At 23.5% G+C, this 123,679-nt stretch overlaps 13 protein-coding genes across 17 annotated transcripts; 8 read left to right on the forward strand and 5 right to left on the reverse strand.

Annotated features, from left to right (window-relative positions):
• The first annotated feature begins 2,079 nt into the window (after nucleotides 1–2,079).
• Nucleotides 2,080–8,057, forward strand: LOC112603196 (protein O-mannosyl-transferase 2). 2 transcript variants are annotated; one of them, XM_025351674.1, is made up of 17 exons: nucleotides 2,080–2,332; nucleotides 3,267–3,356; nucleotides 3,423–3,507; nucleotides 3,571–3,675; nucleotides 3,750–3,858; nucleotides 3,955–4,063; nucleotides 4,128–4,287; nucleotides 4,358–4,547; nucleotides 4,623–4,732; nucleotides 5,957–6,169; nucleotides 6,309–6,460; nucleotides 6,854–6,942; nucleotides 7,039–7,187; nucleotides 7,259–7,412; nucleotides 7,470–7,616; nucleotides 7,675–7,786; nucleotides 7,849–8,057. In XM_025351674.1, exons 1-17 carry the CDS (start codon nucleotides 2,274–2,276, stop codon nucleotides 7,952–7,954), a joined length of 2,139 nt encoding a protein of 712 aa, XP_025207459.1. In that variant the 5' UTR covers nucleotides 2,080–2,273; the 3' UTR covers nucleotides 7,955–8,057. The 2 variants fall into 2 exon arrangements, with proteins under 2 accessions (XP_025207459.1, XP_025207461.1); XM_025351676.1 differs by lacking the exons at nucleotides 2,080–2,332; nucleotides 3,267–3,356; nucleotides 3,423–3,507 and having other exon boundaries at nucleotides 3,581–3,675; nucleotides 3,766–3,858.
• An 8,696-nt stretch (nucleotides 8,058–16,753) lies between these two features.
• Nucleotides 16,754–28,843, reverse strand: LOC112603223 (glycosaminoglycan xylosylkinase homolog). Of its 2 annotated transcripts, XM_025351713.1 has the most exons (9): nucleotides 28,768–28,843; nucleotides 28,678–28,692; nucleotides 22,352–22,549; nucleotides 20,071–20,243; nucleotides 19,733–19,926; nucleotides 19,300–19,477; nucleotides 17,780–17,956; nucleotides 17,505–17,564; nucleotides 16,754–17,315 (listed from the first exon to the last, which is right to left on the reverse strand). In XM_025351713.1, exons 2-9 carry the CDS (start codon nucleotides 28,681–28,683, stop codon nucleotides 17,114–17,116), a joined length of 1,188 nt encoding a protein of 395 aa, XP_025207498.1. In that variant the 5' UTR covers nucleotides 28,684–28,692; nucleotides 28,768–28,843; the 3' UTR covers nucleotides 16,754–17,113. The 2 variants fall into 2 exon arrangements, with proteins under 2 accessions (XP_025207498.1, XP_025207497.1); XM_025351712.1 differs by lacking the exons at nucleotides 28,678–28,692; nucleotides 28,768–28,843 and adding an exon at nucleotides 23,044–23,247.
• Nucleotides 28,844–31,505: 2,662 nt separating this feature from the next.
• LOC112603278 (protein TRC8 homolog) lies at nucleotides 31,506–33,454 on the reverse strand. The gene is made up of 6 exons (XM_025351785.1): nucleotides 33,446–33,454; nucleotides 33,062–33,317; nucleotides 32,767–32,996; nucleotides 32,464–32,710; nucleotides 32,083–32,403; nucleotides 31,506–31,612 (listed from the first exon to the last, which is right to left on the reverse strand). Exons 2-6 carry the CDS (start codon nucleotides 33,296–33,298, stop codon nucleotides 31,577–31,579), a joined length of 1,071 nt encoding a protein of 356 aa, XP_025207570.1. The 5' UTR covers nucleotides 33,299–33,317; nucleotides 33,446–33,454; the 3' UTR covers nucleotides 31,506–31,576.
• Nucleotides 33,455–38,740: 5,286 nt separating this feature from the next.
• Nucleotides 38,741–43,401, reverse strand: LOC112603270 (dehydrogenase/reductase SDR family member 4). 3 transcript variants are annotated; one of them, XM_025351776.1, is made up of 8 exons: nucleotides 43,025–43,401; nucleotides 42,711–42,860; nucleotides 42,449–42,632; nucleotides 40,074–40,151; nucleotides 39,836–39,982; nucleotides 39,612–39,746; nucleotides 39,191–39,246; nucleotides 38,741–39,118 (listed from the first exon to the last, which is right to left on the reverse strand). In XM_025351776.1, exons 2-8 carry the CDS (start codon nucleotides 42,836–42,838, stop codon nucleotides 39,004–39,006), a joined length of 843 nt encoding a protein of 280 aa, XP_025207561.1. In that variant the 5' UTR covers nucleotides 42,839–42,860; nucleotides 43,025–43,401; the 3' UTR covers nucleotides 38,741–39,003. The 3 variants fall into 3 exon arrangements, with proteins under 3 accessions (XP_025207561.1, XP_025207563.1, XP_025207562.1); XM_025351778.1 differs by having other exon boundaries at nucleotides 38,742–39,118; nucleotides 42,711–42,820; nucleotides 43,025–43,399; XM_025351777.1 differs by having other exon boundaries at nucleotides 38,742–39,118; nucleotides 42,711–42,815; nucleotides 43,025–43,398.
• A 627-nt stretch (nucleotides 43,402–44,028) lies between these two features.
• Nucleotides 44,029–45,944, forward strand: LOC112603271 (putative inositol monophosphatase 3). Its single transcript, XM_025351779.1, has 4 exons — nucleotides 44,029–44,467; nucleotides 44,684–44,846; nucleotides 44,925–45,070; nucleotides 45,508–45,944. The coding sequence occupies exons 1-4, from the start codon at nucleotides 44,117–44,119 to the stop codon at nucleotides 45,862–45,864; spliced, it is 1,017 nt and encodes a 338-aa protein (XP_025207564.1). The 5' UTR covers nucleotides 44,029–44,116; the 3' UTR covers nucleotides 45,865–45,944.
• A 1,402-nt stretch (nucleotides 45,945–47,346) lies between these two features.
• LOC112603245 (enkurin-like) lies at nucleotides 47,347–48,773 on the forward strand. Its single transcript, XM_025351739.1, has 4 exons — nucleotides 47,347–47,647; nucleotides 47,858–48,078; nucleotides 48,215–48,355; nucleotides 48,410–48,773. The coding sequence occupies exons 1-4, from the start codon at nucleotides 47,428–47,430 to the stop codon at nucleotides 48,587–48,589; spliced, it is 762 nt and encodes a 253-aa protein (XP_025207524.1). The 5' UTR covers nucleotides 47,347–47,427; the 3' UTR covers nucleotides 48,590–48,773.
• A 2,940-nt stretch (nucleotides 48,774–51,713) lies between these two features.
• On the forward strand, nucleotides 51,714–61,737 carry LOC112603234 (putative serine protease K12H4.7). The gene is made up of 10 exons (XM_025351725.1): nucleotides 51,714–51,989; nucleotides 53,565–53,776; nucleotides 53,872–54,053; nucleotides 54,423–54,658; nucleotides 55,290–55,425; nucleotides 55,506–55,692; nucleotides 56,956–57,085; nucleotides 58,158–58,290; nucleotides 61,265–61,434; nucleotides 61,574–61,737. Exons 2-10 carry the CDS (start codon nucleotides 53,585–53,587, stop codon nucleotides 61,735–61,737), a joined length of 1,530 nt encoding a protein of 509 aa, XP_025207510.1. The 5' UTR covers nucleotides 51,714–51,989; nucleotides 53,565–53,584.
• A 1,941-nt stretch (nucleotides 61,738–63,678) lies between these two features.
• LOC112603235 (dihydroxyacetone phosphate acyltransferase) lies at nucleotides 63,679–74,633 on the forward strand. Its single transcript, XM_025351726.1, has 15 exons — nucleotides 63,679–63,701; nucleotides 63,878–64,073; nucleotides 64,860–65,036; nucleotides 65,400–65,529; nucleotides 66,919–67,125; nucleotides 67,327–67,478; nucleotides 68,965–69,131; nucleotides 69,228–69,394; nucleotides 69,966–70,097; nucleotides 70,774–70,917; nucleotides 71,343–71,428; nucleotides 71,544–71,666; nucleotides 71,733–71,887; nucleotides 74,022–74,083; nucleotides 74,587–74,633. Coding segments are annotated over exons 1-15 (1,947 nt in total). The 5' UTR covers nucleotides 63,679–63,699.
• A 4,054-nt stretch (nucleotides 74,634–78,687) lies between these two features.
• Nucleotides 78,688–89,792, forward strand: LOC112603213 (structural maintenance of chromosomes protein 3-like). Its single transcript, XM_025351698.1, has 26 exons — nucleotides 78,688–78,835; nucleotides 81,272–81,347; nucleotides 81,537–81,575; nucleotides 81,637–81,776; nucleotides 81,850–82,008; nucleotides 82,075–82,186; nucleotides 82,250–82,431; nucleotides 82,508–82,753; nucleotides 82,840–82,961; nucleotides 83,053–83,160; nucleotides 83,288–83,393; nucleotides 84,332–84,435; nucleotides 84,550–84,649; nucleotides 84,722–84,885; nucleotides 85,122–85,263; nucleotides 85,341–85,499; nucleotides 85,604–85,815; nucleotides 85,935–86,097; nucleotides 86,547–86,732; nucleotides 86,798–86,941; nucleotides 87,384–87,599; nucleotides 87,685–87,821; nucleotides 87,893–88,079; nucleotides 88,889–89,071; nucleotides 89,292–89,432; nucleotides 89,512–89,792. Exons 1-26 carry the CDS (start codon nucleotides 78,821–78,823, stop codon nucleotides 89,581–89,583), a joined length of 3,615 nt encoding a protein of 1,204 aa, XP_025207483.1. The 5' UTR covers nucleotides 78,688–78,820; the 3' UTR covers nucleotides 89,584–89,792.
• Nucleotides 89,793–93,818: 4,026 nt separating this feature from the next.
• On the forward strand, nucleotides 93,819–105,767 carry LOC112603243 (tyrosine-protein phosphatase non-receptor type 4). Its single transcript, XM_025351737.1, has 18 exons — nucleotides 93,819–94,214; nucleotides 98,999–99,182; nucleotides 99,279–99,407; nucleotides 99,489–99,531; nucleotides 99,731–99,898; nucleotides 99,967–100,087; nucleotides 100,151–100,238; nucleotides 100,302–100,454; nucleotides 100,536–100,795; nucleotides 101,017–101,187; nucleotides 101,654–101,798; nucleotides 102,121–102,288; nucleotides 102,434–102,554; nucleotides 103,368–103,628; nucleotides 103,769–103,882; nucleotides 103,953–104,188; nucleotides 104,694–104,978; nucleotides 105,179–105,767. Exons 2-18 carry the CDS (start codon nucleotides 99,030–99,032, stop codon nucleotides 105,263–105,265), a joined length of 2,703 nt encoding a protein of 900 aa, XP_025207522.1. The 5' UTR covers nucleotides 93,819–94,214; nucleotides 98,999–99,029; the 3' UTR covers nucleotides 105,266–105,767.
• Nucleotides 105,768–107,021: 1,254 nt separating this feature from the next.
• On the reverse strand, nucleotides 107,022–109,590 carry LOC112603202 (ATP synthase subunit e, mitochondrial). Its single transcript, XM_025351682.1, has 3 exons — nucleotides 109,411–109,590; nucleotides 107,676–107,832; nucleotides 107,022–107,264 (listed from the first exon to the last, which is right to left on the reverse strand). The coding sequence occupies exons 1-3, from the start codon at nucleotides 109,456–109,458 to the stop codon at nucleotides 107,212–107,214; spliced, it is 258 nt and encodes an 85-aa protein (XP_025207467.1). The 5' UTR covers nucleotides 109,459–109,590; the 3' UTR covers nucleotides 107,022–107,211.
• Nucleotides 109,591–110,467: 877 nt separating this feature from the next.
• LOC112603200 lies at nucleotides 110,468–117,891 on the forward strand. The gene is made up of 9 exons (XM_025351680.1): nucleotides 110,468–110,875; nucleotides 112,301–112,492; nucleotides 115,446–115,632; nucleotides 115,729–115,830; nucleotides 115,909–115,979; nucleotides 116,042–116,185; nucleotides 116,310–116,628; nucleotides 116,709–116,830; nucleotides 117,671–117,891. Exons 1-9 carry the CDS (start codon nucleotides 110,697–110,699, stop codon nucleotides 117,828–117,830), a joined length of 1,476 nt encoding a protein of 491 aa, XP_025207465.1. The 5' UTR covers nucleotides 110,468–110,696; the 3' UTR covers nucleotides 117,831–117,891.
• Nucleotides 117,892–117,896: 5 nt separating this feature from the next.
• LOC112603201 (inosine-5'-monophosphate dehydrogenase) lies at nucleotides 117,897–121,592 on the reverse strand. Its single transcript, XM_025351681.1, has 9 exons — nucleotides 121,498–121,592; nucleotides 120,496–120,597; nucleotides 119,806–119,934; nucleotides 119,570–119,725; nucleotides 119,187–119,474; nucleotides 119,027–119,117; nucleotides 118,729–118,968; nucleotides 118,272–118,428; nucleotides 117,897–118,204 (listed from the first exon to the last, which is right to left on the reverse strand). Exons 2-9 carry the CDS (start codon nucleotides 120,535–120,537, stop codon nucleotides 117,955–117,957), a joined length of 1,353 nt encoding a protein of 450 aa, XP_025207466.1. The 5' UTR covers nucleotides 120,538–120,597; nucleotides 121,498–121,592; the 3' UTR covers nucleotides 117,897–117,954.
• Between the last annotated feature and the right edge of the window lie 2,087 nt (nucleotides 121,593–123,679).

The following is a 123,679-nucleotide window of genomic DNA, read 5'->3' on the forward strand; positions in this document are numbered from 1 at the left end:
TGGCACGATTTTATATCTGTTTATTAAACGATACGAAACAATTATTACCTTTTAGGGGTCTATATTACTATAAACTACAAGAAAAGGTCATATAATATATTATGTATACATAAAAAAATTAGTCATGAATTTTTGAATTTTATTTAATTTATTGCAATCATGTCGACCGTGGAATTTATTTTGTTTAATATAAATTAATATTTTTATTACCTAGTAATAAATAATAATAATAATACCTTAGGTTGAATACATAGTTTTAATTAACATCTCGCATATACTAAATTATTATTTTTTATTAAACGAAACATTGATTACAAAAGCATTTAGTTGTGTGACCATTATTTAAAATATCTTGGTAATAATTTGCTTAACTAAAATATTACTTGTACAGGAATACTACAGAATATTTATTATTATATACATAACTTAATGACTGACTAAAAACATAATAAATTATTTGCATTAAAAATATTAAATAGATGGTTAAATTTTTTTTTTGGTAGTATATTTGGTAAAATTTTAAACATTGTGTGTCCCTTCCCCCTAATAACAATTTTGGATACGCCACTGATCTTAACTTATTAATTCAATTTTTAATTTTAACGATTGACAATAAAAAATTTTATCAATATTGATCAAAAATATATTTAAAATAATTGAATCAACTATTATTGATAAAAAAAATCCAAAATATTCTTAAAACTTAAGCATTTCTAAAAAATATCTATACTTGTTAGTTGTTTAGATGACATTTTAAAATCTACAGTTATTACTTTCTGAATTACATTAAAAAAAATAGTGTACCTAAGATCATTACACTATTGTTAGATTAATATATTAATCCACGATAAACATACCTAACAATAAATAGTTATGTTATTAAAAAAAAAAAACAAATAAAAAAGAAAACTAAACCTAAAAATAATATATTATTTTACAAAGAAAACGAATAGATAGATAACAATAATTATACTGATAGATAACAATAATTATACTAACTATAAAAAAAAGTAAAAATGTTAGCCTCAATAAACTTGGAAAAAATATAGTTATGAAACTCTTAAGTCTCAAGTATGAAGATAATTATTTTAATTCAATATTATTCGCATTAAAATAAAAAAAAACTTAAATAATGTTTGATTTTTAGTCGTGCTAAATTCGTTATATCAACTAAAATAACACTATTGCTAAAACATTTTCCTGCTTAAAAAAAAATTTAATTTTGAAGAAAATTAACTCGTGTTACCAAGTAAAAGTACTCATGACAATAGCACACTTATCTCCATGAAGAATTCCACATAGATATCTCAAAAACATTTAACCAATAATACTACGGAAGTACCTACTACGTACTTACCAGATAAATTAACATTTTTACAAAAATTGATTTATTTTTTTTCTAATTTACACATGCATCCATTGCAGACAACCATGGGCGTCCCCGGAGGCAAGACGGGGCACTTGCATTCCCCTAGAGTTTTAAATTTGTTACCTAATTATAATAATTTAATTTAATAATGACGAAACATAATAATATTCTATAAATAAAATGTATAATAATAATACCTAATTGTAATAATAACAAAACATAATAATGTACTATAAATAAAATGTATAAAAAAAAAATCTTCATTTATTTTTAAATATATTTTGCCCCCTCCCCCCTAAAAAAAATGTCTGAGGACGCCCATGCAGACGATGTTGATCTACATTACTTACTTAATAGTTAATGACAAGGTATTCGACACCTACTAAACAGCTCTCAGTAGAATATCGACAACTCAGGTTTTTTTTTTTTTTTCATTAACTCGCCCATCTTTGTACCTACATCACTTGTTTAATGTGATAAAGCCTATGTAGGTAACAGTGTACTACATACATTGAAGTCTGAAGTGGATATATTCAGAATTCAGATCTTCGTGAATTCCTCCATCAGAATATTATTATGTTGAAGACTTGGAGCTACTCTATTATTTTCGTGTCATAATCTATGGTGATTGGTGATACCTTAGTGACGTTTCACAATATACCGTTATGTCGTTATCACGAAACGTGTGATAAGCGACGATTTTAAAACGTCGATAGATATGTTGTTGCCACTAACTTAATTATTTAAGTCTACTTATAAATTTTAATGTTTATCGTTTAAGTATTATTTTATTTTATGTTACAATTGAGTATAATACTTGTTGTTTAATATGTTGACATTATTTAGAACTTAGATCGTCTCGTAGCTTGTCGTATACCGGTTATAAATTTGTATCTCATATACCATGGCACAGTCTCCTTCAAAAACAACTGTCCATTCATTGCAAACAGATGAATCCAAAGGGTAAGTACCAAATTTTACTAATATTTGATATAACTGATTGAATATCACCTGATGTACAATGGATAATAACCTGTCGTTAATTTTCCTTACTTATTTCATTGGTGTTTCACTAATAATGTAACTTTCTATTGTTTGACTAAAACCTATAAGATAGTAAAAAAGTTATATGTATATATCAAAAAATGTTCAACAATATTTTTTTTATTATTGTTTAGTAGAATACATGTTTTACACAACAATAGTTATATAATAAGTTTGTGTTAATACAATTTTAGTATCAATGCCTCGACTGTGCATAATTGTAGTCAAAATTATTTTACTTATATTATTTGTTTGATTATAAGTTGTTCTAGAATTTGATGCACAATTTATTGCATTTCTGAAATATTATCACATCTATCAATAATGTCTCCTATTAGATATGTATATAATACCACAGAATGACCTACATTTTTCTAACAATAACAACTTTGTTAAAAGTAATTATTATTATAAAAAATTATATTTCATTCAAATTAATTTTTGATATTGTTGAAATTATTTAAATCTAATGAATTATGACAATGTTAAAATAAAATATGATAGGTTAGTGAAAAAATAAACAAATAGATACAAAAATTCAAAAAACTTATTGATGGTTATACTTTTTCTTTTAGCTTCTGATACATTTTAATTAGTTAATACTTTATAAATAGTTACCTCATAGTTTAAAAATTATCATACTACTATTATACTCAATTAAAAATATTTTAATGCTCTTAAATAAAATTAATATGGCTAGAATGCCCATGTATGTTTTTAATCCCATTTACATTTAAAATTTTTAAAAATATACAGTTAAATATATGTAATTTATTTTATAGTTGTATTTATTTTCTTTACAATGTTATACCTAAGCGTAACAAAATTGTAATAAATAAAATATTAATTTTAGGAATTCAACATGGTGGATAGTATTTATAATATTAACAATTCTTTCATTTGGAACTCGATTATATAAAGTGGATGAGCCAGATCATGTATGGTATGTACTTATATTTTCTGTTGAATATTCTCATTATTAATTATTTATATGATTTACATGATTTAGTTGGGATGAAACACATTTCGGAAAAATGGGAAGTTGGTACATAAATAGAACTTTTTTTTTCGATGTACATCCTCCATTAGGCAAAGTATGTATCAATTTTATTTAAAAATTCATATACTTTACTAATTAATAATTACAAATTGTATAGATGTTAATAGCTTTATCTGGAGTTTTAACTGGATATAATGGTAGTTTTCCATTTGAAAAACCTGGTGACAAGTATGAAGGAGTCAATTACGTTGGAATGAGAGAGGTTATAAACATTTTTAAAAATAAAAATAAACACTAATTATTTTTTATAATTTCAAATAAATATCCTATTTTTAGTTTTGTACAATTTTAGGTGGTGCTTTAATACCATTCACTTTTATATCTATTTGGGAAATGACACATTCATTAAATGCAGCAACTTTATCAGCTTCTTTAGTATTATTTGGTAAATATAATTATTATGAAAGATGTTTTAAATTTTATATAATATCATGGAATATATTGTTGAAGACCATTAATTTATATTAATTTATTTTTCTAGATGTTGGAACATTAACATTAACTCAATATATTTTACTTGATCCCATACTTCTATTCTTTATGTTGGCATCATTTGTGGGGATTTGCAAATTTCGATCCTGTACTTTGTCGTAAGCTATACTATTCTAAATTTTGATTTTTGTAATCATTAATATTTATCTTATACAATTCTAGTGAATTTAGTGTTAGTTGGTGGCTTTGGTTAATATTTACTGGTGTAACTATGGCCTGTTGTGTATGTGTTAAATTTGTTGGATTATTTCAAGTGGCATTCATTGGATTGATGACAATAGCTGATCTATGGTTTATACTTGGAAAACTTTCAAAACCAATAGTAATATAAAAAATATTTTAAATGTATAACATTATGTTTTACATAATTATTAACATTGTTTTTAATTTAGAGTTACACTGTGAAACATTTTGTAGCAAGATCTGTTTGTCTCATAATTTTACCAATATTAGTGTATATTGGATTTTTTTACATACATCTATTTATACTCAATAAAAGTGGTAATGGTGATGGATTCTATAGTTCTGCTTTTCAATCAAAATTACAAGGCAATTCATTACACAATGCTAGTATGCCAAAAGGTTATTATGTTCATTAATATTTATATTTATTTTTTTAAATGAAGTTAATACTTTAGTTTTATAATATTATTTTAGATGTATCATTTGGAGCTATAATAACATTAAAAAATCATAGAACTGGTGGTGGATATTTACATTCACATTGGCATCTTTATCCAGAAAATGTTGGAGCCAAACAACAACAAGTAAGAAAAAATATTGTAATCATAGATTCAATAGAGAAGTAGGATTAGGCTCCTATATGTAATTTACATTTAAGTCAGTGTATTTTGCAACATAACTTAACAGTTATTTTTGAATTTTTATGTTATCAGATTGGAATTTATATAACATCATATATTTAAATAGTATAATATTATTATCTAAGATATTCATAAAATAATATGGTAGGTAAGCAATGTAGTAGTTTATTATTATAGTTCATACAAAATCTAGTCCATATACTAGTCATAATTATTTGTGGAAAACGCTACCTACACATAGTGTTTTTCTAGTCACTAAACAAAGCATTTCCTAACTTATTCACTAATACAAAATATATAGAAACTTATTAAGTAATTATATAAAAAAACACATTTAAGGAAAGTACTTTTTAATAAAATCATTATTTTTTAAAAAAAGCTTTTTCTGACTTTGATATGTCTTTTGTCAGGGGATCATAAAATAATTTGTGTAACAAAAATGCAATGTTTTCTTGGTTTTCTCAGCAACATATTATTTCGTGATGTGAAAACTAACAAAGTGATATATTCCTAAATACATATTAGAACATATTCATATTAGATATTTGCAAACATAAAATTATATTTTGTATTTTTTCTATCATAAACCATTACATTTACTTATGATATAAATAAATGAACTTAAAAATCAGCACATAAGATCAAAAATGTGTTATATAACTCATCATAAGACATATTAACAATCTTATGTTTTTTCCAAAAAGGAGAAACTAAAAATTAAAAAAAAAAAAAATTATAACTCAATGCAACTTACCTTTTTGTTAACTCTAATATATATTGTGATGATTGTAAAAAAAATCTTAGGCTTGAAGTTTCATAAAAAAAATCTTTAAATGATTATTTATGTGTTTATGTTTATATATATTTTATTAATTTATGATAAATTAAGTAATAAAGTTTATTTAACAAATTATTAAAAATATTGAGTATTAACTAATGAGATTAAGTTTATAAAGATAAATCATGATTTAAAATAAAGTGTAAATATTGAAATTATAGTTAAAATTTAAAATTAAATTTTTAAATTATACACTTACACTTCAGGAATATTTTTGAATTCCTCTTCAACATTTCTCAAAAATTTATCATACCCATGTTTCCTGTATACATAATACGTACACAAATATATATTATGAAAAACTCATATTTTTATTTTTCTTCAATTAGATTACTACATATGCACACAAGGATGAAAACAATCGATGGTTGGTTAAATTTTACAATGATGATGAAAAAATAAATGTCAACGACACTGTAAGGATTTTAAAACACGGAGATATGATAAGATTGGAACATATACCAACAAGGCGAAATTTACATTCACATCGTGAGCCAGCTCCAATAACAAAAAAACATTATCAAGTCACTGGTTATGGAGAGGTTTTTTTGAAATTTAATGCTTTTAAAAATAACATTTTTAATATTTGAGTAAAAATAAATAATCATTTATATAAGTTTTATAGTTATTATTTTCTTAAAAATTATCAGATTATTATTAATTCATAATAATATTTTTTAGAATGGTACTGGTGATTACAATGATGTTTGGAAAGTATTTGTCGATGGAGGTTCAGATGGTAGTGTTGTTTCTGCGGTAACAAGTAAAATAAAATTAGTTCATGTTCTTCAACACTGTGTGCTCACCACCAGCAACAAGCAATTGCCGAAATGGTAATAAATTCATCTTTTTCATTTAGAAATTTTTTTTTATAAAATCCTTTTCTAACAATGGTATTTTATAAAAATTATTAAACAAGTGTGAAAGTTCAAGAACAAATTTAATTTTTCTTTTATAACGTTGATTTTATATTTAAGAATTTAAAAATAAATTATTTTAAGTTTTTATTTTTAATAGATTTATAATAATAACAAAAGAAAAAATGCATAATAATAAAAAAACAAAAATAACCAAGATCTTAAATATTTAATGATAGGTCATGATATTTTTATTTCAATTCCAAGTACTGAAATGCATTAATATATGTTTCTAGTCATTATAACAATAATAATTATTATCATTATTATTTAAACATATTTCTTTAATATATTTAATTTAATTTTAAGGGCGTTTGAACAACATGAAGTCACATGTAGCCCAAATCTAAGGGATACAAATTCTTTTTGGAATGTCGAAGATAACATAAATCCTAAGCGTAAGATAAAATTAGTTTCAACATAATCTATTTAATGAATGTATATTTTTAAATGAGCAAAAAAATGAATCAATTAAAATAATTTTTTTATTATAGTCCCAAATGTTAGTTTTGAAGTTTATTCCCCAAATTTCTTCGCCAGATTTATTGAATCACATGCTGTCATGTTCCAAGGGAATGCTGGTCTTAAACCAAAAGAAGGAGAAGTAACGTCTAAGCCATGGCAATGGCCAATCAACTATAAAGTATGATTTTATTCTATACATTACTTTTCATATTGAAATATGTTTATTGACATAACATTTTTATGTTGCAGGGACAATTCTTTTCTGGTAACAATTATAAAATTTATTTGTTAGGAAACCCAGTTATATGGTGGGGAAACATTGTGGTTATGGTACTGTATAATTTAATTTCAATTTGGAAAGCCATAATTAATAAACGCAGGAGTAATCAAAATAATGAAGCCAGTAAGCATAAAACTAAATTTAAATTTGCGTATAAATTTAATATAATTTAAAATATAGTTGCAGATTCTAATCAAAAGTTACTGACTACTTGTAATTGGCTATTTATTGGATGGGGACTACACTATATACCATTCTATGCAATGGGGAGGGTTTTGTACTTCCATCACTATTTTTCAGCATTTTTATATAGCTCAATGTTAACAGGTTAGTACAAGATTAAAAAAAAAGAAGTCCACAATAAAAAATATATGATACAATTTAGGTGTAACAATTGGTTATTTATTGGAAATAATCAAGACTTCAAAACCAACACTTATTCAGAAAACAATTTATGATGGACTCATTGGGTTCATATACATGTCAATAATTTATAGGTAAATTTTGTTTAAAAAAAATTAAATATATATATTTTAAAAGTGTATTTTGTATTTTCCAGTTTTTATCTATACTCTCCTCTTGCTTATGGTATGTCAGGACCCATTTCAACAGAACAAAATAGTACTATGTTTGGATTACGCTGGCTTGATTCTTGGGAATTTTAAAATAGTACTACTTATATAAGACTGCAATGATTATTGTATTTAATTTATTTATTATGAGCAAATCTTTTTATTTTTGTTATAATTGCATATGATTTTTTTTTTATTCTATCAGTCATTTCTACAGTATTATTTTTTACAAATATATATTTATTTTATTTTTTAAATGTATTATGTAATCATTAAGTTAACTTTATGTTATATTTGATTTAACTCTTTCTAATACTCTAGAAACTTAAAATGATGATTAGAATCTAAAGTGATGAATTATGTGAATCTAAATAATATTATCATGGATATAAACAAGAGAGAGCCTAGTCCTTCATTGGCCATCTCAAATCTTCCTCAACTCTTTAATTTTTATACAATAATATATCTGAAGCTAGGTTAAAATGTATCCAGCCTACAGATAAAAATAATAAGTTATAACTATAATTTAGATTATAAATGCAATTTTAGAATTTAAACTTTTTTAATCATAAAAAAATGTGTAAATAAATAATATTACAATAAATAAACACACATATAATTTTAAATCACTGCAGTACGCATAGGTACTGTAATACAATTAATAATAAATATAAAAAGATCATGAATGATAGAAAATAGTATAATCACATTTATGTAGATATCTACTTTCAAACAGAAATAATTCATTTACAATAAAATATTTTTGGTCAACGTTGCTTTTATACAATAAAAAAAAAATATATAATTAATAAATAAATAAACATAATATACTTATAATTGTATAATACAACAGTCAGAGGCGTGCCTAAAAAAAATTTTCAGGGAGGGGGTCAATACTTTTACTAACATGTATTTCAAGTATAATTTTTTTTACCAGATATTAATTTGGCAAATATACAATAAGCACAAGTTAGATCGTGTCGTATTATTCAATAGTAATATTAAAAATAATAATATTAATAATTTTTCGTCATATTAGATATAAGATATTAAGTAAAAAAAAAAAAAAATTTCAAATGAATATATAAATTAAATAATACTTTTTTACTAAATTTGTTAAAATTTCGAGGGGGGTTGAACACTCAAACCCTCCCCTCTAGTCACGCCCCTGAACATAGTACAATATAATACACTCAATGATAAAATATAATTTATGGAAAAACGTAATAAATTAGCATACAATTTAAAACAATGATACGCCTAAAATATGACTTTACTCGCCTGTTTTTTTTATAATTAAACGTGTTCAAGATTTAATGTTAGCTTGTAACACAATCTGCAAGTGACTAGTTGAAAAAAATTATAAAAGCGTCATAAACATATTTTATCACATATTACTTTAAACTTTATTTGCGTACCTATTGACTATTTTAGTAATAATATTTGTATAATAACTATAGTTGTTCTAGATTTTTAAAATTTTAATTGTTAAATATTTCTTGTAAAGAAATCATTGGTATTCAATGAATTTGTTTGGTATTTTTTTGTGACTCATATACTGTGCTCAGTATATATCTCCAGCCTCAAAAAAGTTTTCAAAGAAATTGTGTAGTATATTGTATTATTGTGAGATTGGCATAGTGTTTTAAACTCAATTATGAAATGTATTCATTCATTATTTGTATTGGTTCGCTTAGAGTAAAAGACAGTTACATTTTATTTTCACTCTGATTAACGTCATACCTTATCTATATAATAAGTGATTCACGCATAAAATATACTGTTATTTAGTTCTCTCAAACAAATACTTAAAATGTCCTAAATCAAATTGTTTGGCTGAATGTTGTTTTATTTTATAAATATAAGCCCTTACTAGATAAAGAAAAATAACTAATAATTATAGCAATTGGAAGATTTAGAAAAAATTATAACAAGAACAAAAGTTCACAAATAAAATGTATAACATAGGTAAGTTTAAGTTAATTAGTGATAGTGCTTACATAGGACTTAAATTAAGACCAAACAAAGATTTACCAACTCCGCTGGAGATGCTTTGAAAATCTGAATAAAAGCTTCATGACCAACGGAATCAAAAGCGATGTTCAAATCGGTATAAATTACATCTATCTGGGACTGAACTGACATAAAAAAGTTAAAATTAATAAATAAATCATTGTAGATGATATAGAAAACGCTCTGAACGAAAACCATGCGGCTCCTCCGTGAGGATACAATTAACTGAAGGTTTAATAGTATTTTAAATCAAATGAATATTTAAAAAAACATCATATTCAATGAAAATAAGATAATTAAAAGCAAGAAACCCTACTGGCCTTCCTTCGCCAACAAAGTCGACAACCTATAAGCTACCAAACAAAACCCTTCTTCAACCAAATCCATCAATTGACATAGACAATATAGTCGAAACATTCTCAAGTATTATCACTGAAGTTGCTGAATGCACAATAGGTAAAAACCAACTATTTTTTCAACAAAAAAAGTCCTCTGGTGGAATGAAAATTGTGAATCAGCGATTAAAAACTACAAATAGCACTTAACCGCTTCAGGAAAACAAAACTTTAATTACATCATAAACAACTTAAAAACGCAGAGCAATCTCACGACAAACAATTAACATTAGCAAACCCGAATTATGCAAGTTTCACATTAGGCATCAACTATAAAACAACCTCAAGCCTTATGTGGTCTAAGATCAACAGCTTGAAAGGCAATAACCCTATTCAAACAAAAATAATAAATTTAACAACAAAATTAGAACTGACAAAAAAAGACATTTCAGAAGCCTTTGGAACTTTCATCCAACTGAATAACAGCAATCAAAACTATAGTAAAGACTTCGTTACCCTAAAAACAACAGTTGAAGCTAACTCTCCGATCAATTTTGAAGTAGATTACCTGGATAACCCAATCAACTCTCCTCTCACGATCATTGAACTCCATATCTCACTGAAAAAAAAAACTAGTAAAAGCACCGGCCATTTTCATTCCTCAAAAACCTATCGCAATCTTCACTAAACATTTTACTCAAAATATTCAAAAACAACTGGATCAATAACATTTTCCCAAAACAATGGATAACATCACATATAATTCCAATCCCTAAGCCCGGCAAATTTCCTTTTGAAATCAATAACTATAGGCCAATATCTTTTCTAAATACAATGAGTAAAAAGTTCGAAAGTATAATTGACTCCAGACTTACATGGCATCTAGAAACCCATAACCTTTTTTCACCATGTCAATTCGGCTTCCGCAAAAATCGATCTACCTTAGCCTCTAACAACAATTCATACCAACATATATGAGGCATTCGAAAAAAAACCATATATTAATGGTATCCTTAGATATCGTAAAAGCATATGACACAGTATGGATACATAGGATCCTTTCTACGCTCCAAAAATGGTGTTTAAAAAAAAAATCATACTTAAAATTATAAATAACTTTTTAACAGACAGAACCTTCGAGGTTAAAATCAGACATACCCTATCATCAATCTTCAAAACAGAAAGTGGATTGCCATAAGAGTCCTCATTAAGTGTAACTTTTTATCTAATAGCTAATAACGATATTAGCAAGTACATACAATCACTTGTGAAAACTATATAACACGCCGATAACTGTAGCCTGTATCTCTCAGAATCAAACATCAAAACTACCAGATCACTCATACAAAAATCAATTGACAGTATCATTCAATGGTCTACAGAGACAGCATACATATTTTCCTCCCCAAAATGCCAATCCATTTTATTCGATCGATAGAAGAAAACCCAAGTTTCTAAGATAAAAATTCAAGGAAATACTCTCCCCAATACAAAAGCCTCCGCCTTCTAGGATTAACATTTGACCACAAACTCAACTGGAAAGAATATATAAAATATTGAAAGCAACTTCATCCAAAAAATTAAATGAATCGCTTATTACAGAAACCCCATAAATGACAGAATTTGTTGATCACCTTTTTTTTTTATTTTCTTGTATTCTATTAGTAAACGCATCGATTTAGGCAGAAACTCCATATGTGCGTCTTATTTATACGGCTAATCGCGTCTTTGGAATAATTTGTTTAGAGCAGAAACCCTACAAGTGACATCGCATAGGGGATTTCTGCACTAAAATAATTATATTATAGTTTTTCTTCAAATACAATTTATTTATAGATAATTTAATGCATTAGTAGTTGTAATAATCCAGTCTTTAAGCATGTGCGCTGATTATACTTATTTACGTGTACGATAGAAACTACAAAATATTGCGCGTTTGCTGTTGTTATGCATTACTGTGGCAGTATTTAGACAATATCAGTGTGACATATTTAATATTAATTTAGCTGTTTAGTTTGTTTGTTATTTTTTTTCATTTACTATGTCTTAAAATGTCGAGTGAATATAAATCTAATGAAGAAATTCCAAATAAAAGAAGAAAAGGCGTTGTCCGTCCAGAAACTTACAAACGAAATATCATTAAGGAATCCCGAATTCACGAAAAGGAATACATAATTATAAAGGTAAGACAATTTATCAAAAAACTCCTCCTTATGAAATAAAATGCAAATGCCCTGCTAAACGTTTTAAGCTTATCACAAAGGAAGTGTTGAGTGATATTTGGACAAAATTTTAAAAGTCGTAATGAGATAAACAATATGGCCGTAGATGAGATAGATGACGAGGAATTGGAGTATGGTGATCAGAACGTTAAAAACAATTTTAAACGACAGAACTCTTTTGTTTATAAACTTTGAGTCAATGGTGAGTTTTTCACGGTTTGTAAGAATATGTTTATCGCTATACATGGTGTCATAGCAGATCGAGTTCATAGACTTTCTTTCCTTCTTTTAAATAATAAAATGCCAGAAGACAAATGCGGAAAAAATATTAGTGGAAACGCAATCCCAGGTGACATTTGTGTTGAAATTCATCAACACATCAATCGATTTAATTGTAAAAATACCCATTATGGGGAAAACCTAAAAAATATTTTGATCTACGATTGAATATCGTAAAAATGCATCAAATATTTGTAAACGATTATCCGGATTTAGCAGTCAAAGTGAAACATAACTTTTATTATAAATATTTCAAAGAAAATTTTGATTATACCTTTGGTCGACCACAAGTAGATGTATGCATACAGTGCGAAAGTTTAAGTACAAAAATAAGAGATCCACCTTTAAGTGACAGTGCTAAACGAGGTGCAGCTGGTGAGCTTATATTACACAAAAGGAAAGCAAAAAAAAATTTATACCGAGTTAAATACTGCCAAAGAAAACAAAGATGATGATACAGTCATTTTATGTTTTGACTACATGTCAAATTTACCCTTACCAAACATACCTGTTCAAGAGGTGTTTTATATGCATCAGTTATGGGTAAATATTTTTTGTATACATGAGGTAAAAACAAATCAGGCAAAAATGTTTATGTACTACGAAGGAGAAGCTAAGAAGTCTTCGAATGAGGTTTGTTCTTTTCTTCTACATTATTTTAAAAACTGTATCCTTGTCAACACAAAGAATAGTGATGGGGCAACTAGGCAGAACAAAATCCATACAGTGGTGAGGTTCCTTATGAAATTGTGCGATCGAGGAAAGTTTGAGACCATCGCTCATTTTTTTCCAGTTTGCGGCCACTCGTTTTTGTCATGTGATAGGGATTTTTGTTCCATAAAAAAACTTTTAAGAAAAACAGATCGTATTTTTACACCACAGCAATACGCTCAACTTATCATAGCTCTCTGAACGTAGATTATTTACAATGAACTACGGATCAATCATTTACAGCCTCGCCAACCAAAATACCCTAACAATACTCAACACTGTACAAAATGCTCAGAATGTCCATCGGAGCTCTCAAATCAAGTCCAGTTGACAGTTAGCTGTGCGAAGCCCAGCTAGACTACTAACTGTCTACCACTTTATATCAGATAAAAATACCTAATTACACAATATGCCGTTAAAAAGATGTCTATTCTTTAAACAGACATAATAAAAATAATCTCAAATCTCTATCACGACCACCTAAAACCTCCTTATGTAAAGCTTCACGACATCCTTAAATAGATATCTTTCAACATCAGCAACATAAAATCAATAGAAACGATCTCAACAATCCTTCCATAGAACACGAACCACATAGAAGCCAATACAAACCTTATCCAATTCAACAAAAATGACACACCTCATAATTTGATCATCAATACTTTCTACTAAATAATATACTCTGAATTCAAAAACTACTACCACTTCTATACATACGCCTCCAAAACAACAAATGAAATCGGTTTTCAAACATATACATTGCAGAAACTTTTGCCATACTTGAAGCTATATTAATCACACTATCCTCCAATTACGATTAAGTCCTCATCTTGAGTGACTATAAGCGCAATCACCTCAATAGCCAACATACATACAAAATGCAACCTCGCCCGAAGTATTCAAAACATAATTCTCTCAACCAACTCACAACAACCTTACATTCTCCTGTGTCCATAATTTATCACCTACTTGGGTGTGCCTTCTCTCGAACCATTTATTTAAGAGTGTAACCCAATAACCTACTTTTTCCTGACAAAATAACCATCGGTTCGTCCTTATCCGGGAAGTAAAGTAGACTCGAGTAACTTTCGGTATTTGCCAAAAACTTATAGAGACAGAGGAATTTCTAGGAACGGTTGTAATCAACGACCCCATCGGATATACCCAGTATATTTTGTACACTTTTTTTTTATAGCTTTAAGTAACAACTAATATAGCTTGACAATTATATATATAAAAAAAATTACAATTTAAATTAAATTAAAGAACATGGATATTAAATACTAAAGCCAGCATACAAAATTAATTTAATAATATTTTTAATAGTGAAGATGCAATTAGTATTAAGAATAGAGTGGAGATTAAAAGGACAATTAAAATATCTAAGGGAATTAATTAAGATTAGACGTTCGGATATCAAAGCAGGACAATCAAATAATATATGAGATAGATCGCTAGTACAAGAAGAAGATGAAGATGAAGTGTACAAAAAGGAGAGTCGTTTAAACCAAGTTTGAACGAAAGATTAGGTAATAAAGAATAACTTATGCGTAATCTGTTAAATTGTATAATATGTGATCTATGCAGATCTAATTTCCTGAACCAGATATTTTTAGGAATATTAGGTTTAATGCTCCTATATTTTGAGGCAAAGTTTGCAGGTAAGTTATTCCAATATGAAGACCATAGATTAGATATATAACGTTTTATAAAAGGAGTAAAGTCAGAGTGAGGTAGTTGAGTAAGAAATGGAAAGATAATGTTAGACGTGATTCTGGCAATGTTGTCAGCAATCTCGTTACCGTAAATGCCAATATGACTGGGGATCCATATGAAGTGTATTGTGTAATTTAAAAAATTAAGATTGAAAATAAGTGATTTTATACGAAGAACAAGTGGGGATAGTTGAGAGTGTAAAGAGTTGGAATTTAGGGCTTGAAGGCATGATATAGAGTCGGAAGCAATTAGATATTTGTTTGGAGTAAAGTTTAAAATGAGTTTTAGGGCTTCGATGATGGCGTAGCACTTAGCTGTAAAAGAAGAAGACAAAGAGGGAAGATTATTTGTAAAAGAAACATGTAACTCTTGAATATAAAAAGCATAGCCAGTGGAAAGAGAAGAGACAGAACCATCGGACTTAATATATGCATATATTGTATATTTAGTGTAAAAATATAACAAGAAAATATGAGAATAAAACGCACTTATTGCAGGAATGTAGTCGACGCCACGGAACATATTATAGAAGACATAGATCCAATGTTAATAAATGGAGAATGGAAACTAAATATATCAAATGTAAGAAATATATTTAATACATTTCCAAAAATATTTTTAGATAAACTAGGACTTGAAGCTGAAGAAAACGTAGATAAAACATAATTACAAGAAGACACTATACCCAAATTCTTACCAGAAACACTGAAAAATTAAATAGAATGAGTTTCAAAAACTAAGAAAAATACTATTAGTTAAGCTAAGTACAGTGATTGAAGCGTAAATATATTGTTAATAATTGAACCAATAGGAGAAATTAAAATAAATCACCATTAAAAAATTTAACTGTAAACTATTTAAAAAAATCCTTTTATAAAGATAGGGAATCCCAGTTCCAAGCTTAGAAGAATTAAATCAAAACAGAAGCTTTCAATTTAAGATCTAAACCAAGCATATTTAAATTCTAATAAGAAGTCAAAAGAATTAACTACCATTGGCACTCAAAATGATGTCAAAAAGAGTTTCATTTCTCATAAATTTATCATTAGGAATATTTCAAACTAGATTCAATAAATAGCTTACACAAAAAAAAAACATCAAAGTATACATTAAAGAAACATTTGTACATAAAGGTAGTGAAAAAGAACATTTATAGGCCTTTCATAAGTATTATTACTACTATACAAAATGCATATAACTGTAAGCAAAGATAAATGCATTTTATAAAATTTTAAAAAGTAAGCTAGAATAACATAGCATTTGCATCTAAGGTATTTAACATGGCGAAAAAACATTAGAGCCAAGTGAACAAAAAGGCTTTAACAATATAAGGCTTCTTTTTTGTTACAAATTTACTATACAGTATAATTCCATACTAATCATGATAAGCGAAATTTGGAAAGCATATTAGTTACATTTTTACCAAACAAATATTTTATACAATTGAAGACAAAGAAATCATAACAGTAAAAACGGATTGATCTGAAATAGAATACTAATAATTTAAATTATAATCTAAATTTAAGATATAAATTAAATTATAATTATCAAAAAATTAATTATTTAATAAAAAAATGGTCACAATTTGTTCATCTTAGATTAAACAAAGCCTATTTTATTAAATTTTTTTTTCATTAACTTCATTATTTTAAGTAAGCACCTATAAATTTTTTTTATCTCCAAAATGAATAATGCCAATACATTACTTACTGACACATTCACATTTATTATTATATTGATCAGTTTTCAAAAGATTATGCAATATTCATCGTTCTATGAAAGATCTTACAAAATCATTAACAACAAATATTATAAAATAATTTCATAATGATTGTGTAAATCTAAACCAAGGTTTGAACGTACAATATTTCACTACCTATGCACTCAAATCCAATCACAGTTAGACAATAATAAATAAAAATACGGTAAAAAAATTAATTTAATATTGAGTATTAATCATGCTATTGTTATTAAGATCACTTGAGAATTGATTTATCTGATTTTTTTTGACACATAATAACAGTAGCATAAATTATTTTTAGTCTTCGCTCAAGTGCGTGATAATGCGGTAGAGTAAGAAGAGATAAGGTCTCATGTATGTCCAACATACTTTGTAATATATTTGTGAACGTTCCGCCTTTAATTGATTTAAGTCGTTCCCATGTCTTTAAACGGATTCTGATTATAAAATTAAACAAACATAATGAATAGTAAACACGTGTGGGTGGGTGAGGGAGGGGTATGTATTTGGGTGAGTATGTATGGGGGAGTGATTAATATAAATATAAATATTCTTTAGCTTAATTGTATTATCGTAATAGATTTAAATACTTACAGTAATACAGTATATTACATAATTATACTTACATACAACATTGATAAAGTGGAGCCAGTATGTCAATGTGATCTTTGTAAGGATTCCCAAAACTGTTACAAACATTTTTTAATGTTATTATTTAATACCATGTATGATAATCAATATCCAGCAACAAAAGCTTTTATGTATTTTTAAATCATTAAACGTAAAAATAGTTTTTAACATAAAATTTTAGATAATAAATACTTTAATTTGTAGTCATTTCAATCACTGTAAAAAGTTAGAAACAGATGATTTAGAAATATTCATTATAAGTTCTTCATACCTTTTTCCATTATCTATTAGAAGAATAGTATTATTAAATTGTTCCACAACTTCGTATCTATGTCGATCTCCGTTTCCGATTATAAAGTCAAAAATAGATACGTCAACAAAATCTAAGATTCTTTCAGAGTTATAATTAGATTTGATAGTATCACAGTAATCATTATCGTCTTCCCATCTAAAACAAATGATAAGATTGATTTATCATACATACTTTAAAAGTATTCTATTAACATGTATAGATAAATAAGTAATAAAAAAATTATAACAAGGCCCGTGCGAGAGGGACGAAAATACTGATAAATGTAATATCAATTTATTATAGTTAATATTTTAACTCTTCTACCAAAAAAAAAAAAAACAAGAAAAAAAATTGATTAGTAAACAAGCCTGGTTATAACTTAAAATACTATTGATTAATTATAGCATGTAATATATTAATTGAAATACTAATAGATATGATAAGTTAAGTTTCTAATAAAAATTAACGATTGTTTCATAAATACTCTTGTTGGATCAATAAAACAATTTTATTGAAAGTCAGAATATCTATTAATAAAATATTAACAACTATAATGAGATTAGTTTTTCTTTGAACTTAGTCATTATTATTATTATATTATATTATATAAATGTGTACTATAATAAATTGTATACATAAACAATGGGTTTCTAATAGTCAGGATTTGTGGGGCCTTAGACAACACTTTATTACAACTAATTATTGTATGATGACTAAGGAGCGGATGTTTATGCATTTATCATATTTTTTAATAACATCTAAATTAATGCGGAGTACGATAGAAATTTGTTTCATCACTCAAAGAATTCAAATTTATCAATTTTTTAATTTTAATAATAATAATGAATTTTATTTTATTTTTTAAATTACCTATTAATAATTTATTACTATAAATTTTTAATAAATAAAAAATTTTATTGATGGATATTTTTAATAAATTCTACGCATATTTTTATACTTTATAGTGCATAATTGCATGCATATTTTAAAAATTTTTAGAGCATAAACATTCGCTCCTTAATGATGACTGTTTTAAATTTACATTTACTATTTTCATGTACAGAAATCTTTGAAAAAAAATCTTTCTTTTACACAAACAAATAGTCAAATTCGATAACATTTCAAAAATAATATTAACTAAACAATTATTTAAAAAAAACTTGTTTCCTGTTATATAATAATATAATGTGTTTTATAATATTTCTTTTAGATACAGATTTATTTTGATATTGGGTCTAAATACAAAACTAATTAATAGTATTTTATATTTTTCATGATACTCAAATTACTATTTATAAATAAATAAATAACTATGATTTATAACTTTGATTATTGGTCAATGAATTTCACAAAACTAAGATGAAAAATTGAGGGCCATTAAAAGCAAATTAAATGAAGAGACATATTATGTCCCATTTCTCAATCCTTAGCGCCAGCACTAATAGCAGTCTGTCCTAAAAAGAAAAAAATTAATAGTTTAAAAATATTATATTTTAAACCTGGCTCTTTTGTTTTCAATATATGTCCTTCTCCAAGGATGCAAATGTTGTTTGAGCTTTATATTAGATGGTAAATAAAATATTGCTGCTCCTTCTAAACGTTCACTTTTTGTACATACTGGATCTTCACGTTTACAGTAGTAACATTTACCATAAACACAAGTCTCCTTGGTTGTTGCTTATTGCCCCCAAAAAAATAATATTATATAAGTTCAAAATTAAAGTAATAAATAAATTAATAATAAATAGCAATTCAATAAAGTAACAAAAATAATATACTTAAAATTGTAATTACATTTATTAAGTTATTTCAGTTTATGTGTAGTGAAAAAAAAATTTAGTTAGAATTATATTTTTTATTATTATTGCTAAATTATGTAATTCATTATAATATAGTTATTAAACTAAACAAAAATAATAGAAGATAACTTACAATTTATATACATTGTTTTTTTTAATCCAATATTTGCTGTTTCGTGCAATTCTGATGCATCTAAGATTCGTTTCACCACAATTGGAACACGTGGAAATCCAAAAATAAGAGATATATAAAATGCTATTATTTCACCATTATAACGATCTTTACCAGCATATACATTGCCTTCAATAATTTCAGACTCTAAGTACCTTAATAACATACATATCATTAATAAACTTTAACTTACTACATTTTAAGAATAGCGATTGTTTAAATTATATAAATATGCATTAGAATTTAACTTACAATAAAATGTATGATAAAATAATAATAATTTAATTAAAAATACATACCATTTTGGTTTAAATAGAACTTCTTGTTTGTTTTCAAACATAAGTATTAACTTAAGCTGGGTTCCTTTAAATGCATTATATGTTTTGATTATTTTTGATGTTTTTAATAAGTTTATAGTTGATCCTAGAAAGGGTGAACCATGAAGAGGCATAAGTCCATTTTGATTCATTACCTATACAATTTATTTTAATAATATTTAATAGAACTTAACTTTTCCACAGAAAAATTATATTATTTTAGATAAAAATTAAATTAAAAAAGATAACAGTAAAAATTAATCATACCACAGGATGTCAGTGAAAAGATCAAAACATTGAGAAGATGTTACACTCACATGTATTGTTTTCATATTACAAACATACAACATAGCTAATTTAAGTTTATTATAAGTGATTTTATATTTTTAGCTTTAATATAATAATTTATTGACCTATTATTAAAATTAAAAATAAGAATATTTTCTAAATATGTGTATTGGATTTTTTTTCTGTTATTTAATTTTTAAGCAACATATAGACATTTTAATTTGTAAAATTTTACTCACTCATACCTAAATTCAAAATTAAAATATTTTAAAAAGCCCACACATAAACATAATGTTTACATCTTTCATTTTGATGATAGGTTAATTTAATCTAATATCAAAACTAACAACACAAAATCTGTTTTAATAATTACAAATTGTTATATGTTATATGCAGATAAGTGTCCTCTAAATGATATTTAAAAAAGGAACAAAAATATACTTCACCTATTTCCAAGTATTTAACAATAATATAATATAGTATAATTATTAAGGTGCAGATGCTGTAGAACTAAAAAACTAGTAAAATTTATTGCAGTATTGCACTAAAATATACCAAAAATTGCACTTAAAATATTAAAAATTGCTTTAAAAAATTATAAATTTTTTAAATTAAATATCCAATGTCCTTTGGTTTGGAGCCAATGATTTTTTATACTTTGAAAAACTTTGTTCTATATCGGTTGATATTAGCGAAGCATACTTAAAATAAAATAAATCGTTTACCTTCAAGTTGTCAGATAACCCTTTTAACAAATATTTACAAAACCATTTAAAAAGTATTAAAGACGTGAAATTATGTGAAAAACTTAAAAAAAAATTGTTAAAATTGTTTTACAAATGAATAAATTTAATAAAATTGCAATAAAAATCAAAAATTGTAGAAAATTGCACTTAAAACTTTTAGATTTTAATTCATATTTACATGACACATTTTAAACTTACTTGGCAATTAATTTAAAAAATAGAAAAAAAGTTGCAAATGTAACAACGTGCGTGCCCTAATAATTATATTATAACATTAATCTGAAATCCATTGATACTAACTTTCTTACTCATAATTAGAGTTATTATTTACCAGCAAAAATACAATTATTAATAGATCTAAGACCATTTTAACGCCATCATATAATCATTTTAAAACTATGATAAACTATAAATAATTGTAAGTAAAATAAGTATCCAATAAATTCACTAAAAAATTCATTTTATTCACTTTCATATTCGATACATAAAAAATAAAGTTGTTCATATTCACTTGTTTTTTGTAAACACATTCATACTCACTTTCTTAAAATATATAAATATGTACAAATTATTATTTTATAAATCTTTAAATAAAACATCAATTAACAAAATATATCATTTTTTTTTCTAATTAAATAATTTATTACAAAACAAAATCTCCTAAATTATATATCCTATATAACCACTACAAGGATAGTGACCTAACTAAATTAATTGCAATCAATACTATATTAAAAAATTTAATTTATATGATATAAAATATATTTAAAAACATTTCTGTAAATTTTTTTTAGTCTTTTTATGTTATAGTTTCAAGTTCTAAAATTATTTATTTTTTTAAGTTATCAATCTATATAATAAATTTTATAAACATAAAAATGGCGAATTTCTAATAAAAATTATATCATATAAGTATTAACATGTATAAAATAAATACCAAATTTAATAGTCTACATTAAAAGTAGTTTTAAAATAAAATCTTAAATATTATAAAATAATATAAACTTTTTGATAAGCATCAGCTAGTAGATAAAATTGCAATAAAAAAACATGATAACAATATTAAAAAGGAATTTAAAAAATAGGAATTTGATTAGAGTGACCTAAAAATTGTTCAATTGTATTTTTCCACTATAAAAATTAATTTCAATCACGTTTACAATCTATTTGTTATACCTAAGTGATTTAATTTACAAAGCATACTGTTAAGAAGAAAAGCAAATACTTACTTTAATAGTAGCAGCAAATAAATCAATATCACCATTAATCTTTAATTTTAAATTACTTATGAGCACATTAAGTTCTCTTAAAACATTTGACTGAAAAGTTGGTACTGGTATATCATACTCTTTATCAAGTTTATTTAACGAACTCATGATATTTTGAGTAGCATAGTATGTTGCATTGTATTTTATTACAGCTGGTGCCTAAAAATCAAAAATTTAGAAAATATTAATAATTGCTTTTAAACAAGTATATACTTTTTAAAACATTTCATTTTGATTAAAAAAAAAAAAATTATTAGTACATAATTATTGAGCAAATGATAAATAATAGTACTTTATGTAATTTTATTTTACAATTAACTTTTAATAATTTAAATTATCAGAATACTTTGAACTTAAAATGTTTAATCAAAAATCAACCATACATATTAAAATTGTTAAGAATTAACTTAACATTATATTTTTGTAGGCTTTGTGTAAATAAATTTTCAAGAATACAACAATTTAAATAATTAAATTACATCTTATATTTTATTTTTAAATATTTCATTAATCTTATCCTATACCTAACTATGTGTAATTAATGTATTAATATTGATTTGCTTAACTCGTAATATACAAATTACAACAATATAACATAATATGTAGACCAAGGATAATAATTTGAATTGATAAAGTTTCAAAGGTTTACTTACTCCTACATGTGGTTCATCTTTTGAAAAAAACAACACTAAATAAACATTTAAACACAATACGAGAAAAATGCTTAATAAAGTTATATAATAATATTTATAGTACCATCTTAAATATATCATAATTATGTTCTAAAAATGCGTTTTATTACTTAATAGTTCAATCAGAACTACATTTCTATACGAATATGTGAAAACATTTATATTCTAAACAACAGTTTGTACAGTTATTAATTACACCAGTTAATTTGATGTATGTAAAAATGAAAATATCGAATGTTATCAAGGTAGTTACTAGTAGATTGGTAGATTATGCACTTATCACTATTCACTTTCTGATAAGGTGATAACAACAATAATTCATATTAAATTGCCTAATTATTTTATATAAGGGGTCACGGGGTTCTAAATAAATTGTAATTAACAAATTTCTCTAACATAATTCCAAATTTGAAATGGATAAACTATTAACAATAATTATAACTGTGTCAATATTAATTATGAATTTGTAACTTGAAAACAAATGATTAAAAACTATTTGTATATCCGTTGCAAGAATTTAAGTATAAATTCAGTGGTGTATTAAAGAGTATAGCCGGATCTCTATTTTTGGATTTATGCGTATACCTTAAAGAAAATTCTTCTATTATGGGTATACGCCACTGAAAATGCATGCATTATGGGTATGCTCAAGCTTCTAGTTTATCATCAGTTATAATTAATATCGCAGTATAAAATAAATAATAATAATAATAACGTACAATTATTATTTTGTCATGTACACTATTACACTGTCCAAAAATAGCCTCAAGCCGGTATAAAATTCGGAATTCGGAAACTGCCGAACGTGTATACTGTTAGAGTAAATATTAAATATTAGCATCAATATTATGGAAGTATAAAATGTATGCGTCAATAGCCGATATTCCACTGACTCACATTCAAACCAAATCTATCTGTTTTTTACATCCTTTTAATCACTAAAATCACAATTTTGGTTTAACATAAAAAAAATTCAAAATTAAACAAATATTTGTTGGATAAAGTAAATAAATTTGTAAACTATAAAAAATATATTACCAAAGTTATTTACACCGATACAAGTATATGATATGAAGAGTGAATGTTTGTAATAAAATATTAAACTTATTAAATACTATTATATCTATGTGTAAAGATATTTCGAGGGAAGTGAGAAAATTTTTTAAGGTTTACCTATTCAAGTATTTTTAAGTATTTAACATTTATTTACCAATACACCACTGAATATAATGTACTAACTACTTGTTTTTAACAAGATTTATAATAATTCTAACAGTGTAATTTTAATTATTAGCGGTATAAATTTTTGTCATTATAAAATGTTTATAGTTGATTTTTAATTAGTAATTTATATTCTTTAAAATATTTTGAATTTTTTTAAATCCCTAGTTTTCAAAATAGTACAATTAGATAATTTAAAAATACTTAACTATTTTTACAAGTAAATAAAAATGAAAAATCAATAATGCCTTTATATTATATGGATACAATTATGCTATAGTCTACTGTAACATCCCCTCTTTGGCAATCATTACACTACTAAGGCAAGTTATAAATACCATAGTATGATTATTTATTACAAAGGTAGATTAAATTGAATTCTTTAATGTATAAAGAAACTAATATGATTATTGAAAAATTCAAAAAAGAAAAAATAGCTACTTCTAAAAATAAAATAATTTAATATACAAATGGATTTTTAATAAACAAATATTTTATAACCAAATAATTAATTATATTATTATTAAAAAGGTAAGTATTGATTTTAAGTTAGAATAATTAGCCAATTAATAATTAATTATTGATTTAAAATAATCCTATTACGTTCAAAATGATTAGAAGAAAATAAAAAATATCAATAACTAAATTTTGTTTTGTTATCTATTATGGTTAAGTGACTTTGAATTCTGGGTGCATAGGCATACGTAGACTATAAAATTAGGTAGTTTCAAAGGTCGTACCCAGAACAAATTTAGGAGGAGGTGGAGGTATACAAAAATCTTAATAAGTGATATATAAAATTATGAACAATTTATAAATGCTTTAAAGCAATTAAACATATATATTTTAAGCTCCCATAAATTAATAAGGTTTGTTAATAATCACTTAAATATGCATAATACATAATATAAAATAAAATTCAATTTTAGACCATAAATTCCAATTTTTTTTTCTTTAGAAAAACAGCTGATTACTTCCTCACGATCAACATGAATATTTCTATGTACACTAATATATGCTAAACCAGTTAGTCTGCTGTCTTCAGTGGTAGCATTTCATAAATAATTCTTCATTGTTATCAGAGAAAAAAAATGTCCTAATTATAACCTATATGATTAGATTAGATACTTTTTAGAATGTGGATAATAAAGATTATTGTTATGGAAGGCTCTTTAATATAGATTCCTACTAGCATTTTGTTTTAAAATAAATATTGATTAAGAAATTTAATCTATACTGTATTAATATATATTTTATTACAACTTTTTTTTATTTTTTTATTATGCTTTGGCAAATATGGTAATTACTCATTAACTCCCATTTAATGACTGCGTCCAACTACCAAACCACACTATGCCCCTATAGTCCTATACCACAATTGTTTGAGCTATACTACTATATTGTTAATATTAAATTATTAATAAAAAAAGGATGTCAAATTTTTATGTTTGTGTAATGCAAAAAAATGTTAAAGGGATTTGAACCCCTAAGTACGACCTTAGTAGTGCCCATACATTATTATTCGCTGTCTATATTAAAACTATTAGACTTCTTTAAACTAAATAATATTATCAATGATAGATAATAACAAGTAAAACATTGAACAATTAGTTTCTCGGCATACAGTTACAATCAAATTATAACAATTTTGAATACATAACATTAGCCACTGCACATTTACACTAAATGACTAAACTGTATACATACTTACATACAGTGAATTATTTAAATTTTTCAAACTAATTTTAAAAGTGTAATCTAAAATTGTACTTGATAATTTAGATATATTCATTACAATTAATATTTAGGTAATTTATTTAATATAACACACTTATTATTTCAAAAACTTAAACGTTTTTGAATCCTATATTTTTTTTACATAATTTTAAGTGGTTAAAGATTATATTTGATTTAAATTTTAAATCATTATTGATGAATCTTTTGTGTGAAATAATGAAAAATGATTTTTTACATTTTCCAGTCACCAACAAAAGAATCACTTCAAAATTTGTATTAAAAATGTCTATAATTTTTTTCTTGTGTGACTATGACAATGGGGAGGGGATCAGATTAAATTTAGCTATGCTTGACTCAAAAGTCTGCACACTCCAATAAAACATACTTAGATTGCTACTGGTTATGTATTAGGTATCCATCAGTAAGGCTTAAAGTAGAGAAGTAAGAGACTTCATATTCTAAGAAACCTTAAAGTATAAATACACTTATGCCCTTAAAAATTATCATATATGCTCTAAAAATATGTAAAAATGCTAAAATCTGCTCTTAAAAATATTTTATTTTTCATTAAAAAACTAAAAATTACAAATTTATTTATTATTAAATAAGGAATTTATAATTTAATTTTCACAATAATCAAACTGTACCTAGTGTAAAATATTATACTAATTATACAAATACCAGACAAAAACATACTCAATACCAACAAATTGACATCAACTGATTGGATTAGGTGTATTCCAAAGAGACCAACTTTATGTATTTTGCAACACACAAATAATTGGAAAAACACACGGTAGATAGAATAATCATTTATATTTAATTATTTTAATCTATTTTTTTAGTTTCTAGAAAATTAATACTAAATATTATATAGTATATATAAAATATTATTCTCTGTTACATATTATTTTAAACTTTTTTTTTAAAGTATGTGAAATATGTACTTAAAATGCACCTCTTTTTAAAGTACTCTTCAAACTTTTACTAACTGTGTAACTTTTAATTGTAGCTGATATTAACATAGTAATTTGTATATAAAATTTTTTTTTATTGTATAACATAGTTTCTCAATTCTTCTAAATTGATGTATATGAGTATAATACTAAAATTTATTTTTTATAAGTACTTGTGTTTTGTAAAGGGTGTGGGGGCAAAGTCCATAACAGATCTGCTTAAATTATTTGGATGGGTAAGTACTTTTTGGATTTTACTGTTAAATAAAAATTAGTTCAGTATGTATCATTGTTCTAAGCATTTTAAGGCTTATTATTTAAAGCAAAATTAAAAGCTAATTAAATAAAGCAGTTCAATTCATATTTTGCTAATTTTTAGTAAATGTTTATTTAAAAATTGCTTAGGATATGAACTTAAAGCTCTGATTATCACTCAAAAAAATAAAAAAAATTAAAAAAATTATTTTTTATGGCTTAAAATTGTTTAAAATAATTTTTTTCAAAAATGTTTATTTTTTAAAATAATGAGTGTTACAGTAGATGCCGCTTATAAGACTCACGGATATAAGGTTTAGTCGCTTATTAGACTCAAAATCATCTGGAACGGTCCGGACGTATCCAAATACATTAAAAAAAAAATCGGTTATAAGACTCAAATTTCATAAAATAAATAGTAGAAAATAAACTTTTTTGGTTATAATTTAGAAATAAATTGGTATTGAAAAATGAAATAATATTCGTGTTGATTATTTCTAGTTTCTGTTGGTACCTTATAACGTTTAATAATTTTTATCGCAGATAAAAGTTCACATTTATCGCAACGATAATTGTTATTATAGTGTACTGATTATCTGGCGGCTGCACAGTTATCGTAATATGTAATATTTACCTATTATAATTTTAGTATTTTTATCGGGATTTTTAAATTTATTCAATAATAAAGTATGTAATATGTGTTAATGTATTAAAATCAAAGCAAAATATGAAGTAAAATAAAATTTATAAATATGTAATTATTTTTTTTTTCCATTTCGCCTATAAGACTCATTTGGTTATAAGACTCACTTTGTGCTGGTACCAAAGTGAGTCTTATAAGCGACGTCTACTGTATTATGTAAATGAATCTCCTTAAACAATATATATATCACAGTTATTAGTTGATTTGAGTAACAAAAGTAAAATTAATTCATTAAGGGTTTAGTATCTATATATTATGATAAAAATTAAATATCTAATTAAACTTTTATTGCATTATTATTTCAATTTAAATGAAAAAAAAAAAAATTAAATTAAATTTAAAAAAAACATAAAAGAATGTTGAGATTTTCTATGTATATCAACATAATTTTTACTAATTTAAATTTAAGGTTTTAAAAATTTAATATTTTATTAGTATTAAAATTAATATGTAATTTTTAATATCATTTTAAAAAATCATGAGTTTGTCGTTAAATTATCTAATACCTAAGTACATGTTTTCTAAAGCAAAATAACATAAAATACAATATTATTCCTGTATTTGTTATGTTATCGTTTACTGATACAATAGTAGTTACAAATTATAATGCAACTTTAGTAAAAGACTTTATGTCCAATATAGGTAAAAATTAATGATTAAATTTACTATTTGCAATTACCATGTTATCAGCCTTTCTGAAATTAGAAATATAATACGGTTTACCTTCATCTGTCTACACTGAAATTGAAAAATAAAAACTTTTAGTACAAATCTTTATTAGATAAAAATCCAAAGACAACTAAATTTACATACCACTTGGACACTGGTGATCTATACTTCTTCAACATCATTGAAAATCCTCATAATAGTGTTTTTGGTGTATTTAAACATTTACAGTATTTGAAGGTGTAGGTATCATTCCTGTCACCATAATTAGTGTGCTGTGATAGAAAACGAGTTTGAGCTGCTTTGTAACCATAACCATGTGGTGGTGCGTACGTCTTATGTCTCCATAATTTTACATATTTTATTGTCAACATTTCACGACGCTTGCAAAATGTACAATAAATGTAATCACAGAAAGACATATGCAAATCTCGAGGCTTATATTGATTGATGGCTGTGGTCGGAAACAATCGCATAGAATACTTGTTAATGCGGCTGGGTTCGATAGCCATTTTACGAATATAAACATCACGAATGCGTGGTGAAACGTCATAAACACGTTTCCTAAACTTCTGATATTTAGGTTGTAGTCTTCGAAAAGTTCTTAAAGTATTATCGTCAAATGAGGTCAAATCGAACAAAAGCGGATAGATAACTTCACCGTGTTGCAAGCAACCATTATTCGTCACAATGCACTTCCAGTAATCACATAAGCAATCATATGTGAAAATTATGTCAGTATTAAATAAATTTATAAAAACTGATACCACAGAAAAATCAAACCATGAAAATATTACCTGTACTGGTGGTTTGTTATCGGTACCATCAGTGTGGAAATTAATCACCTTGGTATTCTCGGCCGTATAATAATCAGATTCTGAGTAAATTGCCTTATTGTAGGGAAACTCAAAATCTGAGGGAAGATATGCCACGGCAAAAATATCAATTACATTGAATCTTTCAGTGCGACCGACTAGCCACGCCGCGCATTCTCCTGACACGAAAAATTGAGAATTTATCAAACTTCTTGACTTGCAACCACTTCGCAGCAGCGTCTTGACACGATCCAAAGCCGGTTGTATACGTTCCAGACGTCGTTTAAACTCTGCTTGGTGACGTGAATGAATTTGGCACATCATGTTTTATTTCTTTCCAAACGTCCAGTCACCTGCTGGATTTAATTAATGTAGTGATTTAAAATAATGTAATTGCCTGCCGGTTGCCTAGCACCTATATTACATTGATGAGTCACATGAGACATGAATGGCAGAATAAATTAAACAAAATGACAAACAAGTAAAAATGCGATAAACTTACTTGAATCTTTATCATGGTTAGGTTAGCGTAGGATATGGAAAAAACAATATAAATTTAGCCATGAATATTATCATCATTTAGTAACAACTAACAAATCAAATTTGAAAACCGAAATTTTCTTACAAGTTTGTTCTATATAGCAGATCTTGATTTTGATTTTGAAGTATTGAACATAATTTAAATAGCTGTACTAGTATAGGTATGTGACTTTATATCATTATTTTAAATGCTACCCCTAATTGAATAGGTCACTGTAATAAATATGTTTAATGATCTTAACTCAAATAAAAATTGATAAATTATTATAAATAGCTTTGAACATAGTCACTGTTAATAAATTGTTTTGATGTTAGCTTCAATGTCTTAAACAATTTTAAATATAAGCAACACGTCTTATTTTTATTTTCTATTAGTAATATGTGGGTTTTACAAATTCTATTAAATTTTTTAAAATATTACATGTTATAGGTACATATTTTTTGATATACTACATTATACAATAATTAAATCCTATCATAAATTAATGTTACTAACTTCAAGTCAATCACCATGGAATAGATCTAAATAGGCTTGTGTTATAAACACCTTAGAAATCAATAAAAATGTTTTAATAATCACAATATGTATTTAAATTAATAATAATAATATTAGTAATAATAGAGTGTTTCAAGTTTCTTGTATTAATGAATTTTTAACTTAAACAAAATATCAAAAATTGTTAGTAGACAACTAACAAATATTTAAACTTAAATTTATGTGGACTTAGAGCTAAGCTTTTTTTTTTAATTCCATAAAACATAACTTAAAATATCTTGTATTACATTTAGGAGTCTTAAACATACATATATAATATATACAAACAATTATTAAATAAAAAACCAGTACATTTATCAATATGCTTAAAATTGTCTTATTTAACTTATTAGACACAATATTTTTTTTCATAAAACTATACATTTACATTTTTTTTTTTTTTTTTTTTTTTAATAGAATAATTATTAAAAGTTAAGAACAATATTCGTATTAATCAGAATTAAATATATGATACAAATTATTTAAACATAACTGTAATTAACATTAGAATTTCTAGTTTTTGAATACATTTAAATTATATTTTGATAAAATATTTAAAATAGTTTCTAAAGTGTATTAGCATACTAAAAAATCCAATAAATATGGAAAATCAATAAAGATTAATTGAAATTTTAAGTAAATATTAAATAATTTATGTATCTGTGTACAATCAAATACATTACATAATATTATTATTAAAATATCCATGGAAAATAAATCAATAAAATTTATGAAACCTTACATTAAACAACTGGAATATTTAAAAGGGACTTCGCAAAAATAATATTCTTATGATATACTATTTGAAAAATTGGATAATCATAATACACTTAAATCATTATTTTTAATTTAAAATTCTAAAAATGTTGTGTATTAATCAAATTACTTGTTATTAATAATTATACGAAATATACGACTTAACATATACATTTAGGTAAAAATTAATAATAAAATTTGATAAGTAACAAAAATTATTAAAAATCATCACCATCAATATTATTTTTAAAATCTTGAAAATAAATTGTATCCAGTGTAATTGTATCCAGTGTCTGTATTTTTATATATTCTACTCTGAAATAGTATAGCACATCGGACAATGATCCTAAGGCACAAAATAAAAAATAAATTAATTGATAAATCAAATTAAAACAATGTACAATTTAAGTAACAAAACAATTGGTAAATCCATCAAATATGCATTGATATATTAAACATTTCATAATACTATAATAGGTACAATTTTAAATTAAGATAGTAACTGAAAAGATTTAAGAACCAAAATAAAAACAGATAAGTGAACAATTTGATATACAAAATACACTAACGAATGTAGTTAAGATTAATTACTTGAGTTAAAGTATTTTTTAACATAGTGTTGAAATATACTTTCTGAGTATTTTATTATAATCAATAACTAATATTATTATTATTATTATTATTATCTATTGTAGTATAATTTAATTTGTATTAGGTCACATAAGATTTTTTCTGTATTAAATAATAATCTAAAATTGACTTATTTTATAATTTACCAATTGGTTTTAATAAAAAATATATTCAATATTTATTTACATTATCATAGAACCATTTACGCAGACATTCGCCATGAAAATAATGATTACATTTAGTTATTCTAGCTGAATTCATATTTTCATGACATATGGCACAAACATCATTAAATTCAGACAATTGAGTACTAGTTGCTTGTGATAATGATTCAATTTTTTTTATAGCTGTACTGCGTCTAGTTAATTCTTTCCACTTATTCCTGGCATTATAAATAGTTGAATATGTTTGTGTAAGTATCAAGAATACACTAACTACACCACCAAATATAAAAGCCACATTATAAACACTAATCAGTAAAATAAAGACACGAATACAGAATTCTACCTAAAATAAAAATGTTAATTATAAAATTATAGAATAAAATTTAAAGATTTTTTAAATTACTATATTGCCAAATGAATTGATATAAAACACATAATCATCCAATTTGTCCCAAATTATAGAGTAATAAGTATCAATTAATAATAACGAATAGACTGCTAATGATACCAATACTTTAATAATAGTTGCAATATTTAAAGCAATAACTGATAGTAGCCAAGGACCAACTAAATAATTAGACCACAAGTAAATTAAAATAGTAACTGCAAACACTATAAGAAATCCGCAAACTAAAAGAGCTCTTGCGTGCCTAAAAATATAATAAATTTATTTTTAAAACATTCTTGATAATAATTAATATACTACCTTTTAAGTGAAGTATTGAGAGAAGCAACTAAAGACATTAATAATTTATTAACCATATCATGAATTTGATGCTGAAGGGTAGTACAAACTAAACAAATAATTTCAAAGAGTCTTATCAAACGGTTTTCTGGATCTAACCTTGTTAGTCCAGATTGAGTAGCTAGCATAAAAAATAATATTGCAGAAATTACTCCACAATTTAAGTCATCCAAGTCATCAATCTGCAGCACCTAATTAAATAAATTTAAAAATATCTAAAAATTTAAACCCATTTCTAATACTTTAATTATTTTACCCATTGGAAGAATTTTTTTATGTATTCACTTAAGTATGATATAAAAGTTGTTATTGCTAAAACTGTTATACATGTATCGCTTCCTTTGATTAATAAATAATTTATAGCTCCAAACAATGCTTCATTTTGTATTTCTATATAAATTTGGGGGTGCAGAAGTTGTATTAGTACTCTAATAGCCCAAAATATTCGTAAAACATTTGAAATTTTAAGACGAAACCATTCATTTTCAATCATAATAAATATTTCATGAATACTAAAACAATATAAAAATATATTAAATAGTAAGTATACATAGTCTATGTAAAATATTAAAATTATACTTATTCGTTGGTGTTTACAAAAAACTAATATTAGTAAAAATAATGTATAAAATGGTCTTACTTTATGAACTGTCGTATATAGATATATCTATTCTGAATTATAGTTGTTACTATAGATATATTTAACCATAGTGTTTTCAGCAAAAAAAACAATTGCAACAATGTTGATATTATAATTACTGTGTTTATAATTGTACTAGTTTGAATTACTGATGCAATTAAAGTAGGAAAAAAAAAGCTATACCTAAAAATCTAAAATGTTAAATATGTATTATTTCTTATTGAAGATGAGTAAACTAAATTTGATACTTACATTATGCATTTGATAATTTATAGTGAAGATTTGTAAAATTTCAAATACTAATGATAAATAATATTGTATGAATATATAGCGAGATAACTTGTTTAATCGTGACTGTGTAAAAAAATATATTATTCCATCAACATCCCATGTTATAATTTCATTTACTACAACTCTCTCAAAATTTTTATATTTTTCTGATAAGACTCCTAATATTTCCATGTTTATCCAGTAAGAATAAATCGCAACGTAAACAGAAAGTAGATAAACATATACTATGAATATGTACTCGGCAGGTAGAATCAATAAACATAATGATAAACAAAATACTAGAAAAATTAAAAATTGAAATTAACAAACTAAAAGAGATATATTATTATTATTTTTAACCATTTATTGAACTTACTTAAACATGAAACTATGATTCTGAGGAAAGCCGGTGTGATAATTTCAGGAAATATGTTGAATAAATCTGGAAACTCGAAACTACTTTTAAATAGTTCGTCTATAATAAATATGAGAGGAACCCTCAACAAATAATTACAGAAACTCTCAAGATTTATCATTTTATATACTTAAACTCAAACGATAGTAAAACCTGAAAATAATTATAAAAACTATGAATACAGATATTAGTACCTAGGTAATATTTGTATATCAAAAGACTTGAAAGACACCAAGTAAAAATCTATAATCACAGATACAGTTAACAATGTTCTGAAATTATTTTAGAAAAACACGTGAAAAAATTATATCATCATGTTGATGATACATTTAATTAATCAAGATGATTTTTTTTTTTGTTAGCAAATACATAAAAATATTAGTTAATTTCTGTAACATGCGTAGTAGATAAAAAGAAGACAATCAAAACGTTGAATATTACTTACGTTAAAAATATATTAAAATCATGAAACGCGATGTTCTCGGAATTACACGTTACCAATGTCAAATATATTATTTAAAATACAAACCACAGATTAAGAAATAATAATGGAATTACGTCAATCAGCGGTTACCGAAACTCTTAAGTAACATTCAAATGTTAGGTACTGTACGACTAAAAACACACATGTATCAGCTCATCATCTATTTAAAATGAATAAAAGCAATATAATCGTAAACGTTGTTTACTCATTACAGTGTGTACTGTGTTCCACACGACAGGTCACAAATGCTGTGACTCGACAGGTGGCGGTTTTCTCAGATCAGGGATACCTATATATTAAATAATTCCACGGACCATAAAAATCATGATAAAATTATATTAAAACCAATTGCTGGTCAGTCTTCTGCATACAGTGTAACCCATAGAGTAATATTACTCTATGGTGTATCCCAAGGGTGCAATGTAGACTATCAATGTTCGGAACGTTTCCTGATAGAATGTTCACAACGTGTATCCTTATAAGTTACGAATTTTACAAAACAGTTATAACGAATTTTCCTAGGATAGTATATTTAAGGGTTAAGCAATGTGAATTTAGGGTTAAGCAATGTGAAAACAGTTCGGCCCTCATGTAGTGATTTTCAATGAAAAAAAAAAAAATAGGATAGTATATTTAACATGAGGTAACAGGTGTGTTTTTACTTTTTGTAAGAAATAATTACTTGTTTGAAAACTTGGCTGGAAATATGACTGCAGATAGTTATTGCCAGCAGGAACGCTATGTCCTATAACTTACAAGGGTCGATAAATAGACATAAAAACAATATTAAAAACCCTAAGTACAAAATACACATGGATAATAACATATTATGATACAAAGAATACATTTCTTAGTTGTATGAATGTTTTTAACTATTTTTATAAATTTATTGAAATTTTTAATACTTTTTTTTTTTTTTTAATATCTATTAACATTATTAAATATTATCATTATTGAATTTTATATTCCAGAATAATATATCAAAAATTTATGAATTAATTCACTAAGCCATCATATGAAATGTTTTTAATGTGTAGCAATTAACAAATAATCATTTATTTATTATTTTATCAAATACAATATATTTATATGTTAGTATGTTAGGTATATATTCTCCATTGATGTAGGTTCCTCATATCAGTCGTACCTATGTTTACACGTTGTCTATAATATATTATTACATAACACATATAATGATCGGTAGAGACCGTTTATTAGTAATTAGTGAGTTGACAATTTTTAATATATCTTATTAGAAATTAATTACTGTATAGGTAATTACTATTTATATAGTTAACAATAAAGAACTATAAAAAATACGTTTGTAAAATTATTCATATAAGTAATGTATAAAAAATTGGTGACGGTGGTGACGGGAAAAAAAATAGTTCACGTTTGAAAATTGATTTATATTTTGTTATCTAAGTACCTATGTATTGCATTACATTTATTCTTATTACAATAAGAGTTTCGAGCGTTGTATTCATGTTAATAAAGAATGGCTACTCTTAAGATAAACTCAAAAATAAGCTTTAATCAAGTTATTGGTCACCAAGAATGTTTGAAACGCATATGAACATAACTAGATATATTTCGTTATTAAAATAAGCAAACTTTTTCTCTGAAAATACAAACAAAAATAATATTTAAAAAGAGAGTCATAATATTATTATAGGTCAGTAAAGAAATTTAAGTACTAATTAAATACTAGTTAATGTGTTGTAGGCTGTAGCACACTTTATGATTTAGAACCAATATGATACTCAGGAATAATCGATGTTCCAAAGGCGCGTACGTGTCAACAATTTGCATAAAAATGTGGTTTTTAGTAAGAATGATAATTCCGAATCCGCAAGTGTTCAATATGTGATTACGCAACAATGTCCATTTATCGTACCTATTAGATACTTTCATTTAATTATATAAATTAAACCAGGGTTCAGAGTAGATAAAGCGCCCGGCTTAAAGCAGTTCATAATATAATATAATCGTAACAAAAATTCCGATCGTCTTCTTCGTGACGTTATGTGTTTAAATATGGCCTATTAAATTAATATCAAATTTACATAGTTTATAGTAAGTTGTAAAACCTGTAAAAACCCTAATAGAATTTTTTTGTAATATAATTATTTTACTGTTAATATTTTAGCTTCGGAGTATAAGTTTTTAGTTGAATAAAGCCTAGGTTAATGATAAATTATTTTTAAGGTGTTTTGTGCTATATATAGATATATGCAATTTATCTTGGTTTGTGCAGCAGCAGCACTACCCTAAACTACTATAGCATATTCTATCAAAGATTGTGTTGTGAAATATGTATTTTTTAGCCAGTGAATATTTTAAAAGTGTCAACAGAGAGAAAAACTCAAGAATAGTACGAATAACGAAGTGATTAAGGAGCAAAAACCACGTCCTATAATGTAGCGACAATTCCACTAAATCATTTTTCAAACGGTATTCGTCGCAGACAAAATTAATACGCATAATGGCGTGTTGTATACAATTTATTCGCAATGCGATTTAAAAGCACGCCGATAAGTCTTACTAAATCTAACTTTATACATTTTAAAATAAGTAAGAATAACAATAATTTAAGTTTTTATAAAAAACAATAGACTCCATCTAGTGAAAAATGAAATAAATAATTGTATCTACCCTTTAATTAATTAAAACAACCTCTGTAAAACATTTAGGTGTACATTTTTATAAATACTTGAAATTAAATGTCTAGTAATAACATTGGTTCAAAAATTTATATATTTAGATGTTTGAGATGTATCTTAACGATTAACATTGAATCAATAGTATATACATTTCAAGTGCAATCAATAGTATCTTACGGTATAAAATTTTGAAGTCACACTTTTGATACTTGTACTAAAAAGTAATGTACAAAATTAAATTCTTTTGTAAAATATAACTTCCACAAGCAAAGTCTCTTTGTATAATTTGCTGATGTTTTAAATATATTATATAATTAATTATCCTATTGATAATTATAACAAACAATTTGCTAAAGTTATTAATATTATATTATTTAAATTGAGAACTACTTTTTTTTTAATCAGAACCATATTTGTATTAAACATATAGTTTTATTAATTGTAAGCAATTAAAAAGAAAATTTATGTCTCTAAATTAAAAAATAAATATTTTTATTTATTTATAAATGTATTTGTGATTATTTATTTTCAATTATACTGAATGTTTACTATTTATAATTTATTCAATATTATGAAATATAAAATAATTATATTATTTTTGTTACATATTCTTGATATGTTTATTTAATTTTGTTCTTGAATGACCTCTCATTTTCCAGCACAGCCTTTAGCATTGAAAGTAATCCAACAAACATTTGTTAGTTATTATACTTCTTGTAAATATTACTAGTTCAAAATTAATAAATTATTATTATTATATTATGATACATTACATCAGGGGTCGGTAACCCACGGCCCGCGGGCCGCATGCGGCCCACAAAGCAATTTTTAATGGCCCGCACAAAGGTGGTTAATTTTTGTGTTTTACTTTTGTTCAATAACATTTTTCATATAATTTTCAATATTATATAATTCTTTTTCCTATATAAATAAAATCTAATTTAACCGTTTCATAATAGCAATACAATTATAAGTATTATATCATAATATGTAATTTTTTTTTTAATGTGGTCCTTGATGAACAATTGAAAAAAAAAATGACCTGTGTGGTTAAAAAGGTTGCCGACCCCTGCATTACATGATATAGATAAATATTATGCAATCTCATAGTAAAAAAATTTATGTAGATATCTTTCTTTATTTTTTGTCGTATCAAACATAATGAATATATTATACTTGATTCTTTAATTTGTAATTATAATAATTTTGAGTTTTCAAGTCATATAATAAAAAATTGAAATAAATATTGAGATTAATTAAAACTTGATGAGAAAAAAATTGATTAAATAACTTATTATTCTACTAAATCTTTAGATAATTTTACAATATAAAAAACAAAAAAATAAAACAGTATTCATAAAACAATTAAATATCCTTTAATCAATCACCAAATACCACAATTTAAAAAGAAGTTAACAACTATCAATATATAGGTATATATTATGTATAAATATGGTAATAAGTTGCATAAATAATAACTAAACATTTAATGATTAAGTAGAGAAGTATTAGACCTTTGGTCATGATTGAGCTTTTAATGATTGGTCTATCAATTTTAACCATTTAATAATTATGAAATTTAATCATATGAGTCAATTTTTTATGCAACTCTGTGTAAGACTATTATAATATATAAATAATAAGAGAGATTTTTGATTATTTCAGAAAATTTTTATTTCAATAATTTGATCTTGACTGTTCCAATTCAATAATTTAAATTTTATAACTAAAGCCTGGATGTCATTCCACCAGATGCTACAATTACTTCACCTGTTATATAGGAAGAAGCTGGTGAACAGAGAAATGATATAATAGAACCAATTTCTTCAGGACGACCAAATCTAAAAAAAAAAAAATAAATAACAAATAAATTATAGTTAGTATTTTAAAATAATTAAAAGAAAAAATATTACCTTTTAATAGGTATTCCTTGTAAAAAATGTTCATTAAGCGATTCATTTCCCGTAATCTAAAAACCATAAACTACCATTAATACAGTTGTTGTTTTTTTATATAGATATTTAATAATAAATAACAATTCAAATTATTATTAATAAGGAAATTAATTACATAAAATGTATTTGGTTATTTTAGTTAATTTAATTTTTTTGTAAAAATATATCATTAATAAATAATATAAATAATAATAATTTAAATAAAAAATTACATGCAATTCAACATTCCAATCAATGTTTTATATTATACCTAAACATTCTATACTATAATAATATTAACATTATATTATTATGAAAAGAACTATTGAAAAATTAATGAATAGGTAAATAAATTATTTACAGTTATATATATATTATATAATAAATAAATGCTACTTACCGCTGATGCAAATTTCGTTTTTATAATACCAGGAGCTATACAATTAACTCTTATGTTATTCTCTGCCAAATCCATAGCCACCACTTTTGTCAAACAAAGAAGCGCTGTTTTACTAACAGAATAAGCACCTAACATCTATAACAACATTTATAAGATAAACAAAAGTTTTAAAATGTATATATTCAGTTAAATTGTGATAAATTAATTAATTTAAAATTTTTTACTGGAATTGGATTGATACCAGCTATTGAAGAGACATAGACAATTGAGCCTCCACCTCTAGAAATTAGATGTGGTACTACTTCTTTTGTTAACAAAAATGTACTTTTGACATTAACATCAAATATTTTATCCCATATTTCTTCACTACACTAATTCACAAACATAAACTATTAGTTTAACCCAATTATTTTATGAATAAAAATAGTTAAAAATGTATTATAGGTAAAAAAAAAATCTTACATCTAATACTGAACCTGATGTAGGATTTGTTGCAGCATTTGATACAAGAATATCAATTCCACCAAAGATTTTAATAGTCTAAAAAAAGATTATATATATAAGTAGATATAATGGCGGTTCTAGAACAACACCTTAAAAAAATTATGGTGTTTTTTTATAGTAATTTGTTTTTTTTCAACTAGATCAATAAAATATTCATCAAAATTAACAAAAATATTTATTTTTATAACTTGATTCTTTTTACATTTAGTGGTTTATAAATAATTTTAGATGTTTTTATTAAAAGCCAATTATAATTGTATTTGAATACAAAGAAAACTTTTTTTTCATGAAGGGTAATTTCATTTTTATGTGAAATAGATTTTTCAATTATATTACAATGTACTTCAGATATTTTATTATTAATATTTAATGTAGAATTTTAACCTAACATTTATATATAAAAATTTTTTGTTATTATCAAAACTAAAACTTAATTTTAAATTTTGATCAAATAAATAATATTCTTTTGTTGTAATTGGAATTTAATTATTAGTATTAACTATTTTAATATTTAATGGCAGTAAACTATTTAATTGTTCAGCTAAATAATTTTCTTTTAATTCTGTTTTATTATTTTCATTAAAAAGAATACCTTTAATATTTTTAGTAAAACCTTGTGTAGTTGTGTATAAAAATTTAGTTGTTTTGAACCTATTACTATGTATTTAATACCTGATGCTGATTTGTTTGATTTAGGTTATAATATACTATTTATAGGTTTTAAATATCCAATACAATCAGAACCTAAATAAATTGATAAATATACATCAAAGCACAAACTAATTGAAACAGTTATATTTAATAATTGATCCTTTAATACAAGATTGATTTTAGGAAAATCAAAAGAATTTAATAAATTTTCAATTTTACAATATATGTGTTGATATTTCACCATTTTTGTTTAATTTAAATTTAAATTCTTTCTCTATATTTATATCTTTGGTAGTGGAGTAATAAATCATTAGTTTATTATTAAGCGATGAAAAATTAAATATTATGTTTAGAAATCCTAAATAATTTTTAAATTTTTATCTAAAATATAATAACAAGGATATTCTATTTTAATATTGTTCATATTATCAGTTGATACAACTAAAGATTAAATTTGTTTGTTTAATTATGTAATAGTAGATTTATCTTTTTTTATTTTTATTTTACAATAAGATTAAATATTATTCATATTTAATCCTTTTAAAATCATTGATTCAAGACTAAAATTAATTAATTATTGTCATTAAAAATTAGATGTGTTAAACATATAAAACATTTTTTTACTTTTATAGATGGCATTATAAAACATTGTTTTAATTACCAAAATCTGTAATCGTGAAATGTATTTTATTTTATACATAAAAAAAAAATATATATACATATATACAGTGTACTCCCGATTATCCATAGTCTTCCAAGGAATCAATAAAAAAAAAAAAAAATAAATATCTTTACAATGTATATTGTACATTATTATCAGTTTAATTAGTTTGCTGTCTATGAATTATCGGTAGTTTTTCGCGGGATTAATAATTAAAACTTCAATTATAAGTTAAAAAGAAGTGTTTTCAAACAAAAAAAAAAAAACTTGTAACTGATTTTTTTGCATTTAAATAATTTATAATTTTTCCTTATATGTACATGTGTATATTTTATTTTTTATTATAAAATTTAAAATATTTTTGTAATATTATACGAATGATTAAATAAAAATAAAACATGTTCTAATTTAATTTTTCTTAAATACTATTTAAAATTACATGATTCAATTTATTTAATATATACATGTAATTATTGAATTTTGCAGATTAACCATGAAATTTGTTTAACCATGAATGCCAAGCCACCTTATTTCGCAGATAATCGAAAGTACGCTAAATATAATATTAAACTTTTATATTTGTATAATAGGACATAAGAATATATTTAAGATTATTTTATCATTAAAGAATGAAATATTTATATTTATTTATAGCTGAGTGTTATTTGAAATTATCATTTAATTGTAATCATACAATATTCAAGACAAACCCTGTAGTTTTATCAATTTGAAAATATTAACTAAGTTTATTATATAAATATATAAAACACATTTCCTTATTTGATTAAATAATATAAGAATATTTTTCACTTACAAAACTGGAACCTTTAATAAATTTAAACTAATATAATTTCCATGATTAAATTTGTTGATATAGTTTTAGTAAAAAATCTATGTATCTAATAAAAAATAGCTAGGCATGTTTTAAATATTAATATTTCATTGTATGATAAAGATACCTGTATGAACTATATATATATATATTCTGCTAAGAAACAATGAAATAGTATGTAATTAATACCTCTTGGATTAAATTGGTTCTATCATCATTTTTTGATACATGACACACAAGTCCTTTAACTTTGTTAACACCATATTCTTTTTGAAGTTGTTCTAACGCATTTTTTACATTATTTTCCTTGCGACTGCAAATCATGATAGATGCTCCATCATTAACCAGTTGTTTAGCAGCAGCGAAACCAATCCTGAACAATGAAATTTATTGTTGAAAATGTTATGATTACAAGACTAAAATTGATCATAATTCAATTTTTATTTTTTACCCATCCGTAGATGCAGTGATGATTGCTACTTTTCCTTCCAGCGGTTTGGCAATATTTGAAAACATTTTCTTAAATTTTATTCCAAATGATGTAATAATTGGAGAGCTAAACTTGTGAATACAATTCATTATGAAGCGTTTTTATAACTATCTATTTACAAATAAAATTTATAAAAATAAATACTGTATTTTTTTTAATCGTGCAACAATATGATGATCATTGAATTCATAAAGTAAAAAAATATTTAAGTGTTATGTGATCAATTATTGATAAAGACGAAAAGAGATTTAAAAAAAAATGACAATCTCACTTACCTATACGGCTGTTAATCATTCGAAAGTGTGACGTGTGACGATAAACCTTTTACTAATTTGTATTTTTGAATTTTAATATACCTATTACCCAATGACTTTTATGACTACTATTAACTAATAAGTAATAACTAATAACTACGAAATACGAATGTAGTTTATGAATTATCAATTTATAGCTACTGTGTTGTTTACTTTCTCTAACCATCAGATCATCTTATCACAAATTGTGGAATTGATAAAATCATGTTTAATATCAATTAACTATATCGTTCGATGAGATATTTTTGTCCACAGTATAACATTGTTCTGTGGTACAACTGTGGTACAACGTTACAGTTTTGCATTTTATCTGGCTCAATTTTGTTTGATAAATATTAAATGCATTATGTAGATAACATTTTTATTTTTAATACAATTTTTATCTGGTTCATGGACAAATGCATAACACTTAGGATTTATTTATTTATTTAGACTTATATAAGTTACTTTAATTTTAAAGTCTATGGATAAGTGCAGAATATTTATATCCTTGTATATGATTAAGTTAACCGTAATCTTTAATAGTATACTAATATGTATGGAGAAATAAAGTATAGGTAATGACCGTTAAGCATTAATTAAACTATTTGAAACTTTAAATAGTTTAAATCATAAAACATCGTTGAGTAAAAACAAAATATTTTAATTTCTATATCGTATTATTCAATTAGCAAACGTTAAAACTTAAAACCTTAACAGATAAAAGTGTTAAAACGATGTAATAGATAAAAAAAGATAAGGATATCAGTTGACAAAACATAAACACTCAGACTCAGTTATCTTTCTTGCAATCAATTATAATGATATCATCCTCGTATTATGAAATAAATCACGGTCGCTACTCGCTAGTGAACTAGTGACTTAGCTTCTTCTGTCATGTGAAAATATGAAACAAAAAGCAATAGGATTATAATCTTAAAAAAAATCATTTGAAATCTTGTATCCATTATCCATAATTATAAAAACTTTACAGAAACGATGGTTTTCGAAAAAATTAATTACTTTACTGTTACAAAATTATGTTAATTTGTAATTTATGTAGTGATTATAGTCATGATTGACTTTCATATCAACAAATTAAAACTGAAAAAAATGATTGTCCGAAATAAAACTCTAATTAAATTATTTGCTCTCTTAATTTTATGTACAGTTATTCTTTACGTGAGCAAATACAGTTTTAATAATAGATATGAATTTGTGAAAGGTAAAGACCTTTTGGAACAAGCAATTCGAGCAGCACAATTGGGTGGTATTCAAGTTGAAGCTATCCACAATGAACACTTGATTAATTCCCAATCAAAAGGAAAAACTGCTGAAGGCGCAAATGATCCAGTCACTAATGCTGATTATACATCTCATTGTGCTATGTATTATCTGTTGAAAAAAAATATACCAAATGTAAAAGTATGTATAGCCTATATTTTTCAAGTAAATTTAAATATATTTACTAGACTCTTTACTTTATATTAACATTGGTGATAATTAGTATAATGCACTTAATGTTGAGTACAATGTAAAGTCACAGAAGTCAGTGTTAAATATTTATGAATTATCTACAAATTTGATTCATACACCAACTCTGCAACTTATAAGTATTGATAAAGTTTAAATATTTAATAGGTGATATCAGAGGAAGAATTATCTGAAAAAGAATGCAAAAAGTTAAATATAAAAAAATTAAAAAATTATGATAACGAACACATAACAAATATTGATGAAGAATTTGAGAGGAAATACATAACTATATGGATTGATCCATTAGATGCAACACAAGAATTTACTGGTAACAAAAAACAGTTTTAAAATCTTAAAATTAACACTTATTAATTTTGTTTGTTTGTTTTTTTTTTTTTTTTTTTAGAAAGTTTGACACAATATGTTACAACCATGGTCTGTGTTGCATATAAAGGTAAACCTATAATGGGTGTTATACATGAACCGTTTTCATCTAAAACAACATGGGCTTGGCTCTCAAAATCAAGATCAAGTAATTTCAATAATATTAAAGTGAGTTTATAATTTATTATAGTTAAAATAATATATTGAATTGTGTATTAGAAACAAATTATAACTATTTTAATTATTAAAATTAGTTTTATTTAAAAAAATATACTCTATGTAGTAGTGTATTAGTAATAAAATAATAAATCTCAGTTACAATAAAAACTTTATATCTTGAATTTTCCATTGTATTATTTAGAATGAGTCATGATCATATCATCTTTCTCATAATTTATATTGTAACCGAATGATCAATAGGTAGATTAATAGTAGGTATAGTTCTTAGTATAGTTATTAAAATTTGTATTTCTTCTAAATTTGATTGTATACGTTGTACCAAGTAATAAATTGTATAATCCAGATTTTAAATTTTTATTTATATCTTATTGTAAAACAAATAGTTTTTTATGTATGTACTTACGTATGTTTTATTATTAAATTAGGTTCCTAGAAAAAAATCAATTATTATTTCAAGATCACACAAAGGTGATGTAATGGGTCTATTAAATCAACGATTATATGGCTTACCAGTTGTAACAGCTGGAGGTGCAGGATTCAAAGTCTTACAAGTTTTATTTGGAAACTCGTCGGCTTATATCCATACAACAAACATTAAAAAATGGGATATATGTGCTGGACATGCTATACTAAAAAGTATAGGAGGTGAAATGACATCGTTGGAAAATGAAGATATTACGTATGAAAAATATACAAGTATGATGCATGTTGGAGGAATATTAGCAACTGCACGTGATCATTTATATTTTATAAATGCTCTAAAAAATGGAAGAAGTGATTGAATTATTAAATAATAGGTTTGTAAACTTATAAGTTTTGAATGTAAAACGTTAAGACAATAAAGTTATAATTTTCATTAAAATGTATCTTTTAATTTAGGTTTGTTTTAATTTGTATTTAAAAGTACATTTAAGTTAATTAAATACAAGTATGTTTTATTTTCATTTAAATTAGCTGGTGATTATTATTATTCAATTATCCAAAAATCATCATAATATTTATTATTTACTATTTAAAAGTGTTCTACATAAACCAAGATATTTCTTATACAATAAATTAAAAAGCCATAATATTAGAATCAAATATTAAATGTTTGAATAGTGTGTCAAAAATACATTTATTGATAAATATGATTTATACATTTTTAGAAAATGAAGGTACTCTGTAATTGTGGATGGATATATTAATGCTGGTAAATAAATTTTAGATATATAAGGTTAGTATACGTTCATGAAATTGACCCACCTACTATACAATACTCAAATATAAATACCAAAGTTTAGTAAATAACTAGCAAATATTAGAAAATTTACTGCAGAAATTAGCAAATAATATGTTGGGGAGTTGTAGCGCTTTTTTAGAAAGTTGAGCCAAGTTCAGGTAGCCTACCCACAAACAAGCACCGGTAGTTTGCAAATAATAGCATATCTATTTTTGAAGTAAGCAAATCAAAATTTTAATTTAACCTAGCCAATGATACTGAACAAATAATAATATTTTTTTAAATTGTTGACAGTTTAGAAAAAAATAAATGAATTAATTTTTAATTATGTTAATTTTAATCGAGATAATGCTTATTATATAATATCAATCGATATACCTACTCATAAGTACAGTATCTTTATTCTTGCTTATATAATTGTTGTTATATTTAATCATTTGTAGATTAAGTTATAAAAATTAGTTGAGAAAAAAATTGAACTGGCAAAATTAAGAGTGAATTGAATACGACTATACGAGTACCCATATTCACTTTGCCCGTAAATAATAATACAACAAATATAAAATTAACTAACGGAAAATCGTATTTCATTTTTTTGGTGTTACTCAAAAATTAATTAAATAATAAACGTAGTTAATATTGACGAATAAATCTCCGTAATGAATTATGAAGAAAAAATATGAAAACAATAGGTAGGTACCATGGATTTTGAAAATATTATGATGCCATGACTTTGATAGGTATATATTACATATAATATTACCATAATTTATGTATCTTACCGACAAATATATATTATTTTCCTATTCAACTCGAATAACTCCATTATAATCTCAGTCAAAACTTGTAAAACAGTAGAAATGTGGTTTCTGTATTATATGATGTTTATTAATAAAAAATATATTTAAAAAAAAAATTCTGGTTTTAACATAACAATATATTTTTACTAGTAAGTATGTCGCTAAGTAATATTTTTCTTATTGAATATACTTATAACTATAATATGTACATCGTTGTTGATTTATTACCAAACATTCTTGAACTCCATTTTTTGTATTTTACTAAGGAAAAAATATAAACTTGTTAACAATAGTTAATATTTAGTTATTTGTTCAAACTAAACATGAGTAATTACCAGGAAAACATTAAATACTTAATCCAAAGACCGAAAACACCAGTGATCAAACCTTCGATGCATCGTTCAATGTTTAATAATTCTATTCGAAGGGAATTCAAATTAAATAAGGGTTGTCACCAAACGATGGGTTATGCTGAGGTCAAAGTCAATGAACCGTCTGAGTTTTTAAAAAAAAATTCCAGAAAAGTTATTAGACCATTTGTCGGTAAGATACATAAATTATGATATTATATATAATATATACTTATCAAAGTCATGGCATCATAATATTTTCAAAATCCATGGTACCTACCAATTGTTTTCATATTTTTTCTTCATAATTCATCACGGAGATTTATTCGTCAAGGACTTTGAAATTTGAATCTTACCAATTTAATGTAGGTCATTTATTATTTTTTGGCTGGGTAATCTTTAGAAAATGTTAAAACAAGTGCCAGAAATCCAGTTCAGTGTCCATGTTACCCTAATAAACTGTTACCAAAAAAAGAAATTTCGAGAAATTTTTTGCTTGAAAACTTTGTTGATGTGGTAAGAAAGGTACCACCATTGCCGAAACATCGGGTACAAGACACTCGGAACGGACACACTATGGTTCTGGATGAAGTCGGCTTAGAGCCTTTGTACGTGTTAAAGAAGGTACTTCTATGAGTCGATTAAATAAAAAAATCATTTTAATAACCATTTTTATTATTATTATTAAAACGTTATTTATATTAATTGGTGATCATATTGAAATATTACTTTTTTTAATAAACGTTTTATGCTATTGGAGGATTTCGGAAAATTACCTTTGTATATCAAAAAAAAATTCAAAAAAAACGAAACCGACAAGCGAATAGAGATAGAACGGATACAAGCAATCAAACCGCCATTGCGTCATTTATCCGAAGAAGAGCATCATACGTTATTAACAGTGAGTGTGTTAAATTCTATTATTTATAAGCTTTTTTCTCATGTTTTTGACTAGGGACTAAAAACCAATTGGGCTGAATTGTACAAACAATTTTTGTTGTTGCCGATACTTACCGATTCAATGACAAAAATCAATCGGAAAACCAATTTGGAAAATCAATTAAGAAACTTGGAAAAAGATATCGACCTATTGGAAAGGCACGTGACTTTATATGTGTGTGATGAAGACGTTTAAGCTTAGTCGTTTCCTTAAGAGAACTTACCTTTCATACATTAGAAAGGTACCTAACTTATTAGAATTGTCATGTTCATAAATCATATTATCGTTAGTAGTAAGTATTCACCACAATACACTACACTTTCTATTGTACTTATCTCGAAAAATAGTTTTGTAACTTGAATAAAAATGTACAACTCAAAAAACAATGACTTTATTTGATGTATACAATTAATTATTAATATTTTAATTATTTATTAACATTGTCGGTTAGAATTTAAAGAGTCTTAAAATAATAAGGTAATGTCTTATGTATTTAATAATAATTATAAGCCATCATAATAAATAAGACATTTTATAAAAAATGTATACCTGGCCACTTAGGCACCTTTAATATACATAGAAAAACTTGAAAATTGCCAAACTTAAATTTAATCTTTGTGTGCAATACTATAATATTATAAAATGTCTATATAAAGCTATAGAGTATAGTTATTTTATAGTAGGTCTATAATTAAATATAATTTATAAAATACCTATTGTATTATTATAACCCATTACGTTAAAAAAAAAAAAAAAAAATAGTAAAACGTTGACGATTGTGTAAGAGAAGTTAGAGATAACTATACATCTAACGAGTTTTGTTAATTAGTCTCGGCTTTTAATTTTAAAAACATACAACTTCGATTGAACTGCTACAAATTGGATCAAAGATCAAATTAATATCATTTAAAACTATAAAAGTATATGTATTACGCGTATATCATGTGCATATTTAAGTATTATATGTATACAAATAATATATATGGGTACAATTTGATGTGAAGTATGGAAGTATGTACTATGTAGTATGTACCTACAACTAAAAATATTGTACACTATTCAATAATTTCAACATAACTTTTCAGTTTTTACTCCGTTTATTGATCCAAAGTTTATTGATAATTATTATTTAAATATTTTGTTGTAATAATATGTGTTTTATTTATTTTATATAGGTAGGTACAACAAATATTTATAAGCTTATTAATAAATCATCAGATTTAGGTAGGTATAAGTAGTTAAAAAAACCGGAGAAGTCATTTTGGTAAATTGTATCTGAACATTACTACTACTTATTAGGTAGGTGGTCGAATATAGGTACTTGTCGTTGAGTAGGTCATTGCTGTAACAGATGTTTTAAATTTAAATTCAATGATAAATTATTACAAATGAAAAACGATACTGATACATTCAGCCTAAGGATATATTATTTATTATCTAGCTATAGTAATATATTTATATTGCTATTGGTAGTTTGTTTTTCTATTAGTAGGTATATAATACACTAATATGGTAGCTTCAATTAATTTTTGACAAAAACAAATTTCGTATGTACTGTACCTATATAATATATAGTATAATATTTACTATCTATTATTATTTTACTGTTGTTAAGCTAATAGTTATAGGCTTACCGTATACAACTGCAATATGTTGTATAAATACTATGAATATTAGTCTAAATATTTTAAAAATATCATTGTATTTATAAAACGATAACTTAATAAGTAATAATAAAGTGTACCTAATCTTTTTAGTATCTAACTACATTTTACTTGCTTATTTTTTAAATAATATCAAAATTAAAAAAAAAAAAATTGTTTATAGTTTGGTTAAAATTTATATTAATATGTAAGGTTGTATAACAATACAATGTACACGTGATTATTTCAAATTTGAATTACACCAAAAAACTAAATAGATTTCGTCAAAAACATTATGTGTACAAATTCCAGTTTTTTCTTAATTTTTTATTTATTTTTTTTAATTACATATATTTAAAAATACTTATAAAAAATTTTTAGTCAACAATACCAATATTAATTTTAATTATTGGAGACAATTTTGTATCTATTGCTACGTTTTCAGTAAGCAACTAAGTGTCATTAACAACTATAAAGTTAGTCACTTGGTTACATATAGGTACCTATATCTTACAAAAACTCCAATAGGCTATTTAATTAATTTATATTGATTTGATTAATTATAAAGCATTGGTGAGGCAATTCCTTTTAACGATTATCAATTCAATCCCTGATTGTAGGTAACTATAAATTAGCTCACAAATATTTTATTTGCCGTAAATTTTGATTAATAATAAAAAAAAATATTTGTTCTCACAGAGTCAATCAATTGAACATTTTTTCTTACTGCATCGTACAAACAAAGAATTACAAATAAAAGTCTAATATACCTAATAAAGTATGCGATAAACAAATATTTTATATATTATTATAGTATTAATAAAATTACGATAAAACTATTAAGTATTCCTATAAGTATTTTTACGTCTTATAAAGAATGTATTATTTGTTAATAATTTTTATTTTTGCCAATATTTCAATATTCAATAGATATAGAAAAGTAAAAAGGCACGAAAATTAATACATTTAACACACTACTTATGAAAAAAGTCTGGACTGAATAAGGTTCTTCTATTCTCCTAATAAAAGTTCTTTTTTATTTAAATATTTATATTCTATACAAAAAAGATAAACTACACTAAATTGTGCTACAGTTTTGAAAAAAAGAGTGTGCTAATCCATAATTACCTACTTACTAAAAGTCACTTTCAGTTTAACAACAAGGTTTTATTATTATTATTTTAATAGTAAATGAAAGTTATTTATTCATTTTTTGTATTTATTTCTTTTATTTCATTAATAAATTATAATAGTTCTATTATCTGTGACAAAAGTAATTATTGAAATACTTACCAAATAAATGTTATTAGTATTAAATAGCGATACAAGTGAGTAATTTGTAATAAGTTTCACTTCCACCTATTTATATGCATTATATATTTTATATAATACGGTACCTATAGAATATGTTATAATATAATGAATTCATTAAACAATTTTAAACATATAATAGGTACCTATTATATATTTGATATATACAGAAAATATAAACATATTAATATTTATATATATATACATAGATATTGGACTGTGCAGACTGTACGAGCGATAACAAACGACAAACAATATATATAAGTATATAATGAGTGGAAATTGATTTAAGTATTTGAGAGGGGGAAATTACTTTAATTTTGTTAGTCAATCAACAGCATTTTGTCATTTCGTTTGCAGCATTGCACTGAACACTACACCAGTTGTTATATGAATACCTCCTACCTAGGTACATGAGGTTGCATTTTTACGATTGCTGCAGCGTTCCGAAAAAGACCATAAAAATCAAACAATATTATTTAAAACAAAATAACGTAAAAACGAATTATAGTTATTAAATCAAACATAATTTAATTTTTTTGTAACAATTATTTGTGTGATTTATTCTCGTATTGTGTTTCCAAAAAATTCTGTGTCGCACGATTTATTCAATACCTGTTATTAAATAATACCAAGTACGAGTAAGTAATCAGTTATAGCCATATATATTTCTTAATAGTTTGAACATAAATAAGATACTGTTTTTTTTTTTTATTAGTTTAACAATCTAATGAAGTATCATATTACTATATAATTCTATTATAATATGTAGCATGTACCTACTATGTATAGCGTATATATGACTATACCTAAAGATCAAATTAATTATTATAATTTAATATGCATTATACATATTAAATAAATTATAACTACCTATTATCAACAAGGTGATAAATATCAAAATAAAAATAAGGTATTCTTATTATATGTGCGTGATTATAAATATATACTCGGAATGTAATTTGACCATTAAGCATTAGATTTCTACATACGAGTATTTTAAAAAATACTTTAAATTATAATGATAAACAATTATTACTAAAAAAAAAAATAATTAAAAATTTATCCTTTACTGTAGTTTTTTAATACCTATCTAGCTGATGTTCAATAGTAATATTTATACAACACCGATAATTATACGTAGTTACCTATTTATAAAATTTAATGAATTATTATAAACTGTTTTTAATAGGTACTTGCTCTAATTGACTTGTAATTTTATTTTACATTTTTTCTATTTATGATTTTGTTATAACAAATAGGTAAGTAATTATATGTATACATTTTTATATTATATTTTGTTTAATGAAAGCTATTTTGAATAATTCAATAATATTTCTTTTAAATGTAACTTCCAATTTTGTTAACATATTTAAAAAAAATTCAATGATACGAAATGATAAAAAAAATAAAGTCAACGACAAAATAGGAACTGAGTATTAACCTCCAGTTTTTGTTCCAGTACTCAGTTGTTCATTAAATTATTCTAGTTCCAGTTGAAAAATGTTAATTATGAGGATTAATGTATATTACAAAATGTATAATACAAAAAACAGTTCCAATAATTTACGTAGTTTTTTTAAATTTACTCTGTCTATATTTGTAAATATTTGTAAAATGGTTATCTAAATAACAGCAAGAGTATAACCGCAAGACAACATTCAACCCCGAAGTATATAAAAATTTATTCCCGAAATATTTTATAAGCTATATGCCATATGATCATATTATGGTTTACCATCGTGATATGTAAGATATTATATATATATATACATATATATATGTATATATTGTATAGATACAGAAATATAAAGTTAAAATAAAATCACATAGGGGCCATATGATTCTTTTTGTACAACCCTGTGGACTTGAAAAATAAAGTCAGTATATATTAACATATACTATATAATATCTAAAAAATACTTACATAAGTATCTGGAATTGATAGTAGAAATATAATAAAAACAATAATCAATTTTGTCAAAAACTGCTGTTACTTATATTATACTTGTATTTATATTACCTACTATTTTTTGTAATTTTTTTCCGCGATTATTTATTTGATTTTTATTTCTGATATTCCAAATGATAAACTACATTAATTAAAAACCAACATCCTTCCTTAAAATTATTATTTTTGTTTTTGTAACTGTGTGTAAAACCAATACAATTATTGTCCCAGTAAAAATCTTAAACCTATTTTGTTTTTTTTTCAGATTATTATTATTTTTGAAAAATGAAATTCATACGTTGTGTATTTTTATGTGTTGTTTTTTGGAGTTCCTCATCACTTGGTTTTAAAAATATACGCGTAGGTTTAGGTGAACCAAATCCACCGTTAACTAAAAACGCGATCGATGTTGAAGACAAATGGTTTATACAAAAACTAGATCACTTTAATCCTACTGATAATAGAACATGGAAACAAGTATATTAATTTTATTTGAAAAGTTTATATACGTAATTATGTTTTTTCTTGTTATATATCATACGTGAATTTAAATTAATTTTAATGTTTTTAAGAGATATCAAGTAAACCAGAAATATTACAAGAAGGGTGGTCCCGTGTTTTTGATGATAGGAGGAGAAGGTCCAATTTCAGCCAAATGGATGTACAGTGGAGCTTGGATTAACTATGCTGAAGAATTTAATGCTTTATGTTTTCAATTGGAACATCGGTATTATGGTAAAAGCCATCCTACTGAGTAAGAATATTTGTAAATATAGTTTTAATTTTAACAAATTTACTGTTATTATGTAGTACAATTTTTACTATACAATATAGTAGTAGGTATTTGATTTCAGTAAAAAATTCAAACTTAAAATCTCAAGCAATAGTACATATTAAACATACTATTTTTGGATAAAAATTAATTTTATATAAATACATAATAATTTCTATCTTTAATATTTTTATCAATTACATAAAAAGTACGCTGAAAAAAATATTAATGAACACTGGTTTCAGTATTATATCAAAATCTGAACAATTATTATGTTTTATTTTCTTATAATATCCAAATGTTAATTAAAAATCATATACATAATATTTTATAATAATATTTATGTTTTAGAAATATGAGTACCAAAAATTTAGTATACTTGAGTAGTGAACAAGCATTAACGGATTTGGCGGAATTCATAGTCGATATTCGAACAAAGTATGATATTCCAGCTACTGCTAAATGGGTAGCATTTGGAGGATCTTACCCGGGATCTTTAGCTGCATGGTTGAGAATGAAATTTCCACATTTAGTGTACGCTGCAGTATCTTCAAGTGGTCCTTTATTAGCAAAAATAGATTTTAAAGGTACCTATGTTATACATTTTAAGATTAAACAGATAATACTGGACATAAAAATGATAGATTTACTTTAATTTTTACGAACTTAAACTAATTTTTTAAATCAAGTTTTAATTTTATTCAAATTTATTTTTAATTTAACAGATAAAAAAGTAATTAAAATTAAATAAATTTTAAAATTAATAAATATCGATGGGCTAAAACTGTCTGTCTATTGAAAATAAATAAATAATATTGTAAGTTGTTTGCACAAAAACAAATAATTATCCTCTAATATTTCGAAAGTTATTACGAGTATAGTAAATAGTAATTAGGTACTAAAGGAATCAAAAATTTGTTTAAGTTATTATAATTAAAATTTTGAACTTACAATTACAAATTTCTCAAATTAGGGCTTATGTAATAACAACTATAGTGATCTTTAATAAATTAAAAAAAATTAAAATTAAAAACTAATTTGAAACATTTAAATATTTCAATTAGTAAGTTTTACTATTGTACTTAGATTAATTTTAATAAATAATAATTATTTATTGTTTAATCACTTAAATATTATAAATCCAAGAAAAATCAGTGCCAATATTTGTTAAATAAATAATTTAATTTGTATATCGTGTACCCATTTTTATTTTTGTAGAATATTTTAAGGTGGTTGAAAATGCATTAGCAGCGTATTCTCCGGAATGTGTATTACAAATCAAACAAGCAAACCAAATGATCGATAGCCAAATTAAAACAAACAAAGGAGCAAAAATAATTGAAAAAAAATTCAAGTACACTATATGCAATATACGTACAATAAATTACCCAATTTTAACATATAATATCTAAAGTAAACTTTATTATTTTTTAGATTATGCGATCCCTTAGATATAAATACAAAAAATGACGTGGAAAACTTGTTCGAAACTTTAGCTGGAAATTTTGCTGAGATAGTACAATACAATAAGGATAACAGATTTTATGAAAACCCAAAACGTTCATTAGTAACATTAGAAACTTTATGCGATATTATGGTTAACAAAACAATAACAACATCAGTAAGTATTTTATTTATACGCTGAAATAATGTAGCTTAAGTACCTGACATTAAATTTTGAATTCTAAGCAGAGCACTAAGAAGAAAATAATTGTATATAATGTAGCTTGTAGGGTAATACTTCAGGAGCCTATATAAACTCACAAATATACAATACAATTGTATACGCATTTTCTAACTACAAAATATTAATTTATTATTTATCTATATTGACTTTATTTAATATTGTAGGTACGCATTTTTGTTGGATTTATTCATTTCATACAAGAATATGTAAAATTATTGAGTATATTTATGATATACCAAGAGCGCCCATAGAAAAATTCTCAATGGGGGGACAAAATTTTAATTCTGTCCATAAGATAGGAAGGGGTTTACAATTTAACATTATACTATTATATTTTATATATCAAATTGGAAAATTATGAAATAATAATTATTTAACCAATTAATCATAAAAGTTATTTATGGCATTTTCATTTGATTAATAACATAAATTCATTAAAATATTAATTTACAAATAAAAATTGTGAATTTCTTTTTTTAACACCAAATATATTTATTACTAATGTATTCATTTGTTTTATCATCAATTTTTTCTCTATGTATGCTTATTATACATATCATCCATCAAATCTATCCTAACTCATTGTAGATCTTGTGTAAACAATTTTTCAACATTCTCAACATTTTCCAGGAGGGAAAATATCCCTCTCTTGCCCCCCCTTCCTGGAAATTATAATCTGAATTAATCCTTATTAGTACCAAGTTCAATAATAAAATGCATATACCAGAATTAGAACTGAAACCTTTAATTTCTAAAATAGAGGAACCAATTCTGAATCGGTATTTTTCGGGTTTTGTACAAAATACAAATTCTAATATCGCATTAAATTGTTTTCAATATTGTGTTACCCATCATTTTTTATTAGACACAATGTCTTGTAAAAATTTCTTTATATTAAATATTGTTTTTAATCAGAACCTAAATCCCAAAGTATAATTACTTTGGAACCAAATTCAAAACTAAAATTTTAAAATATTATTTCTATGAAACCAGACCGATACTTAAACTTATAAATAGCCTAAAAGTTTAAACTTTTGCAAGACACTACATACTAGCTCCAGCCTATCTATACTCAATGCCATAACTTATTATAATAATAATAATGATAGAAAGATATAGGTAGATCATAGATACTTTAGGTATTTAATTTATATATATATATATACCTCCTAAACTCATTATTATTATTTTTATTAGTTAGACAGGTATGCAGATGTTAATAACAAATTATTATCTATCAATAATTTAACTTGTACAGAACACGTCTATTCCAAAATGATTGATTCTTATTTGAATACAAGTTGGGATAGTGATTCAGCAGCAGGAGGTTAGTAATTAATAATTAGTATTTAATTTACAAAATTCTATAGAATATACATATACATAATATTATGTCGTAACGTGCTAGAGTTGTACTTTGAAAATATATTTTTATTTTATTTTACTCTAAACATTTTTACTTACCAACTAAAAAATATAGAACATTTATGGATACAGTATATTTTTATAAGTGTTCAAGTTAAGAAATTCGTGAAATCTCAAACATTTTTTAATTATTTTGTAATTCATAAAAATGTATGTACTTATATATACCCAAGATTTGAAAATGTTATACAAGGTTCTATGTAAGTTTTTCAACATATACAAAAATAAATTTCTACTGGAAAGCCAAATTAATTTTTATAAGCTTTTGAAGTTCAAATGGTTACAAATAAATTGCGTATTAACCCGTAAATAACTATTTCTTTTCAAACGACTTGATATTTTGCTATAATTAAAAAATGAATTACTGTATACAATATATTATCTATAATAGATATTTGAAATTTATGCCAAGTATTTAAATGATTATTTTTTATACATGATAATATTTTCGAAATATTTCGATTCCTTTTGAATCTTTTTAAATTTTTTTAGGTTTATTTCTCTAAATATTGATAAAAAAAATTTTGCGGTGTCCAAAAACTTAAAAATTAATACAAGATCCTACATAGGTATTTTAAATATATTTTATGTACGATTCATTTTTATAAGCATTTGAGGCTAAAATTTTGATTAACTTCGTTAAAATCATAAAAATCATAAAGTTGTTTTTCAGTTGAAAATTGATGAAATATGCAATTTTTATAGCTTTTTATAAATTAAGTAGTATAGTAAAATAAACTTTTACTTGTTTTATTTAAATGGTAATTACTAATTGGTACATATTTAATTAACATAATTAGTGATGTAATGTCGTGCATATAATTAGTTTACTCACTAATAGTAGATACAGACTTAACATTACATTGTCAAACTTTTGATAATTTTCAACTGTTATTAGTTAAAACTATCAAAATAAACATGTTCTAAGTCAAAAAATGATTAATCATTAAAATTTATAAAGTATATTTATACAGGTCGACAATGGACATATCAAACTTGTACAGAGTTTGGATTTTTTCAAACATCCAATCAAGATGATCATGTGTTTGGTAATAAGTTTCCAGCTGAATTTTTTATTGATATGTGCTCTGATATTTTTGGAAAGTTGTAAGTTTTTTTATCGATAGTATTTTCTATACAGATTAAAATACACAAAATGTCTAAAAAGATAAAAGAAGAAAAGTAGTTTATACATAAGCAATACAAATTGAATATAAATTACTCAGCAACTTAACTAAAAAAATAAAAAACAAACGATTTATAAATATACAAACATTATTGAAATTTATTAAGTACAAAAATGTGATAAACTAGTAACTAGGTAATTCAAGTACATAATTAAAAATAAAATCAAATTAACAAATTATTTGGTTGATTGATTGTATGCCGCAGTATACGTATGATTTGACTTAAATAAGCGTGAGAATTTTCTTATTAACCTATATTTGGAAGCTAGGGGCTGAATCATTATAACTTGAAAGATAAATGAAATGAAATTATAGAGGTGATTATGTTAACCAATTTAATACTATACGATGAAATGACAGACTACTATAAATGTCGTCCACTTATTAAAAAATACAACACACATTGTATATTAATAAAAGTTGATAGGGAGTTGTGATTTATTGAGTTAAAAAATAGTTTTTAATCAATACCTAATTAATTTTGACAAACATTTTAAATCTTAAACATTTTACCAAGAGGGTTTAGAAAATAATAATGATAATTCTAACCTCGTCGGGCAGGATGTGGCACTGTAAAAACTGTTTTTTAATACTTTTATTGATTAAATGTAATTTAATTAAACTATTATACTATTATTGTTATAACAATAACTTACGCATAAATCGATGTAGCTCATAAAGTTATCATATTATTTATACTTAAATCGAAATACGTCAATTGTTCATTTTGTATTCCCATCGGATCTGTCCACATAGCGACATAGGTATATATACCCTAATTTATATTGACATGCCAAACCAACAATCAAAATACATTGAAGAGTGTCATATTTTATAATTGTTCTTTTTTCCTGTGTATTTGTGTTTTCGTTTAAAGGAATGTAACTTAAAATATAACTAGTATAAATTAAATTATGCAATAATAAATAGGTAGATACTAGACATTCAGGTGGTGGTTAAGTAATTTTTTTTTTTAATGTTAAACTGTACAACCTATAGATTTTTTTTTTTATTTGATTTTTAATTATTTAACATAATAGTTATATATATTTTTTTTTATAAACATAATTTATATAGATATATACTTGAATCAGGTAATGAAGTAGATAAATAGGTGCATAAATAATTTGATGATATGTGATAAATTGATAACCTTTAAATAAAACGTTGATTAAAGTGGATGGCGATAACTGTTTTCATTTTCCAATTATAAAAGTTATATTATGACACGTACGACGTACCTACCTACCTTCTTATTTATATCTCATCATAACTTCTAAATTTTAATACAAATAAAATGATAACATCATTTCTACATCGTCCTTTTATGTTAAAAGTAATTGATTGTAAATTAATATGTTCTGTTTAATCTCGTAACCGAAATAATACGTTATTCTGTTGCTCTTAATTAATAGTAAAATGGTATTGGCTAATATTGATTTTTTTCTTATTACATGATTGTTTATATATTTATATACTGTATATTCGTGTAGGTAAAATAATCATTTATAATTTTCTGACTCAGAGCTAAGCAGATAAAGAACGCAGAATATGTCTCTATTGGAAAGGTTGTAGTTGTCTGTGTTCAATTCTTAGTTTTATTATCAATTAGATTAGAAAGTAATAACAAGTTACTTAGTAGTTTTGCACTTATACAACTCTCTTATTAAGAAACTTAATTTACTACGATTAATGTATTGTTGTTTTAAAATCTATAATAATGTTTAATATTTTCACTTGAATTGCCATTTATAATAGATTCCTGATATCTAAAACTTAACAACTAATAAATAATAAATTATATTAAAATTTAAAAGAAAAAAATGTTAGAGAATTAATTTTTTTATATAGGTATATAATAGTATTCATATGAGTATTTAACACGCTATAATATGTACTTTTAAATTAGTAGCTTATAAAAATATTTATTTATTATTAGTACCATTTCCGCATCAATAACATGAGTATAATTTGGGTGCTGAGAGCGGGGAGGAGAATGCCCCACAAAATCAATCATAGCCTCTCTTGAATAAAACAGCATATTTATAATCAATACAATTTTTTATTATTTTAAATATTATAAATTATATTATTGAAATGTATTAGTGAATTTTATCGAGTCAATGATAGTTGATATTACAATATTATGTATGGTCCAAGCGTTAATCTGTGGTTCTGGTTTAATAATCAAAAATCAAAAACTTAAAAATAATTTAATTCACAAAGAATTTCAAAGTGGAATTTTTTTCATATGCAAGAAAATAAAACACACTAAAAAAATATATAAATACTTTAATAATTTAATCAATATGTTTATTGTCTATGCCAAATTTTCGAAAATTTCAAAACTATGATATGCAAACTTTTTTAGACCGCTCGGCGCTCATAGGCTTTTACTGGCGCTACCGTCTGCAAATTATTAAAAATTCTTTATATCTATTCGTATAATTTTGTTTATTTTCCATATATCAATATTTATTAAAAAACCAACAAACATAACATTATACGTATACATTTAATAATTTATTAATAAGTATTAATATTTTTTTTAAGTACAAGGAAAAAACATTACATATTATAATACATGAATGTGTGCCGTAACAACCGTTAATAATAATTCGCACTTATTTGTTATTAAGTTCATTGCATTCCTATTTTGACTTGCATATAGGTACAGTTTTAAACTATATTAAATTTGACCATTGAGTATAAAAGTTGGGAGATCCCATATCTATATTTACGCATGCATGTGTTGCAAAACAAAAAAATATAGAAAAAGTATAGGTATTATACTCATATAGATACTTTATTTTTTTTAACTATTATTAATAACTAAATTACTGTACGTTATGTTTAATATTTCCATTGTCCCTTTAAAAATTCTTTTTTTTTAGGTATAATTTTGATATTTTGTCTAATGGAATCAAAAGAAGTAATATTATGTACGGTGAATTGAACATAAAAGAAAACCGAGTAATTTATGTTCATGGATCTGTTGATCCGTGGCATGCATTAGGAATTACTCACACAAAAACAAAAAATAACGTTGCTATTTATATTGAAGGTAATCAATAATTAATATATCTATGTAGGTATACTTATTGATTGATAATATTATAATTGATTTTTTTTCTTATATATCTATCTATAAATTTATAATAATAATATTATTCTCATTTTGTTTAACGTTTTTTTTTCTACAGGGACTGCTCATTGTGCAAACATGTATCCTCCATCTCCTACAGATCTTCCTCAACTGAAACATGCTCGTGAGATGATTAGAGCATTTTTAAATGAATGGTTGACAGAAAATGATATTAATGAAACATTTGAAGTCGACAATATAGAATTTAAATACAAAGTTTAAAATCCAATAAAATTATTATGCGCAAGAACGTAAGAATATACTTTTTTAAATGAATACATTTTTTTTTTTTAGTAACAACTGTTCATTTTTGTATTATTCATTTATATTAATATTCATCATATATAAATTATAAGTCATTTATAAATAAATATAATAACATGAATAAATTATAAAATGTTATGAAACTTTCTATTTTTTTTATCATAGCCTTTTTTTCTCGCATACCTTTGGTTAAAAAACACTAAATTATAGAGTAATTAGATACTTTTGAGAATGCACTGTTTTTCGAAAAAATCAGTAACAGACCAAAATGCTTAAAAATTTAACATAAGATTCCTCGTAAGTTTTAAACTTACAAACTAAAATATATCAGTGCATAGTCATACATTTTTTTAAAAGTGTTTAAATTGAAAATGTTTGCAAAAATCGATAAATTTTGAAATATGTTGTTAAAACTTAAAAATTCATGAAAAATATTTTTTCTATGTCTAAAATTTAGAAATTGAATACAAAATTCTTTATTATTTTTTCTACTTATAACAAAAAAAAAATAAAAATATATTAATCGGAATGTTAGATTAAATTTGATGAACATTTGAACCTTAAATCTTTACGACATTGGATATTCACTCATAAAATCAATGTTTTTTTTTTAAACGATTTTTAATTAGTAGTATATCTTATAATAATTCGATAATGAATAAATAATAATTAATAACCATATAGAATAAATATAGGTACTTGAACTTTTACGAAAAGTTTATAGATATAATAATTTTTCATAGATACGTGATAAAATTTTAAAAATATTTCTACTCTTTTTGAATGATTTATAGACAATTGAAATTTTAAATTTTTGATAGTTATAACTTATATTTCTATAATTGTCGATTAAAATTATTTTGCTCTGTCAAACAGCTTGAAAAATTAACATAACTCACTTAAGTTTCACTTTTAAGTTATATATTTATGATAATAGGTATTTAAATGGCATAATCTATTTTATAAGCATTTGAAATTCAAATGTTGATAAAATTCGTAAAAATCATAAATAATTGCAAATTGTCTTACAGTTAAAAATTATTACATAAGCAATTTTTAAAATTTTTCATTTTTATTGTTTGAACTTTAAATTCAGTATTTGAATATAAGTACGGAGTTTTTAATTACTTATGACAATTATAGTATAAACGGATAATTTTTTTTTTAATTTTTCCTATTATATTTTAAGTATGTTATGTTTTTATTTTTTAATAGAGTCTTTAACTACATGACTACATAGTATATAAAATAACATAAATAAAATTTTTATTAAGAATGAGTAATAATGAAAAATGTATGTGTTTGAAAATTATTTGAAGTACCTACTTATTTAATGTTTATGAGTAGAGACATCTATCTACTTTGGTCGCTGGGAGGGGGTTTATCAGATATTATAGATTATTACCTACGGGACAAGACGTATTGTCCAGACGGCAAACGAAAAACATGATTTTTATATAGGTATTTTATTTTACATACTTCAATATAAAATCAAATTGTGGGTCTAAATACATTTTAAATGTTATCGATTTATCATAGAACCCAGGATAACAAATCATTTATTTAATACATATTATGATAGAATTACGTCTGTAGACCATATAGATATGATATAGAGTTCAATGCTGTAGACGGAATAATATGATATTTTGATAATTGATTACGTTATCAATGTTTACAATGAAAGATAATATTGTATAATATATAATATTCAATAATTTTTACACGCCGGTAAATACCAAATGAATTTGCCTTTCTTTTAGTGTATATTTAAATTTTTTCAATTATTTTTACACTAACGGGCAACGATCGATTAACCAATAAGCAAAAATACATTTTCCTTACTATACATATTTGAATAGTTTTTCATTAAAACATAGGAAAATTATTTAATAATAACATAAAATAAGTACTCTAAAAATGTAAGTTTGTTAATATTTTACCTATTTACGACACTGTAGTTTTGATATTTTACATTTAAATTTATTCTTACTATTTTTTTTAGGTAGATAAAACCTTTTAATATAAACCTGTTTTAATACTAAGTTGACATTAATATTTATGGTTTTATATTTAATGATCTATGCTTCGTTTTTAGGAACAATTTAATGGATGATTTAGATTATAATTTGTTCGTTAATATTTTGACATCATTAAAGAGTAAAAGTGATTTGAGATGGACATTAAAAAGTTTAAATGCAGGACAATCAGCTTTAAACTCTCAAGGAACACAATTATCAAATTATGAAAAAAAAAAGATACTAGAAGAAAATATAAAATTAACAATTCTGATGGTTTGTAATATTATAAATTATCATTATTAGTTTTTATTAGTTTTTCAATATATTCTCTAAAGACTTACTCTTTTCACTATTCATATTTATCTTATTTTTATCAGTTAAATATGATGTTTTTTAGATATTGATAAAGAAAATTAAAATTATTATTTTTTTGTAATTTTGAATACCTAATCTAATTATTTATTGCGACACTTGTCATAGACCAATCTATTATAAAACATGTTCTAAATAACTGTATATTAATTCAGATGAATAAAATATGTTTGAATTAAGTATTAATTAATGTTGATTTTATATTATACTTACTGTAATAGATACTTGAACGTTACATATTATAATCATTTCTCTTGGTCAGGTGCGCCGTATATAAAGGGGAGAATTAGTAGCTCAATGAAAGTATCCCCTCTATTTTTTCTGCATCTTATCGACTTGCTGTAAAATTTGAAACATTAATAAATCATAATGCATAAAATACATAAAGATACCTAATATATATTTATCATTTATAAATGAAGGTATATTATTGTTATTTATGACAAAAACTATTTACATTTTTTAACTTTCCAAGTTTTTTAATTCATTCATATCTTAAAAATACCTTATCTTTCAAACCCATATATGTGCTATACATAAGCTTGTTATTTATTATGATGAAAAAATTGACCTGCTTAAGTTTTGGCATCCCTAAAATTAAAATTGCTTTACTGAATATGGTCACTGATCTAATTTGTTTGATAAAGATTTGGTCTGTTTATATCTATGTATGTTGTTAATTTGTAGGTAATACCTTTAAACAATATTAGTTTCGACGATGCTACAAATAAAGCAATGGAAATTCTCAAGGACCTTCAGAGTATTAAAAATAATACAACTATTAGAATGATGGGATACATTTTAATTAAAATTCTGAAATCAAAACTCCAAGGCTTGTATATAAATGAACAACAACTGATAATGGTAATGTCATATATGTTAAATAATATTAATTATGTATTATATAATATATTTGAAGTTTTATAAACAAATTGTATGTTTATATTTGATCTTAATGAAAATTTAACATTTAGATACTTATTGAATAAGTAACATATTTAAAAGGTTAACTAATGTCTAAATCATTCATTTCATTAAAGGTGTGCAGATCATAAAAATAAAATAACAATAATAATAATACAAATTTAACTTATTTAAAAATTAAAGTATAACTAATGTATAAGGTATTAAAAATAATAAATAAATGTTTAATTATCAATTATTAAGTTTTAAACAAAATAGCGTAAGTATTTAATTTTATGATTACTTATTTTTAAAATATAATAGATGAAATCAAACTTTCACAAAACTCCAGTGATATTTGTTCCAAGTCATAGAAGTTACCAAGATTTTATATTAATGGCATTCATTTGTTTCAACTATAATATTGATATTCCATATGTTGCTGCAGCAATGGGTATTTTTACAATAAATTATGCAGTAGAAATAAAAGTAGAATAGTTCTTTTTTATAATTTTTTTCCATAATAAGTTTGAATATATTTTACACAGATGTGAAATAAGCCTTAGGACAGGGATTGGCAATTTAGTGTGACTATTAAGTTAAAATTTGAAACTATATTTTTTTAAATTTTTAATTTGAAAAACTAATAAAATTACAAAATAAGATATTAAATTAAACAATTAATTTACAAAAAAAAAAACATTGTTACATTTTAAAAATGGTTAAACATTATTGTGAAAATTAGATGTCTATTTAAAAATCAAATTAATAATAAATAATAATAGATAAAAAAAAAACATGTAGTTCAATAATAATTATAATTTTTATTACAAAAATAAATACTACGCTTATAAATACATAATGATTTTAATGTAACAGTTTTAATGACAGATAATTAAGAATACAATACAATCATACAAATTTAAATTTATAACAGTTTTAAAACTTAAAAAAAAACTATATTATGTACATATACATATGTATTAAAATGATGAATTCTTAGAAACTAAAATTAAAACAATACAATATTGATAAATGGTAAAAAATTTAATGCATTTGGATAACTGTTGATATATTTTCAAAAACTAAAATTTACTGTGCTTACTTTATTTTTAGTATATCATATACTTTTAGTCATTAAGTTGCAAAAATGTTTATAAAAAGTTGCCTATCCCTGTTATAAAATACTAGAAAAAAGCTAAGTTATGAATTATAAATAGTTTATATAAGTGGTATATTTTGAGTAATTTTTTGAGGATATCCAAAATATACCTCAAAACATTTCGTCAGATCTAACAAAATAAATTTCACTTCTGCAATGTATGTATAGATACTTTTGTAAACGTGACTAAAATACACATATAGGTATTGGACTATGTTTTTTAAAGTCGGGGATATCCGACATAAGAACACTTCAAAATATGCCACTAGTGTATATTATTATTTGAAAATTGTATAATTTATATATCAACAGTATTGTAATAATTTTGTATAAATAATAATTAGTTTGGACAAGTAAATAATATTTATTAAATAAAATTTGTACATAAGCACTTATAAGGAAAATTAATTTTCTTTTTTTAGTTATTAATATTGTTATAAATTGTTTATTAGTTTATTTATTTAAATTTTTTATCTGTTATACAATCAAGATGTTGTCATCAAATAAAAATTATTATATATCTTTTTATTGCATGTAAGGTGTTAAGTTTTGTTGTTACATTATCAGTAGATTAAATATTTTTACGCTTATTTTTATTTTGTATGTTATTACTTTACTACAAAGTAAAAATTATTAAAACATATTAAATGCTTAAAAGCTAAGTATTTTTTTTTTTTATAGATTTTAAAAACATGAAAATAATGGGGAATATATTGAAACAATGCGGTGCTTTTTTCTTGCATCGAGGGAAAAATGCACAAGATATTATATACCGATCAGTATTGTATACTTATATTAAACATTTGATAACTTATGAAAGTTCGCCCTTGCAGTTTTTTATTGAAGGTACTCGCAGTCGCTCTAATAAGTCTATTCATCCAAAGCTAGGTAAACTATTACCATATTATTTTTAAGTATATATGCAGATAATTTATAGATTTATTACTGCATTTAGCTGCTTTTATAAGTTTTGTGATTCTAGAATTTATTTTATTTGAATATGATAAATATCTCAAATAAGAAATTTAGTTTTAAACTTATTTTTAAAGGTTCATAATATATTAATAATTATTAATTTATTAATTTCAGGAATACTTAAGTGTATTGTTAATGTTTTATTAAAAAATGAAGTTCAAGATGTCATAATTATTCCTATATCAATTAATTATGATCGTCTTCTTGAGGACAAATTATTTAGTTATGAACTTTTAGGAATTCCTAAGCCAAAAGAAACCACTTTGGTATGTAATAAAAAAATTTCATTTTTTATTAACTTTTTAAACTTTTAGATTTTATTTTTACTTGTATTTTTAATTCAAAATTAAAGTTGCTGACATTAATTTTGAATTTTTTCATGTATTTTAGAAATCAAATTATAATAATTTAAAAAAATACAATGATTTTTATTGATTTTTATTTAGATTTTTATTTTACTAATTCAAGTTATTTAAGCATCATAATCTAGTAAAATTAACTAAATCATTATTACTATTTAAATAAGTTAAAAGTTATTAAGTTAACTTAGTTTTTTTTTTTTTAATGACACTTAAATTTATAATGTGATTAGTCAAGACATTGTTATTTAGCCAGTTTTAAAATAAATATTTTTATAAACATGAATGAAAAAATATTGATAAATTTTTAGAACTACTAATTTGGATTTTAATAACATAATAATCCATTTCATACCATTTAGGAAATTTAACAAATTTGTTCAATATAAATATATACTACTACTCCTACTATAATACAATTAAAATTGTATGTATTAAGTTTTCTAACATTATATCACAATTTCAGTAACTTAACAATAAATACATCATAGTAGAGAATTTTGAAAGTAGTATACTAGTATATTATAATTTAAAGACAATTATTGATACATGGTTTTTAACAACTTATTTGCATAAAAAATAAACTTGTAAATGTGTTTATGCTATAATTACTCAATTCTTAATAGATTCATAATAAATCATTAAGTAGGTGTATATTCTTATTATTTTTTATAATTGAAGCGATTATTTCAGAAACCTGTCATACGCCAAAATAATGAAAAATGTGTTAAATTCCGTCTTAGAACGTGTTTAATTTTGGTCAAATAATGTGTTTAGTTTAGAAACTCGTTAATAAATGGAATTTAACGCCTTTCTGTGGAAAACTGGGAATTTTAAAATTTACTCTTAACAGGTTTCTGAAATAATCGCTTTAATTGATACTGGTGCTACAAATAATATCTGAACCATATAGTTAAGTTATGTATAATAAATGTAATTAATTATTTATTTTACTAAATAAACCTAACCTAACCTAGTCCTGCAAGAATTTTAATAAAAGATACATAATGTGCACAATCATTGAAAATAAAAATTTATTCAGCAATAATTTATATTTTTTAAATAGATTTATATATAAAATTTAAAAAAAATGAAAGAATATACCTATGTATTATATTTTACTATGCATATACAAAATAGCAATTGAATTATTATGACTAAAATTTTGTTTTTTTGTAACTTTTAAAACTACAAAGAATGGAAACTAATCTTCTGGTATCTGACCAGAGAGCAGAATAAATACAAATACAGTTTTTATACTTTTGAATAAATCAATGTTACAAGTTCATTTAATTTACTTTTTTTGAAATTAAAAATATAGTAACTAAAATTGGATTTAATATTATAAATATATGTTTTACTGAAAAATGTAATAATAATAATTATTTTTTAGGGATTAATTAATAGTATTAAAAATATGGATGACCAATATGGTAACATTTATATTAATTTTGGTTCTCCTTTTTCACTTCAAAAATATGTTAAAGATATTAATCAAAATGGAAAAAATAATGAAAATCATAATATAGTGTTAACCCTTGCTCATGAAATTGTTTATAGGTAAATTATATGCGATATTAATTATATGCAAGCTATAAATGATATAATATAAATGTAAAGTTTGTAAAGTAATAGAATATTTATTTTTATTCATAGGCAACAACATAACATGATTTTATCATATTTTAATATTTTAGCAGTTGCATTAATTTATAACTTATCTAAAAATAATACTGAAGATATTCATTTAGATAAAGTAACATATCAAATAAGTTGGATAAGTAAACTTTTTAAAAAATGTGGGGCTCAAATTGAAGTGCAAGGTAAATTATAACAACATTACTAAATATTACATATATTAAGTTTAACATTTAGTAAAATATTTGAATATATCAATTATAAGTTTGTATAATTGCAATGTACAAAATACTCAATGACATTATATACTATAATAGTATTCTATTGATAGATAAAATAAATTATACACATCAAAAGCTTTAAATGAAGTTTTAAATTAAATTTTTCTTATCTAATTTGGTACTAACAATTTTACAAAGCTGAAATTAATTACTTTTAATACCTACTTAATGTAATTTATATTTCAGTACTTTTCATTATAAACATAAAAATTTAATCAAAAATAAATTAAAAATTTGAATTTAAGTTAACATAGATTTGTTCTACTAAACACAAATTTTCTATATTGTGCGTGAATCAGTAAAATCAAATCGATAGTGTACTGACATCCTTTAAAAAAATATTAGAATAAATTTAATTTGTTTTATATTTATTAATTAAAATTACTTAAATATTATCAAAAAAAAAACTTATTGTTATAGTAATAGTGCAATATATTTTTTAAATTATATTTAAATACAAATTACAATGTTTCAGATATTGATATAACTAGAAGAATTATTAATACTATTCAACTGCATCAACACTTTATCACATTGAAAGACAATATCATACATTTTCAAAAGCACTATTCAAAGTACAATAACATTTATCCAAATCATTTATCAGGTAAAATAATTTTTATTAACATAAATGTAGTTTAATATTTTTATTTTTTTGAATTATTATATCAAAACTTATGTATTTTATTCAAAAAACAAACTTCAAAAATGATATTTTCTCTATTTCCAATTATACTTATTACATATTATCTAACTACAGTCATTTAAAATATAACTATTTTAAAAATGCATGAATTGATAATATTAATGATATTTATTAAATATTTTTGAATTTTGAATAAAGCAGCACATAAATAGAATAAGTTTTACTGTAAAATAATGTTTGTTAAAAAAAATTTCTTAAAATTGCATAAATTGTATCATGTAGATATAAACTATATTGGAACTAAAATGTAAGTTAAATTTTTGTAAAGTTATTTAAGAATTGCACATTTGTTTTTGAGAAATTCATGACCATTTTTAGACAAATCTTAACGGTTTTTTGATTAATTTAATATAGCTCAAAATCTAAATTAATACATTTTTCAAACTTTAAAAATGTTTTTATATGCCTAAAATTATATTTAGGTACTACATTGAAAACAAATTAGAATAATAATTATATAATCTTTAGCCATGAGTCATACCATATTTTAATATTATTTATTGTATATTTGCATATTATGTCAAATATATATTATTATTCATAGTTTAATAAAATCTCAATTTTTTTTATTTTATAGGCAACCTAAATTTTAAAACTGAATTATTTGATAATGCATTCCCATTGATTTTAAATCAACTTTATGTCAATCCTTCATTACATTTTATTATAAATATTGCATTTATAATTTTAATTTCAAAACGTCAAATAATTTGGAACAATGGTAAGTGAATAATTGATATTATATTATTATATTTAATCCATTTATATCCATTATATTACAGAAACATTTAAAAATTACATAGAAAAAAATTTAAAAAATGTAATTTGTTAAGTTTATTATTTAACTTAACTTCATATGTACCTATACAAATATCAAACATGTCATATTGTCATATAAACTAGATTATCAATGTACTTTGTTTTTTGCAGAAAAATCCCCAATTAAAAATCTTTGTTCTTATATCACAAAAAAATGATATAACTTAACTAAATCTATCTTGTCTATATGCTACTCATATTATACAACTTAATTTTGTACATATTTACAATAAAATAATGGATTATTCAAATTTAATTTATATTTAAATAATTTGGATGTCATTTATATTATAATAGAATTTTAATGTAATATTTGAATTATTTTAGGCATCTTAGATTTAGAAGAAAAGTTTATTTTATTAAGAAGACTATTCGAGTTTGAATTTGTATTTTTTGAAGGCTGTCAGAAAGAAGTAAGTATGATAATTTTGCATATATTTAAAATAATTTTTATTTCTTTAGCCCTATGAAGTAGACTTTATACTTATGAGTCATAAAAATGAATCTAAAGCAATTTTTTTTTTATAGGATTTTAAACATAGTATTTCAATGTATCTCCATATACATGAAAAAGAAAAAGAACTACTTCGCTATTTAACTATCAATCCATTTATGACATGTTATCGACTTATATATAGTTGTTTGATAGACGTAACTAATTTTATAGTACTTTTAATCTATTTAAATAAGTTGTATTAAATGTAAAACAATTTTCAGGCTCGTCAAAAAATAATTTCAGAGGAATTAATTTATAAATTAATTCACATGAAAGTTGAAGAATTGCACACACATCCTTATGTTTTGATTAAAGATGTAATTAAATCTGCTTTAGATGGACTTCATAAAATGGAAATAATTGAAAAACATGAAAAGTAAAAAATTATTATAAAATTATTTTAGCATAAGTTTATATATTCTCATTTTAAGATATATATTATAGGTATAATATGTATACTTAAGAATTGTTCTGAGCAGAGCTATAATTATTTTATAATATTATGTTATTTTTGTTGTATCATTTTTATATTAGAAAAATATTTCAAAAGTATGGAATTCCCAGTTAGATTTCAAATTACAAAAAAATTGATGAAAAACAGGAATTAGAACTTATATATGAATTTTCAAAAATACGAAGTTTAAAATGAATAAATGTAAATAATTAAAAATATGTTTACTAAATATTCATATTAGCATTTTCTAAACATAATACAATTTTAAAAATATTTCAGCTCTGAACTTTTTTTAAACATTTAAAATTGGAGGTTTCCTAAGTTGTTAGTACAGCGATGAAAAAATAAATAAATATCATTAGTTGTTTGATTCAATAGTTTGAAGTTCACATTTAGGTAATAATAAAAATAAAAATCACAAAAATTTGAAAATTGTTTTGTAGTTTAAAATTCATAAGATTTTAACTTTATGCTTAAAAATATAATACAAAATATCACAAAATTTATGAGTATTAAAATTTGTAATTGGCAATTATTTTTAAGGTAGAGAGAGGGAATATTAAACAAATACCTTATTATAAAATTTCTGTAGGAATCCTAAAAACTCAACATTAAATGATAAAATTAGGATAAAGTACTATAAACTAGTATATATATATAAGTATATTAGACAAGTGATGTATTTAAGATTTTTTTAAGGGGGGGGGGAGAGATATGTATAAATACTATAAATCACTGCTTGTGACTCCTATACATTATAGACTTACATCTGTTTTATATTCTTATTATTATAAATATATAGTGTAAATAATAAGGTGTATCATTATGTGGTAAATATTACAAACATCGGTGATTACCAATAATTTTGGCAAAAGTTCCTATTTTCAAAGTTTTTATGAAAATTTGAATATTCATTGATGTTTGTAAGTATGCACCACAGGTATTTGGTTGATATTGGATATCTTTATGAAATAAAAATGCAATTATTGGCATTCTACGAGTGACATGAATGTAGTAATCAATTTTACAATAAAGTATGTTTCTTAAGTTTCTTTATATGTAAATTTTTTAACATTTAAAAAATTATATCATATTTATGTTAATATTTGCTAAGCAAATTTTAAAGTATACATGGTTTCATTTTTGTTTACAACAAAAAGTATCTACTAATTTTTGTTTAATTATTTAATACTTATAGCATTTATTGAATTTTATTAGTATTTACTGTATAATTTTATGTATGACTCCTTAACTTACAATTGCAAAGTAGCTAAATGACATAATTTGGGTATTGGCTAATAGAAGATTTTCCTTGGTCACTTTTAAAAGCCTATAGTCAATTGTTAGGATCAAGAGGGTTGACTATTTTTATTATTTTCCTCCTTTAAAAAATTTTCTATAAAAATAAGAAAATATATTACATATATAGTTCACTTTTACTTTCCTGTAGGTATTGAAAATAAAGTTATTTGGTATTTTTGTGTATTGTAAATTTGTACAGTACTTGTATACATTATTTGGTAGGTAACTATTATATTTTTATGATTCTGATTTTATAAAATACTTTGTAATACATAATTACAGGTTAAAAATACCAAATAATTATAAAGATTATGATGAATAATAATATTTTCTGTATTTTATAAAAAATTTTATTTATAAGCTACTTATAATTATTAAGTAACTAAAAATAAAAATACTAAACAAAACTTTAAAAAAGACACAGATATTGTTAATTTTTATAGTTATTTTAATAATTTATAAATTTTTAGAACCTTGATTTCAACAATAAATATAAAATAGTGAGAGGTTTCAACTATATTATATGTATGTAAAATGGAGAAAAAAATATTATGTTAATTATTATGAAATTTAAGAACACCGTAAATGTTTAAATTAAATGGGTATAATATTATACCTGTTAACTACTCAATGTATGTTAGCAGCATTAACCGTTTTATTTATTGTCAATTAAAAATTATTTTCTATTTCATATATTTTAATGTAACACATACACTTTTGTTATTGTGTAAATAATTTTTTTTTTTTTTTTCAGAAATGATACAATATTATATGAAATAAATAGAACTAAAATAATGGAGTTAATTCAAATATTTGGTAAGATTTTTAAAAAAAAATTGTTATATTTTTTATATTATTTTACACTAGACAAATATTAAAAGTATTTTCTACCTATATAATTCAATATAATATATGCAATACCATATATGTAATATTTTAAGTCATGTGAAAAAAATAGTGTAACATATTATGGTTTTTTTATTTGAAGTATTTTTGATCAATGTTGGTTGGTTTAATATAACATATCTATATGAGGTACTTCATTATATAAAACAAATAATTAAAAATTAAATGATAAAATATGTATTTTACACTAAAAAAGTAACCCAAGGAATTAGTAAAATGAGATTCCATTCTAATAAATAAAAAATATTAAATATTTCAATAGAAATAATTGGAGGGATATCATATTATTACTACTATTTATAACATATTTTTAATTTTATCAACACAAACAATATTAAAGTAAACCTTGTTCTAATAAATATTAAATGTTAGTCTTAATAATAATTTATATATTTTATTTATTTTGTTTCTAGATAATATTATATCAAATGGCAACAATTTATTAAAATCAAATATTTAAATATAAGATTTATTTAAAAATTGAATGGATATACTTACTTAATTATTTCTTTCGGTTTTGCTTACTAGCTATTACTTATGCTTATTTTTTTTTCCTTAAAAATTTTTATTTTTAATCATTTGTATAACTATATTAGAATTGTTTGGCTCTATATTAACATTTATTTTTGTAGCTGCTAACAGAACATAATTATTATAACTTCAAGTATATTTGACTAGTTATAAATTAATGTGTATAATAAATGAAATAGAACATAAGTGTTTTATAGATGTCAATATAACAAAGTATAATAAATAATAAATTAATGATTTGATTTGTTTTTTTTTTTTTACTTAATAACTAAATAGTCCTATAAAGTTTCTTCTATGAAATAAGAAATAACGATTTAAAGTTAACATTCATTATCAGTTGTTCTATAATACAGAAAACAACGAGAAACCATTCTTAGTCCTTTAGATTCTAGTAATATATAGTACATTTTTTTTTTTTTTTTTTTTTTTTTTTTTTAGTTTGATTGGTGTAAAATCAATTTGATGGTTGTAAGGAAAAAAAATATTGTCCTACACATAAAACACAACTTGCAAATATTAATAATATTCTTAAATAAATAAAAATGTTATCAAATTCCTTTAAACTTTTTTTAGGACTTAAATTATGTTAATTTTCCTTCAAATATTAAAATATTTAGCCGGCACCAGCAGTGTTGTAATACTAGGTATTGTATTATATTTATTACCATATATATTTATGTGGCTATATATTGTATTAAATTCAAACTAATATTTATTGTAAAATAAGAAGTACAAAAATACTAAAAAAATTAAAGTCTACTGATCAAACTAATGGCACATGTAGCAATCATCAATGCAATTAGTAAGTAGCAAAATTAAGAAATTTCTAGATAGTGCAAAAAGTAAAATAATTATTCATTTGTCTAATACATAGGCATAACTAGGATTAAAATTTTGGGGAGGCTACAACTCCCCTAACAAAACTATGAACTTAAAATATCCTATAGGGGACCATCCTACTGCTCTCCTAAACATACAATCACAACATATTTTAGATTTTAAACCAAGAAAAGAACATATTGGATTTACAACAATTTGTTTTTTTGTGTATATGACACTATCGTAAGCAATGTAAATCAATCATAAAAATGGTATACTTTATTCAACATTTTATACATCTACCACAAGTATCTTACTAGTTTCTTAAAAAAAGATTACTAATCATGGGCGCCCATGGGTAATATTTTAGGGGGGGGGGGGGCAAAAAAAAAAAAATTTTGAATGTAAGATAATAAAGATTTAATGTTATTTTTCTCATATAAATGTATACACTATACATGTATGTTATATTTTTATTTGTATATATTATATATATAGTGTATTAATAATAATTGCCATACGAATAAATACATAAATAAATAAATAAATAAATAAATAAATAATAATTTTAATAAGTATATAAAAAAATAGAAATTAAATAATATAATTAAGTATATTATTCGGTATCAGTAAATAAGAACTGCAAATTTCTTCGTTTTATTCCAAACATATTAATGACATCCTGAATGAAAGTATCCTTGTTTGCGTTAGGTTAAAATATTTGTAGTACCTATATTGTGATCTTTATAGATTTACCACAAATTATCTGCGATAAATAATTTTACGTATAGGTTATACGGATTACAGAATGCGACCTATCTATGATGTTAATATACGATAACAATGAGTATATTTTTATATTTATTTCATATCTTAAAAGTGATTTCAACAAATAATTTGCCTCGGTAATAAGGTAATATTGTTTTAATATTTTTTTCCAGAGGAGGAGCAAGTGCCCTGTCTTGCCCCCCCTCAATGGGCGCCAATGTTACTAATTACTATTATAACTAAATGTGTTGTTTACCTGTAATATGAGAGTAAGATTGTAAGAAAAAAGAAAACAAGTTAACTTTAAACTACGGTTAACATTTTAATATTAGTAATACATTGACAGTATTTTTCTATCGTTATTCGTCAGCAGTTGAAAAATTATTTAAAATTTGTTCTGTCAAATGTCAATATCGTTTAATAATTTTGATACATATCAATTATGGATAAATTTGAAAACCGTTCTTGCATTATAGTTAACCGTAACCATGTTTTAACTCGCCTCATCGCAGAAAACGATCTTTTACTAGTTACACTACTTATTATGGCAAAGTATATGAAACACCAAAGAGCTTGTATAAATTGGAACTCTTTAATTCTTTATTTCTTTTTAGTTTTTTTCCTGAGTGACAAAATACAATTTTATGTGTATTATTTAAAATCAAAAAATATTTTTTTGTAAGCTAAATCATAGTCAAAGGGTACTAAGCGCCCCAGCCTCTCCCTAGACTCTAATATTTTTCTTCTTGAAACAGGTAGGTAAGTAGGTTCATTCGTTGAAAAAATGTCATTTAACTATAATAAAATATAGATGCTTAATTGTTAATAACTCAATTCAATTTTTATTAGTAATAATTACATTAAATATAATATAACATAATATTTTTATTCTTAATTCCTTTTTGGTGGAAAATGGACAGTGGAAGAAAACTGTAGGTATCTTATTATTTTTGGAGAAAAATATCTACGACTAGTGACTGATGTATCGATGCTGTGTATGTATACTTAGATACTTTCTTACCATCACTTGCGACTCACATCAATGCAAAATCCATTAATCATTATTGTTATTTCTTATCTGATTTGTCGACGATGGGACATAAAAATACGTAAATATTTTGGAAAATAGAAATAATTATGCGATGTGATATTATATTGTATATTAAAATAATAAATCGTAAATACGATTTATAACTCCTATAGATATTATTAAATTTAGTAATAATGATCCTTACTTAGTTGGTATATAATTAATAATACTAGGTAGGTAACATAAAAATTTTAGATAGAGAAAGTAAGTAGTTAAATTACCTATTTTATTTTAATTGAAAATAGTATATAAAACAAAACGTGTTACTTGTCAGGAGAAAATTTTAGATTAATTATTTCTGGCAGTAAATGATCTAAGTAAAACTTTGCTAATGTTGTTTCTACAAAATTTATCATTATTTATTTATTTTTTTAGTATGATATTTACATATTTATGAGGGCATATAGTATAGACTATAGATCGTAGTGTCGCTATTCACTAATGAATAGTCGACTTATTGAGACACTAACCAGTAACAATAGACTAGGTATAGATTATGATGTAATAAACAACTTTGCTGAAAACAAACCTATAAGAAAAGTTTTCATATTTAAATACTAATATTTTATTTAAAATAATAAAATAATACAATTTCCTTTTTTTTAACTTTCTTATTTTACCTAATTTTTTATTAAATTTTAATAACATCCAAGTTCCTATTTTTCATGAATATTTATTATCAACTAGAGATAAAAATTGTATTTTTTTTTTTAGTATATTTGGTAATATTATAGTTATATTATTATTATAGAAGTTATTTAAAATGTACTTAACCCAAAAATGTACCAGCGCGTATATTTTAATGAGATTAGATGCGGTTAAGTTCCAGAAAAATACATTTGCAAGAATTTTGTTGATGTCAATGAGTATTTATTTTTTTTTTTTTCATATCTTATTATGATGGTCAAAGAGCTCCCACATTAATTGTCCCCAAAAAACCTTGGAACGGTCCTGGTCGTACTAAACATAATTTTAGGGACTTGTACCTATCCTTTAATATCGAATGATACCGTTTTGCTATCTGGACGCCGGTGACCGAGAAAATACATTATAATATTATAGAGAGGGCAATACTGCAGTTGCAATTCGTAATAAGTAATGAGTAATAAGTAATAACCAATAGTAATTATATAATTAATAATAAATGCCAATGAAGATGCGAATTGTAGGTTGAACATACGACGCTTTTGATAATTGTCGTTGTTTGCACGGAGGTTCATACCCATCTCCTCTATCACTTCACCGCGTCATTTTTATCACTAATAATAGTAATAGTATCTACAAGGGTCCCATTTTGATTTTTGTTTACTTGATTATGTTTCATTATTATTATTTTTTTTAAACTGAATAAACGCTAAGTGAACTTATTATGTTTTTTTCGGAAACTAAACTAGTTCAAAAGAATTAAACGTTTCACCGTTACGCATTAATATCAAAAAATGCATATCAAACAGGTCAGTGCACGTTATAATAATGTTATTTTGTTTATCCTCGCACATTACACACTATTGCGTTTATACCTATTGGTTATTGCTTTTTTATATTATGAACAATCGATACTGTTGAAACGAGATTAATTTTCCTATAATGTTGTAGTTAGGTACTTAAAAGTATTACTTTAAGAATGATATAAAATGTTATTAAATACCTTCATGGTGATTTCTTATGTGTTCTATCTTGGCTTTAACATACGGTTCTTTGTTTAATGATATCTACTTATATTTGGTATACATTTAACATAAGAAATTATATAAAATATTTTCTGAAAAATCTTATTAATATTTTAATTAACAACACAATTCTATTTTATTTCATTATCTACCATTTCTTAAAGTGTTTATAAACTATTGAAAGTGTGTATGTTTAGAATTTTATTGTATTGTATCCTAACCTATAGGGCTTCATATAATATTACCTACAGCGTATTAAGTTTAATTTTTTACTAATGCTGTATTTTAACACACAAACATTATTAAACACATTCTCATTGTAAAAAATAATAGTATTTTATACATAGAATACTGTATTATACAGTTGAGAAACTTAAAAACATTAGTGATTTAACTTTTTTTTTTTTTTGCTTCTCTTGAAGTTATAATTATATAACTTAAAAATATTTGAGCTAAATTAATCTCCATTGAAGTTTGAATGAGACTGTGCTTAAAATTCTCACCGTTATTATCCCATTAACATAACTTTTAATGAACTATCTATGAGGTTAATTGATAATTAATTAACTCTTAATGTCTTAATTTGACTTAAGCTTAAAATACTATATGTACTGTGTTTATTGAATTGATCTATTAATGATAATGAAAAGTTTCTTATTTTGAATTTTAAAATATTAATAAATTGTAATCAATTTCAATTTTGAAAATAATTGTTCTTATATTCAGTATTTTTACAAATAATTATTTTATAAATCCAGTATAAGAAGTCTTGATTATCTGACACATAACGGAACATAGTACTCCAGATTATCAAAAACTAAATAATTAAGTAGAAATTGTATAAAGATTTAAATTAATCTATTTTTATTACACCTTTATTATGCTGAAATGTGTAATTATTATCTCCAACAAGTTTATAATTTTTGTTGAAATTTCAAAAATATTTGAAGATTTAAACATATTGAATAATTAAAGTTATAATAAAAAAATATAACTATAGCTTAATGTGGTAAATATGTGCCGGACTGACACAGTGCTTAAAACCCTGTAAATGTACTCAAATTTTGCAAATAATAGAAAAAGATACAAGTAAATCTATAAAAGAGGTGTTTCGATATTATAACTCTTGTAGCATACTTAATTAGTTTTAAAGAAATTATAATTTTTAAGTGCCTTAGTTAAAGATAAAATTAAGATTGGAGTTTCTGTATAAAAACCATAGTTCCATACCAAACTGAGTATTTTTATCTAAATTATAATTTCATTCCATCAATTTCCTAAATGTTAAAGAATACTATTTGCTGTAAATAGTTACTATTATAATATTATTATAACCCATTAGACTTTTATAACTAAACTTTATGAATGGCTTTAAATTAAAATTAGTTATATTGTTAAATATTTTTGATTGAATTGGAATTTTTAGTTATATAATTTATATTTTATTTTATTACAAATATGTTATGTAATGTTTAAATTATTATATCACAGATTAATACTAACATTTAATTATAATGATTAAATTACTTTTACTTAGAATTTAAATCTTAGGTTTAAAAAAAAATAATGAGATGATTGATATTGTTTTTTAAAATCTTCTGATGCATAATTCTAATGACAAATTTTCAATGTAATTTCTTGATTTAAACTTAATTAAATTCATAATAGAATATGTCAATTCAAAAGTTTATATAGTTCCAAATAATGATTAAAAATCTTTAATGTTAAGAATTTTTCTTACTAATTTGTTTCTAAAACTCTTCAGGCCGTTAATTTACTTTTGAATGAAGAAAACAGTCTGCTTGTAAATCACTTAATTTCATTTAAGCATTGAGAGGTTTGTGTCAAAATATCAACTGTCATTGGGTTGGTTAATAGTTCAAATTTAGGTTTCAAATATTCAAAATTATGCATCATATTATAATTTTGTTATTATATTATAGTGATTTTTTTAAATATAAATCTTCTAGGGAGGAGGAAGTAAAAAAAAAGCCTTTGAGAACTGCAGGTTGAACCATTCTAAAATAAGATATATAGATTTTTTTATTACATGGAAATGCTTACCTATTTGTAATTATTTTTTATAATCTTGTATTTATTTATTTTATTTAATAATAATAAGTACTAAAATTATTTTGTTTTAATTTTGTAAAATCAGAAAATTTGTTACATTTCTAATATTATAATTATAAATAATATTATACATTTTTTTAATTTTAGGTTATTATACATGGTTTTAAAAGCTATAGGGAGCAAACTGTAGTTGAACCATTTGACAAGAGACATAATGTTGTTGGTATGTATAAAACATGCATTATTATTTGTGAATATATTTGATGTTAAATTGTGTTCATTAAAGCTAAATGTATTAACTATATAATTCAAAATTATTTAATAAATATACGTTATATGTTATCTTCTGAGAATTTTTATTAAGTTATTATTTCTTACTCTTAAAAAATAAATTTTTTTTATAATTTTTTAGTTGGCCGTAATGGATCTGGAAAAAGCAATTTCTTTTATGGTAAATTATTTGTTTAGTATGGATAAATTGATTATTATTTAATATATTTTATTAATTTTAGCTATACAATTCGTACTTAGTGATGAATTTTCACATCTCCGTCCTGAGCAAAGACAAGCATTACTTCATGAAGGCACCGGTCCAAGAGTTGTTACAGCTTATGTAGAAATTATCTTTGACAATACTGATAATCGTTTACCAGTATGATGGACATTTTATTATTTTATTAAAATACAATTTAAATAATTTACTATTATTTTATCAATTATTTTAGATTGAAAAGGAAGAGGTTATTTTAAGACGAGTAATTGGTGCCAAAAAAGATCAGTATTTCCTAAATAAAAAAATGGTGCCAAGGTCAGACGTTACTAACTTATTAGAATCTGCTGGATTTTCTCACTCAAATCCATATTATATTGTCAAACAAGGAAAGGTATTGTTATTATTATTTTTATACTTTAACTAAATATAATATTTGTAATTCCTATATTTTTAACAGATTAACCAAATGGCTACAGCGCCAGATTCTCACAGATTAAAACTTTTAAGAGAAGTTGCTGGTACCAGAGTTTATGATGAACGAAAAGAAGAATCAATTGATATACTAAAAGGTAATATAAATTTATTTTAAGAATATTTCATGTTTTATCAAAAATTACTAAATTACATTTTAGATACTCAAACTAAACTGGAAAAAATTGTTGAGTTTATTAAAACAATTGAAGAACGACTACAAACTCTTGAAGAAGAAAAAGAAGAATTAAAAGAATATCAAGTTTGGGATAAAAAAAGAAGGACATTAGAATTTTGTATTCATGATCGTGAATTAAAAGACACAAAACGAAAATTGGAAGAAGTAAATGTTTAATTTAAATGTCCTATTAATATATTAATTGAATATAAAATTAAACAAAAATATTTTATTTGTGTAGTTGGATGGAAAAATAAATAATTTTGATGAAGAACAAAAACGACTTGCTTCTAAAGTTAAAGATGCTGCTGATCAAGCAAAGAAAGCAGCTAAACAGTTACGTGATGCTAAACGAGAAGTACATGCTGCCAAAGAAGAAAAAGAAACTTTAAGCTTGGAACAACAGGAGTTAATTAAACAAAAAACAAAACTAGATTTTACTATTAAAGATTTAACAGATGAAGTAGATGGAGATAATAATTCTAAAGTAAGATTTTGAAAAAAAAGTTGAAATCTCTACAAATATGTAAATATTTTTGTATAGCTAAATGTATAATTTCTGTAATATTTTAGGAAAGAGCAGAAAAAGAATTGAAAAAACTTCAAGATACTATTAAAGCTAAAGAATCAGAACTACAAGAATTAAAACCAAAGTATGAAGCTCAAAAAAAGAAAGAAGAAGATTGTACTCGGGAGTAAGATGATTATAATTTTTAATATATTCATTAATTGATAAAAGTTCATATATGATACTTGATATGATATAAATATACATTTTTTTTTCAGACTTGCTTTAAAAGAACAAAAAAGAAAAGAACTATATGCTAAACAAGGAAGAGGAAGTCAATTTACATCAAAAGAAGATCGTGATAAATGGATTCAAAAAGAACTTAAGTAATAAAGTTTTTTAACATTAAATTTTATCCTAAAAGTTAATATAAGTTAAAAGATTTTTAAAAAATGTCTGCTAAATTTGTTTTTAATTTTAAATCTTAAAATCTTTTCTATTTTAATTTTGTAGGTCCTTGAATAAACAAATAAAAGACAAAAATGAACATAAAGATAAATTAACTGATGATTTAAAAAGAGATGGAGAACGACAGCGTGAATTAGAACATCAAATTCAGGTATTTTGAGAATTGTCATTTAATTAAATTATAAAATGATAAAATTGATATAATTTAAGTGACAGTGTACTGTTAATTTTCTCTCGCTCATACATATTGTAATAGACAAAACACATTCATGTGTACCATAATTTTTATGTTTTAATCTTAAACTAAAATACAACAATGATTAAGAATATTATTTATAAGGGAAAACATAATGATTTGTTCAAACATTTTTTTTTTTTTAATTAAATATACTTTTAAAATTACAATGATTTATTTTTATTTTTAAAATTAAATTATAACAAAATATAAAATTGATATGTAAAATTCTTAAAAATATTATCTTCTATAACTTTTTTAATAAGTGATTTACTGAGATTATTAAATAATCGTAAAACACTATTTATGTTAAATTATATATTATTTAAATCTTATCACACGTGAGTGAAAATATTGATTTGACATTATATTATTATGACACTTTTATTGTTAAAAATATTTATTTTTTTGTGGGATATACATTTGAAATTATTTTTACTTATAATTTTTAACTAAAATAAGCTAATTTTCATATTTAGTATTCTGAGTTTATTACAATACCACTCCTTTTGCTATCCCTTTGTACATTATTAATTATAATTTGAATTATCTAATTTATACCTTTATGTATCTTGCTAATATTCACCCATTATTCTCATCTTTATCTTATCGGGTTTCGTTTCACTTCTATTAGCTTGTTGCTTGCGTGTTTTATTTTACTTTCATGATACAATACTTTGGGTCTAATCCTTATTTATAAAAATAAAAATAAATTACTTGAATTGTTATAAAAAAATTTTTTTAAAAATGTATAAAATCACTTACAGTATTATATTATCATAAATAATAAATATTTTTTTGAACTTATGAACTTACTATATCATATCTTAATATTACAAATTTATGTTGATTAGATGAACTCTATTGAATTAGAAAAACAAAGAGTTGCTATTGACGAGTATAACAAAAAATATTATGAATTGAAAAAAGCAAAAGACCAACATCAAAGTCAAAGAAAGTAAGTTAAACCAATCAATTTAACAAATTCTTATCAGCTTTTAAGAAAAAAAAAATGTTCTGCCTCATTTAGTTTAAGTGTATAGATAATTAATTTAAATTAATATGTGATTAGTGAGTTGTGGCGTAAAGAAAATTCTATACAGCATAGTTTGTCATCACTTAAAGAAGAATTGGCAAAGTCTGATCAAGCACTCCGCAGTATGGCTGGAAAAGTAATTTAATATTTTTACAATATATAACTAATGCATGTATGTATGTATAAAATCATTCACAATTTTCTTTAGGCAATTTTAAATGGAAGGGATAGTGTTCGTAAAGTGTTAGATGTATTTAAAGAAAAAGGTGGAGCTCATCTTGATCTTGCTTCTCAATACTATGGGCAAGTTATTGAAAACTTTGGATGTGATCAAAGTATTCAAACAGCAGTAGAAGTTACTGCAGGTGGAAGGTAATTAAAATTTAAACGGTTTTTTAATTACAAATTAATATTTAAGAATTTAACATATTATTAATGTCTATATCTTATATTCATTTCTCATATTTAAATGATTTAAATGAATAAACACATGCTCATTTAGATTAGAGTAGTAGTTGCCAAGAGAAGTGTGCCTCACAATTTGGGAACTACTGCATTTGGCTTTTAATATTATTTTATTAATTGATATAAATTAACTTTGTTTTTAGAATGTTCTTCCATATTGTAGAATCTGATAGAATTGGTACTCAGATCTTAAAAGAAATAAATAATCAAAATTTACCTGGTGAAGTTACATTCATGCCTTTAAATAGATTGACTGTAAGAGATATAAGATATCCACAATCCAAGGTTAATAAAAAAACATCTCATATTATTCCTATTTTTTATAAAAAATATATTTATAATTCTGATCTTAATTTTTCTAGGATGCACTTCCAATGGTTAGTAAGCTAAAATATGAACCTCACTTAGATAAAGCAATGCGCTTTATATTTGGAAAAACCTTAATTTGTCGAAATCTAGAAATTGCTACTACAATATCTAAACAGAGTATGCTTGATTGTATAACTATTGATGGTGATCAGGTGAATACATTTTATATGTGTTGATATGTAATCAATTTTAATTAATTTTATTGTATTAAAAATATTTACTATTGTGTTTCTCTATTTATTTTCTCTATGTAAAGGTTTCTTCAAGTGGAACATTAACTGGAGGATATTTTAAAAACATGCGTTCTAAGTTGGAAATTCAAAAACAACGAAATGATTCAATGAGCCAAATAAAAGAAGCCGAAGAAGTACTTGCTGTATTAAAAACACAATTGAATGAAGTTGAGGTCAATGTGAATGTAGTAATGTCTGACATGCAAAAGACTGAAACAAAAAATAGTAAATCTAAGTATGTATTCAGTTTAAAAAAAAAGTATTTTAGTAATGTTAGAAATCTTAGTAATATTTTTTATTGAATTAACTTATTAATAATTATATAATACTTATAAATGGTATTTATTTTTCCAGGGGTAATTTTGACAAATTAAAAGGAGATATAAGACTAATGAAAGAAGAACTTGTTGGAATTGAAAGATACAGAGCTACTAAAGAAAGGTTGTTAATACAAGCAGCCTCCAATTTAGAAGCCATGCAGACAACCCGAAGTGGATTAGAATCAGAGCTTCATCAGGTACTAATTTTTATTTTTTTGTTTTAAATAGTTTACCCAGACTTTTGTAAAATAAACTATTTTTAGTTTTATATTTTTTATCCATTGTATGATTTTTTTATTTGTGGATATTTTTGAATTAGTATAATTTATTCAGTATTCAGTTAAAAATTCTGTAGAATTATTAACTCTCTTTTATTCCTATGTTCCACAATCTTGCAACAATATAAGCTTTTTTTGTAAGATATTAACAGTTTTGAATGATTAATAATGGATATTAATTTAAAATATAAAGATAGTCATAATTATTACTATTATTTTTTCTATTCAAAAATTATCTTTTAATTTTTATATGCAGTGTAGGTTCAAATTTAATACTAATATATGTTTATATACATATTATAATAGGCAAACAAACTTAAATAAATTATTATTTTCATATAATTTTTAATTTTGTTTGAATCTATTAGGAACTTATGGCTCAACTTTCTGTTACTGATCAAAGAGAAATGGATAAATTAAATGATGATATTCGTTCATTGACTATGGAAAATAAAACTGCCTTTTCTACTCGTATGAAATTGGAAGCAGACAAAAACAAACTTGAAAATTTGTTAACAAACAATTTAATTCGTCGTAGAGATGAACTTATGCAGGTTTGTTAAAGAATAATTATGTTATTTTTCATTTTTATTTTTAAATAACATATTTTTTTTTAAAGGCATTACAAGAAATATCTGTTGAAGAACGTAAGCGGACATTAGAAAATAATAAATTGGAAGTGCAGATAGTTAAAAAAAAATTAGAGGCGTTAAATGCTGATATCAAAATTGATGATAAAAGAGTACAAGAAGCCGTAAAAAAGGTACTGTGTTTTACTATTTTTAATAATTATTTTTTCTTATTTATTCTAAAAAATAAAGTATTTAATTATTATTTTTTTGAAAGCCAAGTAAACAATTACAATTTAGTTATCCATGATCAATCTACTGAACTTAGTCATTAAATTTTTCATTACTATATTATGCAACTAAACATTAGAATTTTTATCATGTTATAACTCCTATAGTCATATAATTGAAAAAAGAACCTCAATTGTAATTATGCTAACTTAAATATTCAAACAACTTTGTTAATCTAAATCATCTATAATTTATTTTTATTTTTAACTAAAATATATTTATGCAATTGTTATATTTGGATCTACTTTAGAAATGTTCTTAATGTATTTAGGGGTTAGCTTGTAAATAAATAAATTATATTCTTATCAACCAATTTATTAACTTAAGTAAACTGTTACAATCTAGCAAAAAATATGTCAAGATGAATTAGAAAAATGGAAAGCATTAGAAAAAGAAGCTCAGGAAAAATTAGACAATGAGTCCAAAGATCTTACTAAAGTATCAACAAAACAAAATATGTTAAGGCAAAAATTGGAGGAATGTCAAGCTAAAATTAGTGACCTAGGTGCTCTTCCTAACACTGAACTCATTACAAAATATATGTCTTATTCTTCTAAAAATGTAAGTATTATTTTATTATGTTATATGTTTTTAATGCTTTTTTACATTTTAGCACATAACTGTTCATTTTTATTTTATTTTTCAGTTGTTTAAAGAACTTGAAAAAGCTAACAGTAATATTAAACGTTATGGTCATGTTAACAAGAAAGCTTTAGACCAATTTATTAGTTTTTCAGAACAAAAAGAAAAATTGGTATCCAGAAAACAAGAATTAGATCGAGGGTGATTAATATTAATTTAATATAACTTAACAATAAATACATATTACATTATATTTATTTTTAATTATTTAGACATCAGAAAATTGAAGAATTAATGAATGTATTGGAACAAAGAAAATGTGATGCTATCCTTTTTACATTTAAACAAGTTTCTATGTATTTTACTCAAGTATTTAGCAAACTTGTACCAGGTGGATTTGCTCAATTAGTGATGAAATCAGCTGGTGGTGAAGAGTCTGCTACACCTAATGTTGGCGATGTAAGAATTATAAAATTTATAATTTTTATATGTGTGTTTGTGTTAGTATTAATTTCTGCATTTGAAAAATGCCGACTATCACCAATGAAAAATTGAAAGACATACACCAAAATCACTAGCAAGTGATATAGTATTGTGTTCTATGTAAACATTGATTTGTAAATGTTGAAAATGTACAGAGAATTATTAATAAATATTTAGTAAAGGTAATCTTTAAATTACAGGAAGGTTACATTAATGGTGTACTTTATTTGACCATAAAATATTAGACTGGTTAATAGTTTTGTAAAATTAAATATTTGATAAGAAGTTTAAATTATTTTTATGAATGGTATTGAATTATGTACTGGAAATAAATCTTAAACTAATCTTTAGTTTATAAAAAAAATTAATTTTCATTGATAAACTTAAAATTACCAACATATTTTGTTGAGACTAACTTGATCTTCTAATTAAAAAAAGTAAAAGATATAGGTATATACGATGCAACTGAGAAATAGAGTATACTGAAAAAACGTGTTAATGTCAAAAGATTGTCAATTTGTTCAATTAAATATGATATAAAAGTTAGTCTTGTTAGGATAAATAAATTTCTTCTATCTAAATTTTATTAATAATACTCTCATTTTTTTTTTTTTTTTTTTTAATTATAATTTTTAAATAAATATTTTTATTAATTGATTATTTTATTCATTTCTCTATATTATGAATATTATGAGTGTTATAGTAACACACACACATACATACATACATTATTTATTATTTGTATTTGAAAATATATAATAAAATGTTTTTATTTTTATGTTTAGGAAGATAATATAGATAATTATTCAGGAGTAATGATTAAAGTGTCATTTGCTGGCCAAGGAAGTGAAATGCGTGAAATGAATCAATTATCTGGTGGTCAAAAATCATTAGTCGCACTTGGACTCATATTTGCTATCCAAAAATGTGATCCAGCTCCATTTTATCTTTTTGATGAAATTGATCAGGTATAACATTTTGATGTTTACAAGAAGTATAATAGTAACTTTAATATTAGATTTTAATATTACATTAATATAATAGATCACACACACACACACACACATATATATATATATATATATATATTTATTTATCTTATAAATAGTATTAGTTCTTTAAATAAAATAAATTAATATATGTTTTCAATCAATACATGTTTTCTAATAAGTATTTTTATTGGTTTAGGCACTAGATCCTCAACATAGGAAAGCCGTTGCAGACATGATACATGAAATGTCTGATCATGCCCAATTCATTACAACCACGTTCAGACCTGAATTATTATTTAATGCACATAAATTCTATGGAGTTAAATTTCGTAATAAGGTATAATAATAACAAATTTAAATAATTTAATATTCAAATTTGTTGTTATTTAAATTTTTAAATTGGAAAATCTTTCCAGGTGAGTCATGTGGAATGTGTTACAAGAGATGTTGCATATGATTTTGTTGAAGATGACACAACTCATGGATAACAACTTTGGTTATGATTGTTTGAATTTAGAACATCAGACTGTAAATAGCTATTAAGTTTACATATTTAATAAGTTAGCATAATTATGTTTGGCTTTACATTTAATCGCTATTTTCCTATCAATGAGATCATAAATAAGATTTCTTTTCTGTAAAACCTTTTTTTTCTTTATTAACTTAATCAACTAATATTTATATATATATATATAAATATTTTCACTATATACGTTATGAAAAAATATAATATTTAAATTTATTTAAGAAAATAAATTATTTTTAAAATTAACAGTAAATTATTAAGTGTATACTTAAAAATAGATATAAGTTTATTTAGTATTTTTAAGTATGAATATTTACATTCCACAATACTCATTTATTTCATCTTTAAAATGAATTATAATTAAATATCTGTTTTTGTATATTATAAAAGATATCTTTTCACCAAAAATTAGTTTATAAATATGTTTAATTAACACTTATATTTTATGATACTTAAAAAAAAAAATGAGTATTATTTTAAACTATTTTGATTTATTTGATTACGTTTAATTACTATATTTAAAATTAAAATATATTTTTGAGGAAAGGTCAATATCATACACTTAATATAACTATTCAAGAATGTATTAATTTGTATTTTAAACATAATTTTGCAAAAAATTAACTATGTTGGAAAACAATTGGAAAGAAAATTATATGGGTCTTTTAACATTTATCATACCTAAGTAGATATTTCTACATTACACTATAGTAGAATATCTAGTATTAATTATTTTTTATTTTTTTTTTTGTAGTTTTAAAATAACAAATGATGGTACTTTAATAATGCACACTATAATAAAAAAAAAATAAAAACTATAATTTTTTTATTTGACCAAATTTATTTAATATTGGCCTAGCACTATTTATACAACTATTTTATATTTATATAATTATGTTTTTTTACATCAATAATAAGCATTATTTTAATGTATTTAATATTCAAATTGTTCATTTTGATTTTTTGGTCTGTGTTAAATAATGAAGTAAAAAAAAAAAAAAAAATTTGTTTTTATTACAATCTTATAATAGAATTCCCCTCTGACTAATTTAAACAATTGTCATGATATATTTAATATTTTATGTATTACCCAACTAATAATTTTAAGTTGGTGTATTTTATGTTATTAAGATTATTAGAACCGGGTTAAGATCAGAAATCTGATAACATTTAATTTACTTGATACATTAGGTTAATAGTTTTATTGAAATATTTAAAATAAAACTTGGATTAAAAAATTTGTAATAAAAAGTTGTACAATTTTTTAAAGCAGTTATTTTTGTTTCTACTTTCTATAATATAAAATCATGTACTTTATTTTTACTTCAAAAACTTGTTTTAAAAGTTTTGTTTTGTTTATAAAAATAATGTATACACATTTGCTTACGATTAATAAATGGAATTTAATTGATAAACTATATATAACTTTGTTATTTTCATTTTAAGTTAGTTAAAATTTTTTTTATTTGTTTTAAACTGGTTGTTTAATGTGATTCTTTAATAATATTAATTAATAAATAGTATTCAACTGGCTCATACATGGCGAGTTAATAAGTAAGCCTAGATGCTTACTAGGTGCAAGTTACTTTTGTACACTAGTATGAACTTTTTATTTCATTCATGTTGCGTTTATAGAGCGTTTAAAATCGCAAGATAAATTGCTTTCCCTGCTAGATTTTGCAGGCCAATTTTCTTCACCTATCAATGGCTTCTATAACAAAGTTCACAAAAAAGTTAGGATGGTGTGAATTTAACTTGTTATTTATTTAGCTCAAGTATAAAAAAATAAGTACTTTGACAATTTAACTTACTTATTTGTTAAATTTTTTTAACTTGGCTTTATTTTATTAATTTAATTATCTATAATATTATATAATATATTGAATGAACATTTTTAATTGAAATAATAATAATTTATATACATTCATTTAAATATAAAATTTTGAATTTCTAATGAACATTAAAACAGTACTGTGCCTAGAGAGGTGCGAGAGCTGTGTATGCACCGGGCACCAAAACGTTTTTATAATCTAAGTAATATTACTGTTAGATGAAAGTTAAACTTATTAATTTATATTTTTTAACAGTTTCAATATAATAATATCAATCTGATCGGCGGTGTCGATTCATTATTTTGACTGTCGATGAGATAACATTTTAAAATGTATTGTAGACAATTATGTAAAAATATCGATTCATGTATGGATATAATTGGTTTTTATTTTTATCTCGAAATAACGACGTCGTTGTTCGTCAATAACAATAATATACTATAAATATATGTATACTGCATTATTGTTATTATTTTATATAATTAATAATTTAATAATAGAATTTTGACTGGAACAAGTTGTACGATTTCATTTTGAAGTTTGAACCGTTCGGCGTTCTATGATAATGTTTACATCACCCATTGCACAAGCAAGTACAAAATTATTTTTTATTAATATTTACTTGAAGATAAGTTATTTTTTATGCAATTGAACAAATTTGATTCGTAAATAAATGATACCGGTTTAGTATGATAGGTACCTATTAATATTTTTTATTCTACGTATACAGTTTAAATATTATATTAATAATCTATTAAGTTAGACATGAGCAATAAAAAGGTAAATCTAACGAATTTCTCTTTCCTGTTCTTATTATGTATCTGTTTATAGATATAAACATACATGGTAGAGGGGATAAGGGCACTAAAAATAATTTTTGGCATCGGGTACTAATAACCCTAGGCACGGTACTGCATTAAAACCATTATTACCAATAAAGCTATACAATTTAAAATGAATAATTAATATTTCTTTCTATATATACTATACATATACAAGCTTAGAAAAATATTATGAGTGGGCTAATTTAATCTAACCATAGATTAAATGCTGACATTTAGCATTGAATTTCTGCACTATTAAAGCGTGTCTCAAACTTGACAAACGTGCAAGTTCCTCATATTAGGCTTGTTTTTCATTGTTTTAAATAAGTAGGACGGAAAAAAGATTTGACACAATGTCTACAACAGTCTTACAAATAAAAAATTCAATTTATTGGGTACATAAAAAGCTTACCTACTAAATACTAAAACGGAATAGGCACCTATTTGATTTTAGGATCGGAAAATAAAATTAGATTCACAGACAATAATCTATTTTTCCAAATTGCAGTTTCCATCGTATCTAATGGTTTATTAGGATTATATTTAGAACAATAATTAACATTTTTTCGATAACCAAGTGCCAGTTAACTTGTATATCTACTTATAACTCATAATCGTATACCGTATACCAATACCAATCGTCCGAATTTTGAATTTTATACGTCGAGAGACCGAGATAATATATTTTGCTCCAATCGAGAAATCAAAAAACATAATAACGATAAACGATAATAATTTCAAGAAAATGCTGTTTTATTTCGTGTAAGAAAAATATTTTCAAAGACATTAATAGATTTGAAAATAATGAACGTTGTACAATAAAACAACCGTCCCGTATAGATTCAGAAAAATGCATAAATAACAATTTAACATCTATCATCCGTCTAAATTAGACAAGTCACAACGATGTCATTAATGTATTTTTAATATTTAATAATTATAATATTAAAATATTAATTAATATTATCATCATGACATCATCCGTCAGTCACTCAGCAGTCGTCACGGAATCATAGTTAAATTATTGTACATTATTATATATATATATATATATATATATATATATATATATATATTATTCATAAATCATAATATAATTATTATTATTATAATGTCATTTTACATGATGCTGACGTGCAGTGTTACACTGTCGCAGACGCCAGACGGAAATCTACAGAATTGTAACAGTATTACAATAATAATTGTTATCGTATACACTACGCCGTCCGCAAGATGACACAATGACTAATGCAGTGTCACTGCCGTACCGTGCCAAAATGTCACCGTAATAATGTGACCTATCGCCAACAAAACAAACAAGACGACAAAGCGACGAACAGTCAAATGTGCGCCGTCGACCAAACGGCCAAACGCGCAATCCACGGCAGTTCCCCGGTCGATCAACTGCTAACGCCCCGTTTTGTCGACCATATTTTATTTTTTTTTCATTTTTGCTGAAATAAATAAAAAATCATTATTTAGATAACGACGCGAATGATGTGATATAAATTATTATTATTATTATTATTATTATTATTTGTTTACAATTACTGAATTACAATCGTTTTTGATTTGTATAGGATTAGGATTTTTTCCTACTACTATTATTATTATTATTATTATTATTATTACTATTATTATTAATTAATTATTCATTCGTGAGGTTACGGTAGTACGGTTCCTCGCAAATTTCATATGACCAGTGCAACACAATAGCTAGTGATCGAACTACGATTTTCACCGCTTAACAATGCATTTGATATGCTGCTTCTCTACGAATATACTGTCCGTTGCTTTTTGCACAAACTACTAAATCGTAACGCATTCAATACATTAAGACTGCCTTTGAAAAGTTCGACATCACAGCATCTGCATACAGCCATGATCTCAGAGCATTGTACGTTCATCAGTCAAGAACCAACGGCGATATATCTGTGGTTAGTTGTAAACAATATTATTATTTGTAGACGTATAATTTTTTCCAAAACTTTTATTTAAGTATTCAATAATATGCTAATAATATTTTCATACCTTAAGATTTATGAATTACTTAAGGATTTTTATGTGAGCATTTCAAAAGACTATTGTCGGGTTGCACCAAAAAATTGATTAATTTAATGGACACATTTAGATTAATTAACCTAGACTATTGATTCATTATGTATAACGATGTATAGTGATTATTTATGCAACTCGGCTTAAGAATCTATGATCATTACTGTTATAATAGTATTCAAAATAAATTTATTAAATTTAATTTTAATGGTTTATCAATAAAATTAAAATTTTAATACTTTAATATTCAAGAATATTTTATGAAAATTATCTTATGTTAAATTAATTTTTTTATACTATAATTTTTTATGTTATGGTGTAGATAAATAAAATTACCATTATAATTGTCATTCATATAATCAGTATTACCTAAGCCATATTTATATAATCAAATGAAATATTCGTAACATGTATAACATACACTTCAACTATTAAAATTCAAGTGTATGAGTTATAACTTAATAGTTTTAATCGCTGTAGAAGATTATAGAATAAATGTTTTGATTTTAAATTTTTAAATTATGATAAATATTGAAATCTTATTCATAAACTAATTGCATCAAAAATATAGACCAATAAATAGTAGTAAAAGATGTTTTTTATTATGGCATACTGGTAATATTATTTTAAAGGTGTAATGATTGCTAAAACTAGCTATAGGATTGAGTGATACTATTTATTATAATACTATTTATGTGTGATATATGTTTACATTAATTATAGTACGATGCTTTTATCAGTTTTTTAATTTAAATTTACATATAAAAAGATTCTCTAAGATAGTCTATAGCCATTATTATTACTTATTTGAAATGTTAGTATAATTTAATTATAACTATTGTAATATATGTATAGCGGTAAGTAAATTTATTTTGTTTTTAACATTATTCCATTTTTTGGAGATAAACAAAAATATTATTAACTCATTTTTATTCAATTATTATTTACTAATTATAACTATGTTGTTAACTTGATAAACATATAAAAAATTTCATAAGATATTAACACCATCTTATAAAATTTGTTTAAAAAATTTTAAATTTTATTATGATATATACAAATTATATTGACTCTTACTACACCTATTTTATATTTTTGCTAAGAGAAAATGTTCATGTTATTATTTTTCTACAAACTAATTAGGTTTTTAATATAATATCAACTCGTGTGATAATATTTAAATGTTATGAATTTACAATTTTATTATAGAAAATGTGGATTAAAAATGTATAAACTAATAAAAAAAATGTAACTAACATTGTTTTGGTAAAATTAAACATGTATTTCAAACATTGCTAGTGCTTTAAGTCTCGAATCCTAGTCAAGGCATATCTATAAACTTCATCATTATTTACAAAATATATAAATTTAAATATGTTCTTTAAGTGTTATTATTATAATAACATATATTTTTTTGATCGTAAGCTTATATTATTAACAATTAGCACAAAAATATTTTTTGTGAGAAATTACAGTTATATTTTTATTCTATTTTATATCTAAGAAATTTTCAAGGGTAAAATTGAAAATAGTGAACTGATATAAATATTTGACTATCAGTTTTACAATAACATATTTTTATGCTATCACATTTTTAAGTTTATAAATAAGTTCAAAGAGTTTTATATAATTCAATAAATTTAAAATTAAACTTAGATGTTGAAATAAATAATTTTTTTTTAAATTTGAGAATTAATTTTTTTTTATAAAATTTTTTAAAATAAAATATAGGCAATTGAAAGTTTACACTCGGTAATTTTTAATTAAATTGTTTTTGCGTAATAGATCAAAATATAAGATATCTGATTTATAGTTTTAATTATATTTTAAAACAATTATAAACTACTATCTCTCATTAAGCAATTTTAAACAATTTGAGACAAATTATATCTATTATACAGAAATTCTTGGGTTTGGCATTTCTTTTATTTTACATAACACTAAAATAAAGATTCTAGTGCCTTCCATTTACAATTTCTGATTGGAATGACCTTATTGTGAAAAATTTTATCGAATATTTGTCATGAACATCTTTACCAGTATTGTCTTATTGTTGATGATAAGCCATCACAATATTTTAGTAATATTTATAATTTAATTTATGAATTCAATAATTATATGTTGTTATTATTATATAATATATACATGTATATAAGTTATAAAATGTATTATTCAAGTATTTAAGTATAAATAAAGTAATATAATTATGGTAAAATTTAATGTTACAACATAACGTATTAACTAAAATTATTATAACACATTACATTTAAATAAGTTCATATTAGTATAATTTACTAGATGTGTATTACTCAGAAAATACAAATATTTGTTCCGCTTACCTGTTGAAGTTTTGGAGTTAAGTTAGGAATTTATCAATTTTAAATTGCCAAGGCAGATTTTCAATTGTCTATTCAAAATGTACCTAAACATTGTTACAAATTGATAATCCTTGAGTTAAAAAAATATTTTAAGTTTAAAAATGATAATTGCTATTGAATAACTATTTATTATTGATTATTAATACTTTAGTATAAAATTAGAGTATTGATTTTGTTGCGATTTGGTAAGCTAAATCATAATACATTTTTAAATTTAAAAAATGTTTAGTTTAAGAATATTTTTTATATTTTTGAATTTCAAATTTAATAATTACAAAATTCCTTATATATATTTTTACCCCCATTATGATATATCAAAAACATATATTATAATATTATATCTTATACTGTTTTTATGGTAATTATAATTCCAAAAATATTAGGGGTCTTAAAACTTTTCATCTTTCCATTATTTCCATTAATTATTAATAACTAGGCTTGCCAGATTTTAAAATCACTAACTGGGACATCGTATTAAAAAATAACCATTTTTTTTTTTTTTAGTATGTTAGTATAATTATATGGACATAATAAACAGATTATAAACAGAGTAACATAATAATACGATAATCATGTAATAATGTAATGATATTATGTATAATATTATTCCATGTTTCGATTTTAAATAATATAATGCTAACTGGTGCACCGGGACATGCTGTTAAAACTGGGACTAATGGCAAGCCTATTAATAACTAAACTATATATAATGATATTTTCAAAAAACTTTATTAAGTTTTGAATATTTAATATTTATACCATTAAATTTATTGTGTGTCATATTTTATTGATATTAACTTAATAGTTAAGTTGATAAAATTAAAATAATATCTTATGTAATTTAATTTTACATGTATGTATTATTTTTTTATTATTATTGATAATTTTAAGATAAACTATGATAAATGTTATCTGGATTTCTAGTTTGATAGTATATAATTTTTTTGTCAATAATAATAACTTTAACTTATTATAATATTACCAATGAACATTATTCAATATTCTTAGATATTCTCTTTGAGAATCATTTTTGAAAGAATATTATGATTTATCAATGAATTTAAGTTTAAAACTTTCATTACAATGATTTGTACAATGGCAAAGTACTCTCAAAAACTATTATATTGCAGAGTGAATTTCTTAGTTTTTTAAGTATGAATTATTTAAAGAAAAAAGTAATATTTTTAGGTAATATGATCAATAGTATTTTTTTAAAGTAAAATCATATTCATTTCTCTCTATTTCACTTGATTTATTCCAATTTTCACCATGATTTTTGGGCATAAAATTCTAAAAAATTAAGGTAGAGTTATGTATAGGAATATACTGATCTCTTATAAATATTTGTGTTTTTATTAGTTTATTTCTATTTTAAAAATGTTTAATACTATAAGGATATAAGTATTAATGTTTTAGTTAAACTTAAGCTATCTGTGTTTACCTAATTACATACCCTATTTGCTAAGTAGACCACTTTTTATAAAGGGCATATAAACCAAGTTCCAAAACATCTTGGTAACATTGATGACTAAATTACATGAAAAGAGTAATTATAAATTTATTTATTGTTTTATTTATAAAAATGTAACTATTGATAGACAAATATATTCTGCAATAATATACTCGTAATAAAATAGCTTACATATTATTTAAAGTTGGGAGCAAAATTAATGAAAGCTGATTGTCATACAAGCCAAATGGTAAATTTGCAATAGTGTTTATCAAAGAACTGGTTGTTATAATATATCAAATCTCTCTCTATTGTATCAAAATTAATATGAAGAACAGATTGGTATTTTAAAATATCAGCATGAAATTTAATTCTTATTGTGTATAATATATAATTTGTACCTATGGTGTGCACATGGTCGATGAGTAAAATGTTGAATATCACTTCTTGCTATAATAGTGGATTTAAAAAACAGGTCATGGGCAAGTTTCCAATTAAGATTATTATTCTTTAAATTAATTCAATATAGCCTATATGTTGATAATTTTTAAATAAACAGATTAATATTTTAAAAGCTATACAAATATTATTTTTAATCCATACTAAATAGAAAAATTAATCTTATTAATAAATTATATAGCATTTATCTAGTTTTATGAGCTAAATTATTTTCATTTTATAACATTTAATAAAATGTAACAAAAATATGAAATTTAACTTAAAGGACAATGTACTATTGTTAATGTCTTGAAAGCTTTTGATTCAGATTCATATAAATAATTCTTAAACTTTTATATCATAAATTTATGTATTAATATAATTTAAATTATGTTTTTAGAAAATTTCTTATGGATTACTTATGACGTATAATGATAGAAGGTGTGTCAAGAAGAACCTTAGCAGGATCGAGTGGCACATACAATGTTCGTGCTACCGAATTGGCTGTAGACAGAGGTCGTTTAAAGTCGATCAATGCTACTGTTGTATTTCTTGATGACACTCAGCATTGTTTTAAACTTGATGTAAGTTTAGTATTTAGTAGAGTTTTTCAATTTCAACAGTTGTATTAACAATTTTTAATCACATTATTATTTATATTAATAAAATAAAATAATTAGAAACGAGCTAAAGGTGAAGCATTACTAGAAGCAGTATTTCAACACTTAGAATTAATTGAAAAAGATTATTTTGGCTTACAATTCACTGAAAATGGGCTAACTCCATCTGTGTCAAATACAGATGTTATAGTATGTTTATTATTATTATTATTATTATTATATAGATTAACCTAAGATTATGACTAACATTTTCTTTTTTAATATCTTTAGAGATGGCTGAATCCAAAAAAAAGTATTAAAAAACAAATGAGAGGTAATTTATTATTAATATTTAACAGACAATTTATAATTTTTTTTATACATAATTTAAGCAGTTGTCTAAAAAACAACATGAATATAATAGTTTTAATTTATAAATTATAAAATAAATAAAGAAGCATATTATTTAATTACAATTATTTATATTATGATATAATTTTAATTATTTTTTATTGTATTATTTAAAATTTCAGGAGGATTTTTTTATTTTTGTGTAAAATTTTATGTGTCTGATCCAAGTAAACTCCAAGAAGAATACACTCGATATCATTTGTATTTACAATTACGAAAAGATATTTTACATGGAAAACTTCTTGTGTCTCCAAGTACTGCATGTCTTCTTGCCAGTTATACCGTTCAATGTAATTTATAATTTAAAAAAATACAATAATTTAAAAGATATAAACAAAATATAAATTTAATGTTTTAGCTGAACTTGGAGATTATCATCCCGAAGAACATAAGCCTGGATATATATCTGGTATGGTTCTTATTCCTGGTCAAACAGAACAATTGGAAAATCAAATTTCTGAATTACATAAATTACACAAGTAAATAATTTATAAATATCTAATAACAAATATAAGTGTATTTTAAAATTTTTTAATTAATAGGGGTCAATCTCCCGCTGATGCTGAATTTAATTTCTTGGACCATGGAAAGAGATTAGATATGTATGGTGTTGATTTACATAAAGCAAAAGTAGGTATTTTTAATCATAAACTTAAATAAAATTAAAAATTATTTTTTTTTGTTGAATACTAGGATTCTTCTGATAAAGAATTAGATATTGGAGTTACATGTAATGGTTTAGTTGTGTTCCAAAATAATATTCGTATCAATACTTTATCATGGGCAAAAATAGTAAAAATATCATTTAAGCGAAGACATTTTTTTGTTCAACTTCGAAGAGAAATGGTAAAAAAATTATGCATTAAACTTTTTATATAAATACCATGTATATTTTATGTTTGAGTTTAAAAATTCAATTATTTACAGTCTGAAAATTATGATACAGTATTGGGCTTTAACATGATGACATATCGTTCATCTAAACATTTATGGAAATCTTGTGTTGAACATCATTCATTTTTCCGGCTAAATCAACCTATTTGCCCATCAAATAATAGAGGATTTAGAAGATTGTTGCCAGGTCCGTTTCTTCTAGGTTCACGATTTTCATATTCTGGACGAACTGAGATACAAACAATAGAAGAGAGTCGTATGTCTCAACCACGACCTCACCGAACATTTCTTAGGTAATAATTGTTTTATAAATATTTCATAATTTTAACAATAATAATTTATATTAGTAAACTTGTAAAATAGCTATTTTTTTGGCATTGTATTTTACTATTTAATAGTATTTGGCTTTGAAATTTTTGTAAAAATAATAATTCAATTTGTACTTGATAATTCATTTAAAAAAATTTTGAATTTTAAAATTATACAGCCTCATATACTAAATTATTGTCTTTAGATTCAAAAGTAAGTACTGCTCTAAACAACCAGTTAACAACAATACTGAAAATAAAAGTTCAAAATCAATTCTCAAATCATCTGCTAAGGGGTCACATGACAATAAAGTTAAGTCGGTTGATAAAGAACCAAGACCTGCTTGGGGTCCAAATTCATCGCTTGTATCAGATGAGTAAGTGATTTATAACTTAAGGAAAATGTCAGTTTCACTGTTACCAAATTTTGTATGGAAGAAACCTTAAATTATTCTTCTAATTTAAAAATTATATTTTAAAGCCATTTCTATACATATTAAAAAAATATTTTACAAAAAGATTATTCTATAAATCAATTAAACGCCTAATTTTAGTTTTTTATTTTCAACGAATTGAAATAATTAATTTAAAATATGATCTAATTAGTTAAATTTAAATTAGAATGACCGATCTACATTCTGTATAACTTTAAAATGTCAGATTTTTGCTGTATTATAATATAACTACATCTTTCTATAATAAAGTGTTTGATATATTTAAAAACCTTATCTAATAATATTGTCTAGGGTTTTTCCTAATGCAATTTAATCACAAATGCTTCCATTCTTTGTAATGTAATTAAATAAATTATAACATTAATTCTATTTATTTATGGTTTTTTAGTGAAGGTGGATTTATATCTTCGGCTGTTCGCCCAAGTAGTAGTAGTAGTGGAGCTGGATTAGCTGCAACTGGCCGAAATTATGTCGATGATGATATTTCAAGTAGTATTTATGATATCCCAGCTTATGATACAGAATCTTCTTTGGTAATATTTTATAATTATTTTATAGCATATTATAGTGCCTAATTGCCTAAATTAATAAATAAACTAGTTATTAATTACATTGATTATTTCAATAAACGATAATTTAATATATTTGTACTGAAAGACGTATTTTCATTAAATTATTTTGATTTAATAAATTTTTGTTTAATGTACATTTAGTTCTTAATACTAATTTTATGTACTATGATCAATTTCTCAATTTATAATATTGCTGTGGTTATTGATTATTTCATATTCAACACTAAAATTCTATACAAATAAACTAGAAAATTATTTTTAATGTGGTATACATTTTTTACAGGGCTGTGAAAATAATGTTGTTTGCATTCATATGAATGCTGATGAGGAAGGGCGATTTGGATTTAATGTAAGGGGTGGTTCAGATTTAGGATTACCAATTGTTGTGTCTAGAGTTGTCCCTAACACAGCAGCTTATCGATCACAACCTAAACTTTGCGAAGGTGATCAGGTTAGTTATACATTTTTCTTATATTCTTAGAATTTTAAACCTTGATTAATTTGCTAATTTAAGATCTAAGTATAATTTTTCTAAATTATTTATACTTAATATACATTATTTGAATGCAAATTATTAACAATATCGAATCATTTAGGTTTTAATGATAAATGGCCAAGAAGTCAGTGAGATGGTTCATGATGATGTAGTTAATTTAATTAGAGCAGCTAGAGATGTTGAACATGATGGAAAATTAGTTTTAACAGTTCAACAAAAAGGTAAAAATCATAAGAAATAATTTAGATAATATATTTATAAAATAATTTTTTTTATCTTTAATAATAAGAAAAAAATGTATCAAACTATTATATACCTAATATAGAAGAAAATAATTTGTTTTTTTTTAATTCAATTTTCAAAGTTCTATGAAAAGTGATATTTAAATTGTTCGATATTTAATACATTTTTAAATATAAATATCAGATAATGTTTATCTTACTAAGTGAGCAATTACTGTTGTATTTGAAATATTGTTCTAAATAAAATAAATTGTCCATTATATCAGTGTTAATGCTGTTTAACAATTTATAAAAATAGTTTTAAAGGTTTATTTATTTGCAGGAATTGTTATTAAGATATGTCATGAATTAAAATTAAAATTATAAGTTTGGATAGCTAAAATAAGACATAAATCACAATAAGGATAAAAATAATGTATTAAAAATATATTTAATAATACATTTGTATTTATCCCTGTACTTGAAAATTATGTTATTATTTTATATGAAATAACTATGTTTATTTTTTTGTAAAATTAATAATAAATTTACTTTATAAAGATATGTTATTACTCTAAATTTTGGTAACCATGTCATTAAATATTAAGATATAAAAGCAAACAGTTATTATAATAATTTACTTAAGTGTACAAATTTTAAAATAATTTTAAATTTTAATTTAGTCATTAAATATTACTTTGTAGTATTTGCAACCTAAATTATTTTATATTAATTCAACTTTTTCATGAACTCTTTATATATACTTTAAAATGTAGAAAAATCAATGTTTCTATGATAAGTTATAATTTATAGGTGATGACGATGACGATGACGATGATTGTTTGAAAGAAAAAGAAGAAGAACCTTTATTTCAGTATATACCAGAATCTCCTCCAAGTAATATGTCATCTGATCCATTGGTTCAATCTATATTACTGCTTGGAGATGGTTTAGCAAGTGGATCTTTACTAACACAATTTGAACAACTATATAGGCATAAACCAGAAACTTCAATGGATAGTGCTAGAACCACTCAAAATATACATAAAAATAGATATCGTGATATAGCTCCCTGTAAGAAATTTGATGAAACTTCTTTAGTATATACATATATCTAAAGAAAAAAAATTATTAATATATTGTTATATAAAAAACGTATAATTTCAAACAAATCGTGTTTATTAATTCTAAATATTTTTTTGAATATTATTCAGATGATATAACTCGATATATTATCAAAAATCAAGATCATGATTATATTAATGCCAACTATATAAATATGGAAATACCAGGTTCAGGAATTATTAACAGATACATAGCAACACAAGGTTAGTAAATACATATTAAATTTAGAAGTAATTTCTTATTTAAGTTTACACTAGTTTTTTTTTTTTATAGGACCACTTCAAACAACAATAAGTGATTTCTGGAATATGGTATTAGAATCCCGTAGTACCTTAATTGTTATGGTTACTGCGCTTGTTGAAAAAGGTCGTCAAAAATGTGCTAAATACTGGCCGCCAATCAATGAAACATTAGAAGTTAACAGCAATATAACATTAAAATTGGTGTCTGAAGAAACTGATACTTCTAACATTATTGTTTATCGACAAATAGAGTTAACTGAAACAAGCGTAAGTATTCATTAAAAGACATCTTAATCGCATTTTTCGTTCGTTTTACAATAGGTATAACAGTATAATAGCTAATTTTTTACCAATAGTTCACCTTAAGTTCTATTAGTTTAAGTATTAAAGTGAATTAATATATTATTGAATAAAAACTAAATTGGATTTATTTTTATGAATTTGAATATATTTGAATTTTTTAAATCAAATCACAGAAAACATTTTGTCTTGCATTTATGTGTTTTTTCCAATTTCTAATTTACATATTAATTTTAAGTTAAATGTGTATACATGTATCTAATACAAGTAATTAATTGTATTCGTCATCATTTATCAATATACTATATAACATAATTCACATTAAAGACGATCTGTACTCCCTTAAATGGATAAATACTAAATAGCTTAAAAATAAGACTTATATATGTAAAAATATTGGAAAATTCTAAGTTTAAATATTTTATTTTTTGACATAAGATGTACATAGTTAATTTAAAAATATATTTTACAGACTAATGAAACTAGATCTGTTACACAACTTCAATATAGTTTATGGCCTGATCACGGTGTACCAGACGATTCAGATCGCTTGTTAAATTTAGTAGGAGCTGTTCGTAAAGAACGTGCAGGTGTTGTTGAACCTGTTGTTATACATTGTTCAGCTGGAATTGGACGTACAGGAGTGATAATTTTACTAGAGACTGCATTATGTTTAATAGAAGCAGGTCAACCTGTTTATCCACTTGAAATTGTCCGACAAATGCGAGATCAACGAGCTATGATGGTACAAACTTCAGTAAGTACACTTAAAATAAAATATTTATATACATTAAATTTGGATGCATTTTAATCATTTTTTACAAGAAAGTATCTGTGTGATATTTCACACATTATATAATAATTTAAAATATATGTTATTATGATTTTGAAATAGTGCATTTGGTTTATTCTTACATTATTAATAATACCTGCGTAAATAAACATTTTTTTTTTTAGAATCAATATAAATTTGTTTGCAGTTGCATACATTATGCATTTACACAGGGTATTGTTAAACCATTGCCGGAATATAGTCAACAATAAAATAATCTGTTCTCTGGTAAATGCAATTATTCCTCAAACAACATATTTATTTATTTATTTATATACTTTTTTCTTTTTCGACATTGAAACACCAGAAAAATGAAAAATTTAATATTGTATCAACATTATTTATTGTGTACCATGACTTAACTTCATACAAGCATCAAAAATTTTTCTTATTTGATTTATTATTTATTATTTCTTATTGAATTAACCATTTTTTTTTTCCTTTATTTAATTCTTAATTTATACATTTGCCTTTTACTAACTTCATGTATTGCCTTAATTCTATTTGTTTTTATAAATGTATTATTGTACTCCTAATATGTATGTAATTCATTTGCCCTGTATGTGTTTTTATAAATTCTTTGTTTGTGATTATAAACTAATTAAAGAAAGTACATTGATTTTAGTGTCAATGAAATAAAAATGTTTCTATTATAATGTTGTAACTTATAGATTTTAAAATTATTTCCAGAGATATATAATGTTTATAACTAAGTACATATTATATTATAATTTTAAAGTGATGTTTTAAAGTATTAATATGTATACACTTAATTCATATTACCACTATTTAGCAAATTTAGATATCTGTGTTAAAATTTTAAATTAACAATAAATATTGAATTGTATTCCACCTTAAATACTAAAGAAATTAAATTATACTAAACTTTTAAAGAACTATTATACATCAATTAAATCAAACATTTATATTATTTAAGTATTAAATGATTTAAATGTAACTATTAAATAAAAAGTATTTCAATATCAATAAATGTATTTAATTAATTTGTTTGTTATTACAAAATCATTTTAAATGATCATATGTATTAATCTTAACAGGTATTAATCTATACAGCATTCTGTTGCAGCTATCAACTCATAGATGAAACATTTAAAAATTCGAGTTGAATAATTAAAAATGATTTTCATTAGTTTGTGTTGCTTGGCTAAGATGTTATCATACTTTAAATGAACAATTTTCACTTATGAATAAGAAATAATTAAAAGTACACATTTATTAAAACTGAAAATATCTGTAATAATAAATTAATATTGAAATTTATAAATATTAGTAATAAACTTTTAATAATTATATTCTAGTATCTTTGAATAGCTTATTAATGGCAATTATTTTTTATAATTAATGTTAGTGTATTTTACAGTTATGACAAAGGATGCAAAATAGACTTCATATAATCATAACTTTTTTTTATTATTATTATTATTATTTATAAGGTTTATACGATCTGTTCCTTTAGGGACAATAAGAATATGTGATATCAGAAGATGTTAACATGAATACGTGATGGGAGGAGTCACCCAGTGGTTACACTACTGGGTATATGATTATGAAAAAAAAAAAAAAAATTATCATAATCATAACTAAATAAAATAATTTATAAAAGTATTTTATGCATTACTTTTAGACCATTCAATAATCTAGTATTTAGCAATTCCGTTTTCTTTTATTCATTGCTTTACTATAAATTGGTATTAAAAAAATTTTAAATTAAGGTTAAAAAGCACCACTTGAAATAAAAATCAATAATTTTTTTAAACCATTCCCATTAAAAAATCAATTTTATAAAATAAAAACAATCACATAATATGTTTTTATGCAAACCTTCATTAATCTGGAAATCCTGTGTTTGATAGCCGATTATTTAAAACTTATAAATTCATAAATGGTATATACGTGTATAATGTAATGAATACTCAATAAAACAATTATAGGTTCTAAGAAACCATGTATTTTTTTTAATAGTGTATTTTACGGTACAAATTTCTTACACGATTAAATTTCATCTGCACATTAAAGTAATTTATGAGTGGTGTAAATAACTACAATTGGAAACATAAAAATGTTTACTATAAGATACAGAACATATCAATAAGACAACATTTTATTAATTAAAATCTAAATGCCTGCCATTTGTTTTTTATGCAACAGTCTTCGGTGGGTTGAATATGACGTCCAAATTCTTGATTTCCTCTGAAACAATTAATATTACAAATAAATAACACTGTTTATTGAAAGCTTTATTTAAGAGTACATAATAGTATGTAGGTGGGAGTATCACTAATCACTCATAAAAAGAACACTAACTGTTAAGAATGCAATTTAAAAATATGGCATCTATTAAATACAAGAAAAATTATTAGATATTTATAGAATCGAGAGAAATAAGATGGCTTTGTTGAATTACTCTAGTAAATTGCAGAACAAAAATATAATAGACTAGGTTGGAAGTATCAATTATATTTATTCCCACAGGGAACACAAAATTAAGATCATGTTAACTAAACTGAATTATATCACTGAACCAGAAATTATTTAGTTAGATTTAACACTAATAATTTTGTTTATAACCTATTTTGTTAGCTAGTATTAACTAATAATTACGTTCAGCAAATTTCTTCTTTTCTTCTGCAATCTTCGATTCTCTTTCAGCAATCTTTTGATGGCGAGATTCCTTTGTTCTATCTTCTTTCTTTTGAAGATAACTGTGTCTAGTAGCTCCATAGGTTACACCTAATAATAGGAAGCTCCATCGACCAAACTGAATAACAATAAATATAATTAGTATCTAATTTTTAAAGCACATATACTCATACACATATAAAAATATATTAACAACTGAAGCTCTAACACTTAGTAAAACTAGGTTTTACTATTTGAATAATAAATAAAAAATTGTATACAGTATTTTTTTTGCACAAAATATGTTATTGTGACAATGTTTATTATAAAGTATACTTAATACAAATGATTCGATTTACTTTCAGTGAAGAAAAAAGTTTTTTCATATTCAAGAACAATGTTATGTTATATAAGCAAACCTAAAGTTGTTTCTCAACTTTAATAATTGGGTAGGCAAGAATTTTTGAGAGGTGATCACTGTGTGAAATAAATTAGCGAAAAATGAAAGTGTCTTTAATCAATATACTTTGTAATATTACTACATTGAATGTGAATATTTTTAAAATTAATTTTCTAAATAATACTTTTTATAAGTAATTCAAATAAATATCAGTAATTTTTTTTAATAATTTACTGTTTAAATAAGATATGTATGTTTATAAACAAATATCTAACTAAGTAATATATTAAGGATCAATCAAATTTGTAGAATTTGTAAATCCTAGATAATAAGTATTTTTTTTTTTATGTTTGTTAGTTATTTGAAATGAAATTAATAACACATATTTTCCCCTTTACTTCCAAGTATTAGGAATATAATTATTGTTTAATGTTAAGCTGCATTAATCTATTTTACTAAGATCTAAAGCATAATAATGTATTCAATTTAAATGAAATTTTTATTTCAAATACTTAGATACTCTCTATTTGCCATTAATATTTATTATTATTTAGGTAAAGTTCATTAAATTTTATTTAATAATTTATAAAATTTCTTTAATGACCTTCAATTGACATTTAAATTGTTGTTTATACATATGTATATAAATAAATAAAACATAAATATTTTAAAAGTAATTAAATCCCTATTTACATTAAATTTTTGAATTTAATAAAGTGATCTACATTTAGGTATTATTAACAATATGAATTAAACCACTATTCATACCCAATAGTATCTCAGCATAAGAGATTTATAATATGACCTATATAACATTAATAACGATACATAAATGTTATAACAAAAATGATGATATAGTACAATATGTATTATCGTTTAATATTCAGCAATCAATATTAAGAACCTTTTAGAGCAAACCAATTTTTAAGTTCTGATAATACCTATCTGCATATCAAAAACATACACCTAAATATTGGCAATTTTTTCAACTTTCTAATGTAGATTACACAGAAATATCATATCAGATTAATCTTAATAGTACATATCAATTGCATCTAATAAAATACGGAAATTGATATTAATAAACACGTTTCCGTGTGAAATGATCAAAAGAAAAATGTAAGCATTTTTATCTCTGTAGATCTAATGGGAATGGGTTTTTACAATTAATTGCGAGAAGATAATTTGAATTCTTAAAAACAGAGCATGTAACTTTTAACAACACGCCTAGAGTAGATTCAATGATTGAAATGGCAAACCGCATATTTTCGAGCGTAGTGAAAAATGGTTTGACTAAAAAAAAAAAAAATCACTTACCCTGATAAGTGGCGATACGTTGACTGGTGCTTTAAAGTCTCTCGGCATTTTGGCGATTAGAGGGATGAAGTTTGCGTTCAAAAGTCAACAACCTTTTCTGCGTATGCAAAATAAATTTTTGAGTATCTCGAGTAAAAGCGATTTGGGTGTAAGTCTGGCGCCTGGCTATGAAAAAATTAAAATGTTATTGCACTAGAATCTGATAGTGGGGAAGAGATTTTCTTTCGGTCGTACCAACCCAACGGTCAGATGTTATCGTACACGGTACACGGTATTATGTTTTGACGAGCGCAATCCAACACGAACATACGTTTATGTTGCCGGCATAAATTTTGCGCCATGAACAAATGGTTTGAATATTATAATAAAATTGTGTTCTTTAAAATAAATCATAAATCATGATTTAATAATTTTTATTATTATTTAAATCGTCGGTATCATTTAGAAACCGAATATCGAAATATCGAATATTATTTTAAATGTTCATTGTGTACATAATTTAACTAAAATTATTTTAATTTTTATATTATACAAACTATCATCGAAATAGTTAATTAAGTTATTGTACCTATCTTTTTGTGTTTTGCCGTTTAATAAATAAATTTTAGTTTCTAGTTCTTGTTTTATAGTTTTTTCGCCATTATTTTACCCAATGAATCTTAAAATTAAATTTAGGATTATAAATTTTTTATAAAAAACTGTTTGAGTTTTAAACTAGGTAGTAGGTACACAATAATTTTGAAATATTTTCAATTTTTAACTTTTAACAATTTAAATATTAATTGCAATATGCATTTTAAAATTTAGTCAAGTTATAAATACTTAATACAGTAAAAGGTTAAGTTTAATTATTTTAATTCATGGGACCGAATAATAGAAAAAGTGCTCTATGCGTAATGCGTCTATCATAGTATCATAGATAGGTAGATAATATTACAAATTACATTTATTATCTATGGCTTTCATACGATGAAGATAAAAATTACTATACCAATTGTTATCTCTGTTACTTCGTATTTTATGATAAGAATATTCTTTTGTTGACTTGACACTAGACAGTTGACTTTCCGAAGGTTTAAATTTAAAAAATAGAAATATTTAATATCTGTTTTGTTCATATTTAGAGTATTTAATTTCGATTAATGCACTACTAACTAATTTGTTATTTAATCATGTCAAATAATTAGTATTAATTTTGTAGATTTGCTTATAATCAATTCGTCGAAAGTTTTTTAAGTGTTAATTCAACTGACTAATTTTTTTTTTGGTTTATTGTAAAAGCAACTATGGAAATCTCTAGACGCTTTTTTGACATACTTAAATCTATAAATTACCATGTTGGTCACTTGCCTAAAGAGTTATTTGCCAATGAAGAACAGCTTCCTGAATTATTACCTATTTTCACAATTTTGATCAATAGTGTCAATCAACAGTCAAATTGTTTGACACCTAAAGAATTAGCACTGTAAGTATATTCTTTATATCATTATTTTCTTTATTTTATTATGTTGATACGTTTCTTTAGTATAAATCTAGTTTAGCACCCCCTCGAAATTTTGATTTTTTTTCATAACCTATGTATTTTAACGTTTTAAAAATTATGGTGCCAAAAGTTTTTTTTGTAAATCATTAGTTTTAAAGTTATAGCCTACTAGGTTTACGATTTTTGGTGTCTTATGCATGCGCAAAATGCATAGTGGTGATATAATATTATTACTTTAATATTATAAAATACAGGTTAAATAATAATATAATACATGGCATAGCACTCATACTTACACGTCTATAATATATTCTTGTATATAGGCAATAAAAATGTTGGGCACTATTTATTTTTAAAACATTAAAATTATGTATTTTTATTTTGCTTTTGTATTTTTCGTCATTATCTAGTAATTGACTACATTTTTGGCCGTTGTTAGCAAAATTATGAGCATTATTTTTTAGCCCTGTGACTTACCTTAGGTGGTGTTGCATAACAAATCGAGGGATATTTTCGTTTTGAATGCCTGAGCGAGCGAGTGACAACGCTGGCCCCTAATTTCCTTTGAAAACGTATTTGAAAATAAGCATATATATTTGTTTGGATTACTCAAAAACTAATGATTTCCAGGAAAACATTTTAAGACCATAATTTTTAAAACGTTAAAATACAGAGGTTTCCAAAAAAAAAAAAATCAAAATTTCGAGGGAATGCTAAACTAGGTTTGTTCCCTTATTGAAAAAAATTGAGTACAGTATTTAATACCATTAATTATTTTAGTATAATGTAAATATTTTAATCAAATAGCATTTTTTTCTAATGGGTGTGCATATGAGGTAGTCAATACTGTAGGTACTGCTAATTACTTTTTTGATTTTTTTTTGTACAATAACACAATAAAATGTTAATACTATAACTATAATATGTACTTGTATTCTTAAAAAACACTTAAGAACTAAATATTAGACAAAAAATAAATGTCAAAACTGTAGATCATATATTAAGCTAAAATAAAATAAAATAGGGCTTTCCTAAAAAATGTTTGTATTTTTTGCTTTTATTATAAAATAGTAAAATACTATATTTATTTTTTGTCTATGCTGATTATGTTCCCTAACCTTACAATAACCAACTATTTTTTTTTGTTTTGGGTATTGCTTGTATTATTTCAAAGTAGAAAATGATTAAAAACAAAGAAACTAGTAAAACAATTGAAAAAACCACCTAAAATAAGTTAAAAGGGACTAATTTTTAAGTTAGAAATCATAATAACTAGACTTTAATTTCTATAATATTCTGCTTGATTTTAAATTAAGCTAAAAAAATAAATAAATACTTTAGTCTCAAGTCTTGCTAATTATTGAGTAAAATTGATATGTATAAATAAATTTATTTATTTTCTTTTAGTTACACTTCTATATCTTCGAAGAATGATCATTTCTCTTCTATAGAAAAAGTATCAAAAGCCATTGATAAATTTTATGATGAAAATACTGAAGATGCAATAATATGTTCTTCTGATTTAGAAAATTTAGAAAAAAAAATTTTAAAATCTCAGCAAGAATTAAGTGATTTAAAGGCACATGGAGCATTATATGAGTAAGTAAAATAGAGTAATTTAGATGATAAGTTTTATTTGCGTGTTAAACTCTACAATTTAAACATTCTAATTATCATATAATTAGAATATTATGCATTAAAAACCTAATGCTAAAATAAGGCACACCAACTATTTGTTCTTTACCTTATATTCTAAAATTTTAGAAAAGTGTGTGAATGTAAAGGCTAAAATTGTGTCTTTTTCAGTACGTTAAAAATTTACAAGTATTTAGCGCATATTATCAGTTTTTTTATGGTACATAAAAGCATAATATCTACATTATTTAAGTAATTACTGTGTTAATCTATGTACATTAATTTTCTTATTTATAATTAGTTTAATTAACTGTTAAATTAATAAAAATTCTAATGATTTAAAAATATTTAATAATGAAACACATTTCTATTGACTAATAATTTAATAATTATTAAAGATCTTATACTTAACAGTCCATTTTTTAGACAAAATAAAGTTCATGACAGATATAAATAACATTAAACCAAACTAAAAAAAGGGCTAAAATCAATAACTTCTCTGCTGTACAATAAGCATTAAATTATTAAGTATACCTTGTCATTGAATAAATCACTGTAATGTTTGTGGTAAATTATGGATTTACTATAATTTTATTTTTATTTTTAAACATATGTGAAACCTTGTTTTAAGTCTTTATATTGAACAAAAATATTATTATTGATATTTAAAGAGAGAAAAAATAAAAATATTCAAATGTTTATAAATAGAATCAAAATATTTTTAAAATACTATGTTTAGAAAATGTTTATACAAACATTTGGTAAAAATGTCAAGGACATAATTACAACAAAATAAGAAAAATAATTTTGTCAAGAACAGGTTTATCATGAAATTGTTCAATTTTTTTCCTTGATTTTTCTATGACTCCCAATTATTAAAAAGAATACTATAAATTTTTTTTTTGTGAAATAACCTAGGTAAATGTACCACTATACGGTATACATATGCATAATAATAATAATAATTTAAATGTGAAGTCATCTTTTCTATAACTTATACACATAAATATAAAATTAATTGTTAATTTTTAATTTTCATTTATTATCAGTAAATAGAAAGAAAAGGCAAAAGATTTAATTATAAATGGTAATTTATTAATTCTGAAGATGCTATTAATAAAGAAAATGCATTCATGTTAACCAAATACTCAATTTTGGTACCCAATACTTTAATTACTAAGGATACTATTGTATTGTACATTTGTACTAATCTAATGACTAAAGTAAATAACAATCATGAATTTATGTAGTTAGCAAAAATCACCAGAAATTTATAGGAAGTATATTTAAATGGACAGAATTTTTAAGAGATTTAGTTAAAATTAATCAATTGAATATAATTGATAATAACAAAACTTATGAAATTTTGAATTAAAAAGTTTATTTTGCTGATAATCTGTTCCCATTGCATAACATATTCCTTAACCATTTTATTCAAAAGATTTTAGTATAATTTATAATTATAAATTTTTGAGAGTAATAAATTGTATAGAAAATATATTTGTCTTAATTACATTCAAATAATATGTATTACATTTTGTATAAATTTAAACCCTGAAAAAACAACTTAACAATACGTTAGGTTAGTAAATCTATTAATATATTATTACAATATGTATATGAATCAGTATTTTGAGACAAATTAGTAGTTTGTGTATGCTGCATCAGCAATTAACTAAAAAAAGAAAATCGATTACGGTAGCTTATAAATTCCTAAAATTAAAATTAGCTAAACATAATTTTATTTTTAAATATGAAAATAAAAATAGAGAGAAATATATTTAATATTTTAATTGTCCTAGTGCAATTGAGTGGTAAGAAAAAATTATGTGTGCAAAAATATCTTAAAAGTAACATAGGTAACTACAATTATTTTTTAAATTAATATTTCAGAAATTATAAAATTTTAATTTTCTAAATGTAGTTAGCTATTAAATTTATAAATTTATTGGTCATATATTCCACTATATTAATATGTATATATTTAATCAACGTATTAACTTTATTTTTTTTAATCAAATTGTTAAACTATATGACTACATAACTTAAGTGATGTATATGATATTATTAATACATTAAAATTTTTTTTTTTAAATACTTTTCAAAACAATAATAATATAAAATTATAATATCAATTATTTCATTTTTTATTTTTGAATGGAAAATATATAAATGTTACCTAATTAATTTTGGCATAATTATATACATTTATGTAAGATTATAATTTTAAAATAACTACATTTGAATTGTTTTTTTATGTTTATTTAAAAACATTTTAATATTAGTATAACAATATTAAATTTTGAGGCAAAAATTTTAATATAATTAAATATAACTGATTCATATATTTTAAACTTATCTATTTGAAAATTATAGTTGCAACATTACAATTATTTGTGTTAGATTTAAAAAAAAAAAATGCCCATTACCTGTATAAATTTATTTATTTTTCAGTATAATATAATGAAATTCCTTTTAAATCTACTATTATTTTAAGTTGTTTTAATTAAAAATATTAAAAATTAATTTATATTAACAATTGTTATTTATTATGTATATTTTCTGGTGTAATATTTAGAAGCTATATTTGAGTTATTATTATTTTAATACATTTTTATATCATGGCTTATAACTAAGTTATAATTATGATTATTATTAATAAAAAAAAGTTAACTATTAAAAAATTATAATACCTATAAAAATATACCAATATGCCAAAATTAAATTCTAATTAGATTAGGTACTCTGTAATTTAGTATTGTAGAATAATGTATACTTTAATATATTCTCTTTCACGCAAGTTTGGTAAGACATTCTAAGTTTATCATAAAAACTGATCATCTAAATGGTCCTATTTGTTTTGTAATGTATTATAACTTTTTTTTTACATCTAATTTGGTTTCAAATTAATATTTAGAAAAAAGATACATTCAATGGATGATGAAATTTCTTCACTTAAACAAAAAGAAGATATTATCAGTTTATCTTGTTTTAAAACTGAAAATAATTTGGATACAGTTATGAAAAAATTAACTGATGAAGTTGATTCACTTGGTTCTAACATTAATAAACTTCATAATCATGTTACCAATAGTATGACAAATGTAAGTGTTACTTAAAATAATTCTAATTATTTATATTGTTTACTTGTATTGCTTGTAATGTGTTATGTATTAAAGATAAAAAATTTAAATGTTTAGGATTATGAATGTTTAACAAAATTGGCATCAAATAACTTGATTAATTTGACTGATATATGGCGTCAACAGATTTTTAAAATGATAGACGTATGGTTTAAAGAGGTAAAATAAAATTATTTATATCATTATAACTATTTTTTTGGCATGTTATTTCTAAATAAATAATTTTATAACTTACAGGAAAATGTTTCTTCTGTAATAAATGATAAGTTTTCTTCTAAAATCCATACTCTAAGTCAACTCTCACAAAGGTAAATTTTGTTATCATTTTTATATCTTAATTATATAATTAATCAAAGTATTTATTGTTTAGTTGTACAGCTTTAAAGATGGCTGGAATGAACAAAAAATGTGAGATATCAAAATTAAATATGGCAGTGAATAATATACTCAATATTAAAAATTATTTTAATGAAGATAAAGAGAATCTGCATTCCAACAATCAAGATATAATAAAGTAATTATAAATAATTTGAAAATAATTATAAAATTAAAATGTATTATCCCTTTATGTTATAACTAGAGATTGTAAAATAATTTCTTTGTTGGATTATAATATTAATAATAAAATGTTATTTTAGTTACATTGAAAAGCATATAAAAGATCCAGAAGTACTTATGGACATTAATGCACAGTCTCAATCTACTGGATATGACAATATACAATCTCGTATATCTGAAACAGTGATCGCAGACGCGACACAAAAACTTTCAAAATTGGAGACAATTAATGGTCGTTTAACGTTCATACAAGATTCCATTGAACACTACATCATGATTTGTGATGTGTTGTGGTGCCTTATGAGAACAGGCTGTTCTATGGCAAACTTAAAATGTGAATTAGTGTTACATTGTATCAATGTTCTTGAAAAAACTTTTGACGACATTACATTGGCAGCTGTGAGTTCAAGAATATTCCACAAATTATTTAAATTATTGGTTGTTCATTTTTATTTTTAATATACTTATTATATGTTTAGAAGTGGACTATGAATCTCAAAGATACTGAAGAACCGAAAAAACATGAAAATTATTTATCCATCGACAGCGAGTTTGTAAAATTTGATGGATATAAACATTACTCCAGCATTTATACCAATAGGTAAGCCTTTTTATGAAATTTTTATTAAGACAATTCATTTTTAACCAACTCAGTCTTTGTCTAACACTCATAGAACATAAAAATTTTAACATGTTTTTGCCAATTATATCAATTGATCTAATAAAGTATAAGAACATTGAAAATATATTTGAACTTGTTAAGTTTGATCGATATCAATTTTCCCACATTTATGAATTAGATTAGTCTGTTTGACCAAAAACATGTCTACATTTATAAGTTGTGCAAACGTTAAACAAAGACAGGAACCGTCGATATCAAATATCCTCAAGATTACTTTCTGATTAGAAATTACATATATCTTGATATTATTTTTTTAATTGTAATTGACAAAGATAAGTAGATGATACATACTTGTATGTTCTATAGCACACAGAAAATATTATAAAACCTATTTAACTAATCAAAATTGGTTAAACTTTTCATTTTTCCTTGATTTATATGTCTTTAAACTTTCAACATTCTTAAGTTTGACAAATATTCTATAATTATTTGTTTTGTAAATAGTTTTTCCTAACAAAAAATCATAAATAAAATTCCATTTGACTGATAGAAATTTTGATTACATTAATTTGACATTAAAAATTACCTCAATTACTTATCCTAATGCTGTTATTTTAATTTTTTTAATTGTTTTATAATCCAGTCATTAAATAAGTGTGTATACTAAATCAATGGTTTTAAAATTTTTATAAACATAGCACACTGTATTCCTCATTTTATGCCTTATGGTTTAATCATGAACAACTTTCTAAGACTTGTTAATAGAATTATAGTTCCTAAAGTATGAAAAAAAGTTAATAATATTGATTTTTTTTTCAGTAATGAAATTGAAAAATTATCAAAGATGGTACAACAATGGAAGAGTAAATATCATTATAGCAGAGATGAGTGTAATCAGCTTGCCACTTTACAGCAAAACTTAAAAACGTACAGTGACACAGTTAATGATTTAACTAATAAGCATTCAAATACAATATAATGAGAATATTTTATTATTTTTTATTTCATTGGAAAATAACATAGGTTAAGTAAAAATTTGATATAGTTTTGTATTTACTTAAGTATAAAATTAGTTGATAAGTAACAAATATTACATTTTTATACTAAAATAATCGTTTTTCATATGAAAATAGACTGTGTACATTTCCTTCGAGTTGTGCTGAATGTGTACGTCTTTCAAATCTAAGTTCACCTGATAACATCATTGCTCTGAGATTTTTAAGCGATTTAGTACCAATATCTTGACAACTGTGTCTTAAACCACACTGTATGTATGGTAAGAACCTGAGAGCAGAACCTTTATCCACAATTGTTCCACTGACACCTTGAGCAACTTTCAAGGAATCTTTTTCACTGTGAATAAAAATCTGATTAAATAAAATATAAAGCCATGTGACGGGCAAATATTATTAAATCTTACCTATGGAAATATCGGTTTAATGCTGATCCTTTAGCATCTTTTCTGTTCATTGCTTCCAAACTTCCCATACCACGATATTTTTTTAACCTCACACCATCTGAAAAGAAATATTCACCAGGTGATTCAGAAGTTCCAGCTAACATAGATCCCATCATCACTATAACAAAAAAAAAATGAAATAAATTAAATATTATATGTAAATTTGTTCTGTTGTAAGGTTGACACTTAGGTAAATTAAACATTTGACATCAATAAACAATATATGAAATTTCTATTAATTTGATTTTATATAAAAATATTATTTTATTGTAGTATAATTCATACATTTTTCATGTTATCAAACTTATTATTCATATATTGCTAAATCATTTCAATTTAAGTTTATTTTTCTTGCAATTAATTTACATTCTTAATAGATGGCCTATTAAAATTATAATAGTGGATTAAGTATAATTACCTGTGGATGCTCCAAGTGCAAGCGATTTAATTATGTGACCTATGGATTGAATTCCACCATCACCTATAACAGGTACACCAAACTGTGAAGCGTATTGAGAAACTCTGTAAACAGCAGTTCCTTGAGCCCGACCAACTGCCATTACTTCTTGTGTTGTACAAATAGAACCACAGCCCATACCAACTCTTAGGCCATCGGCACCAGCATCTATAAGAGCTTTGGCTTGTGCCATAGTAACAACTAAAAAATAATAATTATGTTTAGTTAAACAATAAGATTTACATAAATAATGTATTACCGTTTCCTGCAATAACTTGTAATGATGGCAGATTTTTTTTAATGTATTTAATCATGTCAATTTGATACACTGAGTTTCCTTGTGATGAATCCTAATAATGAATTAACACGATAAAACATATTGAAAGGCATTAATGGAAAAATTAAAATGCCATTCTTACCAAAACTATAACGTCAGCTCCAGCTTGATGTAATAAATGAAGTCTTTCCTTGTCATCCTCGCGTGTTCCTATAGCGGCACCAACTAAAAGTTGTTTATTTTCATCTTTTGATGCTTTAGGATAATTACGGGATTTTTTCAAATCTGTTCTGGCAATTAATGCAACTAATTCACCATTTTCATTTAAAATAGGCAATTTTCCTTTTTTAGAATTTTCTAAAAGGCTATTGGCTTGTTCTAAAGTTACCCCAGATTTCGCTGAAATTATATTTTCTATTCTTGTCATTACCTGAAAAATTAAAATAATAATATATTACTGAAATTTAAATTCTAATAATATAGTATTTAACAAAAATATATTGTAACATAAATTTAAATAATTACCAAGTTGACTGATTGTTGTAATTGTTCAGATCCTTCAAGAAAATCTATATCTCTAGATGTAACAATACCAACTAATTTACCACCCAATTTACCATTTTCAGTGACAGGAAAACCACAAAATCCGTGTTCTTCTTTTAATCGAAAAACATCAGATACCTATCATCAATAAATAACTCATTACTTTTTTTTTTTTTAATTTATGAAATTTGCAGTTTTAATAAAAATAAAATGTTTACCAATAAATCTTGTGATATAACTACAGGATCCCGAATAAATCCATGTTTGTATTTTTTTACTTTCAGTACTTCACTTGCTTGATAGGCAGGTGAACAGTTGTGATGAATAATACCAATGCCGCCACAAAGCTAATATACAATAATATCAAATTGATGATTTGTGATAATGCACGAGTAATTTTAATTTGAAACAAATTATTTATGAGTTATATCATTAAAATTCCTCTTTATGCATTTGTGATGTTTTAATACATTGAGACCTTTTTTTTTTTACCAGTTATCAGATAAAAGTAAGTTTTATCTAAGATGATTATAATTTCTTAATGGTAAACAATTATCAGTTTTTTCTTTGCTATCTTAGTTAATTTAAAAAAATGTGTATTATCTTTATTTAACAAATTCATTATTTTAAAATCGATATTGATATAAAATAAAGTTATGTAACTTTTTTAATTAATAGGTAAGAGACAATATTATTTTTAAATTTTAGATCAAAGTTCAAAAAATAATTAAATTGGTATTTTTTAGTTCTAGAAAAAATATATATTCAATATCCAAAGATAAGATGGTTTATTTCGTTACTTTTATTAATTCACAATCATAAATTATGAATAAGATAAAAATACTTATTATTTTACTAATAACATTATCAAAATGCTATTAATTATAATGCAATAGAATTTTACTTACTGCCATTGCTGTAGCCATTTCTGATTCAGTTACAGTATCCATAGGAGATGATACTAATGGTGCTTGAAGAGTAATATTCTTTGTTAAAGGTGAAGACAAATCCTAGAATCGCCAACAGTATATAGATTTATCTTTGGTTTAAATTATTATTATAAGAAACTGAGTAACAATAAAATTATAAGTAATTCACTATTTTTCTAATTAAACTTAATGTATAAGTTGTATTATTTTCATTATAACATAGTCCATTTGTATGAAAAACAAATTAATTTATTAAAATATCAATAGTTAATAAATTTTATACAAATTAATAAATATTATGAACATTTTTAATTATTATGAAAAAAAAAAAAAATTTAAATAGATGATAAATTTTATAAATCAATAAATAATGTACCTATACATTTTTAGTATTTAGTCAAATACCTTAAAGAATTTAGTTAATTACCCAGAGTATGTTCATTAATAATATTAAATTTTAAATACTATTTAGTTAACTGATGCCAAGGATCATGAGAACTGATTATTTAATTGTTTACTTAAATTAATTAGATCAATAATGAGCTATTAAACTAAGTTTAATAGATTATATAGTAGTTTATACTACCCATAAATATAGAATTTTTAAAAGATAGTTCTTAATAGAAAAAAATCAAATATCTATTGTAGTTATAGATTTAACACATAAAAAACATAATTTTTTTTTAATTTGGTATACACATTTCAAATGTAAAAATGTTTAAGATAATATTTTTTAAGTAAATATCTATCAACATTAAAAATAATTAAACTTATCATGTTTTAATACCATAAAAATGGTTTAATACTACAGCCCAGGTTATGAGTAATGACGTGTTCAACATTTATATTCCCCTTAGAATAAAAATTTTTTGGCTTCATTTTAATATTATATATTTATACTAGATATTAAAATTCTACTTTAATAAGGAATGGTGTTAGGTAATAATTCTATAATATGGTAGAAAGTAAATGAAGACTTACAACATCTCCTGCTACAAAATCAATAAATCCAGGCAATAATATAAAGTCACTGAAACACAAAACAATCAAAATATTAAAATAAAATATCTTATTGAGAAATAATCATACTAATTATATAACTGTGCAACTTTAAACATTTAATTGATGCATTATAGTAAGATTTTTATATATTTATTCCTTAACAATTTATATAATTATCAATAGTTATTATTTTTAGTCTATGGTTTAGGTTGACATATACTTAAAAGTATTATTTTAAGTGTTATGTTGATAACACCTAAATTATAATATACATGACGTTTATACAATTAGTTTAAATTTATTGATTAGGTATATGTAAACATAAAAAAAATAATATCATTAAGCTTCATAATTCAATCAAACATGGAAATATTTTAATGAATTAATTAGGTATAATTACTAAATGCATAAAACAAACTTACTAATACCACAGAACAACAATATTCAATAGATATCAAATTTAATGGTATTGTTAAAACAAATAATCAATGAAATAATATAGGTAGTATTCATATTATATTTAATCATTTTTACTAAAGTTATCTTAAGTGTTTTCCCATTCTTAATATATTTTAAATTAAATTTTGGAAGAATAAATATTTATAGACATAATTTGGCATAAAAAGTAAAGTAGATAATTAAAAAAACATAAATGTACTAAAAACCTAAATTACATCATTTTTTTTCAATGAAGACTTTAAAATTTAAATTATTAAAAAATATCTTATTAGATAGTAAGTGTTATTTTTATAACATGCAGATCTAACTATTCTAGAAAATATGTAGGTATTCATTTTTCATAACTAAGTAGATTAAAGAGATGACCTATAACATCCTAGTTGTATCACATTTCAATTATGTAATACAAAGAAATAAAGAATTATAAGAATAATTGAGCTTCTATGAAAACCAATAAATAAATAATACAGAAAAAAATTATTGTCTTCTTTAACTTTTATATTACCAGATTTTTCTTTAAAACTAATTAAGAATTTAATTAAAATTTAAAATATTTGTTCAGTACAATAGTACCTAAATATCAGTAAATATTCATAACTACACTGTTGAACAATTACCTGCAGATCAATATTAACCCAATATATAATAGAATAACATAGTGTACATTTCTTTCAATAGGCTTCATAAGTGTAGATAATGTAATACAATTTTGATCAGTGATATAGCCATGACAAGCAAATTAATAAAATATTGTTTAACAACCCTTATTGACATGTATTATGTTTTATTGAACACTGTAGTTTTAATGATAGAGAAACAAAAAAAAAATACATCAACAAAATTAGGTAGTAAACTTTTAATTGAATGATATTATATGGCAATATTTAATATACTTACACATTGAGTTGTTGACTACAATACAGATCAAAATAAATGTTGAAGTAGGTACCTACTTATTAAGTGAACGATAGTTATAATACTATAATATTTCACTCACCGCAACATGAATACTAAATTTATGTTTTAAAAATTTAATTAATTGGTTTTTATAAAATAAAAATAGTAAAACTCAATTTTATATCTAAATCTTGGACTTTTACGACTTGTTTAAAGTATATAATAATATTTGCATTTTATATAAATAAATTTCAAGTTCAATTTGTCATATTATTTCTCATAGGTAGTAAATAATTACTGTTAGACACTTCAATACCTAAATTTTTTGTAGAAAACAGTATTTTAAAAAATTTCAACCAAGCATTTCCCCACAATCTATGAACAATAGACATGGGGGACCTTAATAACAACAATTGATGAAAACGATTATTTTTGGCACTTAATTCGCCAACAAGATAAAGTCGGTGTGAGTGTGTTACATTTGCAAAATATCACGAATGCATTAAACGGAAATCGTCAGAGTGTCAGGGTCACTAAAGAAGTTAAACCGCCATAAGAGGGTTTAACATTTTAATTTGTCTGTGCATTTGTTAACGTCGCAATAACCGCTAACTACCCCTAACAGCTTTGAGATTATATTTTTTTTCTAAGTCTCAGGGAGTGTTACGGCCGCGAAGCGTCTTACCCGATCAACGACACACTCATACGAGCTCAGAACGTAGATCACGTACACGACGATATGGTGTCGGCGCGAGGGCTAATAACGAGGGATAGTGGTCGGCGATCCCCCCCCCCTAACACCACC

Source organism: Melanaphis sacchari, unplaced genomic scaffold (genome assembly GCF_002803265.2).
Source record: "Melanaphis sacchari strain LSU unplaced genomic scaffold, SCAv2.0 Contig9_pilon_pilon, whole genome shotgun sequence".
NCBI classification, from domain to species: domain Eukaryota; kingdom Metazoa; phylum Arthropoda; class Insecta; order Hemiptera; family Aphididae; genus Melanaphis; species Melanaphis sacchari.

Excerpts from the sequence above, each read along its gene's own strand:
- LOC112603196 (XM_025351674.1), top strand. The coding sequence starts at position 2,274 with ATGGCACAGTCTCCTTCAAAAACAACTGTCCATTCATTGCAAACAGAT. Across the intron at positions 3,357-3,422 it reads GATGAGCCAGATCATGTATG|TTGGGATGAAACACATTTCG; the intron begins GTATGTACTTAT and ends TACATGATTTAG. Across the intron at positions 6,461-6,853 it reads AACAAGCAATTGCCGAAATG|GGCGTTTGAACAACATGAAG; the intron begins GTAATAAATTCA and ends TTTAATTTTAAG.
- LOC112603223 (XM_025351712.1), bottom strand. The coding sequence starts at position 23,163 with ATGATATATTTAAGATGGTACTATAAATATTATTATATAACTTTATTA. Across the intron at positions 22,550-23,043 it reads AAGATGAACCACATGTAGGA|GCACCAGCTGTAATAAAATA; the intron begins GTAAGTAAACCT and ends TTTGATTTTTAG. Across the intron at positions 17,565-17,779 it reads CTAATAGATAATGGAAAAAG|TTTTGGGAATCCTTACAAAG; the intron begins GTATGAAGAACT and ends TGTTTGTAACAG.
- LOC112603278 (XM_025351785.1), bottom strand. The coding sequence starts at position 33,298 with ATGATTGAAAATGAATGGTTTCGTCTTAAAATTTCAAATGTTTTACGA. Across the intron at positions 32,711-32,766 it reads CTCAATACTTCACTTAAAAG|GCACGCAAGAGCTCTTTTAG; the intron begins GTAGTATATTAA and ends TTATATTTTTAG. Across the intron at positions 32,404-32,463 it reads TCAATTCATTTGGCAATATA|GTAGAATTCTGTATTCGTGT; the intron begins GTAATTTAAAAA and ends TTTTTATTTTAG.
- LOC112603270 (XM_025351776.1), bottom strand. The coding sequence starts at position 42,838 with ATGAATTGTATTCACAAGTTTAGCTCTCCAATTATTACATCATTTGGA. Across the intron at positions 42,633-42,710 it reads ATCACTGCATCTACGGATGG|GATTGGTTTCGCTGCTGCTA; the intron begins GTAAAAAATAAA and ends TTCATTGTTCAG. Across the intron at positions 39,247-39,611 it reads AAACGAAATTTGCATCAGCG|ATTACGGGAAATGAATCGCT; the intron begins GTAAGTAGCATT and ends TATGGTTTTTAG.
- LOC112603271 (XM_025351779.1), top strand. The coding sequence starts at position 44,117 with ATGATTGACTTTCATATCAACAAATTAAAACTGAAAAAAATGATTGTC. Across the intron at positions 44,468-44,683 it reads AAAATATACCAAATGTAAAA|GTGATATCAGAGGAAGAATT; the intron begins GTATGTATAGCC and ends AATATTTAATAG. Across the intron at positions 44,847-44,924 it reads TGCAACACAAGAATTTACTG|AAAGTTTGACACAATATGTT; the intron begins GTAACAAAAAAC and ends TTTTTTTTTTAG.
- LOC112603245 (XM_025351739.1), top strand. The coding sequence starts at position 47,428 with ATGAGTAATTACCAGGAAAACATTAAATACTTAATCCAAAGACCGAAA. Across the intron at positions 48,079-48,214 it reads CTTTGTACGTGTTAAAGAAG|GATTTCGGAAAATTACCTTT; the intron begins GTACTTCTATGA and ends ATGCTATTGGAG. Across the intron at positions 48,356-48,409 it reads AGCATCATACGTTATTAACA|GGACTAAAAACCAATTGGGC; the intron begins GTGAGTGTGTTA and ends GTTTTTGACTAG.
- LOC112603234 (XM_025351725.1), top strand. The coding sequence starts at position 53,585 with ATGAAATTCATACGTTGTGTATTTTTATGTGTTGTTTTTTGGAGTTCC. Across the intron at positions 54,054-54,422 it reads GGTAAAAGCCATCCTACTGA|AAATATGAGTACCAAAAATT; the intron begins GTAAGAATATTT and ends TTTATGTTTTAG. Across the intron at positions 58,291-61,264 it reads TCTGATATTTTTGGAAAGTT|GTATAATTTTGATATTTTGT; the intron begins GTAAGTTTTTTT and ends CTTTTTTTTTAG.
- LOC112603235 (XM_025351726.1), top strand. Across the intron at positions 65,530-66,918 it reads ATATGTTGCTGCAGCAATGG|ATTTTAAAAACATGAAAATA; the intron begins GTATTTTTACAA and ends TTTTTTTTATAG. Across the intron at positions 69,132-69,227 it reads GCTCATGAAATTGTTTATAG|GCAACAACATAACATGATTT; the intron begins GTAAATTATATG and ends TTTTATTCATAG.
- LOC112603213 (XM_025351698.1), top strand. Across the intron at positions 81,777-81,849 it reads ATACTGATAATCGTTTACCA|ATTGAAAAGGAAGAGGTTAT; the intron begins GTATGATGGACA and ends CAATTATTTTAG. Across the intron at positions 88,080-88,888 it reads CTACACCTAATGTTGGCGAT|GAAGATAATATAGATAATTA; the intron begins GTAAGAATTATA and ends TTTTATGTTTAG.
- LOC112603243 (XM_025351737.1), top strand. The coding sequence starts at position 99,030 with ATGATAGAAGGTGTGTCAAGAAGAACCTTAGCAGGATCGAGTGGCACA. Across the intron at positions 99,408-99,488 it reads TGTCAAATACAGATGTTATA|AGATGGCTGAATCCAAAAAA; the intron begins GTATGTTTATTA and ends TAATATCTTTAG. Across the intron at positions 104,979-105,178 it reads CTATGATGGTACAAACTTCA|AATCAATATAAATTTGTTTG; the intron begins GTAAGTACACTT and ends TTTTTTTTTTAG.
- LOC112603202 (XM_025351682.1), bottom strand. The coding sequence starts at position 109,458 with ATGCCGAGAGACTTTAAAGCACCAGTCAACGTATCGCCACTTATCAGG. Across the intron at positions 107,833-109,410 it reads ACGTATCGCCACTTATCAGG|TTTGGTCGATGGAGCTTCCT; the intron begins GTAAGTGATTTT and ends ATTGTTATTCAG. Across the intron at positions 107,265-107,675 it reads AAAGAAGAAATTTGCTGAAC|AGGAAATCAAGAATTTGGAC; the intron begins GTAATTATTAGT and ends TAATTGTTTCAG.
- LOC112603200 (XM_025351680.1), top strand. The coding sequence starts at position 110,697 with ATGGAAATCTCTAGACGCTTTTTTGACATACTTAAATCTATAAATTAC. Across the intron at positions 115,831-115,908 it reads TAGACGTATGGTTTAAAGAG|GAAAATGTTTCTTCTGTAAT; the intron begins GTAAAATAAAAT and ends TATAACTTACAG. Across the intron at positions 116,831-117,670 it reads TCCAGCATTTATACCAATAG|TAATGAAATTGAAAAATTAT; the intron begins GTAAGCCTTTTT and ends TTTTTTTTTCAG.
- LOC112603201 (XM_025351681.1), bottom strand. The coding sequence starts at position 120,537 with ATGGATACTGTAACTGAATCAGAAATGGCTACAGCAATGGCA. Across the intron at positions 118,429-118,728 it reads TGCACTTGGAGCATCCACAG|TGATGATGGGATCTATGTTA; the intron begins GTAATTATACTT and ends TTTTTGTTATAG. Across the intron at positions 118,205-118,271 it reads TTAAACCGATATTTCCATAG|TGAAAAAGATTCCTTGAAAG; the intron begins GTAAGATTTAAT and ends TTTTATTCACAG.